At 40.2% G+C, this 144,179-nt stretch overlaps 4 protein-coding genes, 1 long non-coding RNA gene and 5 pseudogenes across 8 annotated transcripts; 3 read left to right on the top strand and 7 right to left on the bottom strand.

Annotated features, from left to right (window-relative positions):
• Window positions 1-8,493: 8,493 nt before the first annotated feature.
• On the bottom strand, window positions 8,494-12,931 carry Med7 (mediator complex subunit 7). 2 transcript variants are annotated; one of them, XM_004836496.3, is made up of 2 exons: window positions 12,816-12,931; window positions 8,494-10,294 (listed from the first exon to the last, which is right to left on the bottom strand). In XM_004836496.3, exon 2 carries the CDS (start codon window positions 10,275-10,277, stop codon window positions 9,576-9,578), a length of 702 nt encoding a protein of 233 aa, XP_004836553.1. In that variant the 5' UTR covers window positions 10,278-10,294; window positions 12,816-12,931; the 3' UTR covers window positions 8,494-9,575. The 2 variants fall into 2 exon arrangements, with proteins under 2 accessions (XP_004836553.1, XP_004836554.1); XM_004836497.3 differs by having other exon boundaries at window positions 12,795-12,846.
• A 1,814-nt stretch (window positions 12,932-14,745) lies between these two features.
• Window positions 14,746-15,787, top strand: LOC101699972 (zinc finger MYM-type protein 2 pseudogene; annotated as a pseudogene).
• Window positions 15,788-35,738: 19,951 nt separating this feature from the next.
• Window positions 35,739-47,425, bottom strand: LOC147822986 (uncharacterized). Its single transcript, XR_015444829.1, has 2 exons — window positions 47,300-47,425; window positions 35,739-35,909 (listed from the first exon to the last, which is right to left on the bottom strand). It is a non-coding gene; the product is annotated as an uncharacterized LOC147822986 (long non-coding RNA).
• On the bottom strand, window positions 36,065-36,665 carry LOC101710983 (prothymosin alpha). The gene has a single exon (XM_004836495.4). It carries the CDS (start codon window positions 36,538-36,540, stop codon window positions 36,208-36,210), a length of 333 nt encoding a protein of 110 aa, XP_004836552.2. The 5' UTR covers window positions 36,541-36,665; the 3' UTR covers window positions 36,065-36,207.
• On the top strand, window positions 40,333-42,239 carry LOC101711349 (DDB1- and CUL4-associated factor 8 pseudogene; annotated as a pseudogene).
• A 147-nt stretch (window positions 47,426-47,572) lies between the features above and the next one.
• Window positions 47,573-50,719, bottom strand: Garin3 (golgi associated RAB2 interactor family member 3). The gene is given in 3 exon segments (XM_021240634.2): window positions 47,573-47,763; window positions 47,765-48,822; window positions 49,974-50,719. Coding segments are annotated over 3 exon segments (1,791 nt in total). The 5' UTR covers window positions 50,601-50,719; the 3' UTR covers window positions 47,573-47,657.
• Window positions 50,720-70,000: 19,281 nt separating this feature from the next.
• Itk (IL2 inducible T cell kinase) lies at window positions 70,001-143,007 on the top strand. Of its 3 annotated transcripts, none has more exons than XM_004836493.3 (17): window positions 70,001-70,277; window positions 104,913-105,017; window positions 106,523-106,604; window positions 108,300-108,428; window positions 111,931-111,971; window positions 115,345-115,496; window positions 119,252-119,317; window positions 120,520-120,574; window positions 124,767-124,849; window positions 126,656-126,789; window positions 127,154-127,228; window positions 129,552-129,723; window positions 130,157-130,373; window positions 131,249-131,313; window positions 131,401-131,519; window positions 135,868-136,025; window positions 141,381-143,007. In XM_004836493.3, exons 1-17 carry the CDS (start codon window positions 70,140-70,142, stop codon window positions 141,450-141,452), a joined length of 1,863 nt encoding a protein of 620 aa, XP_004836550.1. In that variant the 5' UTR covers window positions 70,001-70,139; the 3' UTR covers window positions 141,453-143,007. The 3 variants fall into 3 exon arrangements, with proteins under 3 accessions (XP_004836550.1, XP_087051039.1, XP_087051038.1); XM_087194913.1 differs by lacking the exon at window positions 70,001-70,277 and adding an exon at window positions 70,287-70,453; XM_087194912.1 differs by lacking the exon at window positions 70,001-70,277 and adding an exon at window positions 82,892-83,103.
• On the bottom strand, window positions 74,437-76,391 carry LOC147822985 (protein kinase C iota type pseudogene; annotated as a pseudogene).
• On the bottom strand, window positions 94,220-94,563 carry LOC106010496 (SRA stem-loop-interacting RNA-binding protein, mitochondrial pseudogene; annotated as a pseudogene).
• On the bottom strand, window positions 137,927-138,348 carry LOC101709901 (nuclear nucleic acid-binding protein C1D pseudogene; annotated as a pseudogene).
• Window positions 143,008-144,179: the final 1,172 nt, after the last annotated feature.

Raw genomic sequence — 144,179 nt, 5'->3', positions numbered from 1 at the left:
GTGCAAACGTGGTGGGGTTTTTTCCTTTTTGAGTACTGGGGATGGAACTCAGGACCTCGCACTTGTAAGGCAGGTTCGGCACCAGTGAGCTTAAATTCCTGACACATCCAATTGTGTTTTGAAGTTCTTTCGCAGTAGAATTTCATGACATTGAAACATGTGTGATTCATTTTTCAGCCTGTGTGAGAGCTGCTGCCTTAATGGACTTTATGAAATGATCTCCCTTACATATCTTCCCTGAGAAAGCCAGTGTCCTCCACGACACCTAGATGCAGCCCACACACCGAAATTCATACACGGACGGCCAGGATGACCGGACCAAGCAGGCCATCTCATTCTGCAGGACCCACCTCTCCTGCAAACAGCACAGCAGCCAGGGAGCCCTCACCCTGGGAGGAGCAGTGCTCAGGCAGCCACAGGGCCACAGAGCTGGTTTATTCTTTATGAGCCAGGAGGACTCCCCGGGAGGAAGGGAGCAGGCACAGGAGCAGCAGCCTTCAGGGGCCTGAAGGGGGAGACATATGGAGAAACAACGGCCACCACGGCTGACTCGGAGCAGATGGGGGCGCCCGTGAGGGTTCACGAAGTGAAGTCACAGAGTCAGGCTCTTCTGAGCTCTTCACTGGAGAAGTCTTGCCAGAAAGCTAACCTGATTGCTCATTGAAGTCTAACTCCTGAAGACAAAGCATCAGGGTCTGTTCTGCATGAGAACCAGGCCAGGCACTGGGAGTCAGCAATAAGCAGACAAACCTAGTTCTGTCATCTTGGGATTCACACTTCGGGACCACTGTCTCCCACCAAGGGAACCGACCCCGATGACAGTACGGATTCCTGGAGGCCTCTGCCCTCTTCCACCAGGAAAAAATATGGTTTTGGCCACTGGGGTTCTTCAGTGAAAAACACAACTTTTCCACAAAAAGATAGGTGGAGGGCCAGGGATGTAGCTCACGGGTTCCACCGCCTGCCCCTCAAGCGCAAGGACCCGAGTTTGATCCCCAGTACCTAAAACAGAAAAGAAAGGTGGAAGAAAAGAGAGGGGAGAAGGGGAGGGGTGGGGAGGGGAGGAGAGCACAGCTCCAGTTCTCTCCATGAATGGGGAAGTTGGTCAGAGGTATTTCCCCACGAGGACACAAGCAAACATGGCCACAAGCATGAAGACTGCTTCCTCGTCCCCAGGAGCTCTGTCCACACCTCAGACCTGCTGAGCATGCTTCCCAAAGGAGGCAGGAAAGAGCTGGGCAGAGGTGCTCAGTGAAGGAGAGCCAGCATTCAAAGACGAGTGAGCTTTGAGACTCAGAAGGAACTTTATTTTTCCTTTCTTTTAAACGGTATATCCTTTTATTGGTACATTTTAGGTATATAGTATAATGACATTCATCATTGGAAATTTGCACCTTTACATAATCTCTTGGTTCTTATCACACACACACACACACACCCTCCCTTCAACCCCTCCATCCCTCCCTATTTACAAACACTTTGTTTCCATTTTTTCATTTTCTCATATTAATTCCATTCCCTTCTTTCCTTTCCCCTACCCCTCCCACTTCCCCTTCCCCTCTGCCCCTTTTCTTCCTATTTCACATTATCTATTATACCTAGTCCTTATTTACACTTTCAGTTTCTCAGAGGCACTATTCGACATTTACACATGTGTGTCTTATTTATTTCACGTAAGAGTATTGCCTCAATGTGCATCCATTTAGCAATAAATGCCTCTAATTTCTCATTTTTTATGGCTGAGTAGTACTCCATTTTATAAAAAAAACACATTTTCCTTTTCCAGTCTCTAGTTGATGGACATTTGGGCTGTTTCCAAGTTTTAACTATCACATATTGTGCTGCTATGAACACGGGTGCACATATATCACTGTGGTATGATTCTTTTAATTCTTTGGGGAAGATCCCCAGCAGGGGAATAGCTGGGTCAAATGGGACCTCTAGTCCTCATTCTTTGAGGTATCTCCATACTGATTTCCATGGTGGTTGCACCAGTCTGCACTCCCACCAACAATGGAGAAGGGTTCCTTTCTCCCCATACCCCTGCCAGCATTCACTTTTGAATGCTTCCCACTTGTCCGCAGTAGCTGTCTGCTTTTCTCTCTCTCTCTTCTCCTTTCCCCCACCTTAGAATAAACCATGGTCTCTCTCTCCCCTTTTTCCTACCTTTGAATAAACTGTCTCCTTTTATATTCCACTCTGTTTCTCTAGTTCCTTACCTTACTGGGTTTAGGATTGCTGGGAGCTGCTTGTTCCAGCAGAGTAGTGGCGTGGCTTGGTGCAACATGGTGAGCACCCTCCCCAGACGTTACATTACAGTATCATGACTAAATTTATTTTCAGATTGTTGACAGTATATGGAAATAAAATTTATTTTCAATATTGATTTTTCTTAGCAGTAAATACTTATTAATAAATTATCAGTATACTGCATTAAATTTTCTGTGCTGACCATTTCTGCAAATAGTTAGGTTTCTTCCTTTTCAATAGTATATATTTTCTTTTCATACCATGCTGGGTGGTTAGAGAATCTAGTACGTATTCAATAACAAGCTTGTTGTTGTTTGGGTTTGTTTGTTTTAGTGTTTTTGTTCTGTTTCGTTGTGTTGTATGCATGCATACATGTATGTACACATGTATGCATGTATTATTTATTTATTCAGGCTGCACTGGAGCTCAAACTCAGGGCCTCTCCCTGAGCTACATCCCCCAGTCCTTTAAAACATTTTTTTAGACAGAGTATCACTAAACTGGCCAAACTGGGCTTGAATTTGCAATCCTGTCTCAGCTTCTCAAAAGTCTGGAATTTCAGGCAGATACTACCAAACCCAGTTTAATGGCAGGCAAACTTATTTTATTCCTGCTCTCAAAACAAAGGGCTCAGTTTTTCACAATGGGTATTATCTATACTATGGATTTTATGGAGCTTCCATTTATCATATTAAAAATGTTCTAAGGTTCTAAGAGTTTTTCTTTTTTATCAGTGGGTGCTAAATTTTATAAATGCTCTCTGCACATCTGTTGAAATAAGTATTTTAATCTATTATTTTGGTAGAATACAGTAATTAATTTTGTTATGAAATAAACACAGATTAGCCACAAAATGTTATCTTTTGATTTTTATAATTTACTGGGCTCCATTCATTAATATTTTGTTTATAAATGTCTCCTGTTTTCCTACTGTGTCTGTATAAGATTAGAATTGTTTTATTCTCTGTCTGTGTTTATTGGCAATGTTTGGCAGACTTGCCAGCGAAGCTATTTGAACTTGAAGTTCTCTTTGTGAGATTTTGTCTACTGATACTTTTTTAAAAAATCCTCAGAGAACTATTTAAGTATCCCACTCTTAAATCAGTATTGACAATTTTCTAAGAATTTGCCAGTTTTTCTCTAAATTGTCAAATATATTGGGATAGTTATCCATTACACTTTCTTTACTTCTTTTACTCTTTAATATCTACAGTAACATTCCCTTTTCATTTCTGCTATTTGTTATTTATGCCTTCCTCCTTTTTCTCCTGTCACTCCTCTCAAGTAGCAGGAACTCAGAGCCCCAGGCTTAAGCCCCACTGACACCTCTAGCGCACCTCAGGCTTCCAGACCACATGCCGCAGCACAGAGAAGCACACCTGAGGTCAACAAACCATGTGGCCTGGGCCAAATGAGTGTTAGAAGAAATTAGGGTAAGTCTCCTCTTTCCTTCTAAGTACTGTATTACAATGAGGTGAGTACTGTAATCACCACAGTCAAGGAACCTGTTTCCAGGGATGGTAATATGCCAAAGCAAGGCTACACAGCTGATAAGTAATGGGCCCCATATTCTAGAATCCTGAGTATTTTCTATCCCCAACCATCTCTGATTCAACAGATACTAACAGGATAGCCAAAGATTCAATGTAATTCTGATATCAACAGCCCAGAATTACAATACAATTTCAGTCTCCTCCTCAGAAACAGGCAGCCTCTTAAACTTGAGATAAGAGCGCCATTTACTGGTGGACTCATTACAATGCAATCCAAACCACTTTTTAATACTAAATACTGTATCAGTGGTATGCAAAAGAAAAAGGGCTCAGTACTGAAAAGTATATTTGTAACAAAACATCATATTGTACCCTATAAATACATACAATTATTATTTGTCAACTAAATAGAAAACTTTAAAAAAATATAGTAGGAAGGATAATACCTTTCAATAGATTTATAAGTATTGTTCCAGGAAATGTGATACATGCTTTGTAGCCATTACCTCTTTTAATCCTCAGAACAAGCCTATGAAAAATATTCTAGCAGTTTTATTTCTTTTTTTTTGGTACTGGGGATCGAACTCAGGTCCTTGCATTTTTGAGACAGGTAGCATTTTTATTTCTATGGTATGTATTAGTATCTTTGTGACAACACAAAAAGTTTAAAATCAAACCACCTAGATCATGGCCCATCGGCCAAGCCTAGTCTATCCTCTGATTTTGAACTCCCACAAGTAAGAACTGTGAAAAATATTAAAATTCAAATTCTAGTTCTAATATATAGTTGTATTGGAACACAGTGGCTTTATTTGTCTACCTGTTACCTATGGCTGCTTTCGAGTCCTCGTAGTCGAGTGGCTTGCACGGAGACTGCACAGTCTTCGATCTTTACCAAAAAAATTGCTGATTCCTGACCTAGATCTCGACCTGAGTAAAGCACAAACTTCAATCTTGTGTTTATTAGTCATAAACAGGGATAATACATACTAAGAAGAGTTCTTAGTAAGATTTGAACTGTAACTGTAGCATCTCCATAAGATACAAAAATCTTAGCTAAGTCATAAATATCTTATTCTATTCCAAGAGAACTCAATTTTGATCTACAAATATGTTCCCCCTCCAGTTTAGGATCATGAAGTATTTATAAGCTTGATCTCAAAGGTTAAAACATTGGATTCCACTCAGCTTCAGTACTTATTTACTTATACGACTTACTAGCAATAAGGCGGGATAGAGGGCAATGAAGGATGGAGGTTGAGTGCTTAGGCTTTCAAACCAGAATGCCTACTTTCTATCCTGGTTCTGCCAGTCACTACCTGAGTGACCTCGGGTAAGCTACACAATCTCCCTGAACCTCCACTCTGTCAGGTGTAATATGGGCATAAAACTAATTGCAATTCATTGGGTCAATTTAAAGATTTTTTTTTTTTTTTTTGCTACCAGGGATCGAACTCAGGACCTTGTGCTTGCAAGGCAGGCAGCGGCACCACTGAGCTAAATCCCTGGCCCCTGATAAAATGACTTTATGTGAAGGGATTAGAACCTTGCCACCGAAGTATTATGTATGCGTTTGCAACTGATTTCCCATCAGATTTAGTGTAAAAAAACCCAGGCTCTTCTTTTGCTCTCCAAATCCTGTGTATCTGCTCTCCCTCTGCTTCTCTAGCTTCACCTCCTCCCTCACTCTACTGTATTTTAACTACAGTAGCTGTTCTCATTCAAATTATATCAACTTCTTATTTCCTAGAGACACTTGCACTTGCTGTTTACAGTGGGCTCCAGGCCCAACTCAGGCCTTTCTCTCAAACACTGCACAGGAGCAGAGGTTGCCTTGTAAAGCCCTTAACAAATGTGAATATTTATCTCTCCATGGAGTAGGCAATAGGAAAGGAAGGCTCTTCTGAGGATGCTAAACTTATCACCTTCAAAAAGTAACTCATTTGTATTATCTTCTATTTACTCTCCTCCTTCCCACTCACCCAATAGTAAACCAGCGTCAAGCATAGAGAGGACCACAACAAATATTCACCACATGAATAGAGTGAATAAATGAATAATTGGGGGGACTACTCTCATACCAATATTTGTGCAATGTGTTTTGATATTTACATCAAAGCTTACATGTGCTTAACTGGTAATCGTACAGTGTTGTCAGCTCAGCGCCCCTTCCTTTCTCTGAGATGAACCCCTTCCATACATGGACATTAAGGGGACAAATTCTTACAAGACCAAGGTCCCAACTGAATGGCCCAGTTGAAATCAGGTATGTAATCACCTTGATCATGTGTAGCTAGTTTATTAACCCCCCTTTAATTTAGTTTTTCTTTTTTTATTTTCCAGAGAGCAAAGATTTTTTTCTCATTCTTTTAATTTTTGAGTCGTAAGAGAACCATCACTTGTAGAAGAGTAACATAACTACAGTTTGACTTTGAATCATGTTTGAGACCATTTATGAAGGTAGTCATATTTTCCAGTTCAAGAGGTTTACATGGAGAATTTTTTTTTCTTTTCTTTTTTTTGGTATCGGGGGTCAAACTCAGGACCTGAGGCAGGCGGTAGAACTGTATATGGAGAAATTGAAATGTAGTGAGAAAGAAGAGCTAGAACCCATGAGGGCCCCTATGGAGGACGAAGATGGCAATTTAAAGTTTTGTTTTTGTTTTTTGTACTGGGGGACTGAACTCAGGACCTTGAGCTAAATTCCCAGCCCTAAAGTTTGTACTTGAGAAGCAACTCCCAGATAGTGGCAAACACAGAAATACAGAGAGTTCCCAATTTAAAACGCTTCAACTTAGGATATTTCAACTTTATTATGGTGTGAAAGTGATAAGCATTTGATAGAAGCTATACTTCATATTTCAATCTTTTCCTGGATTAGCAATACTCAACACAATACCGTTTTGATACCCAACTGTAGGCTAATGTAAGTATTCTGAGGACCTCTCATCTAGGCTAGGCTATGCTCGATAGGTGTATTAAAAGCATTGTTGGCCAGGGATTTAGCTCAGTGGTTCCACCCCCCGCCTCACAGGTGCAAGGACCCAAGTTCCATCTCCGGTACCAAAAAAAAAAAAAAACCCTTGTTGACCTACTATACTTTCAATTTATAATGAGTTTATCAAGACACAAACCCACTCTAAGTTGAGAAGCATCTGTACGTAAGACTTAGGGACTGAGAGCAGCATTTTCTCCACCAGTTATCATTAAAGTTGGTCTGTAAAAGAGTGAAGCTAATAGGGAGGATCTTGAAGCTAACTCAACTCCATCCACACCTTCCCTTTCCGCCTAAGGATCTAGATGTTCACTTTATCCTTCAATCCTATAGTAAATCCCATATCCTTCCTATAAATTCATCTTTCTACTTCAGCTAGTTTAAGTACAGTTTTGTCACCAATAATAAAGCAATGATTATGCAATACTTTTTAACCACTGCACAGAACCACCTGCCGATTTCTTAAAACCAATGCCAGGGGCCTAGTCCAGAAAAATGAAACCAAAATTTTTGCAATCTGGGCATTGGTCACTTCAACTGCAGCTCAGATGATTCTTCCAGATACTTTATTTGCATGAATTTATCTTTCAAAAATGGTTATACAAGTGTGTGAAGAGCTGTATTTTGTTTTGTTTTTGGTACTGGGGATCGAACTCAGGTCCTTGCGCTTGCGCAGCAGGCAGCAAAACCACTGAGCTAAATCCCAGGCCCTGAAGAGCTGTATTTTAATAGTCTTATGTAAGCTTTTAAACTTGTTACAACTACAAGACCACTAATGCTTCTTCATTCCACTATGTCAGTTCACATCAGAACCCTTAAGAATTTGTTTTGGGGAATCCTTGAGATCCCATGCACTCAAGATCAGACCCTCCAGACTTCTAAAGATCTCTCATGGCATTTTAACTCCTCAGCCTTCACCAACTCCTCCCCCAACACAGTCATATACAAGTAACTGTTGTGATTTGTAATGATGTCCGATGATTCCATGTTTTACATACCAGGATTTAAGAAGTGGCCCCAAACTGGCTTTATACCTCTACCCAACACCCTCCCCAAAGCTGTAACAACCAAAGGTGAGATATCTTTGGAGAGTTGCTCAATGCTATGCAATTTCAACTTTTTCCCTCACAAGATTGGGTTAGGGCCTTCTCACTTCAACTGAAGCTTCAAATCCCAGACTGGTTTACTGGAATATCTGGAGCCCAAAGCTCTGTACCAAACAGAAAAGACTGGTGAACTACCTACAGTACCTGTCTGATAAAGAGGTGTCTACTTGGGAAAACTCCCGTATATCCAAGATTCATGGTGTATGAGTCTCACAGAATCGGCCTGTAGTCACTTTAAACTGAACTTTACCAGTTCTAGGGCCAGTGAAACTTTCATGAAGCAAATTCTTTGCTAGAAACCAGATAAGGGTGGAATTAAAAACAGACATCTAAGAAACAGCATTACCTCTATCAGTGGTTCTTAATCTTAAACTTGCATTGTAATCACATGGAAGGCTTGATAAATACAGCTTCCTGGATGCTGTCTCCAGAGTTCTGGCTCAGGTCTGGAATGGGGTCAGAATTCACATTTCTAACTAGTCCCCAAGTGATGCTAATGTGGCAGATCCAGGACAATTTGAGTCACTGGCCTACATTAAGAAAATGGTAGGCAGAGAGCTCAGATACAAGGCTATTTCTCCACCAAGACTTTGGTGGAAGAGGAATGGAGTAAGTGGTAGGTGGGGAAAAAAAGTGCAAAAATAAAATCTCAGTAGTGAAAACAAGTTTATTTTTTTGCTCACATAAAGTCACATTCGCTGGGAAAGGAGATGTGCAATTAATGAAAGGTAGACCTAGTCCTCTTTCAAGGAACCAGAATGACTGATCTTTGCCATCTTCAAGTGACTTCCAGTGGTACCCTGAATGTGCCTATTTAAACAGGAGATGGCGGAAAAACATGGAGGATCATGTAAGAAATTTTAATGAGGCAGACCTGGATGCCTACACCCATATTATTTCATTTTCCAGGACTTAAGTGCTAAGACCTCACATAGATACAAGGACACATACAGGTATGCGTTCCCTGACTGGGCAGCCATCTCTCAACTTTATCTCAAAAGGAAGCAAGAATCTTTGGTAGACATCTAGCAGTCCCTGCTAACAAACTTTTTCTTGCTGCAGGCTTCCCACCCTAAGCAAACCTGAGCTAAAAGGAAATGTATAGTTAACTACATAGTCTTCTTAATTACTAAAATGGATCCATGAAACTAAAGTGACCAAATAATTCATTACCAGAGTGACTGGCAAAAAGAACAACTTATGGGACTGCCACCCTATCATTTTATGCAGGACAGTCATGAAGAAAATACAAGTTTGTTTTTTTTTTAACTCTACTGGGTTCTCCTCTTAGCATTTTATATTACTTTTTGGAAATAAAGCAAAATTTTTAATGAAATAAGTCTAAAGGTTTCATAATTCCACATATACAGCTTGATATCTTTTATTTATCATTCTTAAAACAAATGACAAATTTATTTTTTCAAGGATAAAAGCTTGAAATGGATGAAAGCTGAGGATATCTTCAAAGTTTTATTGCAACTTCAAAGATAGGAATCTCCCACTCAAAAGCAAACATTTTGCTTTTTAAGGTGATTACTCTTAATGTAGTTACAGTCATTTGGCTTTATTATGCAGTGAAATTATTGCCTATAGCATCTCAAAATTGAAAAGCTGGAGTCAAGAAAAAAATCCTCTTGTTTTTAGCTATACAGTAACTTTTTTAACTGTCAAAAGGAAAATATACTAATTTACAACTCTAGTTACCAAAATGAAAAAAGAATAGAAAGACTTTCATGGTCTTTCATTCATTTCATCAACAAGGACACATAAGGCAGCATCTTTCTCGATAATCTGGTCCCGTCTGTGACCTGAATTTTCTCTTTGTTGTTCATTCTGTCCAGTACAATTGTTGCTGTCATCAGCATCCATTGGTTCAGTTTTTACTTTCATCCCTGCTTCTGAATGGGGCAAATCATCAGGCAAAGAAGCCAAGCAATTCTGAATCATCTCAATTACTCGTTCTAGGTGTTTCTGAAACCTCTCAGCTGTTTCAAGCCGTTGGCGTTTCTGGACCTCCATCATGACTCTCAAGGTCTCTCTTGCTTGGTGGGGTCGGTATTCATTTATAAGATGATGCACGTGTACAAAAAGCAGCTTCAGATCTTCTAGCTTCTCTTCTCGTTTTATACTCCCAGGGCTCCTTATCAAGATATCTAAAAGGTCCAAAAAATTAATAAGGATTGACATATTGAGTTTTCTCAGTTCTTTCTTATGATCAAACTGCATAGGATGAAGCCGTTCAATTCCCTGACTTTCCAAAGGGCGGATGATAAGATCATCACATTGGAACTGGTTGCCAAACATCATATAACTGTCTTTAATTGGAGGGGGAGGCTTGGGCGCTAAGCCTTCCTGAATATTTTCATCTGTATACTCCTTGATGTACTGCATTGGAGGTGGTGGGAGTGCGCTCACTTGCTGGGGTTCACCCATTGTGGAGGACCAAGAACCTATGGAAACAGACCAAAGGTTTAGAGCACAACTACAAAACAAACATCACATGCAGTGACTATAAACAGTATTTTCTTCCTCCTTCTGAGTTTCGGGTCCAGGACAAGATGATCTCCTTATTTTCTAAAATTAGCATTTACAACAGGGAAAGGCTATCATTCTTTTCTAACTGAGCATTATATTGTCAATTACCCACATATTTTCCCTCGTGTGAAGCTGATATATGTACATAACACATCCCGATGCTTCTTTTTCATCCGTTATCCCTTCCCTCCCTCTCCTCTCCCTCCATCTTCCCCACTGAGTATAATCTATCTCTGTATCCCCTATTATCTATCTTTTATTTTGCTCTTTATTTTACTCTGGGTTTCTCATATAAGAGAAACAATTTAATATTTTAACTTGTGTTTGATTTATTTCACTTAACATTATGGTCTCAAGGTGCATCCATTTTTGTACAGATGACTCATCTGTCCTTCTTCACAACAAAATAGTACTCCATGGTGTAAATACATTTCCTTTATACGTTCATCTGTTGATGGACATATGGGCTCTTTTCAAGATTCAGCTATTATGAACTGTAGAGCCACAATAACTTCCACTTATTCCGTTTCAAGAGTAGGTAAACTAAGGTTCTCCCAGGTTCTCTTTAAACTAATCTGATTAGAATTTCAAGGCAGGGCAATGTCAGATAGGACATGTAACATATTTGGAATTTGTGAAATACTGAAGGCAAGTGTGGGGCAACTCCAAGTTCCCACCGGGCCAAGTGGTGTGCTAGGATTGTGCTGAGAGACAAGGGAGTAATTTCCAGTGATGACTCTGCCTCTCCTCTATCCAAATGTCAATGCTGCTGTGCCTTAGAACTATGTTCATCTAATAGACTCTCTAGGTTTCAAATATTCTACCATGAGAACATTTCCTGTGAGGGAGGCTCTGGGTTCCAGAAGAGGTCACTGTCTTTTCTGTTTTTAAACAGTGATCATCCCAATTTCAGAAGCAAGTCTGAAATTACCTATGTGGACAACAGGAAGAACTTCCTGAGAGCTTTCGTTCACAATCTCACAGAACTCACCATCCTAATCACTGCATAATTCCCTTAGGAATGTGGGGAAAATCCACACACACAACTAACTCACATTTTAATTTGTCATTATCAAAGAAGTAAATGCTAACCTCTTTTGAACCAACAATTCCACTTCTAGAAATTTATCCCATAAAATACTGGTACAAACACACAAAGTTATACACAAGGACGTTAAATACAGCATTGTTTGAAAAAAGTAGGAAAAGTTGAAAATAAGCCATTTCTTTATCAATATAAGAAGCTGGATAAAATATAATGTCTATGTATTATACAACTACAAATACATAGGTGAGAGGTCTATAAAAACTTACATTGTTTCAACTGATTATAACATGCTTATTTTTGTTACAAATAGTACATTTGACTTCTTCAAACTTAACAAATTCACATTTACAAAAAGCTACATGAATTTTTAAAGAGTATTTTGTTCTTCACTCAGATTCTCCAAATGTTAACATTTTCCCTCATTTGTTTTATTGGTTTCTCATCCATTAATCCCCAAATACTTACGTGTATATTCCTAAATGAAGAATATTCTCTTATTACAGTACATTACGAAAGCCAGACAATTAACACTGATCTGGTACTTCAAAATAAAATTTTAGAAAGTCCAAGTTTCTCCCTCATTCAAGCCTTTTTATTTATTTATATATTTTTTAAGGTTGAAAGCTCTGTGGCTCCCTATAGGAAGCCCATCACCAAAGCTGCCATTTTCCAAAAACCAATACCCAACAGGTGCTATCGTTTTATATTTTCCACAAGTTACACAATGCTGTGAGTGAAATACACCTTCACTTTAGAGATGAGGATTCCCAGTGTCAACGTGGTTAAGCGCTGGCATCAGATGAAAAGGCTAGTAAATCACCTAACAAGAATTCTTAATCCCGGGTCTTTTTAGCTCCAAAGCACAAACTTTCATAAACCACTAAGCCGTGCAACATTCAACGGTACAATAAGAATTTAACGTGCTACAGAAACTATGTTTGCCTACCGCTTTTAGACTGAACTTGCAAACCCAGCGAGGTGCTGCTGTATTAAAGCCAGCAGGAGGAATTGTAACTGGCTCTCAGGCTCACACCTTCTGGGGCCTGCTCTATGGGGGCAGAAGAATAAGGGTGTTCCCTCAGGGTCTGATTACCTCTGTCCACTGGGATCGGACCCTGCTCCCAGAGGGACAGAGATAGATGGTGGTTCCCATTTTGCAAAGGGCCAGAGAAGGCAAAGCCTCGCTGAGGCCACACAGCTCAGAACACAGTCGGGGTCTACGGAAGGAGGCCGGGCTGCCCACCAGGGCCTCCTCGGGGCAGGAGAGGACGGCGAGCCGCCACCTCGGAGCCGAACCTCGCCGGGTCTCCCGGCTCCCAGCCAGCCCAGAGGAAGACCAGGGGTCGGGCAGGGAAGGAACAACTCACCAGGACTCACCAACCACTCACCTCAGCTTTAGGTTTACACTGTAGCAGCTTTCGCCACCGCAGCCCAATCGGACTTCCGTTCTGCTACGGAAGAAGCCACTGACGCGCTCCTTTGATTGGCTGCAGGAGCTGTCCTTTAACTGTGAGTCTAGTCCCACCCCAGACCGCAGGCTCGCTATTGCGCCTGCGCATACTCACTCGCCTTTTGTCGTGGTAGAAGACTGTCAGGTCTGAGGTGTGTTTCTTTGTATTTTCTGTCAGTAAAAGTAGTAATTGCTAGTTCTGTTCCTTTGTTCCTCCTTTGTAACTTTAACTGTTAAAATTGAGCAAGGCATCCTTTTGCCTAATGTTAAAAAAAAATCACAAAAGATGGATAAGCAGATATTTTTAAAAATTCTGTCAGCGTTAGTGTCACCATCAAAAAGAATCTTTAATATAAAGATGCAGATTTCCAGTGATGAATGTAACTATTGTATACCAAAAATGTACCAATAAAATTAATTTTAAAAAAGAATCTTTAGGGACCAGGGATTTAGCTCAGTGGTTCCAACCACCTGCCTCGCAAGCAGAAGGTCCCAAGTTCGATCCCTGGTACCCAAAAAAGAAAAAGAAAAATATATAGATATAAAAAAAAGAATCTTTCAAACATGAGAGAGGACTCAATATGCTATTTGTTGTATATTTTTCAGTCTGGAAAAACTGTGAATATGATTTGAGATTAATAATATTCTGAATATTCATTTCTTCACCATCTGCTCACTTTTCATTTAGGAATTCAGAGATTTTTTATTATATTTCTCAGTCACAAATTACCAAATAGGAAAAATCAGACGTAAATGGCTTGTTTTTGGACATTATTTTCACAAAAACTGTCACAAATTTCCATCTTGGGAGTCTTTAAAAAGTATGTTACACACAAAAAATAAGATTGTTATCTGATAAAAGTTCTCGACTTTATCTCTTTAAAAATAGGATTCTTTGATTTCATTTTTTTAAAACTAGTAGAGACTTCCAAACATAAACGAGAGTGCAGTATACTCTTCAACCAGCTCCAATAATTACCTGCCCGTGGAACCATTTTCTTTCATCTCTATTATGGCATGCATTTCTAAAAAGTAAGGACTTAAAAAAAAAATACAACCATACTCTTGTCTCGTTTCAGAACAAAGTAATAAACCTTTCATGTCATCTATTACCAGGTCAGTGGTTGAATCCCAAATGTCTCTGGTTCCACAGAAGGCCCTCCCTTTTTGACTGGCTGATGTTTTGCAGTTACCTGTTCTTCTATAGGTTCCTCCTCCCGTTTCAGTTTTCCCACACACATTAGTTTTTTGTTTGTTTGTTTGTTTTGGTGCCGGGGATCGAACTCGGGTTCTTGCGCTTGCGAAGCAGGCGGCGGAACCACTGAGCTAAATCCCCAGACCCAACATTAGTTTTTTTGTTGAAGAAATCCATCCACTTTTAAGCGTGTACCTGTCAGACTTTTCTTCCCACCGCTGACACCAGTATGTCCTCAACAGTGACTTCCCGTGGTCGTGTTCAGTCCTCATTTTACTCTCTTCATCAACAGCATTTGGCACATGTGATGGTTTGGATTGCCCCAGCACCGAGTTCTCAAGAGACTTCTTAGGTATCATGCAGGTGCTAACATCCGGATAATATCATGCAGGCCCTGGGACGCTCTCCTCTGTGCCTCAGATGCCTGTGTGCACATTAGACATCTTTATCCAATCGCACTTGCCCATTGGCAAAAGCAGAAAATAAGGAGTCATCTTTTTCTCTTTTTTCTTCTGGTACTCCACTGAAACCACGGTACCAGCCTTTTGTATCAGTTCTATTTAAAAATAAGTAGTCTTGAGCAAGCCGCGGCCCGGACTCTGGGGCCACTGCACTGTGCGTTGGGGCTTCGGGGCTGCTGGGTGCGGCGCACATGTCCCATCCTCCCCGGCGTATGGCCCGAGGGTTGCAGGAGTGCGGGCGCTGCTGAGCTAGCTGGAACCAGGATTCCCCTTAATGTTATTCTGCTGAAACTTTGGCAGAAATTAAGAAGGAAAACATCTCTATTGTTGTTTGGCATGGACGATCCATCAATGGGAAGATTAGACTTGACTGACCATGCTCATGCTGTATTAAGGAGTACAGCCATGACAGCTAGTCTCATGGACATAGGAAATTCATGTGGTGATCCCACAGATCCTTTAGTCAATAGATCTAGAAACTTATCAGTGGAAGATGATGATGATGTTGTAGTTATTGAATCTCTACAACCTCCTTCAATTTCTGTTCCAGCAATAGCTGGTCAAAGAAACTTTATATTTACATCATCAAAACATGAAAAGCCACAAGGAAATTGTTCTGTAATTCTGCCTTTCTCAAGAGATTTGGCTTCTCAGAAAGGAAATTTGTTTGAGACAGTTGTTATTGATGATGAATAGGACATAGAAACAAATGGAGGGGAGAAAAAAAATTCTTCCAGTAATACAGTGGGGACTTCCTGGAACTAAAAACAGTACCAAAGATTCGGATTTCTCCACATCCAGTCGTTCAAGAAGTAAGGTAAATGCAGGAATGGGTAATAGTGTTATCATTGCAGAGCCAGACTCTGAAATGCATATTACTAATGTTATAGTATTAGAAACAGGTGTAAACTCTGAATGCTGGGCGAGATATGAACTTAATCACACTTTATAACAACACTGTGGAATGTCAGCTTGGGAGATGTGCTAACAGACTGCACTCAAGTAATTTTGGTGCTAATATACAAACATGTGCGCCGTCTTTAACTTCACAGACCAAGACTGGAGTAAGACCTTTTAATCCTGGTAGAATGAATGTGGCAGGAGATGTATTTCAGAATGGAGGATTTACAACTCAGCATAATCCTGATTCTTGGATCCCCTAGTCAGCATCATTTCCCCGTAATCAGAAACAGCCAGGGGTGGATTCTCTATCACCAGTGGCTTCATTTCCTAAACAGATTTTCCAGCCTTCTGCCTGACAGCAACCAGCTAAAATCACTTGTGCAAACTCCAAAAATCCTTCACAGAAGGGACAAACAGCTTACCACCAAAAAGTATCAGCTCGTATCTTTTGTTCTACCACCTGCCTTTCTTCCTTCTCTCAAATGTATTCGAAAAACACAAAATATAATATGTAAAAAAGATGCACCTACAAAGAAGGCTACTGTTGTTCCTCCAGTGGAATCAAGCAGATCCTTCTAAGAATTTGCTAGTACATCTTTGTCTCTCTGTGAAGACAGTCATCATCTTAGAAAAGGAGTTTTTAATACATCACGATGTATAATCTGTAATAAACTGACAGAGGTTCACCATGAAGTCAGTGTTAATAATGTAACTCACAAGCTGTGCAGTAACCATTGCTTTAATAAGTACAGGTTGGCCAATGGTTTAAAAATGAACTGCTGTGAACAGTGTGGAGAGTACATGCCTGATAAAAATATGGGAAAGGGTATCCTGATTGGAGGTCAGCAGAAGAGATTTTGCTGCCAAAATTGTATTAATGAATATAAACAGATGATGGAAATAAAATCACAAACATTATCAGCATCAGAAAAAAGGAAAAGGAGTGGTATAGGAGAAGAAAATGAAAGTAAACTATATGGATTATTAAATATACTTTTAGAAAAAATAGAGCGAGTACCAGAAAAAAAAGAGAAGACTTTAGAAAAAGTTGCAACAGAATGTAGCCCGGATATGTCCCTGAACAAACAAAATATGAATTTGCGTTATTCTGTGTTACCCATAGCTGATGAATTTCAGAAGCAACTGGAAGACAAAAAAATCAGAAGACTCCTTTCTATCAGTTGGGCTTTCTGCGGATCCAGGTACGTGGCCTCGAATTTTGAATATTAAGCAATGGGACACACTTGTTGAGAGTGATCCACCTCAAGTAAGAGATTTTGACTTTCCAAAAGACAACACAGGCAGGAAGTTTTCAGAAACTTACTATACACGAATTCTTCCACATGGTGAAAAAACCACTAGATCCTGGTTACTTTATTCTACTTCTAAAGATTCTGTGTTTTGCCTGTATTGCAAACTCTTTGGGGAAGGAAAAAATCAACTGAAAAATGAGATTGGATGCAGAGATTGGCAGCATTTATCACATATTCTTAGTAAACATGAAGAAAGTGAGATGCACCTCAACAATAGTGTTGTTTTCAAAATTAAAATCCAATTTGAAAAAAAATAAAACGCTGCAGGACACAACTTATATGAAGATGAAAGAAATGGTGGTGTCCTGCTGTTGTATACATAACGTGCCCAGTTTGGTTTCTATCATTACTTAGAAAAGATCTAGGGGCTGGGGATTTAGCTCAGTGGTTCTGTCACCTGCCTTCCAAGTGCAAGGTCCCGAGTTTGATCCCCAGTACAAAAAACAAAACAAAACAAAACGACAAACAAAAAACTTGCACCTAGTAGGTACTCAACAGATATCTTCTGAAGAATAAAATTTAAAACAAAAGAAAAGATCTGTACCATGAGTCAGTGTCATTCAGTCCTGAGCTGTAATGAACATAAAACAGTTCATTAGCAATAAGTATAATAGCAGATAAATAGTAAAGAGTGTTTCTGTTCCAAATTTAAAACTAATTGGATTCAATAGTCATTGCAAAATTTAGTAAAGGCAATTTTTAATATTCTTAATTTCTCAGTTCTCACCTTTTTACAATTGGCAATTGAGAACTGCTGTTTAACAGGTTTGATTAATATTCTGGTTACTATGAAACATGTGCCGGGTGTGTTGGCACACTCCTGTAATCCCAACACTCAGGAGGCTGAGGCAGGAGGATCACTGCAAGTTCAAGAGCAGCCTAGGCTACACAGTGAATTTAAGGCAAATGTAAACTGCACAGTGAGACTTTGTCTCAAAAACAACAACAAAAAAGAAAGCAGAGGTAGGAAAGACTTGCCTTTATTAATACCAGTTAAATAATAAGATATTTATGTGAACATATTCTCAGCATTCTTAAAGACATTCAAATAATTTCAAGAACAAAATAGGGATCTAAAACTATAGCTTTTTCCTTTTAAACCAAATATTTGTGATTTACTCCTTTGAGCAAAACTCAGGAGTGGGGGTATGGTGATGGTGGTAGTACTGGAGATTGAACCCAGGGTTTTTGCACTGAGCCACATTACTAGCCCTTCTCTTTCTGTGCTTTGTTTATTTATTTGGTTTTTAGAGGCAGGGTCACTATAAGTCAGTAAATTGCTCAGGTTAGGCTCCAACTTGCACTCCTCATGGTTCAGCCTTCCAAAGTTTTGAGATTAAAGGCGTATACACCATGGCCCCTGGCTTGAGCAAAACATTTCTATTTGACCAAAATAGCATTATTGTATTAAATAAAGGTGAATAATTTGCATTTTATTGATTTTATATTTTTGTTTTAATTTAATTTGTAAATGTCATAACTTTTATTGTTGTATAAGAACTATAAGCATAAAGAATATATACCTACTCATATTGGTCCAAATATTTTAAAAATTAAAATAAAAATATTAAGTTAAAAATAAGTAGTCTCAAATATGATTAATTTTCAACATTTCCACGGCTACAATCCCAGAGATATCATCATTCTCTCTCACTTGGACTTTGGAAGCAGCTTCCCAACTGGTTTTCTTGCTTCCACTTTGTCTACCCTTAATCTGTTTACCACGCTGTCTTAAAATGTAAGACCAGTCAGTCCTTTATTCAGAATTCTTCAGGGTTTTCTGGTACATTTAAAAAAAAAAAACTGTCTTCACCATGGCCTACATAAAACCCTACAAAATCTAGTGTTTGGACGATAAAGTTTAATATATAAATTAGTACAGTAGGAGATTAATAACAACAGAATAATTATAACAACATGCTGTAATGAAAGTTATGTAAATGTGGCTTCTCAAAGTATCTTGCTTTTCACTTTACAGCTTTGCTTTGGCATATTCAAACTGGCAGCATCACTCCTCTTGCATTTTGGGGCCATTATTAAATAAAACAAGAATTTCTTGAATACAAGCACTGCAATACTGTGACAGTGGATCTGATAACTGAGATGGCTACTAAGGGAACAAAGGCATGATTCACATTCCAGTCAGGTCAGAATAGGACAGCACTCAGATTCTAACATGCTACTCAGAATGGTACACAATTGAAAACTTATAAATTGTTCGTTTTTGAAATTTTCCATGTAATATTTTCACACCACAATTAACCACAATTGGAACCGCAGAAAGCAACATCTGGGATAAGCAAGAATTCTATATTCATTTCTTTTTTTTTACTAGTATATGTTTACAGTACATGATAATTACATTCATCAGGGAAGTTGGTAAATGTACATAACATATCTTAATTCATTTTTTACCCCCTTTCCTGCCCTCCCCCTTCCTCCATCTCTTTGACCTCTTTCCTTTTTTCTTTTTCTTTCTGTTTTCTTTTTTTGGGTACATGTTTATAGTACATAATAATCACCTTCCTTGTGTGGAGTTGGCACATGTACACACTGTATCCCAATTTCTGTTCTTTAATCCCATTCCCCTCTTCATTCCCCTCCTCTCCCTCTCCCATGTCTTGGTCCCCTTCCCATATGCACAAATTCTATCTTTGCTATTTCTAGTATCTGTCTTTTTTATTTTGTTCTTAATTTATACTTAGGTTTCTCATAAGAGACACCATGTGATATTTAAGCTTGTGTGTCTGATTTATTTCACTTAACATTGTGATCTCAAGGTGCATCCATTTTTCTTCAAGTAACTCAAGTTTATCCTTCTTTGTGGCAGAGTAAGTACTCTCTTGTGTATAAATGCCACTTTTTCTTTATCCATTCATCTATTGATGGACATATAGCCACTTCCAAGATTTAGCTAGTGTGAATTATGCTCCTATAAGCATGGATATGCATACATCACTGTGATATGATGTCTTAAACACTTTCAGGAAGATGCCTAGAAGGGCAATAGCTGGGTCAAATGGAATCTCTAGTTGTACTATTTTTGAGGAATTTTCACACTGATTTCCACTGCAGTTGTACTAGTTTACATTCCCACCAACACCACAGCCTTAGGAGCATTTGTTATTATTTTATTTCTTGAAAATGGGCATTATTTCTGGAGTAAGATGGAATCTCAGTATAGATGCTGTTACAAGTGATAATCCATGAGCTCATTCTATCTTCAGCTCGTTGATCAGTCCAGGTAGAGGAACTGAAAGGTAGAAAATTAAAATTGTCCTCTGTAGCACATGTTTCTTTCCATCCGTGATTTTATCATCATACTTAGATAATTTAAATGATGTGATTTTGGTGAGAATCGTCACTAATACATTTCCCCTGCAGCCTGCAGTATAGTTTCAATTATGAATCACCATGTTGATGTTGCTTAATCTATATGAATGACTTTATCACTAAGAACAATTTTAACAACTCAGACCTGGGTGGGTGCAGCACAGGTAGAAAGGGTGGTTTGCTTTGCATGCTACCTTTTTTCTTACCAGCAGGGGGCAGCAGTAAACCTGTCATTTGTGGGATTCGATTTTCATTCAGAACACAACTCTACAACTCATAACTCAAGTCTACATGTAGAGTTGAGGGATATTGTGAGTTATTTCCTGCAGGCTAAAGAACTTAAAATGGACTTAGAATCTTATGAAAAGGTAGGTAAGTCTTATTGAATTATTTCATATAGTTGTTAAAGTCTATATGTGCATTATTATGAAGAATTTTATCAAAGGAAAAAATAGCCATGCCATTGTCATACCCGTTTAAATCTTCAAGAAAATCTACTCATTTTGTTAGCTGACTGGTTGATTGATTTCCTCCATACTTCCAGAAGGATCTGGGGTACATCCAACCCATTTAATGTCCCCTCAAATATGACGTTCTCCAAAGGGTTTCTCCGAGTTCACTCAAATAAAAGTTACCCACTCATCTTCACCTCTTTTCTTTACTTCTTATACCACTCCTGTATCTTAAGTTGTAATTGTACACTTACTTTATTTCTATGGGTATAACTGAGTTCCTGACTCAGCTGGACATCAGCTGACAATACCAGCATTACCTTGCACATAGCCAACATGGAATATTGTTTTGTTAGAAGATAGATATTGAAAAAAAAAAGAAGAAGAAACCACTCCATATGTCCTGAAAGCAAGGGTGTACAAATATAAGCCACCTGCTTTCAGTATCACTTTACATCAGGACCAAGAAGTAAAGCATGTAGGGTTTTCATATCAGGTACAAAATCAAGGGAGGTACAAAACTTAGTAATCATGATAAATAATATTTTAATGCAATTTAAAAAAAATTATGGCAAAAACTCCATGACAGACAAACTATTAGGATTTTATTTTATTATTATTATTACTTTTTGGTACCAGGGATTGAACTTGGGTCCTTGTGCTTGCGCAGCAGGCGGTAAAACCACTGAGCTAAGTCCCTGGCCCTTTTTTTTTTTTTGGTACCGGGGATTGAACTCAGGTCCTTGCGCTTGCGCAGCTAGCGACAAAGCCACTGGGCTAAATCCCCGGCCCTAGGATTTTAAATAAAGACAAGATCAGTAGTTCAATACCACCATTCTGAAAGAGGAAAGATCTATGCAACTGTAACATTCAAAGAGAATTATTTTCCAGAAGGCATGGGCTAGGATTTCAGAGTTTCATGATGTATTAAATTTCTAGTTCATTCATTCATTTACTCATTCAATATTAATTGCTCACCTTCTGACTGCCAGCTTCTGTCCTAGATGCTGCAGATGGAGTGGCCCAACTCACTGAAGCCCAAGTAATACTTCTCTGCAGCTATCTGAGGAAGTCTTTATCCACTTGATTCCACTTTGCCTCAGGTCTATAATGAACTTCTTTTGGAACCATGTACCTCCCAAGGATAGAGACAGGCTTTATGAATTCAGACCCTTATGGTTCCTTTAATCCATACAGCCTGAGATATGCAGTGTTTGGCTATCTTCCTCCCAAATCAGCTTTCTCTTGTCTCCTTATTTCTCACCAACTCGATCCAATTTGATCTCCATGTGTTAGCCTGGACTAAGAAACTTTCCAATTCAGTAAGGGTGGAACAGAGTACAGAAAGTCCTGGCCTGAGATTCAGGGGAGCAGAGTGCAACTAATCTGCTTGGTAACCATGGGTTACCACATCTCTCTCAGTAAAATCAGAGTATTGGACAAATTCAATGACCTCTAAGTCAGAAAAATGTTTTCTAGAGGCAAAGGGGAACCAGGCTGCTAGGGCTGCGGGGTGCTCACTTTGTACCCACTTTCAACCGAAGCACCCTTACCTCCATTTAAGAGTCCATGTTTGTTTTTCAAAAATCATATGATCTCTAAATGTCTTTTACACTTGGTATTGATTATTCTATTGGTGTCTCCCTTTGTGTGTTATTGTAATAACAGACCAATTAAGGCTAGCAATGTCACAGATTTCAAAGAGCACTTGAACGGTCATGTCCAATGAAGAAGAATGCTTTTCTTCCCAGAAGCTAAGCAAAAGGCTCTGAAATTCTGTAACCAGTCCGGTGTTTAAATAGGCTTTATTACTTAGAGCAGTTTTAGGTAAACAGCAAATTGAGTGGGAAGTGCAGAGTTCCCTTACCTCCTCCCCCTGCACACTCACAGCCCCCTTCTTCCATCAACATGGCACCAGAGTGGTAGAGTAGAGGTTGCTAAACTAACATGGACACGTCACTGGCACCTAACCCCCATAGCTCACACTGGGGTTCACTCTTAGTGTTACAATTCTGTGGGTTTTGACAAATGAACAATGGCGTATCTACTAATATAGTATCATACAAAATACCTTCATTGCCCTAAACATCTCCTGTGCTTCACCTACTCATCCCTTCCCCACCCCAAAGCCCTGCAAACCACTGATCTTTTCACCGTCTCCATGGTGTTGCCTTTTCCAGAATGCATATTGGAATCACAGCATGTAGAATTTTCCAAGTGGCTTCTTTCACTTTGTAGTGTGAGTTTAAGCCCTTCCATTTCTTTTTGTGGCTTCACAGCTGATTTGCTTTTGTCACTTAGTAATATTCTGTTGTCTGTATGTGCACCACAGTTTATCCACTGACCTACTCAGTGGTCCGCAACAGTTTTGGCACCAGGGACCAGTTTCATGGGGGGTTGGGGGACATTGGGAGGTTCAGGAATAATTCTCATAAGGAATAAAGAGCAAGCAACCTAGATCCCTCACACGTGCAATTCACATAGATTCTATGAGAATCTATGCGACACCTGATCTTACAGAAGGCAGAGCTCAAGTGGTAAGGGCAGCAATAGGGAGAGGTTGTGAAGACAAATGAAGCTTCACTGGCTCGACACCTGGCCGCCTCCCTCTGTGTGGCCCCAGAGTTCAGCACCCTGTTGTAATAAAGGACATCTTGGTACCTTCTAATTTTTGACATTTGTGAATGAAACTGCTGTAAACATCTGTGTCTAAGTATTTGTGTAGACATAGGTTTTGAATTTGGGTATATATCAATGTGTGCCTGTTGGATCATTTGGTAAAATCATTGTTAGTTTTGTAAGAAACTGCCAAACTGTCTTCCACAGTGGGTGTACAATTTGCCCTGTCGTCAGCATAGCCAAAACAGTATTAGTTGTGAGTGTTCTGAATTGTAGCCATCCTAATTGACGTGAAATGGCATGGAGTTGTAATTTGTTAACAACATACAATGTTGATGCTCTTTTTGTATGTCTATTTGCCACCTGCATATCTTTTGGTGAGGTGTTTGGTCAGATCTTTGGCCTATTTTGTGTATTTTTTTTTGGTACCGGGGATTGAACTCGGGTCCTTGCACTTGCGCAGCAGGCAGCGAAACCACTGAGCTAAATCCCCGGCCCTCTTTGGCCTATTTTGAATGATGATGTTCTTTTTCTTTTTTCCTGTCTTTTCTTTTTTTTTTTTTTCTTTCTTTTTTCCTCTCTTTTTTTTTGGTACCAGGGATCGAACTCGGGTCCTTGCACTTGCACAGCAGGTGACGAAACCACTGAGCTAAATCCCCAGCCTGATCTTTTTTCTTTTCTTTTGGTACTGGGGATCGAACTTGGGGCCTTGCACTTGCGAGGCAGGCAGCAGAACCACTGAGCTAAATCCCCAGCCCTCTTTTTTCTTTTCTTGTTTGTTTTTTGAGACAAGATCATGCTATGTAGTTAAGGCTGGCCTCAAACTCACAGCAATCCTTTTGCCTCAGCTTTCCCAGTGCTGCGATTACAGGTGTGCACTACCACACCAGCCTCATTTTCTTACTCATGACTTCTATGAGTTTTTTGTATATTTTGGTACCAGGGATCGAACTTGGGTCCTTGCGCTTGCGGAGCAGGCGGTGAAACCACTGAGCTAAATCCCCAGCCTTTTTGTATATTTTGAATAATAGATTTTTATTGGGTATGTTTTTTGCAAATAGTTTCTCCTAGTTTGTGGTTTGTCTTCTTATCCTCTTGACAGTGTCTTTTTAGAGCAGACTTTTTAACATGTCTTTTAGTGCTGTGTCTAAAACCTACCATCACATCCAAGGCCATCTAAACTTTCTCTTGTGCTATCTTCTAGAAGTTTTAAATTTTTGCATTTTACATTTAAGTTTGTGATTGACATTTTGTTAATTTTTGTGATAACTATAAGGTCTGTAGATGTCTGGTTGTTTCAGCGCTGTTTTTGAAAAGATTCTCCTTTTCCCCCTGAACTGCCTTTTTTCCTTCTTCAAAAATCAGTTGACTGAATTTATGTGGTCATATTTCTGGGCTTTCTTTTCTCTTCCATTGATTTATTTGTCTATTCTCTCACAAATAACATATACTGCCTTGTTCACCATAATTTTACAATAAATCTTAGAGTCTGGTAATGTCAGTTCTTTGCCTTTGTTCTTGTCTTCTAATATTATTTTGACTATTCTAGGTCTTTTGCCTCTCCATTTAATCTTTAGAATCAATTTATGAATACCCACAAAATAACTTGCTGAGTAAAAATTAAAATTTGAGATAGTTGTAGATTCAGATGTAATTGTAAGAAGTAACACAGAGAAATCCCTTGTATCCTTCCCCAGCTTCTCCTGATGGTAACATTTTGCAAAACTATGGTATAATACCAGGACACTGACCTCCCTATAGTTGTTATGGCTGTGTCTAGATGTCCCCACAAAGCCTCATGCGGCTACAGGTGGGACCTTTTCAGAGGTGGATGGATTTTTCAGAGTGTGTGATGCTGGGATTGATTCATGGTGCACTACTAGGGTCAAGGGCATTAGGATTAAGCATGTGAGTGCAAAATGCCCTATGCTGTTAAGGTCCCTTATTGCTTTACTACCTTCCTTCAACCATAAACTGTTTGTCCTCTGCAATGCCTCTCTGCCGTGTGCTACTCTGCCAAGGAGCCAGCCAACTATGGACTGAAACCTCTGTGAACTTAAGGCAAATAAAGCTTTCCACCTTTAAACTTTGGGTGTTAAGTATTTTGTCTCAGCAACAAGAAATGTAACTACGTGGTCAAGATACAATTTCTACACTGAGAGTCTCCATCTTTTTTTCACAAGAGTTTCTCATGATGCCCTTTTGTATCATATCTAATTCCTTCTTATTCTAATCCTTGTTACCATGGCAATCACTACTCTGTTGACTATTTCTTTTTTTTTTTTCTTCATTTCAAGAATGCTATGTAAGTGAAAACAATCAGTATGTTATCTTTAGAAACTTGTTATTTTCAGTCAGCATAATTCTCTGGAGATTCACCTAGGTTGTTGTAAAGATAAACAGTGCTTTCTGCATTCTTTTTTCTCCCTTGAATATTATTCCATGCCATGGATGTAACAGTTTATGTTGATCATGGAAGGACATATATGCTTTTTACAGTTTCTGACTATTATAAACATTGCTGTTAAAAACATTTGTGTGAAGAAGTCTGTGTGGAGATAACTCTTCATTTCTCTAAAATCAATGCCCAGGGATGCAATTGCTGGATTGTATGGTAGTTATATGTTTCATCTTATGGATCTTGACAGACTTTTTCAGAGCAGCTATACCACTCTATGTGTATACTAGCAATGCAGGAGTGATATAGTTCCTGTAACTTTGTATCAGTCTTTGGTGTTGTTCCTATTTATTTTTATTATAACCATTCTCACAGTATACGGTATTATCTCATTATGGTTTTCATTTGCATTTCCCAAATGGCTAATGAGCCTGAGTAGTTTATTATTTATTTAATCTCTGTATACTCTTTGGTGATATCTTTTACTCATTTTCTAATAGGATTATTTATTCACTTAATGTTTACTTTTGAGAATTCTTTATATATTCTAGGTAGTAATCCTTTGTGGGATAGTAAATCTTTGTGGCATATATGGTTTATAAATATTTTCCCCAGTTTTTTGTTTGTCTTCATTCTCTCAACAAGATTGTTCAAAGGGTAAATATTTTTAACTTTTGATGAAGTCAAAATTACCTACTTTTTTCCTTTATTGATAGGGAAATGTTTTAGATAACTTAGTAGATTGAATATTAAGATAGTTGTAGAAGCAAAATAAGTAATGTGTTCCTTTAAGATTTGCTTTTCCCATAACTCTTGTTCTTTAAGGTGACTTTAAGATGACAGTTACCTGACTCTTTAACCAGTAACTTCATTAACCTAACAAAGTTGCAATGCCTGGGTGAATTTACAATGTATATGTGCTTATCTGTGACTTGTAAATAGGAACTGGAATTGTATCTACACATCAAAGACCACTAGGGATGAGATAATGGCTAAAAAGGATATAAAAAGGAAACACTGAACCAAGGGGCACACAGATACTGACCAGACCAGTCCCGCCTGCTTGCAAGTAGAACTTTTATTATTTCACCCGAATTCTGTATCTCCATGTATTTCTTTCCGAGATTTCCAGAACATTATGGATTGTGGTTTTGTTTTTTTTTTTCTCCAGCACTGGGTGTTGAGCCTAGGGCCTCACACTGAGCTATATCCCCAATACTTTTCATTTTTTTGAGACAGGGTCTTGCTCAATTGCCTATGTTAACTTTGAACTTGCAAACCTCCTTTGTGAGCCTCCCAAGTAGCTGGGATTACAGACTTGCACCTGCGGAGTCTTAAGAACTCTTTTTCTAACCCTTGATCTCAATGATTATATCCTATTTTCTCCCTACATGTTTTATACTTTTACGTTTAATTTAAACAAGTCTCAAGTAAGTTTTATTTTGTTTTTGTATTTGTTTGGTGCTAGGGATCAAAACCAGGTTCTTGTGCATGCTGGGCAAGCATCTGCCACAGAGCCATATCCCTAACCCTTACATAAATGGCTTTAACCCACTTCGAGGTCATGTTTATTTGTCTGTTTGTTTGGTTTTTGGTTTTTTTGTACCAGGGATCGAACTCAGGTCCTTGCACTTGTGCAGCAGGCAGTGCGAAACCACTGAGCTAAATCCCCAGCCTGAGGTCATTTTTTAAATAAGGTATGAGACTAGGTCAAGGCTTATGTTATTGTCTAGTGATGTCCAATTGCTCCATCACCACATGTTTATAAATCTTTCTTCTATTAGATTGCTTTGACACCTTCATAAAAAGTATCAGCCACATTTATATAGCTGTATTTCCCCATTTTCCAGTCTGTTCTATTCAGCTATGTGTTTTATCCCTCCAGTCATACCACATAATCTTCATTACTATAGTTACATAATAAGTCTATGTTAGTTACTTTTCTCTCATTGCTGAGACAAAATATCTGACACCCAAAGTTGGAAGGGAAGGGCTTTATTTGGCTTACAGTTCATAGAGGTTTCAGTCCGTAATCGGGTGACTCCAAGGCAGGCATGACAAACAGTCATGGCAGAGCAGAAACAAGCACAAAGTAGCAAAGGCAACAAAAGAACCCTTAACAGCATCTCCCTGCCCCTTTTATCTTATTCAGACTGCTTAGGGCAGGTAGCATTCACACCCTTAATCCTAGTGCCCTTGAACCTACCATTGCATCATGAATCAATTCCAGCTCCACACTCTCTAGATCAAGCCTATCACCACATGGGGCTTTGGGGGGACATCTAGACACAAACCATAACAGTCTTGAAATTGGGTAGACTTATTCCTTTGACTTTATTTTTTCCCTTTCACAATTTTCTAGATGCCCTTATTTATTTCCATTCCATATAATTTTTCTTTTTGGTACCAGGGATCGAACTCAGATCCTTGGGCTTGCAAGGCAGGCAGCAGAAACACTGAGCTAAATCCCCAGCCCTCTTCTCTGTTTATCTACAAAATATCTGGGTAGAATTTTAATAGATATCATATTAAATGTATATATCAATTTTGGAAAAACTGACAGTTTTAGTACATTGAGATTATCAGGCCATAAAATTGATTTGTCTCTTCATTTACTTAGATCTTCCATTTCTTTCTTCAGTGTTGTATAAGTTTTGGCATACAAGCCCTGCATAAGGGTGGGTTTTTTTATTAATTTTTAATTTTACACATAAATCCTTTTTGTTTTGGTACCAGGGATTGAACTCGACCTTGTGCTTGCAAGGCAGACACCACGCCACTGAGCTAAATCCCTGGCCCCACATAAATACTTTTTTTGAGGAATTATAAATGATACTGTGTTTTTAATTTTGATGTCCATGTGTTCTTTGCTAGTGTATAGAAGTAGAATTGATTCTGTATTTTGTGAACTGGTTGAACTCACTCATCTGTTCTGGGAACTTTTTTGTGGCTACCTTGGGATTTTTCTATGTAGCAATCATGTTACTTACACATGAGGACAATTTTATTTCTTCCTTTCTGCTCTCTATTCCTTTCATTTAATTTTCTTGCCTATTGTTCCGTCTAAAACTTCCAGTATTATGTTGAATAAAAATGATGAATGAACACACTATTTTATTTGTTTGTTTATTTTTGATACTTGAGATTGAACCCAGGGCTTTCATACTGAGCTACATCCCCAGCTCATTTTTTATTTTTTATTTTGAGACAGAGTCTCACTAAGTCACTAAGGAACCCAGGCTGGGCTCAAACTTATGATCTGCCTGATTCATCCTCCCACTTCTGTTCCTGATCTTAGGGGAAAAGCATTCAGTCTTTCATTATTAAGTGTAATATTGGCTGAAGGTTTTTTTTTTTTTTTGTAGGTGCTCTTTATCAAATTGAAGTTCTATTTCTACTTATTCAAGAGGTTTTTATCATGAATAAGTGTTGAACTTCTTCATGTACTTTTTCTGCACTGATTGATATGATTGTGTTATTTTTCTTCCATAGCCCTTAATATGGTAAATTACATCAACCGGGCATGGTGGCACATGCTTGTAATCTCAGAACTCGGGAGGCTGAGGCAGGAGGATTGCCTCAAGTTCAAGGCCATCCTGGCCTACATAGTGAGTTCAGGGCCAGCCTGAAGTACAAAGGGCGACCCTGCCTCAAAAAACAAACAAACAAAAAATTACATCAATTTAAAATGCTGAATTAGCTTTGCATCTATGGAATAGACTCCACTTAGTCATGCTCTATAATTATGTTTACATAGTGCATTAGTTTAGTTGTGAATATTTTATTGGCAATATATGTGTCTATATCTATGAGGGATCTTGGTCTACTGGGGTTTTTTTTAGACTGTCTTGGTTAGGAACAATATAAAACTCAGGATAATACTTGTGTTATTAAATGAACTAAGAAGTGTTCTATCTTCTGGGAGAGATTGTGTAAAATTGGTACTACTTCCTTTTTTTTCCCCAGTACTGGGAATTGAACTCAGGACCTTGTGCTTGTGAGGCAGGTGCAGTGCCCTGAGCTAAATCCCTGGCCCAGTATTACTTCTTTTTTTAACATTTTATTAATCCATGTTTCCAGCACATAATGATTATGTTCATCATAGGAACTGGTACATGTACATAACACATCTTAGTTCTTTCTACATTCTCTTCCCCTCACCACCCTTCCTCTGGTGTTACTTCTTTAAACAGTTGATTGAATCGCTTCTCGGCCTATTGGCTAAGATCAAGTGTAAACAGTTGACTGACTTCTCCATTAAAACCAGCTTGGCCAGGAGATTTGTTGGGGGGGGTTAAAATTATGATGTAAAATTTTTCAAAAGTTATAGGTCAACTGAAAATATCTTTCATATTTGATAACTTGTGATAGTTGTTTTGTTTGAGAAATTGGTCCAGGGCCAAGGATTTAGCTCAGTGGTTCCACCGCCTGCCTCCCAAGTGGAAAGTCCCAAGTTCGATGCCCAGTACCAAAAAGAGAGAGAGAGAGAGAGAGAGAGAGAGAGAGAGAGAGAGAGAGAGAGAAATTGGTCCATTTAATCAAAGTTGGCAAATTTCTATGTAGAGTTGTTTGTGATATAGTCCCTTACTACAGTGATCTTCCTGGTTTTCATCTGTGATATTGGTCATTTATATCCTCCCTCTTTCTGTGTCAGTTTTTTTAGTTTTTTGTTTGTTTGTTTGTTTTTTACCAGAACCTGGGATGGAACTCAAGTTTACTGACCCTTTCAAAGTACCAAATCTTTGTTTCATATGTTTTTTGTTTTCAATTTAATTAATTTTTACTTTTATCTTTCTATTCCTTCTCCCTTTGAACTTGGGTTAAATTTGCTTGCTTTGATTTTTCTTTCTTTCTGGTCTTGAGATAGGAACTTAGACCACTGATTTCAGACTTTTTCTTTCTTTTAATGTATAAATAGAATGCTATAATCTCCCCTTTCCATACTGATTTAGATATATACCATAAATTTAGGTATAGTTTTCATTTTCACTCAATTCAATGTATTTTTAATTTCCCTTTAGATTTCCTTTTGACCCAGGATTAGATGGATTTTCAATGGCGATTTTCCTCTTGTCTTTCTAATTTGATTCCATTTAACACTGTGTATGATTTTAGTTCTTTTAAAGTTGTTGATATTAATTACAGTTTAGAATATGCTGTATAGTATATGTTTTATGTTTACTTGAAAATAATATATTTTCTCTTGTTGATAAGTGGAGGTTCTATAAATGTTGAATAAATCCTGTTGACTGATAGTGTTATTGATGTCTTCTGTATACTGACCGATTTTCTGTCTAGTTGTTCTTTAATTTGTCAAGAGATGAATATGGAAATCTCCAACTATAACCATGATTTTTTGTACTTCATTCAGTTCTATCAATTTTTGCCTCACATATTTTGTAGCTATTTTGTTTAGTGAATACTCTTAGCATTGCTGTCTTCTTGGTCCCATTAATGCCCCTGTTTATTATTATATAATATTCCTCTCTGCCAATTTTCATTGCTCTATAGTCTACTTTATCTTATAGTAATATATCTAGTTATTCTTTCCTTTGATTGATATTTTCATAATATATTTTTCTTTTTCTTTCCTTCTTCTTTTTTTTTTTTTTTGGCAGTACTGGAGATTGAACTCAGGACCTTGTGCTTGTGAGGCAGACGCAGTGCCACTGAGCCAAATCCCCAGCCCCATAATATATTTTTTTCTATTCTTCTACTTTCAGCATGCATCATTACCTTTGAAGTGATTGATTTTGTTTTTTTTTTTTTGTTTTGGGTAGACAGCATGGAGTTAGGTCATGCTTTTTAGTTCCACTGGCAATCTCTGTCTTTTCATTGATATATGTGGAGCCTTTACATCTAGCGTGATTATTAATATGCAAGTGCTTATATATAACATTTTGTTTTCTGATCTGCTTTTTGTTTATAGTTGCTTTTTGCTGCTTTCTGATGACTCACTGAAACTTTTTTTTTTCTAGAATTCTGTTCTGATTTATCCATAGTGTTTTTGAGTATATCTATTTTTTCAGCTTTTTTTAGTGGTTGCTCTAGGTATTACAGTATTTGTATATAACTTTTCAGAGTCTTCAGATATTATCACTTTACAGTTTGACTAAACTATAAAAATCTTACCTCATTTTATATCCACTTTCTCTTCCCTGTTTATAATATGACATAAGTAAAATCCTTTTTTGTGGGGGGTACTGAGGATCGAACTCGGGTCCTTGCGCTTGCGCAGCAGGCAGCAAAACCACTGAGCTAAATCCCCGGCTATATGACGGTCTTACACATTAGCTTTACAAACATTTAGAACAAATCAGATAATATAGTAATTTTTGTTTTTGGTTTTGTTTTTTTGGTACCAGGGATCAAACTCAGGACTTTGTGCTTGTGAGGCAAATGCTATGCCACTGAGCTAATTGTAGTAATTTTTTTTTTTTTCCTTTGGTACCAGGGATCAAACTTGGGTCCTTGTGCTTGCGCAGCAGGCAATGAAACCACTGAGCTAAATCCCCGGCAAATTGTAGTAATTTTTGATTAAGCTGTCTTAGAAAACATTAGAGAATGAAAACCTGTTGTATTCTTTCTTTCCTTTCTTTCTTTCTTTTGCTCACCATGTACTTTTGTCTTTTATCATCTTCCAAGATCTATCCCACCTCTGTTTTCTTTTTTTTAATTATACAATTTTCTTTTCTTTTTAGAACACTTCCTTTAGAGATTCTTTTGGAATAGCTTTACTGATGACAATATTATTTCCTTCAACTGAGAATATCTAAGTTTCCTGTTCATTCCTATAGGACAGATTTTTCTAAGCCAAAGATTCTGAATTTTTGTTCTTTCTTAAAATATATTATGCCACTTGCTTCTGTCTTCCATAATGTGTTAGTTACTTTTCTCATTGCTGAGACAAAATACCTGACACCTAAAGTTAAAGGAGGAAAGGTTTATTTGGCTCACAGTTCGTAGAGGTTTCAGTCCATAATCAGCTGGCTCCAAGGCAGGGTGGCACACGGCAGAGAGGCATTGCAGAAGAGAAACAACATGGTGCACACAAAGTGGCAAAACCAACAAGGGACCTTAACAGCATCTCTCTGCCCCTTTTATTTTATTCAGACTACCTAGGGCAGGGAGCACTCACCCCCTTAATCCTTGTGCCCTCGGGCCCATTCCCACCATGAATCAATCACACACTCTAGATTCAGCCACCTCCAAAAGAGCCTATGACCACATGAGGCTTTGGGGGGACATCTAGAGACAAACCATAACACATAATTTCTGATGAAAACTTCACTGTCATTTGAATTGCTATTTCTTATAAGTATAGTGTCATTTTTCTCTGGCTGTTTTTAAGACTTTTTCTTTTTTAAGAATTTAATTATGACTTGTCTAGGTCTAGATTTCTTTGAGTTTATCCTACTTGGTAGTCACTTAACTTACCAGATCTGTATATTTTTGTCTTTTGCCAAATTTTAGAAATTTCAATCATATTTCTTCTAGCATTTCTTAGCCTTGCCCTTTACCTCTTCTTCCAGGACTGAATGATCTTTTGTTGCAGTCTCACAGGTCCTTGAGGTTCTGTTCATTTTTTTTTCTAATCATTTTTCTCTGAATTGTTTAAATCTGGTAGTTTCTATTATTTTTCTTTCAGTTCACTAATTCTTTCCTCATTCAATTTGCTGTTGAACCTGACCATCAAGCTTTTTTTATGTAGCTATTAAATTTTCAGTTATAAGAAGTCTATTTTGTTCTTTTCATCTGTTTCTTTGCTGAAAAATTTCTTTTTCTTTAAGGATTTCTACTTTTTCATATGTTTCAATAATATTGTTAATTCCTTTGTTTTGAATGCTTAATTCTTGTCAGATAATTCTAAAATCCCTGTCATCTTGACGTTTTCATATATAGATGATCTTTTTTTTGTTTGGTTTCATGTTTGTGTCTTAGTATGACAATGATTTTTGGCTAAAACTGGACATTCTCGCATTGTGTTAGGAGGCTCTGGGTCTTTTTAAACATCCCTTTGATGGGCTTCTGCTGACAGTGCTCTGGGAGGAGAGTGGGGAGAGGACACTCCTTATTACTCCTGTAGAAATCCATGTTCTCCACCGGGCCTCAGTTCACACCTCCAGATGTTGGGGCTTCTCATCACTGCTGGGCAAATGTAGGCGTTCCAAACACCCACTGGTCTACTCCATCTTTTTGGATGCCTGAATATAACCAGTCCATTTTTTAGGAAGTAGTGAATTATCAAGACAAGCAATGGGATATTTCTTTCCTTCTTTTTATAATCTATGTGTTGTAAATTTTCTAAGATACGTTATTTTGCAATAAGAAAATATATTTCATTTAAAAATTATTTAAAAAATCAAAATCAAAAATCAAAATCATACATGCTATATAGTCGTATGACTCTTTTCACAAGGTTCATGGAGTCAGAAGGAGGTGATTCCTTCCAGAGATTTGTCTCAGTGGTGCTGCACCTGCCTTGTAAGCACAAGGTCCTGAGTTTGATCTCCGGTACCGCAAAAAAAAAGAGTATCACAGAAGGAGGTGACTCCTGCTAACCCAATGTTGTGGGTAATAGTCATTGAGAAGCTGATTTTGAACTGGAGTTGTGGGAAAGAAAAGTTCTTAGAATCAGCACCTATGGAAGGGATGGGGATGAAAGTAGTAAGAAGAAGTTGCCTTCAATTTAGGCTTCACAGGAAGCTCTGAAGACTAGAACAGCCCTTCCAAGTCAGACTTTGTTGCCCTGAGATGGCCAGAGCTTCATATTTCACATTTTTCAGTCTTTGGTGTCGCTCTGAGGGAAGACCATCCCTTTAGGTGAGGGAATTCTCTGCAGCTGAAGCAGTTTCCAAATTTGCTGCTAGCTGAAGGCTGTTGACGGGCAGCATTCCTAGCACATGAGGCCACAAGTCCTTTATTGAAAGAGTTTCTAGGTAGTGTTCACCCCACAGGATATTCTGATGAGAAGTTGTCTTTCAGAACTTCTCTTCTGATCTCTTTCTTTCGGCTGTACTGGGGATTGAACTCAGTGGCACTCTACCACTCTACCACTGAGCCCTTTCTTTATTCTTTATTTTTATTTCATTTTTTAATTTCTTTTCTTTTATTTTTTTCTTTCTTTATTTTGAGACAGTCTTGCTAAGTTGCCAAGGCTGCCCTGAAACTTGCGATCCTCCTGCTTCAGTGTCCTAGCTAGCTGAAATTACAGGTGTGTGCCACCTTGCCTGGCTCCTTTCATTATTTTATAGATCCTGCTGCAAAAGACATATTTTCCTCTGCTTAAAAGACTCCAACATGACAAACCCACGAGAGAGCTTATATTTCTGTCGGCAAAAGATCCCTCTGTTAATATGTGTGTATACTATACATTCGGGACACTTGTTCATAGTCAGCTATAAATGGCCACGTTGCACCTGCAACAGCAGAATTGCTACTGTGGTGATAAATATTGCTGTTAAAAATATCGGCCTTTATCTGACAGAGGCATTGCCTTGATGCCCCAATTGATATTTCTCTCTGAAGAAAGAGGCCTGTTGCTTTGAAATATGTGGGTGTTTATGCATGTGTCTCTCGATCAAGTGGCAGATAGAAAAGGAAATGCAGAGAAAATGCACGGCAGAGCACATCATGGTAGGCAAGTCCCCACCTCCACTTCACTTTTTGGCATTTGGGTAAATTGTGGGTCTGCTCAGATAACACCTTGCATGGTTGATAAACTCTGCTCATGTCAAAGAAGCCCTTGAAAGGACAGGGATATATACACAAGACTAGGGAAAGGACAAAAGATGAGGCCATATTTTGCAAAATCATGAGGTTAAGCTGTTTGTAGCAGGGATAATTCACCTTCTGGCATAACTGTAAATTTGAGACTTCGGGCCAAAATCTTGAAAAGAGTTGCCCTTTTCTTCTGTCTTCTGCTCTACATGCCAACCTCTCACATTCTAGGAGGCTGTACCATAGACCTTCAGATCTTTTTTTTTTTTTCAGCAAAATAAAATTCCGGTTTATTGTTGGACAACATTGTTTCACACATACATCAAACAGGCCAAAAAAAAATAAACAGCAACTTCATAGACAAAAAAAGGGGGAAAAAAAGAAACCTTTTATCTTTGGCCTTTTTAACCATCTCATACAAACCAACTACTTGTAGTACAGCTAAATACATACACAAAAAAAGTTACTGGAATGGTTGGAATAAGATTGTTTTGGTGTTGTTTTTGCTTTTTTTACAAGGTTTTTTTCTCCTTTGAGATCATAATGAACACGGTCCCACCACAAGTAAAGTCGGAAGTGGGACAGAGAATCCTCCGAAGGCAGGTTTGGTCATCCGGATCATCAACACTGGCTGACCCCTAACAATATGGACAAAAATTAAAAACGTAAATAAAACATACAAACAAATTTTCCTTTTTAAAGTACTTTCAAGAAAAAAAGCAGGGCCTTGGAAGTTTTGGTTTTCTCCTCCCCTGTGGCGAATTCGCGTCGGGGTTTTGGGTGGGCGGTGGAGAGCTGTCTGCAGGGGGCGCTGCCCGGTGGGCGGGCGGCGGCCTCTCTACTCCAAGATGACCACGTTTAGATTCTGAGACGGGAAGTGGAGGGTGAATAGGTCACGGTGGCCTTTTTTTAGTTTAACTTTTCCTTTTTTGCTGTCTAGTCATCCTCATCGGTTTTCTGCTTCTTGGTGTCAACGTCGTTATCCTCGTCGTCCTCAGCTGCCCGCTTGCCCGTAGCTGCCTTTGCCTCCTCATCTTCATCTCCGTCTTCTTCCTCACCATCACCTTCCTCCTCCTCCTCCTCTTCCTCCCCGCCTTCCTCCTCATCCTCGTCTACCTCCTTGTCTGCCTCCTGCTCGCCGTTCTCCTTGTTGGCCTTGCCATCAGCAGGGGCGTCTCTTCCGCTCTCCACCTCTTCTACAACCTCCTTCTTTTCCTTTAGGTCCTTAGTGGTGATCTCGGAGCTGGTGTCCACGGCCGCATCTGACATGGTGGAGCTCGCTGGTGGTCCGGTTTAGCGGGTGAAAAGGAAAGCGAGAGTTCGGGGACTCTGGCAAGAGAGCGCCGGAGTCCGCGGCGGAGGCACACGGCGGAGGCGGCTGCGGCGAGTGAGGAGCCGGGTCGGGAGACCTTCAGATCTTTAAAATGTGCCCCTCTCACTCCTTCTGCTTGTACCCACCACTCAAGGGTCAACTCCAAGCACATTTGAGTTCCCAGCATATATCAGCCCTTGTATGTTCAAAATTACAAGGTAGGATTTTCCAGACATTCACCAGACCAACTGATTAAAAGCTCCCCTTGATACTGCCAAACCCACAGAACACTTAATTTCTTACTTTTTACTCTTCAGAGAATGTGCTTATTTTTCTGAAAATACAACTTCTGTCCTAGAAGATGCCTTTATAAGAGAATAAAAATTGCAAGACTAAGAAAGTGTCTCTTACCCAAGCTCAAATGAATACATGTGCCACAATTATTTTTCTCAAATCTAACTTTTATCATATTGTTACTATAATAATTTCCATGAACTCATTAAATTGTCATCTTTTTAAAATTAAGAAAGAGTTACTGGGGCCGGCGATGTAGCTTAGTGGCACTGCACCTGCCTGGCAAGCACAAGGCCCTGAGTTTGATTCCTGGTACCAGAAAAAAAAAAAAAGAAACAGTTCCCAGAAATCCAACACAGGCACAGAATCTAGAAATCTGTTGGAGAAAAGCACTGGATCTCTTAAAAATGTAAACCCATTAAAATTACAGCAGACTTCTCAACACAAACGTTTAAGGCCAAGAGAGCTTGGAGCAAAGTGTTTCAATCCCTAAAGAAGAACAACTTTCAATCCAGACTTATATATCTTATAAAACTTGTCTTCAAAATTGATGGAGAAATAAGGTATGTTGATAACAAAGAGCACCTTAAGAAATTCATGACCAGCAAACCAGCACTACAAAAAATTCTCAAGGATATCCTAGAAAGAGACAATGAAACCAAAATCCAAAAAGACTAATAGAATGAACACACCTGGCAGGGTGAGCAGTTAATCAAAGGAGGAGGATCATCAACAGGAAAATAATGCAATTACAGGAATAAGTTAATACTTTTCAGTAGTAATACCATGTGAATGGTCTGAGTTCCCCAGTCAAAAGAAATAGATTGGCAAAATGGATCAATAAACAAAACGCAAATGATATGCGGTATACAAGAAACACATTTAATCCAAAAAAGAAATTCACAAATTTAAAAAAAAAAATCAAAGGATAGAAAACAATGTTCCAAGTAACCAGAACCTGAAAAAAACAGATACAGCGGTCCTATTTTCAGACAAAGTGAACTTCAAGCCAAAACTGATCAGAAGAGGCAAAGAAGATCACACTACATACTGGTTAAAAGAACAATTCAGCAGGAAGTGTTAACAATTATAAACATAAACACCAAACACCGGCACACCCAACTTCATAAAACAAGCACTACTGGACATAGAAGATAGGATAAACATCAACAAATCACAGTGGGGTCCTCGATACCTCACTGTCACAACTAGACAGATCAACTAGACAAAAAAAATAAAAATAAAAATAAATATCAGAGTTGAACCAAACCTTCAAACAAATGAACTTAACAGATACATAGAGAGAGAGCATTCTACCCAACAAAAATGAAATACATGTCTCAGCAGCACATTGGACTTTCTCTCATAAAACAGGTCACATGTTCTCCCATAAAGCATGCTTAAGTAAGTGAAAAATGTAAAATCAAAATTGTCCCAGGCATATTATCAGATCATAGTGCAGTGAAACTAGAAATCAATGAAAGAAAAAAAAAACCACAGAAATTATACAAATGTATGGAAATTAAACAGTATCCTCTTGAATAAACAGTGGGTCACAGAAGAAATCGTGGGAGAAACTAGACAATTCCTAGAATCAAATGTTAGTGCCTGTACAATATGCCAGAACCTATGGAACACAATGAAAGCAGTCCTAAGTAGAAATTTATAGTTGTGAATCCCCACACCAGAAAAACAGAGTGAGCCCAAATAAAAACCCAATAATGTACCTAAAAGATCCTAGAAAAACAAAAACAATCCAACTCTACCATAAGGAAGGAAATTATAAAGATCAGAGCAGAAATTAATTGAGATTAAAAATACAAAGAATCAATGAATCAAAGAGCTGTTTCTTTAAAAGACTAGACAAACCCCTAGCAAATCTTATTAAAAAGAGGAAAGAAAAGACCCAAATAAATGCAACTGAAAATGAAAAAGGCAAAATCACAACAAACTCTGCCCAAACCTAAAAGATTATTAGTAACTACTTTGAGAACCTGTACTCTGATAAAATGGAGAATTCAGAAGAAATTGATAGATTCCTAGACATACATGAATTACCAAATCCAAACCAAGAAGATATAAAAATAACCCTCAATGACCCAATAATAGGCAATGAAATTGAAGCAGTAATTAAAAAAAAAACTACCAACTAATAAAAGCCTGTGTCTCAATGGATTCACCACTGAATTCTATAAGAACTTTAGGGAAGATATGATGACAGATACTCCTCAAACTCTTTAGTGAAACTGAAAGGGAAGGAGTACTCCCAAAGTCATTCCTAGAAACTAGAATTACCCTGATTCCAAAACCAAAAAAGGACCCAACCAAAAAAAGAGAATTACAGGCCAATCTCTTTGATGAACATACTGCAGAAATCCTCAACAAGTCCAATAGATGGAGGGAGAGGGAGGGAGAAGAGGGGAAGTGTATTAAAAAGAAATTAAGATATGTCGTGTACATGTGCCAACTCCCCATGATGAATGCAATCTTTATGTACTACAAACATGTATAAGAAAAGAACAAAAGATAGATAATGGGAAACGTGGAGATAGATGTTTTGCAAATGGGAATGAGACCAAAAGATAGAGGGAGGAGAGAGATAGAAGGAAAGGCTGAGAAGGGAAATAAAAAGAATTAAGATGTGTTATGGATATGCACCACTCCACATGATGAATATAATCATTATGTGCTGCAAACATGCACTAATAAAATTTTTAAAAATTAAAAAACATCAGGCTGGGGATTTAGCTCAGTGGTTCCACCACCTGCCTCACAAGCACAAGGATCTGAGTTCAATCCCCGATACCAAAAAAAAAAAATTATCAAACATCCTCTACAAGATACTGGCATACTGTGCAGCAAATAAAAAGATCATGGCCAAGTAGGACTCATCACAGGGATGCAGGGATGGTTCAACATATTGCAGATCACTAAATGTAGTACATCACATAAATAGAAGGACAAAAATCACATGATCATCTCAAAACAGAAAAAGCCTTTGGCAAAATACAACATCATTCATAATAAAAATCCCCGAAGAAAATAGGTATAGAAGGAACATATCTCCATATGATAAAAACTATTTATGAGAAACGAATGCCAATATCATTTTAAGTGGGGGAAAAACAAAGCTTTTTCTCTAAAACCAAGAACAAGACAAGGATGTCCACTCTCAGCACTTTTGTTCAATATAGTTCTCAAAACATTAGCAAAAAAATCAGATAAGAGAAAGAAATAAAAGGGATATGTATAGGAAAGGAAGAAGTCAAATTATCATTTGCAAATGACACGCTCCTTTACATAGAAGACTCAAAAATTCTACTAAAAGACTCCTAAAATAAATGACCAAATTTAGTAATGTAGCAGGATACAAAATCATCACTCAAAAATCAATATCATTCCTGTACAACAATAATAAACTTACCAAGAAGCAAATTATGGAAACAATACCTTTCATAATAGCATCAAGAAAAATTAAATATTTAGAAATTAACCTAACCAAAGAAGGAAAAAGAGAGGCGCAGCTGCAGAGAGCAGAGGCGGCAGTGGTGGCGGCCGCTGGCCAGTGCTGCTTACAGTAAACATCATTCAAGATGTCCACCAAAGGGAGCAGCACAGATGATAGAACAGACTTAGCGAATGGAAGCCTATCTAGCAGTCCAGAGGAGATGTCTGGAGCAGAAGAGGGGAGGGAGACATCCTCAGGCATTGAAGTGGAGGCCTCAGACTTGAGTTTGAGTTTGACTGAGGATGAAGGTGGCCCCAACCGTACCAGCACAGAAAGTCGTGGCACAGACACGGAGAGCACAGGTGAAGAAAAGGACTCTGACAGCATGGAGGACACTGGTCATTACTCCATCAATAATGAAAGCTGAGTTCATGACCGCTCCGAGGAAGAGGAAGAAGAGGAGGAAGAAGAACATCCTCGGCGCCGTGTACACGCAAGCGGGCCAGCCGTGACCAGAACTCATCAGATGATCAGCGGGCCCTGGAAGACTGGGTGTCCTCAGAGACAACAGCCCTGCCAAGACCTCGCTGGCAAGCCCTTCCTGCCCTTCGGGAGCGGGCACTGGGTTCAAGTGCTCTCTTTGTGTATGAGGCTTGTGGAGCAAGAGTCTTTGTACAGCATTTCCGCTTGCAGCATGGGCTTGAGGGCCATACCGGTTGTGTCAACACGCTGCACTTTAACCAGTGTGGCACCTGGCTGGCCAGTGGCAGCGATGACCTGAAGGTGGTGGTGTGGGATTGGGTGCAGCGGCAGCCAGTTCTTGACTTTGAGAGTGGTCACAAAAGTAATGTCTTCCAGGCCAAGTTCCTGTCCAACAGTGGAGATTCCACCCTGGCCATGTGTGCCCGGGATAGACAGGTTCAGGTAGCAGAACTGTCTGCCACACAGTGCTGCAAGAATACAAAGCATGTGGTGCAACACAAAGGAGCATCGCACAAGTTGGCCCTGGAACCAGACTCTCCCTGTACGTTCCTGTCTGCAGGTGAAGATGCAGTTGTCTTTACCATCGACCTGAGACAAGATTGGCCAGCTTCGAAACTGGTGGTGACAAAAGAAAAAGAGAAGAAAGTGGGATTGTATACAATCTTTGTGAATCCCGCCAATACCCATCAATTTGCAGTGGGTGGCCCAGATCAATTTGTAAGAATTTATGACCAGAAGAAAATTGATGAGAACAAGAATAATGGAGTACTCAAAAAATTCTGTCCTCATCACTTGAGCTCCCAGCCAGTTACAATGATGAAGACATTTACCTCTTCAACTCCTCTCACAGTGATGGGGCCCAATATGTTAAAAGATACAAGGGCCACAGAAATAATGCCACAGGTAAACTGTCTTGAGCCCCATCCACATCTGCCTGTGCTGGCAACCAGTGGCCTAGACCATGATGTGAAGATCTGGGCACCCACAGCTGAAGCTTCCACTGAGCTGACAGGGTTAAAGGATGTGATTAAGAAGAACAAGCGAGAGCGTGATGAAGATAGTTTGCACCACACTGACCTGTTCGATAGCCACATGCTCTGGTTCCTTATGCATCACCTGAGACAGAGACACCATCACCGGCGCTGGAGAGAACCTGGGGTTGGGGCTACAGACGCAGACTCTGATGAGTCTCCCAGCTCCTCAGACACTTCGGATGAGGAGGAGGGCCCGGACCGGGTCCAGTGCATGCCATCCTGAGGCCTCACCCCTAGGAGGGGCAGGTTGGGGCTGCCAACCCAATCCTGCTTGGGCACCCCTTTCCTGTCCCGGGCCCCTGCATTCAACAGAAACGCACTTTGGACCTTTTATTTAGATAAAAGAAAGACATCCCAGGAGGGCAGACCTGAGAGAAATGAACCAACACAGAGCACCTAGAAGTGGGAGTTGAGCCCTGGAATGGGGTTCTGTGGCGAAATGCAAAGGACTCGCAGAAATTGCCTCTCCCTGAAGCCTTTTTTCTGGGGGAGAGAGAGCCTGTTTTGTTAACTGGTTTAGGATAGGGAATGAGGCTTCTTTTTCTTTATAATCTCCCTTGTTTCTTTTGCAGGGAGTGTGAGGGGAACAACTGGTTGTTCAGAACCAAGGGGCCAGAGTGGAGGGTAGGATTGCCACTCTCTCTTTGGCTTTAAGTTTTTGACCTTTTTTTGTTTTTAAAAGTCTATGAGTTTCATTGGTTCCCCACCACACACCAGCAACCCCACCCCAGGATCCTGTTTTTCTGAGAATCCTTAGAGCCCCTACCATCCCACACTCTTCACTGTCCTCTCCACTTCATCCTCTGTACTTAGCACAGTGTTTTGCACTTGACTATGTATCCTTCACTCTCTTCTCATCATCCCATCAGCCCCTAAATAGGGCTGGTGAGAGGGACTGAAGAGGTGGATGGAGGGGCAGGGATGGAGGAAGAATAGGAAGGATGTTACCTCTTATGTTATTTTTTTAAAAAATTATTTGGTGGCAGCAATCTACTGGTCCCTATCACTGTTAGAGGCCTAATTTTATATCTATAAATATATTAAAAAGCAAGCCAAACTTGGATGTACAAGTTAAAATTATTGTCAAAGTTTAAATACCTATATATTCTCTGTGAATGCAATAAAGGGACTTGAAGGAAGAATGAGCAAGAGTACTGATACGGAGGTCACACCTGGGGTCATCTTCCCCTTTACAAATGACCAGTAAAGCATGGGGCTCACCCTTAGGTGTTAGGAGGCTCAAGAATGGAAGAATCCTCGCTTCTGCCCTTCCCTGTTTTAGTGGAGGAGTTGGGAAAGGCAAGAAATTCAACTCTGTCTCAGATCTCCAACCTCTCCTTAAGTCTTGTGGGAAGCTCCCAGGATGGCTCTTGTAACCAGAGGCTGGTCTGTCTGTGAAGCACCTCAGGAAGGACACTGCCATGGCAGACTCTTTCTTGGTACTGTGTGACAGAAGGCTCACACTCTTTTACCTTTAGCTGCTTGATTTTTTTTTAAGCCATCCAGTTCTACACACTAGCAACCCTTCCTAATGAAAGACTGAAAGAACTTCCTAGGATTGACTTTATGCTTGTCAGCCTCTTGATATCTTGGGATTGAGGACATGTCAATAATTGAAGGATTGATTCTGGTGGCTGGGGCTTGAAAGTCCCAGTTGAATTCTTGCTCTTAAACGCTCTTGCTGCTATTTCTTTGCCCCCAACTTCCACAAGATCCAATCAGGAATTCTGCATCCTGGGAAAGTTGGATTCTACTAACCCAGGCCAAGAAGGAGGGGGAAAGAGTAAGAAGATGGTATTCCCAGACACTCCTTCCTTCCTTCCTTCCTCTTTTCCTAGCAGCTCTCAGACCAGATGCTAGTTACTGCACTTCCATCCTGAGGTAGGGAATGTGTAGTGATTGAGTGTTCTGTGCTAGTGGGTGATGAGGTAAGCTGAAAACCATGCACTCTGGAATTTGTTGTAGTTTCTCAGTAAAGCTTTTCCCCCTGAAAAAAAAAAGAAAAAGAAGGAAAAAGACTTCCACAATGAAAACTATAGTACTCTGACAAAAAGAGATCAAAGAGGATATCATAAAATGGAACAGAAATGTTCCCGTATAGACAGAACCAATATTGTCAAAATGGCCATACTTCCAAAACTAATATACAGACTAAATGCAGTCTCAATCAAAATACCAATAGCATTCTTCACAGAAATAGAAAAAACAGTCCTAAAATGTATGTGGAACCAGAAAAGACCCAGAATAGCAAAAATAATCCTGGGCAACAAGAGCAAGGCTGCAAGCATCACAATCCTGGACTTCAAGTTATATTTCAAAGCTACAGTGATAAAAACAGTATAGCATTTGTTAAAAAAAAAAAAAGACATGTTGATCAATGGAACAGAATAGAGAATACAGAAACAACTCTATGTTCATTTAGCTATCTGATCTCTGACAAATGGACCAAAAACAAATGCTAGAAGAATGATAGCCTCTTTAATAAATGGTGCTGGGATAACTGACTCCAAGTGCAGAAGAATGAATTTAGGTCCATATTTCTTACCATGTACTAAACTAAAATCAAAATGGATCAAAGAAGGGCTGGGGATTTAGCTCAGTGGCACCGCACCTGCCTTGCAAGAGTAAGCGCAAGGTCCTGAGTTCGATCCCTGATACCAAAAAAGAAAAAAAAATGGATCAAAGATCTAAATGTTAATACAGAAACACTTGATCCACTGGCAGATGAAACAGGTAAAACTCTTGAAGACATAGGGATAGGCAAGGACTTTCTGAACAGAAGAACCCCGGTTGCACAAGAAATAATACCAAAAATCAAGAAATAGGACCATATCAAATGAAAAGTTCCTGCACAGCAAAGGAAACAACAGAGTGAAGAGACAACCTACAGAATGGGAAAAACATTTTTCCAGCTATTCTTCAGATATTGGATTAATATCTGGAATATATAAAGAACTAAAAAAATAGACCCCCCAAATAAAAGACCTAATAAAAAATGGGCACTGACATGAACGGTCACTTCTGCAAAAAACAAGTAGTCAATAAATACATGAAAAAAAAATGTTCAACATCATTGGCCATTTGAGACATGCAAATTAAAACAACACTGAGGTTTCATCTTACTCCAGAAAGAATAGTTATCATCAAGAAACCCTTCTATATTTTTGGCAGAAATGTGAACCGATACAACCACTATGGAAATCAGTGTGGAGATTCCTCAAAAGACTAAAACTAAAAACTCCACTCAACCCAGGTATTCCCCTTTTAGGTATCTTCCCAAAAGAATTAAATACATCATATTACAGTGATACATGCATATCCATGTTTAAAGCAGCACAATTCATACTAGCTAAATCTTGCAAGAGGCCTATATGTCCATCAGCAGATGAATGGATAAAGAAAATGTGGAAATTATACACAGGGGAATACTAATCTGCCATAAAGAAAGATAAAATTGAATCATTTGTAGGAACGTGGATGCACTTTGAGACCATAATGGTAAGTGTAATAAATCAGACACAAAAGCTTAAATTTCATGTGATTTCACATGAATATCCAAAATATAAATAAAGAGCAAAATAAATGATTTTAAAATTAAGAAAACAAAAGAATAGAGATGTAATGGAGGTATGTTATGAACATGTACCAATTCCCCCAATGAATATAATCATTTACTGCAAATATACATTAATAAAAATTAAATTTTTTTTAAATGCTGGAAAAATTAAGGACAAATGCAATTTTCATGGTATTTAAAAAATCTCTAACTCATTTCAATCATAGCATAGTTTTTTTATTCTTGGAATTACTTTCCAGATTATACATAATTTATATCATTAATTAGTACATAGTATTTTGGACTACTTTTTTCAGTGCTGGGTATCAAACCCAGAGCCTCAGGCATCCTAAGCATGTTCTTTACCTCTGAGCCTCATTCCCACCCCTCTCTTAATTCGTTTTTTTTTTTGGTACCAGGGATTGAACTTGGGTCCTTGCACTTGTGCAGCAGGTAGCAAAACCACTGAGCTAAATCCCCGGTCTAACCCTCTCTTAATTCTTAGCAATATGTTTAAACATTTTCTGTTTCAATATTCTAAATAATTTTTATGTCACTAAATTTTATACTTACTGCAAGATGTCTTTCAGAATTAGATTTTTATAAGTCTCTCTTTTACAGATATAAAAAGGAAGACAAGTGAAATAAACAAGCTAAGGTATTTTTAAGACAGTGCCAATGACATACAACTGCCACTTGGATGACAGTGACTTAAAAGCCATGCTGATTTCAGAGATGTTAAAATAAAGATATAATAATAAACTCCCATGGAAATACCCTCTTGGTTGAGAAATAGAACGATTTAGTTAGACATGGTGGCACTTGCCAGTAATCTTAGCTACTCAGGAAGCTGAGGCAGGAGGATCTTAAATTCAAGGTCAACCTGGGCAATTTAGTAAGACACTGTCTCAAAAGTTTAAAATGAAAAGGTCGCTGGGGATGTAGCTTAGCAGTACAATGTTTGCCTAGTAAGCATGAGGCCCTGAGTTCAAACCATAGTACCACAAAAAATAAATAATTCCCACTCTGTTGTAACTTCTTCCTATACCCTGCATCTCCTTTTCATACTGTAGACCACCACTATCTTGAATTTTATTTATTCTGCTGTTTTCGGCAAATACACACATCAAACATTGTTTATTCTTCTTCTTGAACTATTCTATACATGGAACTCTATGGTACATATTTCTCTGACTTACTTTTATTATTCAACATTATGTAAGATTCATGCTCAAGTAAATACCTGCTATTCACTTTCACTGTTGTATTACAAGCGCCACATCCTGTACCAGTTTATCAGTTCTCCTGCTTGGTAAATGAACATTTGGACTGTTTCCAGAGTTTTGCAGTTACAAATTGTTTTACTATAAACATTCATCTCACTGTTTCCTGATAAATATTTGTTTTTTTGGTACCAGGGATCAAACTCGGGCCCTTGCACTTGCGCAGCAGGGGGTGAAACCACTGAGCTAAATCCCCAGCCCCCTGATAAATATTTGTAAGCTTTTGTCCAGGGCATATACATAGGAGGAAGGAGAATTGCTATGATTAGATCAGGATTCAGCAAACTTTTTCTATAAAGACCCAGAGAGTAAATACTTGATTCCATGGGCCATATAGTCTTTATAGCCACAATGCAAATCTGCCATTTTGGTGTGAAAACAGCCAAGGCCATACATAAATGAATGGCTGTGACTATGTTCCAATAAAACTTTGCTTACAAATCTAAGCAGCTGGCTATGTTTGGTCCTCTGAAGGTGAGCAGCTAAGTCCTGATCTAATGGTGACTCCACTGTTCCAGTTGCATATAAATGTTCCTGGACCCTCTCCTTCCCCCATGGAAATATGAGGGTAGTCTTTCTTAGTCTGTTTGGCTGAACTGAATCTCTATATTCACAGACCTTCATGATGAAGGGAAGAAGACATGGGGAAAGGATGGTGGTGACATGTCCAGCCCATAGTCTGTGACCTCCATAGTCCTAGGGAACCAAAGGTAGAAAGGACTTGATGCTCTTTCCTCAACTTTGGCTCTCTGGGGTCTGGGGGATGTGAGGCTGTCCTTGCCTGGAGCATTAACATCACAAAAGCCACTGTGAGGTCACTGCCAGCCTGTGGGACAGAGATATTCAAGCAGAAGACAGCACACACTTTTGGAGTTATATTACCTTTATTATTTAAACTGTAATTGTCTCACTGGGGATACTTTCCTGAGCCCAGCTCTCCATTGTTGTTGTTATAGCTTCCTGCTCTGGCTCCTATTTAAATGGATTTGGCTTCAAAGATGATGGTCTCCATTGCTTCAGATGTCATGGTGCCACTGATCTCCAGCTCCTGGCCACTTTGGCCTTTATCCATCTTCGTCTCTGTTGCACTTCTCCACTTTCTTCGCCATGACGTCTCCTTCTCTTTCACGTGATATGAGGGCTGTTTTTGAACACAGCACAGTTATAAAGTTCCTCAAAAAAGAGCTGATTTTACTGGATTTCTTCCTTAAAGAGCAGGAACTGGCTGCAGATCGTCTCTTCCCCAGTTTGTGAGAGGTCCTGGACTCCTTGTTGGCGGAGCTGTGGCTGGAGCTTTTGTGAGTGGACCCGTGTCCCCTGCCCCTTACTTTGCTCTGCCCTTTTTCTTTTCTTTCCGTTCTCTTGTTCCCATGGCCTGACACAGACCGGTGGGAGGATGATTTCTGGCTCTTGTCCCCATCTCCCCTGTGGTGGTGACTTTCACCTGTCCTGTGGTGATGTGAAGTTTTCTTGCTGGCATTTCTGTTCTTCTTTTCTCTTCTTTCCCTTTTTTCCTTCCTGGCTTCAGCATTGACCTGGGGAACTTTCTGGCTGCCATCCCGTTCACACATGTAGCCTTCGCTCTGCAAGGTTGATACAAGGGGTGCTACCTCAGACCCTTCAGCTTTTTCTGCCACAGGTGCCCTGGTCGTCATGGCGCCTGCAAAAACCACACTCACACTATTGTCCTGGGTGACCCCAGCAGTCCCCACCACGGTGGAGGTGCCTGCTGAGGAGGTGTTGGCAGCGCCCACCAGCACCACGTTGACATCAGATGAGGATATGTTGGCAGCAGCGGCCATGGCTTTGCTGGATCCACCTTCTGCTGTATCCTTGGTGGCTGTCCCTGCCACGGCCGTGGTTACCTGGCTTAAGCCTGTGGACTTGGCTGCTGCCATGTTCGTAGCACCACCTTTGGGGCCCATCACTGTCCCTGCCATTGCCATACCTGCTGTAGGACTGGTAGTTGCCCCCAGAACTGCAACACCACTCATTGTCCCTGCTACTTCTCCTTTGGATGATCCTGCAGCAGCCTGCTGGATTCCTTCTCCCCCAGCATAAGCAGAAGAGCTGGCTCCACGAACCTCATGAAGCTTCAGAACCATAGAATCCTGATCTCCTTCTCCATGGAGGTCTGAACCCTATGCCAAAGATGGGGGAGGGAACAGATGAGACACAGAAAACAAAGTCAGAAGTGCCTGATGGTCCCCTCCTGGAGCTGAGCAACTCAAGGGCTCACATTAGAACTCTTGAAATTGTCAAATCTCAGCTCCTACACATTACAAGATCTCATCTGCACACCTCTGTCAAAAATCAGTTTCACTTGAACAATTCTAGTCCCAAAGAACTCACAGATACAACTCCCTGGCCCACGATTTCTTTTACACATTGTACTTCTCTCTTTGCAGGACAGATGTCTAGAAGTGCGATTGTTGAGTCAAGGCATACATTTCACATTTTGATGGCTGCTGAAACAAATTGTGACTTTACATACACATGTGTGGGTTGTGCTGATTTACACAAAAACCAGCCCATTGTAGTCACAGGGAGACAGATCATGGCTCAAATAATACGAAGACTTCCTAATTGTTAAAAATGTTCTGCACCAAAAAGTTGGTTTCATAGAAGTAGAGAATAGACTGGTGTCTATCAGAACCTGGGGTGAGTGTGTAGGAGGAAGGATAGGAAGGATGATTAATGGGTGCTGGGGTGGAGTTGGATAGGAGGATTACACAGCATTCTGTGTCATAGTAGGATAACTTGCTTGACAAAAATTAACCGTGTATTTCAGGAACTAATAAAGAGGATTTTGAATATTCCAAGCACAAAGAAATGACAACTGCCTGAGGTAATGGATATGCCTGTTCCCCTGATGTGATTATTACACATATATAAGCATTGAAATATCACACTGTACCATATAAATATGTACAGTTACTATGCATCACTTAAAGTACAAAAACATTTATTTAAACTGGATTTTAAAAATGTTCCATATGAATGGACTCAGGTGTAAAATGTTTAAGAAGAGATTGGACCATCGGGATGTTGTAGAAGCGGTTACAGCACTGGGTGTGAGACAGAGTAGTTGCTACCTAAGGTGTGTGACACTGAGTGCATTTTGGAGAAGCATTTGAACTTCCCAGGGTACTAAGTGCCCTCGTGGTGGTTTACTGGGCCCTAAGCCTTTTCAAATGCAATGCATCTCCCAGCACAGAGAGCCCTTATGACCTGCTTTGGGATTCTCTCCCTAAGCACCCTACCCCATTTCCCTGAGGCTCCAGTTGCTCACCAGTAGGCTCTTGTCCTTGGGAGTGGCTGCATCCCCAGTCTGATCCATGGGGGTACTGCTGCAGCTGCCAGCTGGTGGCCTCAGGAGATAAACAAGCTTTTCCCAGTAGCAGAAGAGATCTGCTCGGGTATCTGAAGAGGGGCACAGCTGCAGATAGAAAGTTCGGCCCGTGGCAAGCTTCAGGCGCAGCTGCTGTTTCTCACGGTCATGGATGGAGAGCTTGACAAACTTCAAGGGAAGTAGCCTGGTGAGTTCTAGAGTCCTCTTGGGCTTCTGACTTCTTTTCTTGGTGAGCAGGCTGCATCTGGTGTGTTCATCACAGACTTTAGCTGGCCGGGCCAACAACATGACATCAGGTAGCAGGAGAATGGGGCTGGTGGACATGATGCACACGGTCACCATTCGGACGTGGTTGTGTACATCAATCACTTCTCCCTTTTTGCTAATCTGGATAAAGTCGCTCTCAAACATTGGTGCATACTTGAAGATCTCATACTCTCCTCCCTTGTACAGTTGTCGCTGCAGGTCCCCCATGGAGGTATTAAACAAGCCCACGGAGCGGTAGTTGTGGGCTGTGTAGTAAGGTAGCGCATATTCGCTGCTTAGGGTTCTCTTCACTCCAGACATCTTTGCCAGCTACAAATCAAGTCCCCAAGAGAGGGAGTGAAGGCAACATATCTCCCTACAGGGCTTTTGTCTACTTCTCTTCACATCGCTGCATTTATCCTCTGCTGGCCTTTGTGACCTGTCACCATCACATACCCCTTTGTCCCATCCTCCAAGTAGCCACCCCTCAAGACTGCTTCAGCAGCCCTTCCAACAACAACAACAACAACAATGAAAACTACCACTTCCACAGGGAACAGGCTGGCCCTGCCATGTGGTATTCTTTTTAATAGGAGAAGGCAGAATACTCTTTGTAATGAAAATATTGGGATGCTAAATTTATGAAACAATTATTTTGTACATATCTGGGTTGTATACATCTGGTTTTCTTGTTGTTTCAGACACCCCTCCAAGGACCATCTTGCTGCAAAAACATTTTCACTTCAGATGAATTAGTTCCTGGAGACAAAATCCTAGAGGGGGACCTTGTACTTGGCCAAGGGCAGGGATCCCATCTGGATTCCTACCGTGTCCTCAGCATGTAGATAACACAGTTCAGACAGGCCCTCAGTCGATGTTGGGTGAATGGTAACAGTGCAGAGAAGCTTCTGCTACCCATCAGAACCACTCTGGTTATCACAGTGGTTTCCAGGATATAGAAAATTTTCTCAGCATTTTCTGTTTGCAAGAGGTTAATTTTTCAAAAACGTACGTTTATGGAGGGGAATCAGGCTCAGGATTGTCTTGCTTAGGGTCAGAATGCAGAACTGGATTCTCGGCTAGGCCTTATGACTCAGGTCAGAGCTTTTTCTTTGCCTCAGGCGTGATGTCCAACTGTTACCCTCTTGTTCTGCACAAGCAAGGAGATGTGGCAGGAAACAAAATGCGTGGGGACTTAGTGGGAACCACAGGAATTCACAGAGGTCTTGAATCACCATAGGATTTCCCACACTGACGTATCTGCTGCCTCACTCTTGATAAACCATTGACATTTTGTTTCTTTGAAGAGCCCTTCGGAGAAATGGTGGCAAAGACATCTTTCTGGATTTTTTTTTCCTTTTTTAACTTTGCACAAGGTGATAAATTCAAATTCCACCTCCCCCAGTTAAAAAAACTACTTCTGAAATCAGTACACATCCTCCAAACTCAGTGATTACTATGCAGAAGCCTTGAGGTCTTAAAAAAAATGCCAACCACAGAATGTTCTTTTTGCTATCCCATTTGCCTACTGTGGTGCCTACCACATTACAGCCTTTCAAACAATATGAACTAACTTGTGCCAGTTGAAATTCATCCTTCCTTTCATATATTAAACAAAATTTAATGAGCAAGTATATTGCATGAGACCAGCTAGAAAAGGGAAATGCAAAAATAAAGGTCTCTGTCTCAGAAGAGCTCAAAGCTTTTTTCCACAGCTGTTGAGATACTTCTCCAAAAAGAGAACAAAGTGGCTTATATTGATTGTACTATGAAGGGATAATCACTAAAAGTCAACATTATCAGGTTTAAAAATATGAACTTGGGTTTTTTTCTATATATAATGTTATAAATTTTTTCTTTTTATTTTACTGGTACATTTTAGGTACACATGAAGATCACATTCATCATAGGGAATTTGTATCTGTACATGGTATATTTTGCTTCTTTTCCTCCCATTCCCCTCCTCTCCCAACTGCCCTCCCCTCTTTATCTACAAAAGCCTTGTTTCTATTTTTTCCTCCATTTTTTTCTTTCTTGTCCCTTTTTTCCTTTCTTCCTCCCCCTCCCTTATTCCCCTTCTAAATTTGAACATTTTCTTCCTTTTTCCCAATATCTACTATACATTTTGGTCCTTATGTACACTTTTGGTTTCTCATACTAGAGAAACCAGGCGATATTTACACGTGTGTCCGATTTATTTCACTTAAGAGTATGGTCTCCAAAAAAATAAATAAATGAAAAAGAGTATGGTCTCCAGGTGGATCCATTTAGCTAGAAATGTCTTGAGCTTATCTTTTTTATGGCAGGGTAGTACTCCATTGCTTAAAAAAAAAAACCCCACATCTTCTTTATCCATTCATCAGTTGATGGGCACTTAGCTATTACAAACTGTGCCACTATAAACATGGGTGCAAATATATCACTGTGGCATGATGCTTTTAATTCTTTCTCCAAGAAGGGGAATAGCTGGGTTGAATGGAACCTCTAGTTTTAGTATTTTGAGGAATCTCTACACTGATTTCCACAGTGATTGCTCCAGTCTACACTCCCACCAACAGTACAGAAAGGTTCCTTTTTCCCCACATCCCCGCCAGCATTTGTTGTTGGTTGATTTCTTGATATTAGATATTCTCTCTGAAGTGAGGTGGAATCTCAGCATTGTTTTAATTTGCATCTCTCAAATGATCAGTGATGTTGAACATTTTTCCATATGTTTATTTCCTATTTCTACTTCTTCATCTGAGAAATGTCTATTTATTTCAGATGCCCATTTTTGGATGGGGTCTTTAAGTTTGGAGGGTCTGATTTTTTTGAGTTTTTTATATATTCCAGATATTAGTCCTTTGTCTGAGCAACAACTGGCAAAAAATTTTCCCACACTGTGGGTTGTATATTAATATCACATATAAGATACTAAACCATATATTCTCATGAGTCAAATTTAATTAATCATTAAAAATGAGAGGAATCATAGTCATATTATTGAGAACTTAGTATAAGCCAGGCATGATGCTAACCATTTTAAATTTTAAAAAAGTTTTAATCTTCATAGCAGCCCTATAAGATATAGGGATGAATATTAGCCCTGATTTACAGAAGGGGAAGTTAAGGCTCAGAGAAGTTAAGCAGGTCCACCAGTGTCATAAGAGACCAAATGATATGAAAGTCTCAAAATATGGCAATGGATAAATTGCACTCAACTGGGTCACACTAATGGAACTCCACTACAGATGTGTAAATTCATCCATTCCTTCAATTAACACTATCTGGTACAGACTTTGTGCTGAGAATCCAGCAGTGAGTAAAAGACAAAATTCCTTGGCCTCATGGAGCTTGAACACAGGCAGTGATTAAGTGAATTATGTGGTGTGTCCATGCTGATGAGGGGTACAGAGAAACATGAGTGGGTATATGGGATGGAAGTGCATGTGAGGCAGGGGAAGGACTGTTAAAGAAGGTTCAATGAGAAGTGACCTTTAGCCAAAGACATAAAGGAGGTCAGCGAAAATCCATGCAGATATCTGCAGGGAACACAAAAGGTTGTGCCCAGGAGCCTCAACCTGTGCCTCGGGGAAGAGCCTGCTGTTGTGTTAAGGAACACCAAGAAGGCCGTGGGGACAAGCATGGAGTGAGTGGGGCAGGGTGGTTGGAGTTGAGGCTGAAAGGCAAGGGGGAGGTGATAGAGGAGCAGCTCTTAGGGAACCGACCTCATGGACGGTTGTAAAGTCTTGGCTTTGCTCTGAATGGGAGATGTTCGGACCCATGCACAGAAAGAGTCCTTCTGGCCACCATATTGAAAGGAGCTTGTAGTGGTGCCCAGGGAAGAGTGGAGAAAGGCAGCTCCTGCAAGAGGTGGCGGTGGGGAAGACCTATGGTCTCAGGGAAAGGAATGGAAAGCACCCAGCTCACAGACACATTCTATGAGGCACATCTCAATATATGGCTTTTAGACTGACATTAAACAATTTTTAATACATATTAGTAAGTTAAAACAAATTACAAGCCGGGCGTGGTAGCACACGCCTGTGATCTCAGCACTCAGGAAGCTGAGGCAGGAAGGTTGCTGTGAGTTCAAGGCCAGCCTGGGCTACATAGTGAGTTCAGGGCCAGCTTGTGCTAGATAGCGAGACCCTCTCTCAAAACAAAACAAAAATTGCAAAATGATACACATGATGTCTTTTTTTTTGAGTACTGGAGTTTAAACCCAGAGCTTCATAGTTGTTAGGCCTATGCTCCAACAGTGAGCTGCAAACCCAGCCCTATATTATATATTTTTGAATACAAAGTTCAAAGACTCTGTGTGTGCACGCATGTGCACGTGCATGCGTGCATGCGTGTGTGTGTGTGTGTGCGTGTGTGAAAGGATACAAAGGAAACTGATAGCAAGAGCTACTCTGGGGCACCTTGTCACCTGAGTGAAATAACAGCATGAAGACTGTTTTTCAGGGCATTTCCTTTTATACTTTTCAAATTTTGTTCCACCACATATACCACTTACATAAAAAGAAACATTTTAGGTTTATAGGTTTGTAAAAATATCATGCTAGTAAAACTATATTCTTAGAATATTTGTTAATTTCCAACCTTCACATAGAAGGCAGGAAATAATAGTTTCATTTAAATTTAACTCTAGCATAAAATTTCAGAATTTGAGAATGAAAGTGCAAAATAACATGCAACTTCATTTGCTTATTCTGAGACCATTCTCCCTCCTAGACATCTCTCCAGTCAATCCAATTATATGTGTTGATTGTCCACTATGTCCACATCATCAGGCTAAGAGGAATCAAGTTATCAGAATATGTTTCAGAAATTTTAAACCACACTTTTCATACAAATATAGAATAAACATGTGTCAAAGATGAAACTAATTCATTCATAGAGGAACCAACAGGATGATAAGTCTGGATCAAAGAAGAATGAGAGCAATAGGCACTGGCATTAAAGAAGAAATGTTAGAGTGGTTAAATTCCAGTGCAACAAAATTATAACCTATGGAATTACTTTTGTTACTAAACAGAAATAATTTGCATCTCTTCTGAATGAAGATCCACACATTATTATGGAACTTTACAGAGTTGAGACTTTAATCAGTTACAGCTTTCTTGTGTTGAAAATGTTCTAAAATTAAACTGTAATTCTGTGGCTATCTTAAAAACTAACAAACTGTACACTTAATGGATGAGCTTTACAGTATGTGAAATATATTTCATGAAAGCCATTAAAAATAATGGATAGCAACACTTTAGCCCTGACTCACTGAACCAATTCCATTGTCTTCCTCATTCTCCTAGACAATTAAATAATCTTTGGGCAGCCAGCCACGAGTACATTTGCCTGCTTTACATGTTTGTTTTATGTTCAAGCTTTGGGTACCTTTTCTTTTTTATGATTGTTCTTGTTGCAGTACTAGGATAAGGACTGAACCTAGGGCCTTTGCACTAAGCTACATTTCCAGTCCTTTCTCTATATTTTATTTTGAGACAGGGTCTCACTACGTTTCCAGGTTGCCCAGGCTGAGCTCCAATTTGGGTTATTCCTGCTGTGGACTCTCAGAGTGCTGGGATTACAGGTGTGCACCACCCCATCTGGCTGGGTACTTTTTCTTGACAAGGGATATAGTGGAGCATATATAACCATGATCCTAATTTCAGAGAGTTTACAGCTAGTTAGGAGACCGTATACTGAAGATGCAGAGAAGAAAGCAGGGCAAATAAATACATGGTGCAGTAATAGTGAATTAGTTGAGCGAATGGGTGAACCTAACAGTATTTGTCACTATATTTAAGACCAACAGTAATAGTTTTGTAAGAAGGAAAACTAGCAAAACCACAATTTTACAGATAGTATTCTATACATTTTAAATTGGTGTAAAGTTGAAGAGATGGGAACATTATGAAAATACAAAAGAATATGTAAGATACTGAGTATATTTAGACATGCAAGAGTATAGATGGCTAAAGTCCACACACTTATAGTGGAAAGAGTTGCCATGTCAATAGCTTTTGTCCCCCAGGTATTATTTTGAAAGTTAAGACAGAAAAGCAGCTATATATAGCTTTTTCAGTGAGTATACAACCTGCGGAGGGGAGATGCTGTGAGCCAGGCAGGATGCGAGGGTGGGGAGATTTCCGTACTGTACACAGTGTGTACCTGTTGGGTAAATCCCCTGGTCTAAAATATAAACTGACTTTTATGTCATTTGCTGCCAACTGAGGTGGCGTGGGATGAGCTGTGGTTGCCTTGGGCACCTAGGACTTCAGGAAGCCAACCTGATTTCTGCCTGACCTTCTGGCTGGCAGAGAAGACCACAGGCACCTAAAAGTTCCCCTGGGGCTAGTTATGCAAATTAGCTTGCACCTGCCTCCGGTTTAAAAGGAAGATGAGCCGGTATACATAAAAGAAGCTGACAGGTGATCAAAATAATTTTATTCTAAGTGATAATCCTTTCTTCATCCCCATTCCCCCTCTTCCTATTCTGTTCTTTTTTCTGCTCTGCTCAGCTGCCTTTAGCTCTATTCTAAACCAACATTTCTCCCTGCTCATCAGAGGTTTAGGGCTATTTCGCTCTCACTATTTCCTGTTTGGCTCTGCTCCTAAGCCATGAGGTGTCCCCCTGAGGTCTATGTATTTATCTCTTGCCTGCTACATTAAAAAAAAGATTTCAGCTAAAGACAAAAATGATGAAACAGTTAATTTAAAGATAAAAATAAGGCTCAGAAACTATATTTAGAGCAGGAAGTGACTGAGTCAGGATCTGGGATAAAATTATTATTGCAGGTAAACAGCAAATTTAACTCTGAAAAATATAAAACAAATGTTAACATGGGATTATCATTATCACTGAGTGGTGAGATTAGAACTGATTTTTAAATTTTGTTTGCTGACCTGCTTTTCCATCAAATATATACATATATATATAAAAATAGCTCTCAGCTTCCTGGCTACCTCAGGCATCACTAGTTAAAGTAATGATTTCTGACACACTGCATCTTATTCTTTTGTTTAATATTAAAAATTAAAATATTTTCTATTATTTTTAAATTATAAATTAAAACATGAAACACCAGTTCTATCTGCTAGAAGTTTGTTATGTAAATTTCCTGCCATTGCCTTGTATGTGTACATATATATTTAATATTGGCAATTTTATTAGTATAAAAAGCAGGGTGATGCCATAAATATTATTCTACCCTTTCCATCTTAACAGTATTTCTTGTACTTTTTTTAGGATGATACATTGCAGATATACTTGATTTGTCTGCACGATCCTGTAGTAGTCTTTTGTATGGGTGGATGCACATAGATAATTTGACTAGGATCTCACTGATGTATAGATAGAAATTTCCATTAGGATAAAGACTGTAGTGAATAGTTTATGCAGATAAATCTCTGTAATCATCTTGAGGTTTTTCTTTAGGATTGATAGTCCAAGAAGGAATAAGGTTTTATTATTTGCAGAATAGACCATGTAGTGACTGAGATATTCTAGGTTATTACTCTTAAAATAGATATTGATAAACTTGATTTAGTTTGCATGGGAAAATAAAGGCCTTCAAAACTGTTTAAAGAGAACAGTTGGATCTTTTTGATGTGGAGATAAAAGCTCTGGAGATATATCCAAAAGATGGTCCCCTGTCCCAGAGAAAAGTGACTATGCAGTTGGAGAGCCTCAAATAGTAAGATAACAGAAGTAGGCTTTGGGTCAGTATCCAGGTGAGCTCATTCTCTAAGGAGCAAGCTCACATTCCCATCCTCTAGTGGCAACACTGTGGTGTTCCCTGGAGAACCAACACTCCCCACTCTCAGTTTGGGTGGTTGGAAAGGGCAGACTCTACCCCACCTCCAAATCCAGGAGTGGGCGAAGACCTAGAACTGACACAGTTGTGACTTAGAGACCACCATGGGGATAATGGACAAATTCCTAGGCCTTTAACCTGTTACTCTTTTTTTTGGTACTGGACCTTGAGCCTTCAAGGCATGTGGCCGAACCACTTGAGCTAAATCCCCGGCCCTAACCTGTTATTCTTTAAAAGCATGACTTGTATTTTGTAGACAGGGACTCAAAAGTGGTTTCTTTTTCTAAAAACTCTGCCTCATCACTTGGGCTTACATATGCCTAGTAGGCAACTAAAAGTAGAAGAAAGCTTAATCTTAGTTTTATAAAATTCTGGATCAAATCCTTTTCAGCTCTGCATATAGGTATGTTAGTCATTTAGGGAGTGTCCCTCTAAAAGTTGACAAAATAAGTTTTATTAGCCCTAAATTTATCTAGTCTATCTCATCCCCCTTCAAGATTGAAGATATCAAGATAAGAGAATTGCAGGGACATTGAGTTACACCCAGAAATCTTCATTGCCCTAAGCCTAGGGTCACCTTGAATTCTGGCAGGGCCTCACATAACTCAGACTGCCCTGCAAGGCATGAAGATTCCTTTCATGAGAACCAAATTGCCCTTCAGTTTACAAGGATTCAGCCTAAGCTATGAAACTAGGTTTGAGCTAATCAACCCCAACCCACTTGAACCCTGTAAAATTGGCTTGGCTTTGCTGGAAAGCCGGTCTGATCCTCAGCTACTACTCAAATGGGAGTCTTTGTTTAGCTTCTTTTACCTTTCAGGTAAAGCTTTTTTAAAAAATTAATTTGATTGATACATTTTAGGTATGCAATATAATGACATTCATCATTGGAAATTTGCACCTTTACATACTCTCTCTTGGTTCTTATTTTTTTCCTCCTTCCCCTGCCCTCCCTTCAATCCCTGCATCCCTCCCTATTTACAAAGACTTTGTTTCCATTTTTTTTCATTTTCTCATATTAATTCCATTCTCTTCTTTCCTTTCCCCTACCTCTGCCCCTTCCCTTTCCCCTTTGCCCCTTTTCTTCCTATTTCACATTACCTATTATACCTTTAGTCCTTATTTATACTTTCAGTTTCTCACACTAGAGAAACTATTTTGTATTTACACATGTGTGTCCTATTTATTTCACTTAAGAGTATTGCCTCAATGTGCATCTATTTAGCTATAAAAGTCTCTAATTCCTCATTTGTTATGGCTGAGTAGTACTCCATTTTGTAAAAAAATCCCACATTTTCTTTATCCAGTCTCCAGTTGTTGGGCAGTTCGGCTGCTTCCAAATTTTAGCTATTACAAACTGTGCTGCTATGAACATGGGTGCACATATATCACTGTGGTAGGATTCTTTTAATTCTTTGGGGAAGATACCCAACAGGGGAATAGCTGGATCAAATGGGACTTCTAGTCCTGGTTCTTTGAGGTCTCTCCATACTGATTTCCACAGTGGTTGCACCAGTCTACACTCCCACCAGCAGTGGAGCAGGGTTCCTCTTTCCCCACAGCCCTGCCAGCATTTATTATTGGTTGATTTCATGATAGCAGCCATTCTTTCTGGGGTGAGGTGGAATCTCAGTGTTTTTTTCATTTGCATCTCTCCAATGACCAATGATGTTGAACATTTTTTTCATATGTTTCTTTCTATTTCTACTTCTTTGTCTGAGAAATGTCTGTTCATTTCAGATGCCCATTTTCAGATTGGGTCTTTAAATTTGGAAGGTCTGATTTTTTAAAGTTTTTTATAGATTCTAGATAGTAGACCTTCGTCTGAGGAACAGCAGGTGAAGATTTTTTCCCACATTGTGGATTGTCTCTTCACACTGTTGGTGCTCTCTCTTGCTGTGCAGAAGCTTTTTAATAAGAAGAGATCCCACTTATTGATTGTTTGTGCTAGTTCATGGGCAACTGAGGTTTTGTTTATAAAATCTTTTCCTACACCAATGTCTTCAAGAGTTCTACCTAACCTCTGTTCCAACTGGTTCAGTGTTTCTATTTTAATATTTAGATCTTTAATCCATTTCGATTTTAGTTTAGTGCCTGGTGACACATATAGGTCTAGTTTTAATCTTTGACCAGTTGAAACCCAATTTTTCCAGCACCATTTATTAAAGAGGCTATCTTTCCTCCAGTGAGGGTGTTTGGCTCCTATGTCGAAGATGAGGTGGCTGAGTGTGTCGAGTTGTTTCTGCATCTTCTAGTCTGTTCCACTGGTCCTCGGGTCTGTTTCTTTGCCAGTAACATTTCTGTTTTTATCACAGTAGCTTTGTAGTATAGTTTCAAATTGGGGGTTGTGATACCCCCTGCCATGTCTCAGTTGCCTAGAATTGCTTTTGCTATTCTAGGTCTCTTCTTGCTCCAAATGAATTTTTGGATTGTTTTCTCAAGGTCCATGAAATATGCTGCTGGAATTTCAATTGGGATTGCATAGAATCTATATAGCAGCTTTGGAGTATGGCCATTTTCACTATGTTGATCTTTCCTACCCAGGAGCAAGGGATGTCATTCCATTTTCTCATATCGTCTTCAATCTCTCTTTTCAGAGTGCTATAGTTTTCAGAGAAGAGGCCTTTGATTTCCTTTCTTGGGTTGATTCCTAGGTATTTCAGCTTTTTGGATGCTATTGTGAAAGGAATTATTTGCCCTATTTCTCAGTGTTGTTCTCTCTGTTGTTCGTGTAGAGGAAAGCTATTGATTTTTGTGTGTTAACCTTGTAACCAGCTACTTTACTGAATTTGGTTATTAAGTCTAGAAGACTTTTGGTGGAGTTCCTGGGGTCTTCTATATAGGGTATCATTTCATCTGCAAATAATGACAATTTGACTTCATTTCCTATCTTTATTCCTTTTCTTTCTTTCTGTTGTCTATTTGCTGTGGCTAATGTTTCCAAGACTATATTGAACAGGAGTGGTGATAGTGGACATCCTTGTCTTGTTCCTGATTGTAGTGTGAAGGATTTCAGTTTTTGACCATTTAGTATGATATTGGCTGTTGGTTTTTCATAGATGGCTTTTATCAGTTTGATGTAAAGATCATCTATTCCAGTTTTTTGTAGGGTTTTTATCACAAATGCATGTTGGAGTTTGTCAAATGCTTTTTCTGCATCTATTGAGATGATCATATGGTTTTTGTCCTTGGCTCTATTGATATAGTGTATTACATTGATTGATTTGCATACATTGAACCATCCCTGCATTCCTGGGATGAATCCCAATTGGTCAGGGTGTATGATCCTCTTGATGATCTTCTCCATTCTATTTGCCAGTATCTTAGTAAGGATTTTTGCATCTATGTTCATTAGTGAGATTGGCCTATAGTTCTTTTTTTGTTTGGGTCTTTCTCTGCTTTGGGTATCAAGGTGATGCTTGCTTCCAGGAACAAATTCAAGAGTATTGCTTCCCTTTCAATTTCATTGAAGAGTTTAAACAGTAGTGGCAGTAGTTCCTCTCTAAATGTCTTGTAGAATTCAGCAGTGAAGTGATCAGGACCGAGGGTTTTCTTATTTGGTAAGTTTTTATTTTATTTATTTATTTATTTACTTTTTTTTTTTTGGTACCATGAATTGAACTTGGACCCTTGTGCTTGCGAGGCAGGCGGCAGAACCACTGAGCTAAATCCCCGGCCCAGCAAGCTTTTAATTACATTTTCAATTTCAACTGATTCATATTAGATTGTTTAGAATTTTTAAGTCTTCTTCGTTCAACTTTGGTAATTCATACATATCTAAGAATCTGTCCATTTCTTCTGTGTTTTCCATCTTACTAGTGTATAGGTTCTCGAATAGGTATTGATGATCTTCTGGATTTCTGCTGGCTCCATTGTAATTTCATCCTTTTCAATCATAACTGTATGGATTTGGGCCTTTTCTTTCCTTTTTCTAATGAGGTTGGCTAAACGTTTGTCAATTTTGTTAATTTTTTCAAAGAACCAACTCTTGGCTTCGTTGATTTTTTTGTATCATTCTCTTAGTCTCCATTGCACTGATTTCTGCTCTGATCTTTATAATTTCCTCCCTTGTATGTGCTTTGGGTTTTTTCTGCTTTGCTCTTCTTTTTCTAGAAGCTTGAGGTTCAGCATCAGGTTGTTTAATTGGGCTCGCTCTGTTTTCCTAATGTGAATATTCACTGCTATAAATTTCCCTCATAAGACTGCTATCATTGTGTCCCATAGATTCTGATATGTTGTATTGTCATTTTCATGTAATTGTAGAAACTGTCTGATTTCTTCTTTAATTTCCTCTGTGACTCATTGGTTATTCAGAAGTGTGTTGCTCAATTTCCATGTGTTTGTTTTTTGTTGTTGTTGTTTTTGTTTTGGTACCGGGGATCGAACTCAGGTCCTTCCACTTTCGAGGCAGGTGGCAGAACCACTGAGCTAAATCCCCGGCCCCAAATTTTTTTTTTTTTTGGTACCAGGGATCAAACTTGGGACCTTGTGCTTGATGTGTTTATGAAATTCTTGAAGTTGCCTTTGCTATTGATCTCCAGTTTTATCGCACTAAGTTCTGATAATATACAGGGGATAACTTCAATTCCTTTGCACTTACTTAAACATGTTCTACACTTGATCTTAGCCAAAAGGCCAAGAAGCAATACTTAAACATGTTCTAAGAGTGAGTATGTGGTCTATTTTGGAGAATTACCTGTGTGCAGCTGAAAAGAATGTGTATTCTGATTTTGTGGGGTGGAACACTCTGTAAACATCTGTTAAGTTCATTTTTTCAAGAGTTTGATTGAGTTATAGTATTTTGTTGCTTATTTTTTGTCTAGTTGATCTCTCTATTTGTGACAGTGGAGGTATTGAGGTCGCCCACTACTATTGTGTTAGTTTTTATTTGATTTTTCATGTCCGTTAGTATTTGTTTTATATAGTTGGGCACACTAGTGTTTGGTGCATATATATGTTTATGATAGTCATCTCTTCCTCTTGGATTGTTCCCTTCATAAGGATGTAGTGTCCTTCTTTGTCTCTCTTAATCAGTGTGGGTTTGAAATCCACTTAATCTGCAAAGAGGATAGCTATTCCTCCTTTTTTTTTGGAGTTCCTTTCGCATGGAGTATTGTTTTCCACCTTTTAACTTTCAGTCTATGAGTTTCTTTTTTAATTAAGTGTGTTTCTTGTATGTAGCATATTGTTGGATCTTGCTTTTTTACCTGTTCTGCCAGTCTATTTCTTTTGATTGGTGAATTGAGACCATTAACACTGATGGTTATAACTGATACATATTGATTTATCATTGTCATGACTTTTTCTTTTTGTTGGATTCTCCCCTTTTGTGTTTAATTTCTTGTTGCACCTGATGGATTCATTCTGCTGGGCTTCCTGGGGTTGTGATCCTCATTGTCTGTTCCTAGGATATTGTCTAAAAATTTTTGGAGTGCTGGTTTGGTATCCCTGAAGTTCCTAAGGTGCTCTTTGTCATGAAAGTATCTTATTTCTCCATCCATTTTGAAAGATAGTTTTGCAGGGTACATCAGTCTGGGTTGGAGGCTGTTTTCTTTTAGGGCTTAAAATACGTCACTCCAAGCAAGCTCTTCTTGCCCTGATGGCTTGAATGTTGAGAAGTCTACTGTGATTCTGATGGGCTTTCCTTTGTATGTGATTTGTTTCTTTTCTCTCACTGCTTGTAGAATTTTGTTCTTCTGTTGGGTTTCTGGAATCTTAACTATTATATGACTATGTATAGATTTTTTTTTTAATCCAGGCTAGTTGGAGTCCTATATGCTTCACTTATCTGTATGTCAAGTTCTTTTCTCCTGTTTGGGAAGTTTTCTGCCATCACTTCTGTTTTTTTATGTTGTCTGCACTCTCTTCTGTTTCTTCATTGACTCCAGTCAGTCTTATGTCATTCTCCTTTGCATTGTCTAGCAGCTGCTGGATTGATTTCTCATGATCCCTTACTATTTTAAAGAAATTTTTCTTTTCCTGGCCACTAATTGTAATCTTATCTTCTATATCTGAAATTCTGTCCTCACATTGGCTCATTCTGCTGTGTAAATTTTCAATGGAGTTTTTAATCTCCTGGAAATCTATTTGCATCTGTGTTATGGATTCCATTTGTTTCCTGTGTTGGGATTCTATCCTGTTTCTCAGCTCCTCTATTTTTTTTATCTGTGTCCTCTCTAGATTTATTAATCATGTCTTGCACTATGGACACAATCTCTGCTGCTGTCTAAGAAATTATTTCTGATTTCATTTTTCCCAGATCCTCTTTTGTTGTCAGTTCAGGGAGTCCATGTGGTTGAGTATCAGATTGTTCCATCTCGTTTCCCTTTGGGTTTGCTTTAGGTGATCTGGGAGTCTGGTTTTTTTGGTACCAGGAATCGATCTCAGGACCTTCTGCTTTTGAGGCAGGTGGCAGAGCCACTGAGCTAAATCTTCTGCTCTGGGAGTCTGTTTTTGAGACTCGTTTAAGTGTCTTCTCATATCAACAGGGATTGGGGGGGTGGGGAGGGGAGGATATGTGCCGCTGGCACCCACATGGCTCACCTCCTTGGCACTGGGGGTGGTGGTATGGCAGCCCGGAAGGTTCACCTCCTTTGCCCTGGGAACAGCTCTGTTCCTCGGCACTGGGGGCAGTCTCGGGTGAACTTTTGCCTGTAAATTCATAGTGTTATTTTTGTTTTAATTTCCATTATTACTAAAGCAAAGACCCATGCTAGCCAGTGACAGCTTCAGGCAACCAAATGTGCCAGTGCCTTGGCTGTAGTTATTAGGTCACAATGTGAGTATGTTCCCAAGGTAAGCCGGTGATTCACAGTGCTGGGACTGTCACTGGAACTATGAGGAAAGAAAATCCAGTTCCACTGACAAAATATCTGCCTGTAATAGCTGGCAGCCATCTTTCTCCCATGGAGGACAACCATTCTTAGTGGGAAACTGACACAGGACTAAGTGGCGACAAGCACAATTTCTGATATCATTGCTTAATTATGTGCATTCAGCAGTACCAAGATGAACTGGTATTTTTTTTTTAAATTATAGGATATTAAATGAGACTTTCTCAACTCATCTTCATTTGAGGCTCCAATAGTGTCTAAAATATAATTAAAGGAATCAAGTACATAGGTACCCTACAGTGGGGTTCTATATACTCCACACTTGACACAAGAAGAGACAAAACCGGTTCTGCCTGTAATAGTGTTCATCCACTCCCCAGCCTTCAGAAGACAAGACTTGAGAAGCCAAGAGAGGCAGTTCTGGGTTTGCTGTGTGTTTCCTCTCACAACCCGTGAGGGTAGGATGAGGCAGGGAGGGGGGATCAAGGGATGGGGACTTTAAAGAATGACTCAGAGCCTGATATGAGTCTCAGAGTTTTGGAAATCTAAGGACTGTGTCTAACTCCTGCTTGGAAAAAGATAACGGTGAACGCTGCTTATTCAGCATCTCAGGGAGAAGGGGCTGTTCTTGGGACCAGCAGTGTGACCTTTGATAGCAGGACAAAAATGCCTGAGGTTTCCAGGTGAACAAACCACGGGAAGGACTACACCGATTCTGGATCATTTTCAAGGATATTTCACTCCAAGGACAACCTAGTGGGCAAAAGGATCCAAAGCAGTTGGAGGGCAGGTGGGGAGGTGACCGGCAGAACCCAAAGTCTGACGGTTGTGTTCATTTGCCGGTTAGAGTGACATCGCACATAAGGGAAACAGCGATTGAAGCCTTCAGCTGAAAAGTCTCTGGAAAGAACAAAACACAAGACAAACCCTTCTCATGAAAGCGAAGCAGCGTTGTATATCTATCCTGTCCCTCAAATTCCTGCTGTAGCTTCACTGAATGCTGTGCCCTTTGCTCCTTTTCCTTTCTTCCCTCCAACCTGAGCCTGAGGGGGAAGATTAGAAGTCAGCGAGTGCATGGAGAAAGGGGAGGCGTTAGGATATGGTACAAAAGCCACCGAGCTTCAAATCCTGGGGCAGACCCACACTAACACTGAAGAAAACCATTGCTTTGAATATGCACTTGGAGTCTTGATTATCACACTGAACTGTTTTTTCTTAACTTGGAAACTTTCAAACATATATCAATGTAAGGAGAAGGGAAGAATGAGCCCCTAGGTTTTTTAGTAATTCGACTTCAGTCATTGCCCAACCCAAGAGCCTTTTTCATTTCTCTCCCCACCTGCTTCTCCCTCTCTACTGGATTAAAATGAAGCAAACGTCAGATATCTGATTATTTTATCAATCATTTCCAAAATATGGATTCTCTTTTAACATGATTACAGTGTCAGTATCACACCTTAAAAATTAATATTTATCTGTATCACCAGCTATCAACTGTTCAAATCTTCCCAGTTGTGTCGTCATGTCTTTGTGTAGTCGATTTGTTTTTTACTCTGAAAGCTAAATCCTCACAGGTTTGATGAAGTCACCTTTTCATCTGTAGGTTCTCTTCCAGACTCCCAGGTAGTTTGTGTCTTCTGGACATACCCAGTTACAACTCCATCTTGTCATTTGCCACATTCTTTTATCTTTTATATTTCCTATGAACACAGAAGTCTTGCAAAAATAAAAAAAAATCAAACACGAATCTAACCAAGCCTCTCCTCAGATTGCTGCGTGGGTGGTTTGTGTACTTCCTCTTGCATCACTCAGGAGACTCTCAGTGTCTGGTTGCCTCTCTTTCTGTGATGTTAAAGATGGGTCAGTGTGTTGCAGTGTTGCAGCTTTTTGCAAAGGTGCTGTGTTTTTCCACTGGCTTTGCACATGGTGATTTTAGTGGCCGTTAAATCTCAGGATTTCAAAATCCAGATGTTCTATCATTCCTTCCATTTATTCACTTCTCCAAAGAAAGATTTTAACTCATTCAATATTTGATTACTAAACTGAGATGTAGTTCTCAGGAAAATACAGGTTTTTTGTTCTCAGCTTTTACAATAATAAGTTAGATCTTCATTAGGCTCTAAAAGTGATCAGTGATTTGAATTTTTTCCAACTATCTTATGAACTCATGATTTTAACATTTTTATTGTTGTTCAGTTTATTGCAGTTATTATTCCTTTTGATACCTCAATGGTTCTATCTTTGGCCAGGAAACATTCTTTCAGTGTGTCTCCTGTGACCTGAACTTTTAAATCAAAACCAAAAAAAGCCTATTTGTTTTTCCTAAAAGGGATGGAGAAAACATTGGCCTTTCTAAAGTTACATTTAAGAGTGAATAAAGACTAATCCCAGCAAGTGGTTTTGAAGGCTCTATAAGTGAGAAAATAAAATTATTTATAATTTTATTCCTTAGACAGTTGGCAAATAAAAGACTCTGTGACTATTATAATAGCTCCAGCTATTTTGCTTTTTCTGGGTGAGAACACTTCAGAAAGTCCATACATGTTTTAATTTAAACCAACTAGGTATAAACCTAGCCTTCCCAATGGAATTTATAGTGTGGTTTGAGAAAGTAGTACATAGTATTAGTTAGAATTAGATTTGCTGCTAATGACAAAATGCAAACCAGCAGGGTCTTAGAAAATAATTTATTTCTTTCTATATTTAAAAAAAAGTAATCCAAGGCTAACATGGAAGATCCATGGTCATCCAGACCTCAAGCTCTTTCTGTCATATACATTCCATTATCCTCAACATGCAACTTCCACTGCTCCAGCCAGTACATCACCATTCTAAATAGCAGGAAGGAGGATAAAGGGAAGAAAAAGGATATGAAGATTCCCATTAAAGACCCTTCCACTTTGCTATAGTCTGTTGGTCAGAAAAGAGTCACATGAGTATACGTAATTACAATGGAGGCTGAAAAATGTAGTCTTTATTCTGGTTGGCCAAATGATGTCCAGGTAGACTTCAGGGTGTCTGTTATTCCCAAAAGAAGAAGAAAATACATACTGAGGAAAAAAGCAATCCCTACCTCAAGGCCATATTTTTAAAAACACTACCTCTTTTGTGCAGTACATTTACACATATGTCTTAACAATTCAAAATAGGGAGATCATTTAAAATATTCTCTACATCTTCCTTCCTGAGTATTGTGATTATGTGAGAATGTCCAATATATAAAATAAAATTAAGCTATAATCTGGTAATTACATTTAAAAATGAACTTTAGAGACTTGCACTCCTGTACAGCAATAATGAGCATTTTGTTGCCTTAGCTATCCCTATCCATCTGCTTCCACTAGGATGTCTTGGTTATTAACTGCATGGTGGAAGTGAGTCTCAATCTGCACTTCGGCTGTGCCCTGACTCTAAGGCAGGATGCATGACTGGCACTCACTCCTCACGGAATGTCTGGGATTCAGTCCTCAAAGGACCCTCCCAAAGAGGCTGGGGATCAGGGACAGCAAGTAACTCGCTCAGAGAATAATAGCTTAGTAAGCGACAGAGCTGGGATCCCAACTCAAACTCTTCTGTGTCAATTTTGTGACTCTGAAGGGTCTGCTTATTTTCTGCTCTTCTACAAAATTTCAAGATAAAAAAAAAGTAATCTTTTGTATGCATCACAGAGAAACTTCTATGGGATCTAATTTAATTTTTAAAAAATAATAAACCACTATATGTCTGCTAAGAGGTATATGTTGATTGTCTCTTTTATTTGTCTCTCCCAATTTGGTGATTATACAGTCAATAAATATTTCTTAAACATAGTCTTCATGTGCTTGGCTTTTTGATGGGTGCTGAGTATATAATAAAGAGCAACACCACACATATTCTTTATGCCCCTGGAGTTTCCAAACTAATGGGCGACAAACAGTCCAAAATCATTCTCCAGAGGGTACAATTAAAACTGTCACAAGAGGTATGAAGAGAAAGTTATAAGGTGCCATCTCTGTGTGTGTAATTGCTGGATTTGACTTAGGGGAACCAGGAGGACTTCCCCAAGGAGCTGCCATGTAAGCAGAAGCTGACAATATAATTTAGAGTTAACCAGGAAGTGAAAAAGCACGATGTTTTCAGGCAGAAGGAGCAGCAGGTGCTAAGTGGTGTGAGAGGCGTGCACAGGAGGGCTGGGGTGAGAACTTCTGAGCAAGCTATAACGTGAGGGTGACCCAAGAGCCCTGCAGTCTCTGGTGTAGGGGCTTGTTGGTCTCTTTCGTGGGTGAAAGTGCTGAGGCTCAGAGCCATTGAGCAGTTTGCCGGCAGTCTCACAGCTCGCAAGGTGGTGGGACCAGGATCTGGCCGTGTCAGGGTGAATAATGGCCCTGACTGAAGATGTGCCTGCCCTAATCCCCACCCTGTATGTTAGGGTACATGGCAAAAGAGAATTAAAGTAGCAAATGGAATTAGGGTGCTAATCGCCTGACCATAAAATAGGAAGACCATCCTACGTGACCCTAGATTGGATGGAGCCTGTGCAATCATGAGGGTCCTGACATGTGGAAGGGGGTCACCAAAGAAGCAGTTACAGAGGTATAAGGCAAGCAGTGCTTAGTGTGCTGTTGCTGGCTTTCAAAAAGGAGGAAGAGGTCCAGACCCAAGCAATATGGGTGCTCCTCAGAAGACAGGAAGGTCGGGAACACAAAGCTTACCCCAACAATGCTCCAGAAAGGACCACAGCACCACAGTGAGACCCATGTTAGACTTCCAAACTACAGGACTGTAAGATAATCAACTCGTGTTACTTTGAGGTACCATATTTGTGGCAATTTGTTACATCAGCAACAGAAGCTATGTGCCACACTCTTGTCGTTTGTGTCAAGTGTCTTAACCCTTGGAGGGGCTAAACCAGGATGTATAAAAGTTAAAATCCAGTCCTCAATACACATTGGAGTCTAAGTTTCCTCTAATATCTTTTTTCAAACCATGCAGCTAAGAGCATATACATTTTTTACATGTGCCTCTGGGTTTTGTGAGTTTCGAAAGGATGTGGTTGTGGCCTTTGATATCAAAAGAGAAGCTCGATGTCAGCTGAAGGTTGATAGAAAGATAACACGGGAGGCAAGTTGCCTTTGAGAGGCTCCCTGAAGATCAACTGCCTCCTGGTCACAATTCTGGTTCAGAAGCTGCTTCCTCTGATTGTGCTAAGGGGTGATGCCCAAGACGCATCACTTTTCAAGAACTGGATCATGAACAACTTCATCCTCCTGGAAGAACAGCTAATCAAGAAATCCCAACAGAAGAGAAGAACTTCTCCCTCAAATTTTAAAGTCCGTTTCTTTGTTTTAACCAAAACTAGCCTGGCGTACTTCGAGGATCGTCATGGGGTATGTAACCACATTCTTCTGTGTTTTCTTTTTTCATAGTATTTTATACTGGGACTGGGCTGACTCCAGAAGATATACACAGAATAAAATAGAACACATGCAACATGAACATGCTGGGTGTTACAACCAAAATACAATACGAGTGCTCAGAGGAGAATGTGGAAAGCAGTCAAGAGGTGAGGTGTCGTACTTGACAGTTTTGACCCTGAGAAGTGGAAGTTTGGACCCATCAGCTTTTTAAAACAAAGCTAAATTTAAGTTTTAAATTATAATAATATTTTATGTGGCAAATTTTGATTGGGTAGAACTTGAACTTTGTATGAAATGTGCTACATTTTATGGGTCATAGATTAATAAAATATTAGTATTTGGTGGGACTCAAGGGATAATCTAGCTAGATTTCCTTATTTTACAGTAGAAGAAATAGTATTTAGAATGCTTAAGTGATAGATCCAATGTTAACATTTTTATGAATTCAACTATTTGTCTCGGTTGTCAATGCTGCCTGATACCTTGAAACAATAATCCCCAGGCATTTAATAGTCTGAAATTTACAAGGCATAATGCCAAGCTACTTTATCCCTTGGAAAAAGCCCCAGAAGACTAGTGTATCATGTACAAAGTATTCTGCATGTGCACAAGCACACCTTACCTAGAGGATCATGGCTGCTTAGTGAGACCAGGCTTATTTATGCAACTAAAACCATTCCCATATTCTATAACATCAGTGAGAGCAAAAGAAAAATTAATAAACATAACAATGTAGCTTGGAAGGAAATGCACTGGGTGAGAGATCAGGAGATCACATTGTGCTTTTCACTGAGCGATTGAGCCTGGGAAAATGTCTACCTCCTGCTTCAGGGTTTCTCTTTACAAAATGAAAGGACCAGAAATAACCTGTAAGATCCCTTCCTTCTTCAGGAATCTTTTGTTTCTCTGCAATGGTGCATGTTTAGTCCTTTTCTGTCTTCTCTCAAAGCATATTTGATTTCTTATTAAATCATTGTATTATTTTTACATCAGTAGAGAAGTAGAGCAGAGATTATCATTTATATTTTGCCAAAGGGGAAACAATATTAGGTGTTTTGTGGTCACTTAGAGACAAAGGTGTTCTGATTCTTTGTTGGCGTCTGACCTGCTGGGTCCACATAAGTTTGGAGTGATTGGAGAGCCAGGCTTGGAGCATTAATGGAAGGGAATCCTGGAGGGGGTCAGGCTGGGTATGGGCCTCTGGATGCTTGGCCTTCTGAAGTTGTAGGTAAAATAATATGCCACCTTTTCTTTTCTTTTTCCCCATTAAGTTTATTGGTACATATTAGGTATAAAATATGGTTAGATTCATCATTGGGATCTTGTACCTTTACATGAGTCTCTTGGTTCTTATTTTTTTTCCCATTCCCCTGCCCTCCCTTCACCCCCTCCGCCCTTCCCTATTTGCAAAGACTTTGTTTCCATTTTTTTCCTTTTCTCATATTTTTTCTTTTCCCTTCTTTCTTTTCCCCTACCCCTCCCACTTCCCCTACTCCTTTAGACCTTTTCTTCCTATTACACAATATCAATTATACATTTTTAAAATTACAATATCAAGATCTGGGAGACATTACTACAGATTTTATAGAATTTGAAAGGATATAGAAAGCATATTACAAAAATCTTTTTTGAAATAAATTTGACAACTTCTAAGAAGTACCTTGGAAGACAAATTAATGAAACTCTGGGAGAAATATAAAATTTGAATAGCTCCTATTAAAGAAAGTATATTCCTAGCTTGAAAACCTACCTAAATGACAACAACAGGCTCATACACATTTTTTTTTTGGTACCAGGAATCGAACTTGGGACCTTGCACTTGCAAGGCAGGCTCCGGAACCACTGAGCTAAATCCCCAGCCAGGCTTGTATACATTTTAACCGATAAAGTATATCAAACATTTAAAGCAGAAAAAAGAAGGAACATTTCTCCTCTCATTTTAGGAACTCAACATTGTGCTAATACTAAAACTGGATAAAGATAACAGAAGAAAAAAGTATGAACATAGATAGAAATTTGTTTAACAAAACAAACTATTGGAAGCCAGATCTGGCAGTATGTAGAAAGTGGTTTTATTATAGGGATGGCAGTGTTGGTTCAGCATTGGAAGATCCACCCCCAAAAGTCATCATTTTAACAGAGGAAAGGAAAAAGCCATACGATCCTGTCACTAGTTGGAGAAAAAGTATTGGACTAAATTCCACAGCTGTTCATGGTAAAAGCTATCAAGAGACTAGAAGTAGAACAGAACCTTCTCAACAGATCAAAGACATGTACTCCATACTTTCAGCAAAAACGCCTTATATGAATGAAGAAGATACAATGCTTTCTCCCTAAGGTGGGGAACAAGGGCAGATATGCTTACTCTTCATCTGTCCATTACACTTTGAAACATAGATGCAAACCAAAATAGTCTGGCAATAAAATGACACAATTAGGATAGGATTGCCACCTCCTCTTTAGAAGTAAAAAAATTATCTTCCGTAGATTCTCACTGATCAATAATTTATCAATCAACAAAAAGCACTTGGAATTAAATATGTGCAAGGTCTCATTTGTAGGTGGCCAGGAGCCAAGTTTTTAACTTGAGGAATTCTCCTGTAGAGCTTATACATTACATGGCATCCATCAGGGTTTTTTTGTTGTTTTTTTTTTAATGAATGGGACATTTAAAATTCATGCTTCATATTGAAAGAACAGTCACATACCTTTTTTCAAAGGCCATTTTATGGGGGGTTTTTATTATTTTATTTTATTTTATTTTTGATGTTTATTAAACATTTTATTTAAAGATTTTTAACATGAAAAAGAAGGTACACAAAAACACATTACATTATGATGACCAAGGCAGTATTCTACATGACAAAAATCAAAACAAAACAAATTTATAAAGTAAATGTTCCGGCACTGAACAAGATGCTTGAAATTAATCCAGGCTTCATATGCATAAAATGATCTGACCACAGGCTTATGCAAAATAAATTATTTCCGAGAACACCAAAATGCCAACCATTCTGTCTGTAAACTGCCTTATTCCCAGTGAATGTTTTGAAAGACCTACTATATAATATGAAAAGAACTAGCGTGACACTTAAAGATGGCAAAAAAAAAGAATATAGTTAAAAACATATTTGTAGTCCAGTTCTGCATAAAATACGCAAGTCAATCTTACTACTTAAAAATCTGTACTTTAAATTAAAAACAAAAGGGCCGTGGATTTAGCTCAGTGGTTCCGGCGCCTGCCTCGCAAGCGCAAGGTCCCAAGTTCGATCCCTGGTACCAAAAAATAAAATAAAGTAAAAATAAAAGAAACATAAACATATTTCTTATATGTTACAATTCTCTATAATTTTATGCTGTGGATAATGCTTTTTGCTTTAAAACAAGTTCCAGACATTAAGAGAAATATATATGGCTCACAAATGAATAAGCAAATGCCTATAAACATTTTCCTTTATGTTTTTATTACGTTCAAACTTGAAAATTGAAGAAAAGGTAATAAATCTAAAAGCTTTGGAAAAGTTACATTTCTAATGAAATGGGGTACCTCAAAAAAGATAAAAATGTAGTTTATTAAATGCCTACAAATTTTAAATCATTCTAAATTTAAAACTAATGTACCTAAAATTAAATTTTGCTCAGATTGTATCATTATAACCTATTTAGAAAATGGTGGTTACTTTTCAAGTCCTTTGGATAAAAATAGGACTAGCACAGGAATGCTATAGATCTGGTAACTCTTTAAATAATAAATTACTGACCAGTAATTTTGATAAAAATATTTTGAAGAACTTTGCCCCTGAAATGAATTCTATTATGTATTTCATGTGTTATCCTACTAAATAAAAAAACTTAACTAAGGAGATAGAACTATAATATATATGTGTTTTCTGCAGATTAATTTAAAAGTGTTATAATTTTTTGGATTCCCTGAAGACTACATAAACTGGGGTCCAAAAGGTATAGGTAATATGGTTTGAGATCAACAAGCATAGGTAAGACATTCTACTTAAAAGACAAATTATTTTCCTGTATAGTACGTAACTAGAAAAAGTATTATACTTTCTGTCTCCACTCAACAAATGGAATGTTTTCATTTATCAACAAAAACATTCAATAGTCCCTATTATAGACTGTAAGAATCAAGTATTAATCTAAATATAACTACAAAAAATAAATTAAAATTAGCTTCTAGACAGTTATGAAATAGTTCATTGAATCCAGGCTGGTAACCAGTTTTTCCAAGCATTAAATAGTAATAAGCAGAATGCACAGTTGACAAATGAGGATCAGACCCACTCTTCTTCATACATTGAAAGACGATTGATATACTCAAAACCTGCAAACTCGTGTCCTTCCATTTTGCTCACGATGTCATTATCATCTGGGGTGAGCTGGACAGGTTCCTCAGTTAACTGAGAATCAAAGTTGTCCAACCCGAATCCCTCAGACATATTTGGTTTGAAGGGAGGCACTACTTGCTTTCGCTCCATCATGTCCCAGTCGACATTTTGAAAGAACGGATGCTCCTGAACATCAGCAAAGCCCCTCTGAGGGTGGCAACCCAATCGTTCCTTTGGGTCCCTGCTCAGAAAACTCTTCAGGACACTTGCAGCTTCTACAGACAGACACCGAGGTATGCGAATTTCTCTTTCTAAAATGACTTGATAGAGATTATTGTTTGAGTTTTGGTCAGGGTTATCAGAGCTCTCATCAAGATGAAAAGGAGGCTCTCCAATCAACATCTCATACATCAGTACTCCGAGAGTCCACCAGTCCACACTGAAACCATAATCTTCCCCCCTTACAATTTCTGGAGCCAGGTAATTAGGAGTGGCACCGAAAGTGCTGGTCACATCTCCGGACTGTAAGCCTTCCTTACATAGGCAATAGTCAGTGAGTCTCATGTGCCCTTCTGAGTCCAGTAGAATATTGTCCAATTTCAAATTTCTATACAGTATCCCTCGCTGAAGAGGGTTGAAGGCTAAACTGATTTCTGCAGAGTAAAACCTGGCATGTTCTTCAGGAAGGATTCTTTGTTGCTGCAGATGAAACATCAGATCTCCACCATTTACATAGTCTAGAACAAAGAACAGTCTGCTTTCTGTCTGGAAGCAAGAATGCAGTCCTACAAGAAAAGGATGATTAGTGGCCTGCTGTAAAACGTGCTTTTCTGTCTGTACCCGATCAGTGTTGACAAGCTCTTTTTTCACTGCTTTCATTGCATACACATGACCTGATTTTTTCAGGTGGACTAACAGTACTTTCCCATAACTCCCTCTGCCTATCACACAAAGCAAATCAAAGTCCTGAAGACCTAAACTAGGTGAAGCTTTGCCACTTTCTCTGTTGTTCCCTGCCTCATTCTCTTCATCAACTTGTTCTAAAGCCTCATGAGTTGCAAGGTTCTGTGGGGTCGCTGTCTGTGCAGGGTCTGAAGCCATGGATGATGGATCGACTGGCATCACGGCATCTGATGGTAAAGAATGCTGCCCACATTCAACTGTGACGAGTGTGTGGCACTTCTTGTGAACCGAGAGTTTACATTTGGCCCACTTATATACCTGGCGGCCAAGTCCCCCTACACGGTCTGTGCAGACAGCACAGTGAGCCTGCCTGCTGAAGCGTTTGGCTTGAAAAGTGTGGCCATTAGCACAACACAGCTTTCTCCAGTGGCCTGCAGCTCTGTAGTGGATGGATTTCTCTTCTCCGGGACAAGGCATTTTAGGATGTTCTGGTATACAAGGCGATATATGAACTGAGAGTTCATTTTGAGAACATGAGTTTTTTAGTCCAGAAAGCCTAAAGGCCTCTTCTAACTCCACCTGAGGTGACACAGTGTATGAGTCTCCTTCCTCATCTACCCAGTCTGTGGTGAAAAGCTGTTTATTGACCAAACACCACATATCTCGATCTTTATCACAAAGGCCGCAAGGGAGATGGAATTCTCAAAAGATATTGTCAAGATGCCTCTTCCCAAAATCAGGGCCGATCGGGTAGAGGTGTGGGTCATGGAAGTGCCCGAGAAGAAGGGACCATAGACGGGTTGGCTGCCCAGGAAAACAGGCAGGAAGGGCTCAGAGAATGAGTGCGGCGTGACTTCCTGCAGGGACCACACTGGCCTGAACTCTGCAAGGCTCTCTGTGAAGTTGTTTCTGATAGTGGCAGCCAGGCCTGGCTGGATGTACACCGGGCTTCTCAGTGCCTCTCGGGGCCGCTGGCTGTGATGTCAGTCTCCCCCTCGGACTTTGGCTCTCTAGGTTTTTTGTGCCCGGGTCTGGGGAGACCTGCCCAGAGCTACGGGGTGTTTCTGGGCCTGGTGATAGTTCCCCTGGGCTCTTTCCAGTTTCTGTACCTTTGGTATTTGGGCTTAGGGAGACTTCACAGAGTACCTTGATTTTGACAGGTCCCTGGTGGTCACTCCCCTGGAGACCGTCCCTGGGGTGTCTGTGACAGGCATGTGGCTGCTGCAGTGTGGCCTGCGGCCCCTGGATGGAGTCAGCCGTCTTCTCAATCTTTCCCAGATACTTTCTCTGCCTGGGGTCCCGAGGCTGCGGCCTCGCGAAGTGGAGAAGCAGCTCAGCAGGTTCGCTGTGGACCGTCTCTGGCCAAGTGAGCTTGGGAGACGGTTGGTACTAGATTGTGACGCCCATTAGAAGGGTTCCAAGTTCTGTTTGAAGATGTTGCCAAGGAAGGGAGGTCATGTCTTGGGGTTCCACAACTGAAGCTCCCCCTGTGATGTGAAAATCCTATGGCCCATCTTTTTCTTCATACTAAATAAATCAGGGTTTATTTATTTATTTATTTATTTATTTATTTATGTTAAAAAAGAATGGGGCTGAGCACCACAAGGCCAGTTAGCTTTAGACTAGAAGTTTGAGACTTTCAGGGCCATCTCCGACCTCCTCACAGAGATTTTGTAATTACACAAGGTGGACACTTACGTGCAAAATAACAATTCATATTCTTAGGGTAAATGGTGTCATGAAAACAGCCTTCGGCGCTGTAGAAGGGTGTGAACACAGGAAGTGCACAGCTGCCTCCCTGCAGCCGCTGACATAAGACTGCAGCCTCTCCTGCTTCCGAAGTTCTGGGTGATGTTGAGGCCTTCGGACTTAGTCTCACTCTTAGTGAAATCAATTCTGAGTCCATCTGCCAGGAGTGCTAGTGATGTGGCCCAGGTAAGGGCAGCCAGCCACGGGACTCAAGCCTCTTTCATTCTCCTTGTTTCTTTATTTTATGTTCTCTAAGTATGTTTTGATTTTTGATTCTTTTGCTCATCTGTTTTTCATTACTATAAAAAATATCTGAGGTAAATCAACTCCTAAAGACAAAAGGGTTATTCTGACTTCCAATTTTGGAGGTTTCTGTCCCGGATGGATTCACGCATTGCTTTGAGCCCGTGGGTTCACAGTGCGCCATGGTGGAAGTGCAGACTTCCTTCATGGCAAGTGAGTGAAGAACCAGGTCCCACAGTCCCTTCCAGTGCCTGTCCCAGTGATCCCAAGACTGTCCAGAGTCCTGCCCCTTAAAGTGTCCACCTGGGGACTTGGCCTTTAACATGCAGGCCTTTGGAGGACATTCAGGATCCAAACTATCACAGTCCTTACCGTCATGGCTCCTCACTCTTTGTTTTTTTTCCCTTTGGGACATTCATCTGCCCTCGTGATATCAATTACTATTTCTGTGCTGATTCCAAATCAGTCTAAGTTTGTTTCTTCCTCACAGTAACCTCATGTAGGGGGAGAAATTCATTCAAGTTCACCCAGGGTGGTATCATATTCAGTACCACAGTGTCATACTGAAAGTCCAGACCAGGAAAACTGGGAAGCTTGGTCACCACACCTGTGACACAGGTGCTGTTGGCCAAGGCAAGTTCATTATGAAAAGGATGTACCTTGGCTGACAGGACTTCATTTGCATAGGCTTTTTTAAAAGACTCTGAGAACAATTCTAATAATGTCTTCACATGGTTTATATGATTTAAGAAAACTTCACAAGTAAAATAATTTAAGGACAATGACTTCTTAGAGTTCCTCTTGCCTTAGGTGGTGTTGGAGTGGCTCTAAACACATTTTTGCTTTGGAATACAATTTTAAGCATTTCAAAATATATAGTTTGTCATGATTTATTTTTTCATTTTAGTATATGTGCTGCCGAAGAGAGCACTATTTTTTCATTTTAAATATTCACTTTTATACAAAAATTTTTATTGGTAATTTTATATTCTTTTTCTGAGGGATGTAAATTCCAAGACCTGCAAAATCTGGGCCTATCTCTGACTACTAGTTTTCCCATTTTGCACTTGAGGAATTAAAGCAGGTCAGACAGCTAGTAAACAATAGACCCCAGTTCAAATCCTGGACTCAGAGCCTGCATATCTTAAACCATTACTCTCTCTCAACCATTACATAATGGTTTTCTACCATTATGCTCTTTATTAACATATTCTTAGCTACTGCATTATTATCTCTATCACCTACTATTAGTTGATACTACTCCAGTTGATATTACTCCAGTTAGTTGCTATTATGCCAGTTAAACTCAAGTCTAGAGGCATCAGAGTCTGACTTATGACCCAAACTCATATCTTAGAATGTGACTGTAATACACTTATGAATCACTCAAGAAGGCAAAATGAGAACTGCATCATTAAGTGTTTTTGGTGTTGTATAAATGTCGCAAAGTGTATTTACACAACTACAATGGTTCCAAGGTCACTAGACAATAAAATCTTAAGGGGTCACTGTTGTACATACAGGTAGCTGTTAACTGAAACTTCATATATGCAGTACATGTTTATACACAACATGTACTTGGTAATAGGGTCTTTAAAGAGGAAATGAAGTTAAAATAAGGCCCTCAGGCAGTGTGATTAGTGCTCCTATGAGAAGAGGAGATTAGGACACCAACATGTAAGATTAGATGACCCTTATGATTCCACTTAGCACCAAGTCTCCTAAAGTCTACATCCTATCTTTTCCAGCCTGCTGTTCAGTCTCAGCCAAGGCTTATGCTGAACGTGCTGGCCCACTGCTTGTCTTCTGCATAGGTTAGGCTCCCACTTACAGAAAGGCAAGAAGTAAAAGGCACATAACCATTTAAAGAAAAACAGGTCTCCAGACTTCATGAAAAGCTGAAACAATCTAATACGTGGTCCACTGCAAAGTAAATATTTTACTTGGCAAGGGTAAAGCCAATCTGCTTAGCATGAAGTCTATCAAAGCCTTTAAAAATACAACATGCATATTCTTGGATCATGTGTACATCATCAAATACTGAAGGCACAGAGAAAAACCAAGGCCTAAATAAAATTTGGGAATATTTAAAATCAGTAAGCTAGGAAAAAATAAGTAGACTATGAAACACCATAGGAAGTTAGTGGTTTTCAAAGCAATAATAAAAACTTTATTTTAAAAGCTGACAGAAAAAAAATCTTACCAATCAATAAAAGCACAAAAAGGAAGGCTGTGTTATGAGATTACGTGGATCTGTGCCCTATTTCCAGCTGTGATATTGGATATTGTCCAACATGCTTCCTTTTTGATAGATTCTTTAGGGCTACTCAGCAAATGCAATAAACTCTGAAGAGCCGAGCAATTCAAAATTACCTGTGTCTGAATATCATCCCCTGTGACAATGTTTCCCACAGCCCACAAAGCAGGAGAAACCACTTTATAATCATTATGCATCAGTAGCTCCACAAGTCTCCTACATACTCCTGCATCAATGACTGCTTGAATTTTATCATTGGGTCCATCTGATAGATAGGAGAGGGCCCAGCAGGCATCAGCCAATACATCAGTGTCGTTGACAAAAAGCAACCAGGAAAGCACATTCAGACAAGGGGAAACCTTTGCAAATTCTGGAGGTGGACTTTTCCCTCTACAGAAATTAGACAAAGCCCATAGTGCATTCCGGGTCATGGTCAGGCGGTTTTGTTTTGAAAATAACTGCAAAAGAGGAGGAAGGATATTGCAGTCTAGGACATAATCCCTGCACATGGTACTATCTCCAGTAATGTTGCCCAAAGCCCAGACTGCCTGTTGCTGGACATCTTCAAACTCTAAGCTGAGCAATTCTATGAAGATGGGGACTGTTCCTGCCTGAATCGCAATCCAGGTCTGAAGAGAATTTCCTGAATCAACATTTGTCAGTACCCAAGCTGATTCAAACTGCAGTGTACAATTCTCTTTTCGTTTGAGGAATTCCACAAACCTGGCCACAACTCCTGGTGTGCTGATAACTTCATCAACAGGAGGGTTAGGTTCATTTGAAAGCAGTTTTCTGAATTTCTGTGTTGCAGAAAGTTGTTGCTCTGGGCTATTAGAAAATACCATCTCAATCATGTCAGAAGTAATAACACCACCTGGTGCCATCTCCATGTTATTGATCTGGGCCTCATGAAAGCCACCATCTTACATAACTTCTTCTTCTGTTTCTTCTTCTGCTATAGCAACATTTCTTCACTTGAATAACTGCTCCTCTCTTTTCTGCTCTCATAGCTGTAATCCTTCTTCCTCCCTCCTTCTATGCCTCTCATCCGGATTTAGAGATTTGTTCTTGTAACTTTTCAGGCAAAAGTTCTCTTTTCCTGGGGTGGCCATGATTTTGGCTCGAGGCAACCGATCCCTGTGCCACTGCTAGGGTGAGGTGCTCGCTCGTTCACTGGCCCGCCCTACCTCTCCCGCTCACAACCTCCCAGAGCTGGTCCGCTCCTCAGCGTTGCTCACCAGGCCTCTCTCTCCCCATTTCACGGTTTTTACTGATTTGTTTTCCTGACTCAATACAGCATCATGTTATTGATTTAGAACTGGTAGCTCCTGATCAGCATGGCTGTTTGTGAACTGTTTGAGAGTGAATTCAGCACATTACTTGCAAATAATCATACAGCTGGTCTTGATTCAGGATTTCACTGGTTATAATTTGCTTGTAAATAATGTAAAGATTAATCCACTTCCTCACATGAGCATTATGAAAATGTTCAGGATATTTAATTCTTTCTGGGTAGCCCTTGGCTATAGCATGTACTGTTTTCATGTAAGATAAAGAGGACATGTGCACAAATGTCAAATTTCTTTAATAGTCATAAATAACATATTTTAAAGTTTCTCTTTAAATATCATAGAGATTTATTAGAAAATTTTCCAAGGTCACTGTGAAAAATGTGTGAATTATTATTGCATATGCTGTATCTATATTACATTGTTGAGGGTCATAAATTTGCACACAAGAGTATGCTATACATCATTCATAAATAAAAGGCATTACACTTAGGGGGAAGAATCTTTTAAGTTTTGAATTAAAGCTTCAGTCTTCCCATTTGTAAAATAGGTGTGGTGATATTATCCATGTCATAAGAAGATGACCAAGACTCAGAGAGATAATGTGTTTAGGCTGATCTATTTGGAATGATCATTTGACAGACAAAATATGGTTAGACAGTGGCAATTTCATATAGTTCAGCTTAATACATAAACTACTTAACACAGGTCCTGTCACTACTCAGTACCTGCTGAAAGCCATTTTCACATCTCTGAAGGAAATGGCATAGTGGCATAATGTATTCACTGCAAATGGTGGGAGAAACTTAAGATTTCTTCAAAACTAAGCCAAGATCAGGGGCCTGAGTTCCTATTTGTGGCTAAATGTAAGCTTGTAGGGAAATATGCATGCATCATAAGCTGCATGATCCTTTCTTGGTGTGGTGGCACATGCCTGTAATCCCAGCACTCAAGAGTTTGAGGCAGGAAGGTGTGCCATGAGTTCAAAGCCAACCTGAGTTACATAGTAAGTTCAAGGCCAGCCTGATCTACATAGTGAGACCCTGTCTCAAACAACTAACAAATAAAAAGAAATAAAATAAAAATGAATGGCATGATCCTAGGTTAGCCCTTCTTAGGATCTCAACTTCTTTTCTCCCTTTGCATTTATAAAATTATGTTCCTTTTAGTTCTGATTATCTGTGAATTTATAACATCATATGAAAAAATAACCCCCTCCATACTCAAGAACAAATTGTGCAATTATGCTGTGTTCATTCTAACTTTAAACATCCATGCCTCTTGCTAATGTTCTGATAATTCAATGATCCTTTTATTTTATCATGCATTTAATTTGGGAGTCAGATGCCTCTTTCCCTTGCCCAGTGTGCTATGCAACTGCTCTCAGGAGGGCCAGGGAGCTCCTCCATCCTGCTGTAGGGCTCAGAAAGATCCATAGAGTTGCAGATGGTGACTCACAGGCAAGCACATCACAGATGCTCCCTTCTGCTTGCCAATTTCTTGGCAAAGTAGTCTCTGATACCTGGAATTCTTTAACAGAGGACAAAGACAGATAAGGACCTGGTAGTGTGATGCTAAAATGAGTAACAGTCACTGTGATGGGGGAGGAAGCAGGGGGAAGACTGATTCGTAGCGTTTGCCAATTTCTCTGGTATAAATACTCCTATCGTGGCCATATCAAGCTACGATATCTACTGTTCACAAATATCTGAAAATTTAGCAATCTGCCCTCATGGAACAGTAAAAGTTGAATCTAGTCCATTATTGGAAGGCTTAAGTACCAATAATCTTTAGACAGGTAGTTGCCAACTAAGCAATACACTTAATTGCATGTAACTGATATAAGATCCTTTTAAGGGGTAAAAGTGAAAAATGGCCTTGGGCACCTAATGAGCACAGAACGGAAGGGCCAGGAAGATGGAAACAAGAACCACAGCTGGGTGAGGCCAGTGCAGCCAAGGAGAGCTGGATTCAAATGCTGCCCCTCTTACTTTCTAGAGGAAGAGTTACAGGTGAGACATTTCACCTCTTTAAGCCTCTGTTTCCTATCTGTAAAGTAAGGACCCTAATACTGCCTACCCCAAGAGATCAGTAAATCATGAGAAAAATATTTAACGACCTAATACTCACTGCTACATGGTAAGGTGATTATTATTCACATTTTCCCCAAGCACCACCTGGATCTTCTGAAAAACACTTGGGAGACCAGGAAACATTTCCCTAAGGATCAAGTCTGATGTGCTTCTCATGGCAAGGGAATCATTATTGTTTATGTGGGACAGAATAAACACTCAAGGTCACCATGCCAGCCAGTGTCCTGGTGAGGGTCTCCACTTCTTTAGCCTACAGTCTGATCCAGCAGCAGAGCCATCTCTTACAGCGTGCTCCCTTCCCAAGGGGTCAGGAAGGGGAGGAGATGGTCCCCTTTCTTTGCTTTTGGAAGCATTTTTGCCTTCTGGTAAAAAATACAGCTTATAATATCAGAGAGATCTGGATCAGAGACCAGCTTCACCATGTACGCTGTGCGACTTTGTGTAAACTACTTAATATTGTGAGAGCCTCTAAAAAACCATTTGCATTTTAAGTGATTAAATGTTCCTTCATCTTATTTCTTTTTTTTTTTTTTTTTTGGTACTAGGGATCAAACTCGGGTCCTTGCGCTTCGATCTTATTTCTTTTTAATGAGATAGAGGCCACCATTATTCTATAATAGTGAGATAGTAACTAACATTTACTGAGCACTTGCTGTATGTGTCAAACTGTGTTCTAAATGAAGATTACTCTGTCTAAACTATCCTGTAAATTAGGAAGTATTAAATATCCATTTATATATCAGGAAATGGAGTTTAAGTAATTTGCCTGAAACCCCTTATGTCTCCAGAGCCTTCACAGCTCCCTGAGAAATGGTACTTATTTCTAGTAACAGTTGTTACTCCTTGGTAATCGGGAACTCCATTGGGTTATTACAAAGTGTGTGATATGTTCTTGTTCTTAAGTCCTTAATGTGGACGGTGGCCTGGAAAATCCCCACCTGAGGGTACGTGGGTACCTCGAAATGAAGTATGTTGTGAGTTCAATTATTTCCAAGATTTCAGGACAGATCTTGGTCTTCATTCATTGTGGGGAGTTCCATTGTGTTTAAAAAGAAACAAAAGCTTTGTCCAGATTTATCTCCGTAAGTTCCTCTAGAATCTGCCCGGATTTCCACAGTTACCTTCCTAGTGGAAGCCACCAACTCCTTTTACCTGGGACCATCTTGAATAGCCTCTTTGTTCCACCATTCCAGCCCCAGCACTCCGTTCTCCACGTGGCAGCATGCATGAGCTTTCACGGGATGACTGTGACCAAGTCCCGATGACCTTCATCAGAAGTGACATGTTGTTTCAGCATTTTTCCTATTACCCAAAGATAGGCACTGGAATTTACCACACTGTCACAGGTCACATCCCTCTTCCTCCCATCTAAATTCCAGTCACACCAGATTGTATTCAACTTGAAAGCCTCGTTTTAAATGTCACTTGCTTAGAGAAGCTTTCCTTGAATTCCCTAGACTAGGTCAAAGCCTCCTGCTATGTTCTGCCATAGTAACAAGTGCTCTTCATTGCCCGTGTATTATTATTATTATTATTATTACATTAATGTCATTTACCCCACAACCTCCTCCATTACACAATAGCTTTCTGAGGGCAGGCATCCACTTTGCCGAAGACTACGTTATCAGAGTCTACAACAGTCTTGCACATAAAATTCATCCAACTGTTTGTAGACAGAATAAAAGCAGAAAAGGAGAAAAGCAATGAGGAAGAAAGAAATGAGACACAGATCCAATGGAGGTTAGAGTAACACAAATGAACCTAAATAGAAAGTCTCCACTCTCAAAGAGTAGATAACAAAGCATCACGGGACATCAAAAGATTCTGAGTACAGGAGCAAGTAACTAACATTCCTTGGGGAGAGTAGTGGTGGCTTCTTTTTGAACAAGAAATAGGAGGATTCAGGTGGCTGTAATTTTGAGTCAGGTTTGAAAAGCACACATAGGAGGGGGCAGGAGGGCCAGGTCCTCAGCTCCCAGCTCTCCTGAGGAGAACCTTGCGACTCTGTTCTTTTTTTCCCTCCCCTACTTACCCATCCTTGCTTCCCTGACAGATGAACTGTCTGGAGATGATACTCTGCCAGAGACTTTTATCAGCAGGCCTCTGTCACTTCATTTCTCTGTGACTCGGTTGATTCCAGCTGGACTTCTGCAGACACTTGAGGCTTTAGCATGGGTCATCCACACACCTAGAGAGAACTATCAAAATTATAAATCATGTATCACTCCCTGCCTTAAAGCTGCCCGTCATTGTTTACTGTATTTAAACACATTCTCAGCCATAACCCACGAGACCCCTCGTTCTATGGTCTCCGCCTGTCTCTGTGATTTTATTTCATACCACGCTCCCTTTATGTGGCTCTACCATGTCTTCTTCCTCCTGAACCTTGTTCCAAGCTCAAGTTCCCTGCAGGGCCAAAACTAGAATGAGGCAAAGGGGACTCACACATAATTTTTTTCCAAGTTTTACTGTATTTTTATTCTTAATCCATCCTCCTGACTGCATTTTCTTAGGAGTTGTATTTTATTTTTTAAATTAATTTTATTGGTATATTTTTGATGTACATAAAGATCAGATCATCATAGGGAATTTGTACCTGTACAAATAATATATCTTGATTCTTCTTTTCTTCCCATTATCTTCTTCTGCTTTCAACCCTTTTTTTCCTCCTTATTTGCCAAAGCTTTGTTTCCGTTTTTTCCTTCTATTATCTTTTTTCTTTTTCCCTTCCTTCCCTTCCCTCTCCCCTCTCCCTTGTTTCCCTTTCCATTTGAATAGTTTCTTCCTATTTCCCAATATCTGTCATCCATTTGGGTCCTTATTTATGCTTTCAGTTTCTCACCCAAGAGAAACAATGTAATATTTAAATAGGTGTGTCTGGTTTATTTCACTTAAAGGTGTGGCTTCAAGGTGCATCCATTTAGCTAGAAACATTTCAAGTTTATCCTTCTTTATGGCAGAGCAGTACTTCATTGTATATAAAAACCACAGTTTCTTCATTCATCCATTGATGGGCATCTGGGTTGTTTCTAAGATCTAGCTATTACAAACTGTGCTGCTATAAACATAGTGTGCTTATATTGCTGTGGTATGATGCTTTTAACTCTTTTGGGAAGATACCTACAAGAGGAATAGCTGGGTCTAATGGAACCTCTAGTTTTAGGTTTTTGAGGAATCTCCATACTGATTTCCACAGTGGTTGCACCAGTCTACACTCGCATCAAAAGTGGAGCAGGGTTCCTTTGTGCCACAGCCCTGCTAGCATTTGTTATTGGTTGATTTCTTGATGATAGCCATTCTTTCTGGAATGAGATGGAATCTCAGTATTGTTTTAATTTGCATTTCTCAAATGACCAGTGATGTTGAACATTTTTTCATATAGTTATTTGCTGTGGGTACTTCTTCATCTAAGAGGAGGCCAAATGAAACACACAATTAAGTTTTCTTTTAAAATTTTTTTTGTAGTGCTTCAGACCTAACTCAGAGCACCCCTTATGCTAGGCAAGTGTTCTGCCACTGAGCTATATCTCTAACTCTGGGACACACACTTATCAGCAGCAGCAGCAGCATTATTATTGTCATTATTATTTAAGTACTTGGGATTGAACGCAAGGGCTTTACATTGAACTACATCCCCAGCCCCTTTTCATTTTTTCATTTTGTGACAGAGTCTTGCAAAGTCATTAAGTTGTTCAGGCTGGACTTGCTCAAACTTTCCGTCCTCCTGCTTCAGCCTCCCACAGTGGTAGGATTATAGGCTTGTGCCACCACCCACACTTAAAGAGGTGCTCTTTCTCGGGCACATTCAAATGTGGGGGTCTTTGTGTTAGCAGTTCTTCTCCCCTGTCTAGAAAACTCAAGATTTTTGCAGGGCTGTTTCTTTTTCATTTCCTGCCTCTTCAGATATATTCTCAGGCTCCTGTTTCATTTTTTTCAAAGCACATATATACTTCAATCCTCTGCCCTCATATGGTTGGTTTGTGGATATGTTTCTGTGTTCATTTTCTGTCTGTACATTGATGAGAAGGGCAGTTACATGAGAGCAGGGGTCATGACTTTCTTGTCACTGTACCACCACCATCTAAAAGAGTGCCGATCATGCAGTAGGTTGTCAGTAAATATCTGGTGTGTAAACAAAGCTCACATAACTTGAATTTTAAAAAGGTATCTGGGAGCTAGAAATGGGCCCTGTCTATGCAGGAAAAGGAAGGATCCAAGCTAAGTGCTTTGCAGTTCTATGTCAGACTTAGTGTGGTTGCATCATAGCTGGTTTTGCCCGGGTGAGGTGATGTTTTTATGTTATCGCCATTGTAGAGAAAGCTTTCGTTTTGGAGGCAAATTCTCCCTCCTTAAAATTAGATTTGATTCCTACTGCTCGAGGACTGATGCACTCATTCCTCAGTTTCTGCAGTGGAAATAGGCCACAGGGAAATACTATTAATATGAGAGCTTAGTTTTAGACTCAATCTGGAAGAAAATTTTAACTGGAAAACACAAGAGCTCAGTTTCTTGAACCATGGGGTCTATGTGAAGTAAGTCACTTTCATCTAAAATTTAGAAATTGAGTTGACAGAAAACTATTTTAAAACTCTTCCCAAATTTTCATAGGCCAAATAGTAAATATTCATTATTTCATTAACTAGCCATAATAAATGGTAACATTCATCAGTGAGTGATCAGGCTACTGGGAAAAGCAGGTTTTGCAGGACATGGCTTCCTTCCAGATGCTGGATTTGCTTTCCTGACACCCAGTGCCTCACTGGAAGTGATCTAGAAGAGAGAACAGCTCTGAAAGGCTTTCCCATCCATATAAAATTCCCTTTTTAGATGAAATGTCTGATCAGTTGTTTGAAATTCAGTGAAAGTTTTTAATATGCTAATATAATAACAACTCGATATGAACCTTATGTTCCTGTACAATTCTCATTCATCTACAGGATTTTTTTTTTTTGGTTTGTTGTTGTTTGTTTGTTGTTGTACTGGGACCTTTATACTGAATTACATCCCAGCCCTGTTTTGAACTCTTTTTTTATTTTGAGACAGAGTCTCTCTAAGTCACTAAGCTACACAGACTGGGTTTGAACTTGTGATCCTTCTGCCTCAGCCTCCCAGAAAGGGATGATAGGTATGCACTACCACACCAGCTAATCTAAAGTTGTTTATAAGCAGGCTCCCCTTATACTGTTCATCTAAAAAGAATTAATATCTAAATATATAGCAAAATAAATAAATAAATAAATAAATAACTTTAAGAGCTCAGTAAAGGTAAAACAATCCAATTAAAAATGGGCAAAAGATATAAATAGACACTTTTTGAAAACAAAACCAAATGGCCAACAAACTTATTTCTTTAAATGCTGAACTTCATTATCCATCAGGGAAATGCAAATGAACACCACATAGAAAATGTCTTCTCATCCCAGTTAGGAAAGCTATCACCAAAAAGATAAAAGACAAAATAAAATAAATAACAAGTGCTGGAAGAGATATGGAGAAAAGGGAACTCACACAGTGTTGTCACTGAAAGCTCTAAAAGGTTTACAATCACTGGTCTACAGGCATCATGTCAACCTGTGAGCATTTTCCTTTTCTTTTCATGCAGGTACAATTTTCACTTAGTTATAATCATACTGCATGGCAATTTTGTATTCAACTTATTCCATTTATTCTTTTGTACAAATATATTCCCATACATCTACATGGCCTACAAGGTAATCATTCTCTCTCTCTCTCATATATATATATATATACATATATATATATATGAATTTTTAATCGTTGAGTCAGTTCATTGCAAGAATATACCTGTACTTATCTATTTTAGGTACACAGACAAATGGATAAACATATCTATGATCTATGGTTCACATTTAGTTTGCTTCCAAGTATAATGAAAACCCTGAAAAATAATAGAATACCTAATATAGGGCCGTCTCCTTTCAAAATCAGTTTCTTAAGGTACAATGCCCCAAGCAGGACAACTCATAGGATAAGAACAATTTCTGGCTTCAACCATTTGTTGTCACATCATCTTCAAAGAATTTGAAGCAGTGCGTGAGGACACTCATGTTTATTACCAGGACCATTAGAAAAGATTCTGAGAAGAAACTAATAAAAAAAAAGAACCCAGTGTTGCAATTTTAGTGTATGCTGTTTATGATATGTCTTGAATCTTATGGTGAGAAAGAAAATTTGTAATTTTTGTTTACATGGGTGAGATGATTCAAAGTCAGTATGTTGTACATGTAGATGGGCCTACTACCTACAAAGTAAGATTTGAGAAGTGCCAAAAAGACTCTACAAAGTATTCTACCTAACTGAGTATCTCGTGGGATCTCAAAGTTCTCTCTCATGAACGAGCTCTTTGGGTTAGGCCATCATGTACCTAATTGAGGAGCAGATGGATTTGGGGAGCTTTTACATAAGCCGCTTGGGACTGCTGCACGGAGGTCAGTTCTAAGGTTACAAAGAACCTCAGGCTCTGCAGGTGTCAGGCAGGCTACAGTTCGAGAAAAGTTGGATGGGGCAAAGAAGCAACAACAGAGCAACGTAACAGAATGGAGACTTGGCTCCTAGGTGATCTCAGTCGATTCCTTACTCTGTCTGGGATTTAGCTTTTTTATCCATAAAATCGACTAATTGGACTAGATCAGTGGTTTTCAAACTTTTCAAAATATAGAACTCTCTTTTAATACAAAATCATACATGTTACCTTCATCACCATATACATAACTGATAGAAGGGGAAGTCTTCTCATCGAAGCAGGGCAAGGAAGTGGCTCAGAACCCTCTCCTGCCCGTGGCCTGCTAGGCCCAGAAAGTGAGACTGACTCTGATTAATATCAAACTTCATCTTTTCCACAATCCAAACAAGGTCAGCTCAGGTATAATTCATGTGCCGTTAATGTTTTAACGTGTTTTTAATTTAATTTGTTATGTGTTTAGTATTAAAAACGAGCGTTCTGGGATTTAGCTCAGTGGTTCCGCCACCTGCCTCACAAGGACAAGGTCCCAAGTTCGATCCCTGGTACCAAAAAAAAAAAAAAGTTTGCAAACAAAAACGAGCATATTTAAATTTATGGTAGTGATTGAACGTTCTCTTTTAGAATAAATCTGTTTATGTGAAGAAAGTGAGTCAATTTAAAGAACAGTATTAAGTACACAATACCATTTGAGGAAACTGTAGTGTGGTAGGAATTGCCATTATGACTCATGATTATTTATTTATTTTTAAATCGTTCAGAGTGTGAAATATGCTAACCTGCACTGGACATTTGGAGACAGAGATGCATCTATGGAGGAACAGGGATGACAGGCAAAAGATGTCGTCTTCACTTAGGTGACCGTAATGCAAGGGCACCACGAACACATGAATCTGTTGCCACAGTCTGATCCCAAATCTCTCTGCCTTCAGGACAAGCCAGTGCTAGTTCCTAAAAAACAAGTCCACTATAAATCTCATTCACATTGGGTTTAGTACTGTTCATATTGTTTTATAATGGTGTTTCAAATTGATACACCTCATTCATAAAACACAATTAACTATTGCTGGGAGAACCCTTGTTCCCTTGCCCCTGAGCCTGTTGAACTTCATATCTGTGTATTCATAGGTACTTTAATTTACCAGTCTTTTGCATGATGCAGACCAATTTTTGCTTTGAATAGATAATAAATCCACATAATTTTTAAAAGTTGTAAAACATTAACTATAACAAAATCTCCCATCTTTGTCCCAAGTCCCACTACATCTCTGTCTGAAAGCAACTTGTATAGATTTCTTATAAACTCTTCTAAGGATACTTTAGCCAAGAATATGTAAATACAAACAGGCGTTCTTTCCCTTATTTCTATTCAGTGGCAGCATAATCTACACACTCTCTTAAATATTTTTAGTTGCTTAACAACATATCTTGGAGATCAATCTATACCAATATATAAAGAGCTTCATGTTTTTAATGGTTGTATAATATTTCATAGATAGATAAAATGTTCCTGTTTTAAATTTAGTCTGTTTCCAGTCACAGGATTATCACAAGTAATGAGGAAGGAGAAACTTTGCAGCTCAGTCACTTGTCATGAGTGTTATAGTTATTCTCAGCCAGGGACATTTTTCCCACCAGAGGAAATTTGGCAATGTCTAGAGAAATTTTGGGTTCTCATGACTGGGAAGTACCACTGGTATCTAGAGCCTAGTGACCATGGATGCTGCTAAATACCCTAAAATACACAGGAAAGACCCATAATAAAGAACCATCCAGCCCCACATGTGCTGAGATTGAGAAGCTGTCATCTATAGAAATGTATCTAGAAGTGGAAATGCTGTGTCAAAGGATATTCGCATCTGTTATTTTGTTAGGATAACCAAATCACTCTCCATAGGGGTTGTACCAATTAACTTTCCCCAGGGCCACGTGTGAGATGCTTGTTTTCTCAAAACCTCAGTAGCAGTATCTTGAGTTTTGATCTTTGCTAGCCTGATAAGTTTTTTAAATGGTATCTAGGTGTAATTTACTGTCATTTCTGTTATCATAGTAACTTGGAGCATCTTTTCATGTGTTTTAGAAACATTAATATTCTTTTCCTCCATTTTTTTAATAAAGCTGTTAGCGTCTTCCTTCATAATTTGTAGGAGCTGTTTTTCTATTAGCTAAATCCTTTGTGCAGACATTCTGGCTTACTTTTTACTGTGGAGTGATTTTTATCCATCTAACAATTATTCTGGAACTTTTTTTTTTTTTTTTTTTTTTTGGTACTGGGGATCGAATATTCTGGAACTCTTATTCAAAGTTATTTCCATTAACAAGATTTTTTGGGTTTTTTGTTTTTTTGTCCTAGACCACAAACACTAGCTCCTGCAGCACACTTAGTCTTATTTGCTATACCTTCAGTCTGTCAATTAACAAATAATAATTGAACATAGCCTCTGTGTAAGGATTTATTTCCTGAAATCCAATGAAGTTGTTACTAACCTACATATTTTGGCTACTGAATCTTCAGTGCTTGAGAGGAAGACACAAAAATATATTTTTTCAAACCCATTAATCATCTCATATTTCCTATCCTGGCAAGAGCAGGGCTTTGAAAGAGGGATCAGGCTAGAGATGCTGAGAGCCATAATGTGCAAGGCACTTGGAGGACCTACTTCCTTGGCGTAGAACACATAGTCCTTGATCTTAGATTCCACATAAGTCTTTTTCTCTCTTCTCGTTTTTGTAAGTGAATTGAAATGAACTTTTAAAAAATATCCTAGAATCATTATCTTTATATACCATGAATTGGACTTAGAATCATTCCTGAATTATTGCTTCATTTATGAGATAAATACACCCACATAAAGGCTCACAGAATTGCTTATTAAAATCTATGAAGGAAATGGCTATCCCTCAAAAAAGAACGTAAGAGGGAACTGTCATGAATTTGAACCTTGAGGGTGTAGAACAGCAGGTGCCAGGTGTGGCCTGGCAGCCACTGCCTGCTAATGGGGTTATGAGGTCACAGGGGCCAAGAATCGTGTCACTTTACACACCCAGCATTTAACGTGCACCCCTCAGCCTCCCTTCTCACAGTCTCTGCCAACACCATAATACAGTGTGGGGTTTGTAAAACTTCCAACTGCTGTAAGTAGTATTTTCCTTTTTTCTGGTTTTCATCTTTCTTCATGCTCACAGTAAGAAACTTCAAATATCACAGAAATGTATTACTTTTACCATGAAATTCTGCCACACTGACACCCACGAGAGAGAACCAGTGTTAGCAGCTTGGATTATCTGTCTTCTTGTATTTTATTTTTGCATATTGCAAATTAACATATATATTTCATCTCTTTGTAAAAAATGAGATAATAATTCACTTTGCTTTAAATTTTCCCTGCCCCTTTTTATGGTACCAGGGATCGAACTCAGGATCTTGCACTTGCCAGACAGGCACAACACCACTGAGCTACATCCCTGGCTTAAATGTTCCCTTTTTGTTGTTGTTGTCAACCTCTTTAATATGTAAAAGGACAATAGAAATGGTTGCAGCTTTTAATAAATTCTTGGAATGCTGGCCTCCTGAGACCATTACGTTTTTTGACTCAGACAGAGTTAAGTTGGGGAAAGACCTTGTTCCATGGGTAAATTTTCCCTTTTTACATTTAGCCTGTATGTGTATTCCTCCATGTAGATCAATTTTATTCTTTACTAATGGTTACAGAGTAATCAGAATGGATGCATGATAACTAACTTATCTACTGATGGATAGATATTTGAGCTTCTCTAGATTTTCTTAGTTTCAGAAATAATGCTGCTATGAACATCCTTTCCTATATCTTTACACATTGTGAACAAATGTGTCCATAGGAGAAGCCCTATAAGAGAAATGTGTTTATTTTATTTAACTGACGTGTGTGTTCGTGTGTGTGTGTGTGTGTGTGTGTGTGTGTGTGTGTAGTAATGGAGATTGAACTCAGGGCCTTCACACTGAGCTACATTCTTGGCCTTTTTAATTTTTAATTTTATTTTATTTATTAATTATTATTATTTTTTGAGACAGAGTCTCACTATGTAGTTTGGGCTGGACTTGAACTCACTTTGTAGCCCAGGCTGGCCTTGAATTCTCAGCGATCCTCCTGCCTCAGCCTCTGGAGTGCTGGGATCACAGGTGTACATCACCACGCCTGGCTTATATTTTATTTTGAGACAGGGTTTCGCTAAATCACTTGCCATGGCTGGGCTTAAACTGTCCTCCTGCCTCAGCCTTCCAGAGTGCTGAGATTATAGGTGTGTACCACCACACCTGGCTTTAACTGTTTTTTTTTAATACAATAAAAGAAATGTGTGATCGTGGCAAAATATTAAAACAGTATAGAAGGATATAAAGTAAAACAGCAAAGCTCTCTTTCTATCTCCTACTTCCAAACCCCAGGACCACTCCCATTGGCCTCTGTTCTTAAACAATTCCTTAGGAGAAAATACATTCATGATTTGAATAGAGGATCCTCAATTGCTGTCTGACTATTCTTTTTCTTTTTTCTGTTTTGTGTTTATTTAATGGGTTTAATCATCTTGGAAATCTTTCTCTTCATCAGATGTTTCATCCTCTTGCAAAATCTTTGGTTTTTGAAATTGAATGTGGACCCTTACTCCATTAATTATGTGATTTTCATGTTGCACTGCATTCTGAAGTGCTTCTTCTGAAAAAAGTAAATCCGACACATACCCTTATGAAAGCCAGTCTCTTTATAAAAAGGAAGAATGCACTTTCGTATATGGCCAAACTGAGCAAAGTGTTTTCTCAGCTCATTGGCTGTTGCAGTCCAAGGAATTTTCTGGACAAAAGCAAACTGCCGAGTAAAATTCGTACGCAGTGCCAGGGCACCCCTCGCCACGGAGGCTGCCATTTTTAGACTGCGCTGTCTGACTATTCTGTGATAGTATAGTTCTTTTCTTTTTCTTCCTTTCTTTTTCTGTATTTTTTCTTCATGTAAATTCTCACCTCTTGCTTTGGGTAGTCAGAGTGCTACTACTGAAAAGATGGCAGACCTTAAGAAGAACTGCATTGTTTTCCCCACAGCCAACCTCATAGTAAACCACAGTGTGAAACGCTGAAGTGATGAATGTCAGACGACTGTGGGTTCCTCTGAGTGAGAGGCCTTATGGCCATAAGGAAAGAAAAGAGGCCAGCTGTGGATGGGTCATAGTTTCCTGGCTTTAGATGGGCCCAGGGAACCTCAGCATCAGCTCCTTTTGCCCAGATCTTCCCAGAGCTTCCAAGTGCCTCTTCCTTAGGTCCAGTTGAAGATGGGTTGGGAGAAGGAGGGATTAGCAACAGCTAATAACAGTTGTGTGGCTTCTCTTACCAAACAGTACTTTTTCCATAGAGACTTCAGTGATTGCACCTTTCATTGGGCGCCTTCCCCCGGCTTGAGCAGCAGCTACCTGCATCTGCATTGGTACTGAAGAGCTAAGAGAACCTAGAGGAGCCGAGAGCTGAGCTGTGAGCACACGGCTTACCCAACGCCACAGTCACTGCAGGGCTTCAGACCCTTGCTTTTCCAAGTCCTGAATCCCCGCTTTTCCCTGCCTACTGTTTGAGAGCACTCTTTTTCATAGACACAAAAAAGTGAGTGCGGAAAATGGCAAGGAATTTGTGGCTCATCTTGGGAAGGCTTTGAAACCCAAGTCTAGGAAGAGTCCTTAAAATCAATTTTAGAACTACTAATCTGCATTCGGCTATGGGTGGGGGAAACAACCCCCAATCGGTCACTTAAGTTTCACTTCCGTAGGACATCAGTTTTCATTTCATTTGTGCCACTGCCAATTTCAGATGGTACAATAGCTGTACTATACCCAGAAGAGGCATTGAACAAAACATTTGAAATGCCTTGAGTGGTCATAAGAAAGATTTCCTGGACTCAGGAAAATTCACATACTGCTACATAGTTACTGTTAGAGTGAGACCCCAGGAAAGTCTGAACGGCACCATGCCCTTATGTGAGTGAAAATATGCTCTCACCTGATGCCTAACATCCCATCACCAAATCTCCCTCTGATCTCAAGTGTCTGATACCTTTCCTCCTATGAGCTCCTCAGAAACAAGCCAAGATTTAGGCCATCAGTTAAGTTGTACTTTATGAGTGTCTGGGGAAGGTTTCTATAGGAGAAGAAGAGGGGTTGCCAGAGGGAAAGCTAAAGCCCATGAGAACAAATGTGACACAGATCAGGAAACTGGCCCCTTTCGTGATTTTGCCCTGTTTTTACAAATAATTGGCAAAATAAACAAATGATTCTTATTGTCAAAATCACCACTATCACCACTTAAGAACTGTCCTCCCCAATGGTGGTTCTTGATTTTACTTTTTCCCAAAAGAAAATGTAGGCACATGAAGACAAGAGCAAGTTCTCATTTATAGGCAGCATTTGGAGAAGGAAATCAAAGGAAGTAATATTGAGTGACCACTTTATCATTTTAATGATATTCATTTGCAGTAGATACATGTAGTTGTTTTAAATTCTCCCAAAGTGCCCATTGATCAAGGATATTTGATACCACTTTTTAAAAGGTGACTAAGAGATTCAGACACTTGCCTCAAGGTGCACCGCTGTAAAGAATGGAGTGAGTCTTCCTGAACTGAAGGCTCCAGTTCTTCCCCATGCTGCCTCTCCAGAGTAGAAATATGAAACTGAGAAAGTCCCCTGTCCAAGTGTAACCAATCCATAACTTCCCACTAAGGTACCTGCTGAGCTAGCAGAGTGGCCAAGGGGTCAATGTCATTAAAGAAGAGTTGTCATCCTAAGGAACCAAGGAATGTGCTCCACCTTGGCACAACCCAATAGGGCAGAAATAAAACTTTTAGGTCATGGCTTGGAGAAATAGGTCATGCAACGGATAATTCAATGTTGAGTTTGAGCAAGTGTAGAGCCGTGAAGCACAGTGGTTAACTGCTTAGGCTCTGGAGTCATAGAATTAAACTGTTGTGCTGCTTTTGCTCTAAGAGAGATGGACGTTCTGAACCTCAATTTTCTCACAATACACTGGTCAGAATAAAACTTTGTTGGATCTTGATTAAATGAGATGGGGCACTGAGTATAAAAGTGCCTAAAAGCATTGTCTTTTTAAATTTTTGCTGCCTCTGTCTTTAAAATTCACAATCCAAATTCTACACTATGGAAGAAACATAAAAAGGAGAACGAAAAAGCCATTTGCAGTTTCTACACATCAGATTCCTGGACTGCATTTGATACATGCAGATGTCTAGATGAGACATCAGGATGTGAGGTCAGTAGAGCTATGAACACAGCCAAGAGAAACAAGGCTCAGCAAAGTCCTGTGACTTCCATCCCGAGCGGTGCAGACAGAAAAACAAACAGGGATGGGAGCAGGCTTTATTTGGTGTCTCTCTGGTGGCTTTCATGTGGTTTCCTTGGAAGGATTTGCCCTGGCGTTTTGCAGAAATAGTGCAGTTGTTAGGGATGATTACAGGCAATTGCCGATTCCCAGGGACTGAACTGCGTGTACTTGGGGACCAGCTGCTCCCCAGTGACCAACTGAGGAGTGCGCAGTGGGTCCTGCTGTTCCCCACAGATTAGATCTTGTGAGAGCCAAGGAGAACTAGCCTCGGGCCCTGGAGAGACACAGACACAGTGGACTGAAGGGGAAGAATCAAGCACTTATTTGGGAATGAGCATGAGGGTGGTGGTAGATCATGGAACCCATTCCAACAGAAGAGCAAAGCTGAGAGCAGGCTCCCCTAACAGACTAAAGTCTCTTACAATCCATGTTTGAAGTCAATAATATTAAGAAATCAAGGCTGGGCTGGGAACTGTCCCCGCTTCTCTTCTCTGATCTTAAGCGTGCCTGTCAGGGTCCCCAGACTGTGGTCCCCTCCCCTGACCTCGGCTGCAGCCTGGGCCCATCACTCCAGAGCTGCCATGTCCTCCAACTTGGAAGGCTTCACGGTGCTCACTGCAGAGATCATCAGCAAGATTTCAAGGGGCCCTTGACTCCCACCTGGGGTATATGTTTGAAGCCAGGATCTCTGAACTCACACCCCACTCATCTCTTGAATCCCCAGTTAGTTCTGTGGAGGTGGATGATGTCTTACAGAGGTTTATGAATCCAAGCAAGGGAACAAGAGGAGAGAATCAAGGCAGTGTGTGCCGCTGAGCTCTGCTGCCTCCGAGTTTTGTGGAGAAAGTGGCTGATGGCCTCGCCACTCATGACACACCCTGGCACATCACCTCGCCTCCTCTCTTCAGCTCTGCTTTGCTCCACTGCCCAAGATCATCTTGATTTTGTTGTCATTGCTGTCAAAAGACTACTTCCTTTGAATTGAATCCCAGAGCCTCAGAGTATCAGGATTTGTGGTTTCAGTTGGATTTTTGCTCAGTTTTAATTGTAATGATTTTAGTGGTAGGAACATTTCTTTGTTTGGCGTAATAGCTTTTGTATTGAGAAACTGTTTTACCAAGTAACAGTCATCCCTGGGTGCAAAGTTGTAAAAACTGTTTCAAAGGAAACAAATTTTGTTACAGTTGAGTTTTTCTTGCCTTTAAATTGCGATGTAACATTTCTTACTACACAGAAGGAAACATTTGTATTGAATTGTTTTAACCTACCTGTAAACCCAATGGGGTTGTGAGGCTGAGGCAGGAGGATGAGAAGTTCTAGTCCAGCCTGGGCAGAGCAAGGATGAGCAAGATCTTGTCTCAAAAAATTTCAGAAAGGGCTGGGGATGTAGCTTAGTGCCAGGGCCCTGTGTTCAGTCCTCAGTTCCGTAAAAATAAGTAGATTAATTAATTTTTTTTAAAAGCCATGCTTCTGCTTAGCTGTAATATAGTGTAAGGCCCAAACTTGACAGCTACATTACAGTTGAAAGAAGACTTTGCTGCCTAAGACTAGAAAAGTACTTATTTAAATAATTAAATAACTTTAAAACGCAGTGGTTTTCCTCTTACTAATGAGGAAAACCCTTTATTGATTCCTCCATAATCTGTTTCTAATTAATCAATAGAAAAAGATTTTAAAATGCATGTAGTTATGCATTTCAGGTATCTATCCATGGACTAATTGAAATTAATATGTATAACCATGGCAAAACAATATACTTAGAAGTACTTATAAATCTCTCTCAGGGCATCATTAAGGGTTGTGGTGCTTAGCTAAAATTGACCCAGAGGATATGAACTATAATTTTCTTGAGTTAAGAACATTAAAAATTGTAGGATGCCGGGCATGGTGGCACATACCTGCAATCCCAGCACTCAGGAGGCTGAGGCAAGAGGACTGCCGAGAGTTTCAGGCCAGCCTGGGGTATATAGTTCGAGGCCAGCCTGCACTACAAAGCAAGATCCTGTCTCAAAAACCCATAAATAAGTAAGTAAATAAAGAAATAAAATTCTTTAAAAATTGGAGCAAATTTTCAAGCCAAAGGAGTTCATTCTCCAGCATATTATCTAAATTGAAGTTGAGTTTATTGGTACATTTTAGGTGTACAATACAGTTACATTCATCATTGGATCTATTTTTTGTTGTTGTTGTTGTTTTTGGTACTGGGGATCAAACTTAGGACCTTAAGCTTGCAAGGCAGGCAGCAGAACCACTGAGCTAAATCCCCGGCCCAATGGAAAAAATAAAAAATAAATAAAAATTGAGCAGTATCTGAAAAAATAAAAAATAAATTGAAGTTGAGGGGGTACAGTCTATTGAAATGAACTTTACCATCTACTGCGCATATACAATGTGTTAATGTTACTTCCACAGAAAACAAAAGATTTAATATTTTAAAACTTTATTTTAAAAATTTGATTAAACTATGTTTTAGTAACAATAAAAAATCTGCTGTTAGACTAAAGTGTTTGAATCTTACCTAATTTTAGTACAGTAATTGGATGTTGGGATGGGTTAGTCCCTTATGAATTGCACTACATTTGTGCATTGGTCTTTAATGATTACTGTTCTGTTCGGGGTGTGGGGGGGAGTTCTGGAAAATTGATGAGCAGAAACCACAGACCAATATTTTTTTTTTTGGTACCAGAAATTAAACTCGGGTCCTTGCGCTTGTGGGGCAGGCGACAGAACCACTGAGCTAAATCCCCGGCCCAGACCAATACTTTATAGTGATGTTCCTTTTGAGTGTGTAGTACTAGGGCTTGAAGCCATAGCCTTTTGATTGCTAAGCAAATGCTCTACCACTGAGTTATACTCCAAGCCCTTTTTATTTGGTGAGGGCTTCTTGCTAGTTGTCCAGGCTGCCCTTGAAATTGGAATCCCCCTGCCTCACCCTCTTCAGTAGCTAGGATTACAGGTGTGTACCATTGCCCCCAGCTGAATTTCCTTTTCTTTGGAGATGGGAGAGAATCCCTAAGCGGGGAATATGGTGCTCATGTTGTTACATCAAGCAGGCTTTTTGAAGGATCTTAAAGGTATTTTTGCTAGCTACTTTCTTAACTTCACCATTTGGAGACATTAACGGTCTATTGTGAAACCTCTTACATTTGTGATTGTGGACAGAAATGTGCCAAGAATGTACAGTGGAACCTGGATTTACGGACTCCATCAGTTCCCGAGGGAGGGCTGGTGGTTCTAAGTCAATACAGCTGAGATCTGGATGTTTACCTGGATACACATTATAGATAACAAGAGGCAGGTGGATCTTCCATTAACCTAATTAACCCAAGTTGTTCGTATGTCAGGCTGGTGGTAACTTGAGGGCCCACTGTATAATGAAGTGGGTATTGTGGCACATTCCTATAGTTTCAGCACTCTGGGATGATGAGGCAAGAATATCCCAACTTAGGGAGATCCTTTCTCAAAATAAAAACATTTTTTAAAATGCCAGGGATATAGCTCTGTGTGAAGAAGGCCCTAGGTTCAATCCCCAGTAACACACACACACACACACGCACGCGCGCGCGCACACACACACCTATTTAAAATCCCAGTTCTGTTACTTAGTAGATGTGCAACCATGGTCAAATTGTAAACCTGCCTCTTCCACATGTAGAATAGGAGCCAAGGGGTAATAGTTTTAACTCTACAATGTTTTAATAAAAATCAAGTGAAACAAAGCATGTAACACAGCATAATTCTTGCACAGAGAAAATGTGTGCTAAATTAGTCTTATTGATATCACTGCTGCTGCTGAAAACCACCACAGGTAGGGTTGGCCAGGACCCAGCCATTCAAATTTAGTGAGGTTAGTTGGACTGTAGGAGAGCCTGGTCCCGAGTCCTTGTTCAGGCACCAACTATACCCCAGCCAAGTACCAAGCCTCACGCTGGGGAGCCACCTGTAGCTGATCCTCCCATGGCTGACCTTGTTCTGGGAGAACCATTACTGTGTTCTTCCTGACCAGGTGGAGGGCAAACGAGGATGAAAACCAGGATGAATGACAAGGGCGTGCAGACAGCCAGGGAACTCTTGCCTCTTAGGCAGAGGAACTCCTCTCTATGGTTCATCTCACTTTTATTCACCCAAACACGGGCCACAAGCAACAAAGTAACACAAGATTCATCTGTTTTCCAGTATCCCTTAGTGCATACTCTGGAAAACAGCCTCAGCTGTCTTTAGCTTTCCCTAGAACCTGAGATATCCAAACACCCCTGAGTGCAGCCTTTCGCCTTTGTGCTCAGAGGAGGCTAATTAGGCCTCGGTTCTCCTCTGGTCTCTGACACTGGACCCCAGTTCTTGTTTTCTCTTTGTGCCTAGCCTAGGGTGAGGTTAACTGTTCTAAATGAAGAGCTACATTTGAAGAGAAGTGACTGATCAGGGGCTTTGGGATATGAGATTGGAATTGGGCTTTGAACTCGGGATATCAGGGAAGAAATCAGAGAGAAAAGTAAGTGAGGGGGGAAGACAAGTGTCTTCTAGAAGGAAATGTTTGAGTCTAACAGATTAGCCATGGTGAGCCCTGGAAGATTTAGGAGACCATCTACATCACTCCATATGCGGGAACATTGTTACAAGATTATCTCTTGCTTTTTCACAGTGGATGTAGGGAGAGAATCTAAAGAATCTGCTTTTATTCCTGAATATTTTGGTTTGCTTAAAATCCATGCTCTAGAACTGTAATGTCTACATGCAGTTATTGAAATGTGAAATATTTGGATAAATCAGATTAAATACTACTAAAATTAAATTTTATTAAAGCTAAAAAAAAAAATCAAAGATCATCTGAGTTAAGAGGGGAACACGTCCTTGAAAATTGTGTGACTACTGAGCACTTAAAACAAGGCCAGACCAAGCTGAGATGTGTTAGAAAGCATGATTTCAAAGACAGTGCTAACAAGAAATATATCACATTTTCTATGTTGCTTAGGGTTGAAAATGATAGCATTTTAGATATACAGTATTGGTTTGAATGACATAATTGCCAAATTTATTTTACTTATTGTTTTTTAATGTACCTGCTGGAAATTTTTTAATTAATGTATGGCTCACATTTTATTTCTACTTCACATAGAATTTTTATCCCAATTCTTGATTCCAGTTTATATTTACCTCCATTTTATGGCCTGATTGCAATGAGATTCTTACCTAGTGCCTTTCTGCCCAGGGGTTTTGCTCCTGCTGTTTTCTCTACCAAGGATGCCCTCTCCCCTACACCTGCTGGCAGATGGTTCCTATCTGGCTATCTGATTTCTTCTCAAGCATCCTCTCCAGAGGCCTGCCCTAATGACAAGTTGTTCCTTTCTCTCTATTCCACCTATTTGTCCTTTCTGCCTTCCCAAACTTATAATGGGGTCACATCCTGATAAATCCGTCCGATGTTGAAAGAATTATAAATCAAAAATGCATTTAATATGCCTCACATTAACAGCACAGCACACTGCAGAGTACCAGGTCTGTTCCCTCACGACCACGTGGCCAGCCAGTACTGCAGCTTGCACGGCTGGGCAGCATCTCAAGAGAGTATGAAAGTATATATTGCCAGCCTAGGAAAAAGATTAAAATTCAAAAATTGAAGTACAGTTTCGACTGATTGCTTTTGTGGCACTGTAAAGACAAAAAACCCTGAGTAGAAACATTAGACGGGGACCATATATACAATGTGAGCCTCTTTGCTCCACTCCCTGAACTCAGAACAGCATCTTATTCATAGCTGGCCCTCAATCAATCTTTTTGAGCAGTTAGATGCCTTAGGCTTAAACCCGATTAAAGTTGTTTAAAATGTGCTCCTGCCTGGTGGACTCTGTTCCTCTCTCCCTAAGCAGCACTGAGGACCAGCTATGGTGGAGGGCACCAGGGCAATGTCACAGATGCCCTTGTTTCTGCCCTTGCAAAGCTGTAAAGTTAGTGGTTTTCAAAGACAAAAGTGTCAGCAGAGCTGTCACGTTATGGCCTTGAGCTTCTATTTCATTTCATCATCTATACTTGGGAAATAACCTCACAGCAATAGAAGCAAGGTAACCTCAAAGCTCAGGCTCTCTGTTTATCAGGAGCTGCAGATGGTTGTGCAAGGGGTGGTTTCTTTGTGCTCTTCTGTTTTGAAAAACAGATTAGACATTCCTGAGAACTATGATTATGGGCAGCCCCAGGGCATGTATTTCTAGCTGTGGAAGACCTAAAGGAGGAGATAGTTTGAGTCAAAAGGGCACATGTTTCCAGAGGTTTTTATAGGAAGACAGACCTCCTAAGACTTGAGTAGATTACAAAGGCAACTTCTAGACCAATATGTAGGACAAGTGCTCATTTGTGTTGAAATATACTCTATAAATGTGCAAGGGAATGATCAATCTATCCCAAACAGTTAACCTTGGCTGTGTCAGGGTTGAAAAAGGGTGGGATAATAATGTGATGTAATTATCTTTTTCATGAGTCTCCATATTATTTTTTTTTGTCTAAACATGGGTGTGTTTCACAAATGAACAAAATAACTTTTATAATGAAAATTTAGAAAGGAATACCGCAGAATTTCCCTGTGTTTGATAGGGCCTACTCACATCATGAATTTGTTCATCTCAGTTCTGTACTTCAACTATCAGCTTCCAGGCTGGAATCAAAATCAAGAAGTGAAGATGTAGGTCACTTCTGGAGATACTGGGGATGTCATGGTTCCTAAGACTGGCCAAGCACACTTGTAAATCATGACTCCCATGCAATAGTTAGGACTCTCTTCATTTCTTCATTCAAGAAGGTGCCCTTTATTGAAGGTACTTATTATGACCCCGGTACTTTGTTTACCTTGTCCTGTTTTATTCTCCAGTCAGCCCTTTAAAAGTAAGTGTTTTTATCCTTTTAAGATGTGGGGTCCAAGGTCCTGGAGAGTTAGAAGAGTTGCCCAACATCACAGAGCTGGAGAGAGGCAGAGGGCAACTTCAAGCCTCACTTTTCCCACGTTGTGCTCATTTCCCCAGTGTTTGCTACCCTGTTAGGAAGGGTAAGTTTTAGGGACATGTCTTGCAACTGGTTCCATAGCTGAATGAAACAATTTTCAATGGAAGCCTAATTCTGTGCTCGCTTCGGCAGCACATATACTAAAATTGGAAGCCTAATTCTAGGTACCTAGGAAAGACTTCTGCTCTCCAAAAGCACTTTCCTTCCTTGGAGCCAACAGTCCAGCAATAGAATCTGTTCCATTGAATGAGGCATACTGTCCCCTTCTCCAAGCATGAAGCCCTTTAGAAATGGGTTACATGTAACATCAGTATACATCACAAGCTATCATATGGGTGAATTCATTACCAAGAATGTACATCTGCAAGGGAAGGAGACATAGGCCCAGTGAGATTTGATGAGTGGGGAAAGGAGTAGAAAAGAAATAATTACAGTGCACAGACAGGAATATCCTGCAGAGGTGACATTGTGGGACTGTAAATAACTAAGGAACAGGGAGAAGCCAAATGTAGAAAACAAAGCTATCGCTAGCATAATACATCACTACCCAGGTGAGGCCTGAGCTCACTTACTATTCTAAAAAGTCATGGGTTGGCACGTGTGTGGTTCATTCTCCATAGATTGTACTGTCCATCCCAGTGATGAGTTCTGCAAATACTGCCATTCATCACCAAGGCAGTGTAGTGTGTGATACCATGGCTCAATGAATAGATATTAGTCACCTCATCAAGAAAAGATTCAGAAGACACATTCTCCCATGAGTCTGCTCAAAGTCTTTCGCAGATAGAAGGCCAAGAGGCAGTTGGTTTACCATGCTAATGGAACTTTTCTAGTAGCAGATTTCTAGAAGCAGCTTTCACAAAAATGTCATCTTCTCTCTTACTTAAATGGGATGTTCTTATCTTCTCACAGAAAAAGCGCACTTTGAAGGGCTCCATTGAACTCTCCCGAATCAAATGTGTGGAGATTGTGAAAAGTGACATTTGCATCCCATGCCACTATAAATACCCATTTCAGGTAAGTCCATCAGGCCTGAAGTGGATAGTTTCGCATTCCCTGGGCCATGGTTAAAATCCTAAGTCATTGTGAGAGAAAGTGGGAATGGAATGTCTCTGGTCCAGGCTTAGAACTTAGACCAAGCCCAGAAGGAAATTTCTGCATTGTTCTTCCAATCAGTGATATTCACTCATTCACTTATTCCACAAAGGCTAAGCAGAAAATTGTGAAAAGGCTGTTATTCTTCATTCCTTTTCTCTTGTATCTTCCCTGCCTCAATGAAAATCCTAATTACTCTGTTCCTTGGGGAAGGAAAAAAGTTTCTGTTGATGACCCAAAGCCTAGAGTGCTTTAAGTACAGTTTGCTCATGATTTGGGGCCACAAATTGCAAACCAGGGTTATGAATTTCTTGGTGTCTCCAAGGGAAAAAGTGTCAGCTTTTACAATCTGAGTGAATAGAATCTGGAAATGGTTGTGCTGCCCAAAACCTTAATTACTAGCAACATGCGGTTGTTTACATTTAATTGTAAATTAATTAAAATTCAGTGGTACTAATATTTTAGCTCCCTGGTCACATTGGGCACATCGCACATGTTCAGTAGTCATATATGGCTAATAGGGCTGGTGTTGGACAGCACACATTACAGACTATTTGTCACTGCAGAAAGTTCCACTGGACAGTGCTGGAGGGTGTTCTTTTGGAGTCTTTATCGGGCTTACACTCTTGACATTTATGACTCCAGAGGAATGGATATCTGCTAGCACATTCCAGTGTCTCATTGTTGCTTGCCAACTTGAGGGTTGAATATTCTATTTTTAATGTGGTAGAAAAAGGAATTCTTTCCACTAGAAAAGTGGTCCCCTGGAGTTGGAATTATTAGGACTGAAAGTGAAGGGACTGACACTGGTTTCCAGTTGTTAAAAATCCCAATTGCAAATGAGTGCATGAAAAAAATTGGTGAAATTCAAAGATCTGTAGTCTGGTTGATAGTATTGTACCAATGTCAATTTCCTGCTTTAAAAACTGCTGGCGTTATGTAAGATGTTATCAGTGGGGAAAGGTGGGTGGATGCATACAGGAACTCTGTACTATTTTTGGAACTTGTGAATCTTAAACTATTTTAAAACAAGAAAGCTTTTACAAATCTTCAGTATGTATCTGTCATCTAACAAACTTGCTCTTAAACATGCTGGCAGAATATTTTTTAATCACTGAAAAATTAAGAGAAATAAATGTGCTACCAAGGCAAGAAGAGAACTTTCTCTTGCTGTCTTAACTTAGCAATTGCTTTATTTGTGGCATGAATCTCTGATGAGAGCCCGAACTGTGGAGATTGATCCTCCAATTGCATAGTGCACAAACATCTGGGTGGAAAGGACACTAGGTCCCTAATCATCCAGATTTGCTTAGATAATGACATGCATTGGAAGCCCCATCCTCAGCCCTGTAAACCAGATGGGCCTGCTGTCATTACCATCTTTGGACACCCTACTCACCGGGGCCCCTGTGTGTATGTGTCTCCAGGTTGTGCACGACAACTACCTCCTGTATGTGTTTGCTCCAGACCGAGAGAGCCGGCAGCGCTGGGTGCTGGCCCTTAAAGAAGGTAACTCAACTCCTGTGCCACTGACTCACTGAGACCTTGGATCTCATGACAGGCTCTGGTTCCGTGATAGAATAGAGTATGGCCTGAGAGCACCTGATCGCCAACATTTCTCCCTTTGAGGGTTGATGAAGGTCCCAAGCTTTTATCCTGGGCCCAACCAGGGCAACAAGCAATGTAATCAAGATTGGACAGAGAGCCTGTCACCTATTCTTGTAAGGCTCCAAGCTAAAATATTCTAAGTGGTTCGTTTTAAAGGGTTATACAACCATGCACATAACATCCTTCATTTTTCAGCTTGGCTAGCAAAACCTAAAACGTTTACCATCTGGCCTTTTAAGTAAAAGAAAAAGTTTAAGAAAAAGTTTACCAAATTCTTGCATGGTGACAAAATAAGAGTATAGGCCCTTGATTTGGATAACTTGGGTTTAAATCCTGCTTCTCCCATGTACTCCATGCTCTTGGGCCAGTTCTTAACTGCTCTGGGCTTCAGTTTCCCCATGTACTAAACAATGAGAGTGGCAGGAATAACAGTACCTGTCTTCAGGGTTGATGTGAGTGAAAATCTTGACCCATATTCAGCACCCAATAAAGACTAGCAGGGTTTAAAGTCATTCAGACAGTCAGTCAGGGTATTTCTTAAGCCTCACCAACCTGACGATGTAATGAGAGCTAGCACAGTGTCAAACTCCATGGGATGTAGAGCAGGCTGTGAAAATTTCAGCTCTGCCAATTACCAGTGTGTGGTCTTGGCCAAGACCCTTGACCTTTGTGTCTCTCCATTTCCTCAGCCATAAATTTTTACTATTAATTCATAGGGTCATTGTGAGAATGAAATGAGTTAGGACATGTAAGGTTCTTAGAACAATACTTATCCCCAACATAGCACTTGGTCAATATTCCTGATCATTATATTTTTATTCTTCAGTCAGAAACATCCCAGGTATCACCAAGTCTGGGCTCAGATAGTAATCTGTCTATAGGTAGCTATGAGAACTAAGGATAAGCAAGTCTGAAAAATGGCAATACAATTCTACGTACTTCCAAGGTTGTTGTGCGGGTAAACTGGAAAGTGCTCTCCTATCCAACAGTCACATGAATGGCCCCACTATGTCCACTGGCCAGCCTCCCCGGGTGAAGGGGTTTTACACATAGGATGCTGAAGTCGGAAGGAGCGCTGGAAATGAACTGTGTAGTTCTGTGGGTTTTACACTTTTTTTTTCAGTAATAGAATCCCTTTTTTTCCAACAAAAATCTTACCTCAGAGCCACACATCTCTAAGGAAGAAAAGCAAAGTTGCTGTTGTTGAAGATGCAGGCAGTGAGGAGATGGGAAGCCCATCCTGTCTTCCTATTACTACTAACACATGGCCATTGGGACCACTGATCTAACAATGAATTTACCAATCTCATTGCTTAGTGGGGAGAAAGGGAGCCTCAAGACAAAGGTTCACCCAGCCCAAGGGCACACACCCACCTGGAGGCGTAGCCAGAGAAGAACCCAGGTCTGCTGATGGTTAAATCTAACACACCTCCCTCAGTAAATAGCACAGTGAATTTGCTGGCCATTTTTCTGACTACTCTGGGTGATGTTCTCTCAAGCCACACAGTGGGGTCCAATCTCAGGGAGTCTTAGAATTGGTGGCCCTTCATAGACTGACCTGGAAATAACTCTTCTGCCGGTGTCAACCGCTTTCAGAAACAAGGGATAATAACAGTCTGGTGTCCAAGTATCACCCTAATTTCTGGATGGATGGGAAGTGGAGGTGCTGTTCTCAGATGGAGAAGCTTGCAGTAGGGTGTGCTCATTATGATCCGACCAAGAACGGTAAGACTGGGAAACCCCTTTCGTCTTCGTAAAAGCACTGTACAGATGAAAAGTTGTCAGCGTCCCGTCATTGAGGGTGTCATGGATTGAATGTGAAATCCTACATTGTCAGAGGAAAAGCCTCCTCTCTGTTTCCCACCAGCCTGTTCATGCCTTTTCACCTCAAAGCTAATCTCTTACATCTCTGGCTACTCAAAGTGTGGTCCTCAGACCACCTGGATCCCCGAACCCTAGGAGCCAGTTAGAAATGCAAATCCTCTGGTTCCAGCCCAGATCTATTGGATCAGAATGTGCATTTTAATGAGATCCTGGGAGATTCATGTGTATAGTAAACTTTGAGAAGCACTGCTATCATCTCCTGTTAGGAAATTTGAGTGGCGTGGTCTGCTTAAATCTTAAATTATAGACACAGTCTTAAGAAGTGCAGAATAATATTCACTTATTTGCTACAATGACATCATGACACACACGTTTAATTACACAAATTCAACTTGGGAAAGAAGAGAGAAAAAAAACCCTTATTTTACTCTGTGGCTTCTTCCTCCCTCTCCAAACTTGCCCTTGACCTACTCAATCTCAGAGAAAAGGAGTCAGCAGTCTAAGTGTAAAATGAAAACAATGGAAGTTGTTTCTTGGCCTTTGACATAAAGGCTCAGGACCTGGTGATTGGAGTGCAACTTGATTTTGCCTTAAGTGTCAACTTTGGAACTTCAACCTTCCTGTCTAATGCACTTTCACATGTTCAATATCTTGTTTCTCACAGCCCTCTGGAGTAGATGGTGTGATGTTAAAGACATGGCTGGCCTGAACAATTTAGTATGCGCAGGACTGTACAGCTGCAGAACTATTATAGAAGAGGAATGATGGCCCATGCTCCATTTTCCTCTCCTCACAACCTTTTCTACCACAATTACCCTTTCTTTCTCATCTGTCAATTTTTTTTTTTGCCCTAAGCTTACATATATTAGATGGACAACCTAAGGTGGATGTCACACATGACTGGGTTTTCCATGGCTTCCTGAGTCACAACCCCTCCCAGTAGCACTTTAAAAACCACTACTTGTCACCTTGCACCTTGAGGAAAAAAGTCCTTTAAGAGTATCAGCTCATTGGCCCGGGAGAGTAACATTTACCAAGCCTGAGACATTAGTGAGCTGCACTGTAATGCTGTTGCCCCTACTCACGAGAGGCTGTATTTTGTGGGAAAGAAATGGAAGGCTTGGTATCTATGCTAGCAGGATGGCATGGGCTTGCCTCTGCAAAACTAGAGATCTACTCTCCACATTCCTGCCAGCACCTGCTATGGGCGCTTTGAGGAGTCACTTAGCCATGGAGACCCCTAATGTCCTCATCTCTAAAATGGTAGGGAGGTCTTAGTGACCTACGATGAAATAATATCTACACCCCCTTCCAAGTCTGACATTCTGTGAGCCTGAGTTTACAGTTTGCAGTTTGCACAGTGATGTTGCAGCTTTTCCTCTGCAGTGTACACAGACCTTCCCCCAACAGAGTCCTGCCCACGGGACAACAGGTGTTAGCAGGTGTTAGTTGTGAATGACTCACCACAACTACCCTTGGTCACAGCAAGCCTCTCCTCACATGAACCCAAGGGCTAACAGCTCTCAGCCACCCCCACAAGTGTGCCACTCTGCTAATGGTGTTGCTTTTGCATTGCAACACATTGCCCGCCCCCACCACACTCACACTTAGCATCACTTACACCACCTTTTCTGACTTAAATAAACAACCTCACCGACCATAGTTTTGACAGAATGGGGAGCAGTTTTTAAGAAGCATATTGTGCTGTGAATATACCACATGGTCCTATACCTAAGGTGAAGGCTCATAAATTCTTGGTGTTGGGCACATGGACAGTGCAGGGCTGATCAGTCCAGGGCTTTGGGGTATAAAGAAACATCTGGGGTGAGTCCTAGCCACATCATTTCATTGCTGTGTGACTTTATATGTGTTTCTTAACTGTTCTGAGCCTCTGAGGCAATTTCTTTATCTGTAAATGGGGACAATGATAATAGGTAGCTATCTTGCGTGGTTGTTGGGAGAGTCATTGGGGTCTCAAAATGCTCTTAACACTGCTGCTGGCATTTGAGTTCTGGATAAATGGTCACTGTGTCCACTGTTCTTTCTGATTTGTAGATGAAAGAATCCAAGGGTGAGATATAGCCATATGTGTGCGTACCTGGGAAGAAGCAGGAGTAGTTGAGTGGAAATCGAACCTACAACACCAGCTCATAGTTACACTCACTTCTGCAACTAACCAGCCCTAATCATATCATATCATATCATATCATATCATATCATATCAGTGTCACACAGAGGGGGAAGAAGGAAGGGAAGATGAAAGACCAAGGCCACAGGAAGAAGAAAGAGATCAGTCACAGGATGTCCAAGGCTGGAAGGATCCCAGGGTCATAGAGCTCATCATGCTGGACCTCGGGGCTAGGACACCAGTTTCCTGGTTCTGGTCTGAGTGCTATATAGGAATCATGCTTCTAATTGTGTGGGATTTCCTCCTTGTATATTAACTGTGTACCCAAATTAACACTCTAGCCTGCCCTCGCTTAAGGAGGCAGCACAGGGCTGGACTCCAGCTTCAAGATGTGACTCTCCTCTGCCATATTCCTGATGTGGGCTGTCCACCTTCAGGTCCACTTCATGTACAGATGAAGGCCTCACACCAACCTATGGAGCCCACTTCCTGCTTATCTCTAATTATTAAAGAGATCCTTGTTCTGAGCTGAAGCCTATATAGCACCTCCTCACATGCTCACACACACTCCTGGACATACACACAGCTGTGGTCCATTGATCCCAGTCCTGACCTTGGCAGTGCCACAAAGGAGAAATAGTGAAAGATGGAGATGAAAAGATGAAAGGTGGCAGAGATAAAGAGAGAAAGAAAAGGAGAGAGGAGAGGTAAGGAAAGGGAGGTATGGACACACAAGAGAACATAGAAAGAAAAAGGCAGAGAGAAACATTAAGGGTGTGTGGTTTGGGGGAGGCAACAAAAACACACTGTCAGATGCCTTAAGGCAACTAGAAGCGATTCCACCCCACTCCAAAGCAGCACAATGACCTCCCACCTCAGCCAGCCTCCTCCTTCTCAGCATCTGGAAACCAGTGAATCACCATCCTCTGAGTCACCCATTCCCACTTTGGGTGGGGGTTAGGTTCACAGAAATCTCTGTAGTGCAGGGAAGGGCCCAGGCAGCACCTCCCTCCCCAGTCAGGCTTTTTCCAGGAATAGAGAAGGGAAGATCCCATAATATTGACTTCTGGAAGCTCCTAGTGCCTCCTAGAAAAAAGGAATTGGAAACCAGCAACCAAAAGACATAAAAGACAGTCTCTGCCAAGGCCAATTCTGGCTTCTCGGTGTCTTGCTACCTCTTTCTAGCCCCTTTCCTTCTGTTGTTCTTCTTAGGCCCCTTTTCTCTGAAAGGCTGAGTGTCATGCTCACTTTCTTTTTCTGTTTTTCTCATTTCAGCTTCAAAAAAGCCTCTTCCTCCTACTCCTGAAGACAACAGGGTAAGTGAGAGGCCAAGCTCTAGGTGTGCAGGATGTGGGGACAGCATTGACTGCGTCTGCCTGTGTCTCTCAAACCCGGGTGTGTAAGGCAGACTGCAGTGATTCCCCGAACTCACATCACTGTTCCGGACCATTCCATGGGTTTGGCCACAAACAAACACCTCTCTGTTTTCACTCCACACTCATGCTATCAAATTGTGGGATTACTCTATGCCTTGACAAGGGAGCGAGCGCTTTGGAGAAAGACATTTGATGATATTTTCTCATTTTAAAGCTTGGCAAAAGGAGCTCCAGAAGAGCTCTTGAGGCTTTCCCAAGGCTATTCACCCACTTAGCAGGACCCAGAGATTCTGGTCTGATGGTCTTTAACTCCAGAGGTGCTTCTCAAAGTATGGTCCATAGACCAGTGGCGGGCATCAGCCTCACCTGAGAACATGTTAGAAATGTGGATTCTCGGTGGCCACCTGACCTGCTGCATCCAAAGCCCCATGGAAGGGCCTGTAATCTGGACTTGAATAGACCTCCAGGTGATTCTGAGGTCACCCAAGTTTGAGAACCACTGGTCTGTCCTGTCCTGACTTACAAGACTTAGATGGTATAGCACCCACTCTGTGGAAGATTATTCTGGTAAGAAGGGAGAAAAAGGGATGCAGGGGAATATACCCTTAACTTGTGATCATATCAATACCAACACCTACCTACCCACATTCACTTACGAGCCCTCTGTTCCAGAACCTACCAGTTGTGCTTCTTGCTGAAGAATGAGCTCTGCTTTTTTTCTTCCTTTCTTTTTTTTCCTCCAGCTGACATGGTGACATTTCAAAACTGGCAGCTTTCCCATCAGCGAAGCTCTAAATCATCCAAGCTCAGCTGGGTTTTGGATCTATCATCAGCCCACTCGCTCACAACCCTAAAGAGAAGCACTTACACCGTAGCAGAAAGCAAACCCTCTTTCCTTACCTTCCATAGACCCAAAGTTTCACCACCCTCTCTAGCGATGGCTTCCTCACAGTCCCACCTAAACCCACACCTCTCCTCCTAAGTCGGTCTGCTCCTGCTTCCTCTCAGTACCGGTGAAGGAGACTTGACATCACAAGTTAGCATACAGAGAAACAATGTTTTAAAGCTTTGCTTTTAGGCTTTGTGTTCCGTGTGAGACTGTATGAGAGGCAGGCAGTCCTCCACAGGGGGACAGAGGGTATTTTTTGGTCAAGATGGAGAATATCCATGGTGGGAGTAGCTGACAACCCCAGGCCTCTCTTGTTTGTGGTGCAAAAGAGCTCAGTTCCACAGTGAAGTCCAAATTCCAGTCCCTCTTGGCCTTCACTGAGATCCTCTAAGGGTCCTCCCAGTCAACCCAGAAGAGCTGCCCAGAAGCCACTCAGCAAGAGTCTGCTTTGTTGGTCCCCAGGCTCCCTGTGAGGGACCCTTACACCCTTGCTTGTGCGCTCTGGGGTTTCTGTGAGGCTCCTTGGGCCATCAGCACTCTACCCCGCTGGGGCCAGACAGCTCTTGGGGCCCAGGAAATGGAGTCTGAGGCCTGTGTGGAGGGGCCAGGAAACCTTAGGCCTCACACAGCCCTTCTGGAGTCCACAGATCTTCTGTTTGTACTGAGGCCATCCCTGATTTTCTCACTTTAATCCTGTGCTTCTCGACCATATCAAACCCAGTGCTCCCTTTTCTGACAATTATCTTGTAAAGTTCCTTTTGTTATCTTGAAAAGGAAGGAGTAAATAATACAGCTTTTATAAGCACATATTTTTAAAAGAACCAGTACATGCCATAACTATAATATTAAGCACAGGGAAGAATTTATATAACATGTCTTTCTGTTTATAAATATTGAGTCAGGACAGTCCCAAAGGATATAACAAAATAACCAATTGCTTGTACCTGTAGGCAGAATTCTATTAAATTTGTCAGTTTAAATGCAACTGATACAGAAATATTTTATCTGTGACTCAAACACAATGTTACCACCACCTGTGATATGATTTTCTGCAGTGGTGAGCCACTCTTGGTCAAGTTCTGAATTAAGTTAAGTGTAAGCTCCCCTCAGTGCATTCCTGGGAAGCCTAGTACTTGTATCAGGTAGAGGTAGGACCTAGGCCTAGGCTCTTTGTATATGTTATAATCATAAGCAGATTTCTTACCACATGGATGTCTAACAGGGTGTGAGACCCTACAGAGCATTCTGCAGTGGCCCTTGCCCACCAGATACCTATAGCACACATCAAACTTGTAGCAGCCCAAATACTCCCCTGGATGTCCCCATGGGAAAGCATCCCATAATTTGAGAATTCTGCTCTGATCTTTCTCTTCCTAGGGATTAACCAGTGAGCTGGACCTCTAGTAGTGTCGTGCCACTTTTCTCCTGCATCTTCTCCAGGTGCCCTTAAGCACTATTCCTCCCTCCATTAGTTCCTAAGCAAAAGCCTCCCGTCTATCCACGCTTGTCTGTAGAAATCAATGCACCACCACCTCATTAGTTCCACATGTAGCTGAGCTTCAGATTCCAATCTGGGACCTTTCTACATCAGTAAAATAAAACTCCCATGCTCTTTAGCTTGGGTATTTTTATGCCACCAAATACTTTGCAGTACTTACAGAACTTGGACTTTCTGACACTGTCACTTCCTGGCCAGTAACTCAGTCTTTCTCCATATTTCCTGTGTCCCTGAATCTTCCAGCGTGGTGAAAGTGTGTTCATCCTGAACTCTGGTGATCGATTTCTGATCTCCTCTTCACATTCCCAATTTTTCATCCTAAGAAAGGTACTGCAAGACAGAAATATAGGTCAGAGTTGGTACAAGAGAAAGAAGGGAGCTCGTGTATGAGTAACGAAGGAAGCATTAAGACTGATTTCCCTAAATTGGCCATATCTCTTTCCCCATCTGAGCCTGTTTCCCCATCCTAAATGAAAGAGAAAATTAAATGCTCTCAGAGAAATTTCAGCTCCGATAGCCTCTGAGTCTGTGGATGTGGACAAACCCACAAATCAAATCAGCCAAGCATGGGCTGAGTGACCTGGTGTTGACTACACCCTTTTCCAAGAGGCTGCAGAACAGGACATGGTGCAGACAGAGAAACCAGCAGGCAAACTGGCTGCTTGGAATGCACTGTGGTTGAAATTTACCTCATAGAAAGAATTGGATACTGATGCCTTTGCATCCTATTTAGCAGCATATTTCTAGCTCATAAAAAAAGCCAATAGAAGAAAGCAGATTATCTCTGCAAATGCCTCCATGGATCATAGGAGCCAGTGTATTGACCTGGCACAAGTTCAGAGTAAGTTGCAGTTTAGGAGTTTGCTGACCTTGTTTTGCACTTCACTTTTTTATGTCTTTGCTTGGTTTTGTTGTCCCTTCCCCAGCGATCACTTCAGGATCCTGAAGAGATCCTGGTCATTGCCTTGTATGACTACCAAACCAATGACCCTCAGGAGCTGGCTCTGCAGCGCAATGAAGAATACTTCCTGCTGGACAGTTCTGAGACTCACTGGTGGAGAGTTCAAGACAGGAACGGGTAAGGCATCTTTGTGGTTACCGACCCAGCCTTTGAGGTGCTGTGAAATCAGACAGTGCTGCAGTGATCGGACCCACCTTCCTCAGAGTGCCCAGCAGGCCCACAGCAACGAGTCGGAAAGGAAAATGGGTGAGAGGAGGAAGGACAGTGGGAGGATTCTTTCCTCTTCTCAGAAGTGGCCTGGAGGCAACCACTTGCTCTGCTTGCTTACTCTCTGTACCCATCTTCAGAACTCCTGGCCTTGAACTCATCTAAAAATCCCCTGGGTTTTTCCACCAACATCTGCAGTTTGAGAGGTTGGAACCTGTTCTGCCCACCACTGTTGTTCTTGAGCGTTAAAATGCAGCTGAGGTACACCCCAGTATGAAGTGCTTATTTTTGTTTGAAAGAAAAGGTAGGGAGATGGCCCAGATGGGTGATTAAATTAGGAAGCATCAGAACATACTAAAGATTTAATTATGAGTATAGTCATCGGACTAGCCACCCAGGTGATTTATGAAGAAAATAAGGTTGCACAAATACTCATTGCCAAGTATGGGATTTTTGAGTGAAAAAATCTTATAAGCGCTTCTTTAATCTGAAATGCAAAATTGCTGTTACTAGTTCAGTATGTTCTCAGATGTAGATACTAGTCCCTAGCTTGAATGCATAACATTTATACGGTTTTATGAGGATTTTTCCTTTTAATATCAGAGGTATTTGGCCATGTGCTGGGATATTTTCCAAAATATGAGTTCAATGATTGCATAGATTCAGCACATAAATGTATCCTAATTTAGCAAATTTCTTTGGAAAGCACTTGGGTTATCTCCAATAATTTGCAGATACCTACAACACTGTGACTAATACATTTTTATATATTAACGCCAAAAATTAATAATTATAATACATTCTTTTATATTAATGTTAAAGGTTTAATATTTTAATGCATAAGATCATTATTAATTAAAAAATATGAAAAAAGAAAAAGAAAACATTCTAGCTTTGCCTATGATAATGTTTTATTTGAAAAAAAATAATGAAAAAAAAAAAATTGAGGCTAGGAATGTAGCTCAGTGGCAAAATGTTTGCCTAGCATGTAAAAGGCCCTCAGCTGGATTCTCAGCACTAAAGAAAAGGGAAGAAAGGAAGGAAGAAGAAAGAAAGATTGTAGGTGAGAATGTATGGAAAATAAGCTACTCTCCATGCACCCCCTAACTCAATCCTATTAGTACTTTCTTGTGTGTCCTAGACTAGAAATTTACACTGACACAAATGTATCCTTTTCATATTTGCATTCAGATGATTTATTCTGTCCTTTGCCTTTCTTTTAACCTTAAATGATATATCTTAGACTATCTTTTCATAGCAACACACATATCTACCTCTTTTTAACATAATTGCATGGTGTCAGAATGTATGGTTTCATTATGAATATTTTAAGATTTTGTGATGGGACATTTAGTGTTCAAGTTAGTTGGATTTTTCTTGTTATTTCAAACAAGGATATAATGAAGAGCTTTCATTGTTGATATAGGCTGGCAATCTTTTGAATACATTATAAAACATTTTTAATCATTGAGTCAGAGTATGTGATAGTTTAATTTTGATAATAATTTTCTCAAGAAGCTTGCCAAATTTACATTGCTCACAATAGGGTTATGGATGTGCCAACTCTATCAATAATCAGAGAGGGGGGGCGGGAGGGAGGGAGAGAGAGAGACCAATCAGGTGAGTTAGATAAAAACTATTCTTGGGCTGGGGATTTAGCTCAGTGGTTCTGCTGCCTGCCTCAAAAGCGTAAGGTCCTGAGTTCGATTCCCAGTAACCCCCACCCCAAAAAGGGCCAGGGATTTAGCTCAGTGGTTCCGGCAGCTGCCACACAAGCGCAAGGTCCCAAGTTCTATCCCCAGTACCAAAAAAAAAAAAAAAAAAGAAAGAAAAGAAAAAAAAACTGTTCTTAAGATCAAGGCTTAACTTTTCAAATCCACTAAAATTTACAGTCTCAAGACATCTTCTCTTTAAGTATCCTCATCAATCCCACTGTAGAGGCAGGGCAGGAGAGGCGAGGTGGGTAAAATGTGATTAGATGGAGAATGCTAGATTGAAAGGCAAGTAGCTTACTAGCTAAGAGCAGACCTCAAAGCCCTCTCATCTGGAACTTCTTTTTCCAGTGACTAGTGGGGGCAATCAAGATTCAAGGCTGTCCTGGTCCACCAATACCAAGGACTTCCTCAGAAGTGTATCAGTTCAATCACCTATCATTTAGCACCCCTAATGTGCCAGGAACTCTTCTAGGTCCTCATTCCCCAAGTGACAGTTCACCCTTTGTTCAGTGGTGCCTGGAAAGGCTCCATCTACATTTCAAAGGGCATGAAAGAGGAGCCCCTAGAGGCCAGCCTGTGTTCTGGAACTTCCCCTGTCTGCTTTATAATAGTGTGGGAAAGCTTGTGAATGGGGAGAAATAGGATTTGGACTTTAGTATCAGACTCTGCTCCTATGTGACTGTGGTCAAGTCACTTACCTTCTGGGAATCCGTTTCCTTGACTGTAAAATGCAGATGATATCAGCTTTTTGGGTCTCACCATGTTGAAAAAATCAGAGAAGCGATGGAAATGAAAAGGCTTTGTAAATTCTACATATCCACACATAACTGATAAGGATTATCATTTATGTAAATAACCGAACTTAGATTGGCATATTAAAATAAGTTTATTGTATTGAACAGCAAAATAGTTTGTTTTATTAATATAATTGTAAGCATATTGTGTAGCCAAAAAAAAAGATGAAACCAAGGGAAATTCTAAAAAAAAAAACAAACCAGAAAAGGATTAGTAAATTTCACAGGCTGATTCCCATTGATTACCCTGGAGTACTGGGTTTGGGATGATTCTGAACCTGTATGTTCAATCCTCCAAGAAATTGTACCATGATAGATTACACATGTTTGTCTTGAAAATAGTTTAAGGTCCCTTGGTTTACAGGTAAGAGCCAGATACCCAGAAAATGCAAGGGACTCTGCCCTCACTTTCTGGTATTCAACAAGTAATGAAAATGAAAGGGCTTGGAGAACTGCAAAGCTATTCATAAATATAAAAATATTGATACTCATTAATTTCTTTTTATGTTTTTTTGTGCACAAATATTAATTCCTCCTCAAAATTGTCTTCCCACCCCCAGTACAATCTGACTTTATCCTTTTTTTCTTTTGTTTATAAAGCTGAAGACGCTCAGTTAGGGAGTCCTTGAATTGAAAAGCTTGTAATACCTAATGGGAGCATCTTTTAGGACCTGTAGTTGGAAAGTTACTCTTTAATTACTTTAATTCTATAAAATGATGGCACTAAAGTGGAAAAAATACTGATTCTCACACATGAAAATGCTTCATTTAAAAAAATAGAATCTAAATATTAATTTTTTTTCCAGTAGAGGGAATTTCACAGTAAGGAGAGGCACCAAGCAGAGCTTTTTAAAGTAAAATGGACATTGGTTATTTATTATATTTTAGTAGTGAAGTCTATTGCTTTTAAAAGATAACAAGCTTTTGTTACTTTTGTCAATTCTTTTATCGTAAAACTTAAAATATATCTTATCACACATACCAAACAATCTGAAACCTCTTCATCTGGAACTGACTTTTTTTTTTTTTTTTGGTACCGGGGATCAAACTCGGGTCCTTGCGATTTGGAACTGACTTTTAATGGATTAGACCTATAAAATGAAGATGTACAAATTAGTTCTATGTTAGTCTAAATATTAATTTCTTTTTTTAACAGCCATGAAGGATATGTACCAAGCAGTTATCTGGTAGAAAAATCTCCCAATAACTTGGAAACCTATGAGTAAGATATTTTATTTGTTATTTGGGGAAAAAATATAGTACTAAGGAATCCTCCCTAGATTAAGTAAGTTATGGTTGACTATAAAAATACCAGATGATTTCTTTTCTTGACATGTTTTCTTCTCTTCTGTTATCTGACCCACTAAACAGTAAAAGAAAGAGGAGGGGAGTGTGGTATATGCTACCTTCGCCTTTTATCAAAGGAATGATTCTCAGGTACCTGAGAAGATTGTAGTAAAAAGAAAAAATTCTATTGAGAACTCCAGAAATGCTGGTTTTACCTGGGGGGCGGGTATGAACACTGGCTCAGATATAAACTGACTTAACACTTAGTTTACTGTGATACTTCCAATACTGGGAGAACATACAAACAAGTAGACATTAAATGTCTGTTTAGACTGTGGAAACTGTTTATTTGTAAGCTATCATTGAGGAAGATAGTTCACGGAGGTATGATTTTAATGGAACTACTGAATGTTTAATGAAATTCGATTGTTGTGTACCGAATACCTACCATCTACGTATACATCCCAGTTCAGAGTCCACAGGGATCCAGAAGCAGCGATACCTCAGTTGCAATGCTTACACACACTGCTCAGATCTTGGATCCTAAATAACACTCCCCACTGAAAAGAACTAGAACGTCTTGGAGAAATAGCTTGGGGATTTTAAGGTTGGGGCAGGGAAAGAACAAGATGAACTTTTAAGCTATTTTCATTAGATAACAAAATTATAAAAATAATGCAATTAGTTTGCAAAAGGTCTGGAAGACCAGCCTTAAAGAGGAAAATATGGCAGTTGTTTTAAAAGGATATTTGCTGACTTTCAGACTGGTATTAACTTTTTATAGCTGTGCTAATACTGTTCTACTTATAACCACCCACTGACTTATGAAATAGAGAGGAAACGAAATGTTTTGTGAGACTACATTATGGAAAATCTCCAACATGCACAAAACATAAAATAATATGATCAATGTGCCCAAACCCAGCTGCAACAATTATCAATATTTTTCCAAATCTATTTTATTTTGTTCCTCCCCAAGTAAACATTTTACTACCTAAAAATGGGTCATGCCTTTGTTTTTGAGTTAGAAAACACTGATAGAAACAGAGTGAATAGATGATTTTTCTGACATTGTTTTATTTTTAAAATAAGATTTTAAAAAAATACCACTGACACATGACTTTTTCCTGCTTCCAGGTGGTACAATAAGAGCATCAGTCGAGACAAAGCTGAAAAACTTCTTTTGGACACTGTAAGTCTCCTTACCCTGTCTGTTGACTTAAAATAAATAAATGGCTGGTTTTTTCAGCCATATTGTGATTTATGCCAATGCCGTGGGTTGGTGTGTTAGATTAACAAGTTTTCACATCTGATGATGAATATTCCGGAGGGCTTCTGGACCAGCAACAACTAGAGAAGAGAAGAAACCTAAGGAAGACTCCAGGCCATCATGTTAGTCCCACAGCTGCAGGGGTCTATCAAGGCTCTGCCTATATGCCTAATTCTCTGCTAGGTCAGAAATCAGATTCTGCATGGTTGGACTTTGTGTCCAGAGGAAATATACCACATATACCACTTGCTTTCACTTATTTTTCATAAACCGTCTCTTCTCTAAGGCATGCAGCATGAACAGCGGGGTTGACCTTACCCAGGGATATCAGGATTAAGGGAGAGAGGCATGAAAAGATAGCGTGATAAAGTGAGGTTGCACTGGATTCTGGTCCCTGTTCTGTCTCCAGCTCAGTAGATTTTGGGGACATCTTTTCTCCTTCTGGGCTTGTGTCCTGTCAGTTCTTCAATGTTGCATCCTCCAAGAAGCCTTCATGCCTTCCCAGTCCCACAGCAGGAGCTGTTGTTTCTCTCACCTTGGAACCTCTTGGTGTAATGTTATTACTTTCCAGTGGCTCTGTTCTTACTCCGCCATGGCTCTTCTGATTTTCTCTCCTGACTTAATTCCATCTAGGTAGAGATGTAGTTCCTAATGAGCAGGTACTCCGTAAATCACTTAGTATACTTTCAGCATCTCACACACTGAGTGACCCGAACTTCAGACGAGAGCCTTATCTAAAGCATGAGTTGATCATACTTCTGAGTTTCTAAGATGTCATCAGAAATGCATCAGCAATAGTAGTTTGTTTCAAGATGAGAGAGGATCCACCTCAGAATGAAAGCTGGCTGTACATCAGAGACACTCAGAAGCACATTGCTTATTTCACAATGTGACAAGGCCACAGTCATCAGTCTATCTTTTCACAACAACCTACCCTTTGTGGAGAATATTTTCCATAAGATCATGTTCGAGTTGTACAGACAGAAAGAAATATATTCCTAACATAGCCAGCATGCCTCAGATGAAGACAGACAATGGAACTCATGCTTCCAACAGATGATACACTACAGCATGCAACAATAATGGCTAATAACAACCCTAATAGCCTTTGTTCTGGGATTACATTCCAGGAACTGTCTTATGCACTCTACTTAATTTCCCCGGCAGCCTTACAAAGGTCATTTTTCAGATGAGGAAATCGATGCTCATACCTTTTTTATTTATTTTTTTTTTTTTTGAGGCAGGGTCTCCCTTTGTAGTTCAGGCTGGTCTTGAAATCACTGTGTAGCCCAGACTGGCCTCAAACTCACGGCAATCCTCCTGGCTCAGCCTCCTGAGTGCTGAGATTACAGGCGTACACCACCACGCCTGGCTCAATGCTCATACATTTTATCAGAAAACATCTGGAATTCACAATGTTCAAATTAAAATTCTCTTTAGAGAACAACTGGTCCATGTCCTTCATATTAAGGGGCGATAAATGGGGAATAAGTTCAGAAAGCAGATCATTAGCATTGCCTAGTCTAAAACAGGGGTGCCTCTTCAAACACACACACATAGACCAATTAATGAAGTCAGTGTTAATAAAGAAATATATGAATTAGTTTCTATTTTGCCATCCCACCAGGGTGATACATCACCTCCTTTGCATTACTTTTTCCTCTTGTTCCCTCTTTATTTTCCTGGATTAAGTAGCAAATGGTAAAGTGAGACCTTGGGTATGTTCCAGGGAGTGACGGTCTTCGGTAGCTGCATCGCACAAGTCAGTGCCCCCTTGCATAGCGGTGACAGGAGTACTGACCTCTGAGGTGCCAATGCCTTGGTGGTTGTGACTATCTCTGAGCTCCTTGGAGAAAGTGGGCAGTAAAGCATATGTTACACTTTCAACAGAACCCTTGGCTGCCTCAGTCCAAACGAGAGTTTCCTGGTGCTATCACCAAATGTAGCCCATAGCAGCTACAACATGCTCTTCGAAGATAATTTAATGCCTATCAAATGACCAATGGATAAACAAATGTGGTAGATCAGGCAATGAAACATTATTCAGCCATAAGAAGAGTAAAGTACTGATACCTGCTACCACTTAGATGAGCCTTGAAAACAATATGCTAAGTGAACAAATTCATCACAAAAGACCACATATTCTGCAATTCTATTTATATGAAGTATGGAGAATGAGCAGCCCTACAGAGTCAGCATGCATATTAATGTGACAGAGGTACAAATGGGACAGGGATTTCTTTTGGGGGAGATGTAAGTGTTCTACAATTAGATTGTGGTGATGGTCACACAACTCTGTAAATTTAGGAAAGCTCATTGAATTATACACTTAAAATGGGAGAATTTTATGCCCATAGACCACTTTTACTTCAGAAATTGGATAAACTGCTGACCCCAAAGGGGGGAAAAAAAATCTAGTTTTTGAAAACTCAATATTTAAAAGAATGATTTTTAAGCAAAAGTTAAAAAGGTTTTTAATATTTTGCTGAATAAACAGTTAGCATTCATATCTGAAATGGGAAAAATAAGAATCTGGTTGGGTTTCCTTTTCTTTACTATGCCCAAGATTCCTCACACAGCTCCTGTGACAGTAGAGCCACAAGGAGGGCAGCAATGTGCAAAAGGTGCATTAGTGTTTTCTGAAGATTTACAACTCAGTCTCCTGAATTTAATAATGCATGATATATAAAATACTCAAAGTAAACTTGATATGTGCAAAAGACAAAATGGAAGGACTATTTCATGTCATTTTAGAAAAAGGAATGTAGTAACTTTCTTGTTTTGCTGGATTCTTTCTCTGCTTTCGGGCAGTAGCAAGAGAGGGCAGCCCAAGCTCTCTGCCTGGAAAACCAAGGCTGCAAATGAAAAGCAGAGATCAAATCTGAACTTCCAGTTCCAAATAGATTCCTGAAATTTCCAAGAGAGATCAGAGGAGTTAGGGATTTCAAGAGTCTAACTGTTTAGTACTCAAACCCAAAGTTTACGTGGTAAATTATAGGTTTGGCAAGAACACACAATGATGTAAGAGCACAGTGTCTCCCACTTCCATCCTCTACAGGGCTACAGCCAAGTTATAGGAAGCAAGTATGACTTTCTACATGTATTTTTGTGTGTGTGTGTGCGTGCGTGCGTGCGTGCTTGTGTGCGTGCATGCATGCGCACACTTTTGGGACCAGAGGTTGAATGGGTTTGTGTTGTTCTATGTGGTATCTAGTTTGGTCTGTATACTATAACTGTGTGCCTGCCACATGAGACTCCTGTCTAACTCTGACCTTCACTTAGGGCTCTCACGATCTGTACATTAAGTAAATAACAGGTTTACCAATGTTACCGAGGCAGACTTAGAGCTGGGTAGGGACAGAAATTATGCATGACTTACTTAAAGCAGAGTTACATTTTTTAATTCCCACTTGGAACAAATAAGTTGGCATATCCATTTGCTTATGTGTATTTCATCAGAAGTGGCAAAATTTTCAGGCAACGAGAGGTACATTCTCGGGGCACTCCCTTCTGCCACCTCTGTTATGAAGCCAGGAGCTTAATGTTTTTCATCCTGACCTACAGCAAAGTCAGCACTCTGGAAAGAGCCTGACAAATATATTTTCCTTAAGGAATTGATGACGCTTCTAGGATAGGAAGTTTCGTGCCCATGTAGGGAATGGAGAAATATTTTCCAACATCTATTGAATGGAGGCATCATGGAGTGGATAGCATTGTCATGGGCTTTGTCGCATGCCAAAGTAACTCTGCCTCTCACTTGTGTTGGGTGGTAGAAAAACCACTTAAGCTCTCTGGTACTCTGTGTCCTCCTTGGAAATGGAGGACGATAATGTCCAGCCTTCAGCATTTGGGGAAGTATCTGCGGAATTTAGTACATGATGAGCTCTAAGAGGACAAGGCTTGTATCTGTCTGTTTTCGTTCATGGATAGTATCAGCCCAGAACTTGACCCATGTAGGATCTCAAGAAACAGCTGTGGAATGAATGAGCGAAATGGTAGCCACTATTACTGAAAATTTGCTCTATTCCAAAGCAGTACTGCCTCCCTCTACAGTTGGGTGCATGGGCCTGCTTTTCTGAAATCACTAACATTCCTCTCTTTCCAACCAAACTAGGGCAAAGAGGGAGCCTTCATGGTTCGAGATTCCAGGACTCCAGGAACATACACTGTATCTGTTTTCACCAAGGCCATTGTAAGGTATGGTGCTGACTCAGCAAAGTAGAGAGGGAGCCGCTCCTGAGGTGGAGGAGGGGTGGGTTACACACAGCAAAGCCAAACAGTGCAGAAGGCAGATGCTCACTGGAAATGGCATGGCCTGAGAAGGTCAAGGCCAAAGAGATTAAGGGCAGAACTGAAGACATTTAGAAAGAGACAGAGCCAAGGCTAGATGCCAGTCAGGTCCTCTTCCCCATTAGCATGCCTAATAGCAGAGCTCTAAAGAAACAAAACGCTTGGCCCTAGCTTTAATGAGAATATAATTTCATTTAATATATAAAATAACAAAAATGATATTTCCAAATGGAAGTGAAAATATATGAATTCCAGTTCTGGCTCTACTAATAAAACTTTATTGATAGATTCTTACTATGTGCCAGGAACTTTACAATTTCCAATCCTAAGAACCCCTGGGAGCAGGTATTACCCTACTTAGCTCACACAGAAGAAATCAAGGCTCAAAGAGCTGCTGCTTCCCTACGCCAGGGGAGCGGAAGTAGCCATGCCCCCTCCATGCTGAGCCTGGCAGATCAGAAAACCCTCACCAGCAGGCACTCCCCCTTCCATTCAGTGCTCTTAGGTGGCCAAGGGTCCATCTAGCTTTCAAATTCTCTTCTCGTCACAACATTAATAAGAACGAAACAGTTTGGCACGGACCAGAATGCCGTGAGAATTTAGAGGAGAAAAATAATTTTCAAGGTGACCTCAGGGAATGTTTATCAGAAGGTGGAGGACATAAGTGGGACCTGGAGGAAGGGCAGTGTGTGGACAGGTGGTGAGGAGCAAGGCCACTGTCCCAGGAAGGCAGAGGACACGGTGAGCATCACAGAGGGGATGTGGCTGTGTCATAGCCAGGGGACAGCGAGGAGAGTAGTCTGAAACCCATAAGACCTGATGGAGACAGAATGAGAGCTAAATTCTGTGATGGGGGTCCACCAAATCACCGGCAGTTCCAGTAATTCATGAGTATGATCCCTCACACACAGAGCAACATTCATTAAGATTATGTCCACAAGGAGATACAAAGAAAAATCAGCAAAAGGAAGAGGCACATAGGCAAAGTCCATAGGAAACCAAATGCAGCTTCTAAGATACCTTTCCCCGTGGAGTCACACAAGACATGCTTAGTTTAGCAAGGAGGTGTGACAACACACATGAAGTGTTGTCCAGTAGGGGACTCACTAGAGACTCATTACCCAGGGCTTTTACTGGAGACTGGTTAAGTACACACCCTCTGTCTAGCACCCCCCAAAATTCCAGACTCCCACAAGGAAAACTCACTTCACCATAGACCACAATGACACCGTTTCATCACAGCCAGCAGCCCGTATCAGGAGTGGTGACAGCCTTCCTGAAATCCCAACACCAGCCAAGGGTTGACCATGCAAGCAGTTCTTCCCAAGCGTGCCAGTCAGCCTACAATGCTAAATCTTCTGCTCAAAGTCAAGCGAGTGTGAAGGGCCCAGCAAGGATTCCTCAACAGACGGCTGACAATTCGCTGAATCCATAGGGCAGGGAAGGCAAACATGTAGTGTGTACAGTGCCATTTCCCCATTCTGTGCCTGTGAACCCGTCTGTCACTGCACTGATGCCAAGTGGGGCCAGGTGCAGCCTCAGAGTACTTCTTAACACAACAGTGATGGCGCCAGCAACCAACCTGTCAGGATTGTTGTACATCTGCCATGCTTGTGAAAGATTACACAACAAAGATAATACAAATCTGACAAGAGTAGATGTTTTATGTCTCAGTATTTTTCTTAATAATCACCATGTTTCATTTGTTTAAAGTGAGAACAACCCCTGTATAAAACATTATCATATCAAAGAAACAAATGACAACCCCAAGCGATACTATGTGGCTGAAAAGTATGTGTTTGACTCCATCCCTCTTCTCATCAATTATCACCAGCACAATGGAGGAGGTGAGTTTTAAAAGGCAAAGCCAAGGGGGACCCTTGCAAAGAACTTAGAAAGAAAGGGCAGAAGCCCCAGTTGGTTTCTTCACGTAGGACGAGCTGGCCATAAATAATAACTAAATGTGCAAACAAGAAAGGATGCCAAATACTTGATGATCTCACCCATCTTCCATGAGCAAACTGTGCTGTGGAAATGATTTTCACCACCTTCCTGCCTGTGCATGTGAATCTGCCCGAGGAGAGCATGCTATCAGGGATTAGACTTTGGGATTTGTTTTCCAGAATAAAAGTACCTTTTACATCAGATATACTTTGGACAGCTGCTACAGCAAAGCCCTAACCACTGCCTTTGGCTTTTCAATCAACCCAGGCCTGGTCACTCGACTCCGGTATCCAGTTTGTTCCTGGAGGCAGAAAGCCCCGGTGACTGCAGGGTTAAGATACGGTGAGCAATACAACAAAAAACGTTAGGCATTTGAACTAAAACTCATGTCTCTGAAGGTCAGGGACAAATGCGAAGTGGACTTGCCATGAGCTTGACTATTTCCCAGACTTCTAAATGATCATCAGAACATAGATATTGTATATATAGGCATGGGAGCATGGATGAATATTTTCACTGTGCATAAAGTGAATGTATGAGCACATAGATCAAATCAATATCCTTTGGTTTTAACAAAGAATTTGTCAGTGTAGTGTCTATTAAGTATCTGTTTTGAACAAAGCACTCTACTAATGCTTTCGAAACCGTAATAGGCAGCAATGCCTTAGCACTATGTTTCGTCTATCTTCTAGGAACCTTTTTTATTATCTGATTTGTTGAGCAGTTTTCAAAGGCTATGAGCTAGCAGAATCCAGAATGTTTGCATAGCAGAGTATTAAAATTTTTGGAAGACTAGGGGTATAGCTCAGTAATAGAGAATGTGGGTTTGATTTCTAGCAATGCAGAAGGATACAGAGTTAAAATGCGTTTAACAGAGTGTGCATCTCCAGTAAAGCAGACCCTACTATGTCCTCTTGATACAGAAGATGAAATATGAGAGAATATTATATCTCCCAACCTGTTAGATGTTTAATACGCCAAGTTCATGTTCTCTAAAAGTGAAGAATGAATTCTAAGAACAATGGAGGTTAAGAGTAGGAAAACATTTATTGAGGGGGAAAGATATAGCTTCTGAGCGAGACGGAACGGGACTCAAATGGGTTGCTGGGGACCCCACTTTACAGGGAAGTTTTATAGAGCAAAACCCATGTGGGTACAATGTGGGTTACAGCTATGAACAATCAATAAGATTACAGGTATAGTCACTTAGGCAGTAGTGATCCAATGGGGAACCAAGTCACGTAGCAAGAGTACATGGAAAGAACTTCTCAAGTAGGTAATGGATCTGTGGTCACCTCTGAGGCGACTTCACTAGACTCGGAGTTAGCACCTATGTCATCCCTTGGGGGAATATGTAGGCCCAGTCCTTTTGTTGAAATCTTGAGGGCTGGCCTCCAGCTGATGTGTCTCTCGGCCACAGATGTAGTGTGCATTTATCCTTTGTCCTGACTTTCTGAGGGCTCGGCCCTGTCGGACTGCCTATTACATTTCTGTCTAACTTAGCTGTCTGTGATACTCTTGTCCTATGGAAGTGCTTCACTTCTTTGGGATTATCAGCCTGGAACCTAAAGGCATTTGAGTTTACATCCCTTGAACAAGTACCACCTATCTTTTTGCATATCACAGGTTGGCAGTTCTCAAACTTCAGTGTGCACCAACACCTTTTGGAACACTGATTAAAAATGTTGACTCCTGGGCCCTGCCCAACACTTACCAAAACACACACCCTGAGAGTAGGGTCTGCATTTTAAACAAGTGTCCTGGGTGATTTTGACACAGGTGGCCAAAGGGAAACACTTCTTCCCTAACCAGCAGCAGCCCTCCATCCAGTCTGCTCTTGAGTGTCTGCCTGAAAGAGAGAAGTTGGGCTATTTCTGTACTAGACCAAGCATCAGGAAAGGATAATGGATCTGTATCATCCTTATGAAAATAAGAGTCACTGTGGAGTCCTCAAGTGCCCATGCTGGACGAGATCTCAGAGTGTCTGGTCACTCATGTTGTCACTGGGAAAACTGAGCTCACATCATCTCATTTGTTTTTCAGATATTTATTGAGAACTAGACATGTGCTAGACACTGTGCTTGCTAGCTTGTCCTCATTAACCATTATTCCTGTTAAACCCACCAGAGTTCTGTGTGTATAGTGGATGCCTTCAGTGGATAGATGAATGAATGAATAAGTGAATGAATGTCAAACTCAAATGAAATTTGTTCTGTGTGAAAAATAACAATAAAATTTATAGTCAGGTATGGAAAATGATTGGGACCTTGTAATAATCTTTTCATTTACTTTCGTTTGTTTGGGGGTTTTTTTATGGTACCAGGAATCAAACTTGGGACCTTGCGCTTGCGAGGCAGGTGGCAGCACCACTGAGCTAAATCCCCAGCCCTTCATTTACTTTTATGTCTTGATTAATGTCACCCTTCTCCTTTCCATGTTACTTCCACATACACATTTCTAATGATTTTAGATGCATATTCCATGTTATTGTTTTTGAGGGAAAAGATAATTACCTATGGTAGTTCCAAGTTTAGGATTTACACTATTTGCCATTTTTGAGTTGCACTAACTATAGGCTAAAATTCTAGAGAAGACTCTATCATTTTCTGGTAGCCCTGTAACTTCTTATTGGCTTCCTCTGAAACACCCTTTCTCTCTCTTCCAGGAAAATGGGTGATCCACCCTTCAGAGCTCACTTTCGTGCAGGAGATTGGCAGTGGGCAATTTGGCTTGGTCCACCTTGGCTACTGGCTCAACAAGGACAAGGTGGCTATCAAAACCATTCAGGAGGGGGCCATGTCTGAAGAGGACTTCATCGAGGAGGCTGAAGTCATGATGTGAGTGGCCACACAGGGCTCTGCACACACTTGGGGAGGGTGCTTGCTGCTGCGTTGTGTATCACCCTCACGCCACGTCCTACCCTCCCTGCTCAAATCCCAGCAGCGGCTTCTGTTACACAGAGAAGAAAGTGAACCTCCTCAGCCTGGTCTAGAAGGCCTACTGTGGTAGCCCTAAAACCTCCCAGCCTATGTCCTACTCCTCTCTCCTCTGATGTGTGACATCCCAGCTGCACTGCCTCTGTTTATCCTGCAAACCAGCTGACTCCTTTTTACCTTCAGGTCTTGACTCCAATGGCTTTGTTGTTTGGGTGAGGGGCTGGATTCTCTTCTCAAAACCAAAAAGCGGCATTCGGCCATTTAGTGCTGTAGAATATTCAGCACTTTTAAAAGACTGAGTTTGGCCCATCTCACCCTTGCCTTTTTCCTCCAGGAAACTCTCTCATCCCAAACTAGTCCAGCTCTATGGCGTGTGTCTGGAGCAGGCCCCCATCTGCCTGGTGTTTGAGTTCATGGAACACGGCTGCCTATCCGATTACCTGCGCAACCAGCGGGGGCTCTTTGCAGCAGAGACCCTGCTGGGCATGTGCCTGGATGTGTGTGAGGGCATGGCCTACCTGGAAAACGCATGCGTCATCCACAGAGATCTGGTATGTGACCTACAGGTGGAGGAGGAAGGGCATCTGCCAGCGCCGAGAACGCATTAGTAAAGAACAAACCACACACTGCCTCTCTTCCCTTCTTAGCTTCTTCCTTCCCCACCCACACCTTCAGGAGGCCCTGCTAGGAAAATGTTCCATGGGCACTCAGATCTGTGCTCTCACCCCAGCCCTTCCTCTGACTTACACTCTCTGAGTCTTGGATTGCGTTCTTCCAAAATGGACCTAAAAGCCACTCCTTCTTAGCCTTTCTGAGCCTCAGTTTCTTCCTGATAAAAGAAGGAAATGGCCAAGCCCAATTTTTCTTAGGGTATAGAGAGATCTACCAGAATCTCTGGTGTTCGGGGCTCAGGATGATTCATGTGACCCCGATGTGACTTGCAGGCTCTTTCACACGTGACACGCACTGGAGTCTTTTGTCTCCAAAGGCCCTTCTAGCCAACCTCTGTGTACCAGTTAGGGGCCAGGTACCCTCTGTGGACAAGTAATTCTAAGAGATTGAACCACCTCAAAATAGTCTATATTACTCTAATGGGAATCGATTTCTTCCTGTTGCCCATAGTGTCAGCATTTCTGTCACATCAGGTTATGTTCAAGCATATCATTGATTAGACAACAGCTGGATTTGTCCTCTAATTAGGATCCAGGAATGAAGATAAACCTACCCATCCTGATAAAGCATCTTACACATTCACATTTCGCTTTGCACTCACTTCTAGCAGGCGCTGGGGAACCTTAGTGTTGGTAAAGGCCCTCAGTGCCGTTGTACAGCAGCACACCGCAAAGCAGAGGCAGTGATGATGGGAGACTCCTTCATTACTGACTGTCCGTCAACAGTTTGCCTTTCTCTGTTGTCTCCTGTCCAGGCTGCCCGAAATTGCTTGGTGGGAGAAAACCAGGTCATCAAGGTGTCCGACTTTGGGATGACAAGGTAACACAGGAATGCGGCATCCACGGTCTCGGGGATGGGACTCAGGCCCCTGGACATTCTGACCTTCTCCTTCCCCATTGTCCCCAGGTTTGTCCTTGATGATCAGTACACTAGTTCCACAGGCACCAAGTTCCCCGTGAAGTGGGCATCACCAGAAGTGTTCTCCTTCAGTCGCTATAGCAGCAAGTCGGATGTGTGGTCTTTCGGTGGGTAACATCCGGGCCCCGCGCCCTGAGACTGGGACCGTGGGCTGCCCGTTCCTTTGTCACATGGGAGCACGGGGAGGGCATCCCACGCAGGGTCTGTGGGGGCACAGCTCCGAAATGTATGCAGGGGCCCTTATGATTATGTTTATTCCTAGAGATTTTAAATTGGAGGCGGGGGCGGGGGGGATGAAAACAAAAGTGGAAGTAGGATTCTGGTGGTGTTAGTAGCTAGCGTGGATAGTTGCTTCAGTGATAAAGAAATTAAGCCCAAGGCATTCGGCATAAATTTCCAAGAAAAGCTTTAAACTGAAAAGAGAAAACAAAGGGTTACAAAGCACTAACAAAGATTAAACTGGTCCCCTAACAGAGAAAAGATTAAAAAAAGGCCTCACTTTGAGAAGCTGAAGGGGGCGCAGGTCTCAAGAGGTGGATCAGACTGGCACAGTCACGAACAAACAGAGGCCAGTTTTCTGGGGTGTGGTGGGGGGCAGGGGTCCTGTTGGTCATCGCTTCTGTCCCGGTTTCGTAGCTCTGGGAGAGTCCTCGTGACTCATCAGTTTCTCCTGCTCTGCTCAGGGCAGTCTCAGTAATGTGAGGCCCTGCTGGAATCCAAGGTGACCCTAGGTTTAGGCCACTGAAGATTTCTGGGTGCAACTCAATGTCCCTGTAATTAATTCTCCTACCCTGGTATCCTCACCTGGACGAGAGATGACACAGGCTAGGTAAATTAGGCCTAATAAACGCTGTCTCACCAACTTTTAGACACGCATTCTCCAAATGACTGACCTGGCTACGTGCAGGGCTGGGAAGGATTTGATGTTACAAAATGAAGGTCAGCTTTGTTCTATTTTTAGTTACCTACTAAGCATCCCTAGGCCCAAGTGAGTCACACTGTTTAGAAAAATAAGTTTTTAAGTCCCTGTATGCCTCAGGAAGAAAAATACGCACACACACACACACCCACACACACCCACACACACCCACACACACCATGCTTTTAATGGGTAACAGCTTAACCGCCCAGGAGTTTGTCTTCTGTCCTGTGGAGGCCTCTGACTGTCAGTGGCAGCAACTATGAGGTCAAAAAACTGTAGGGGTTCAGAGATTAGAACATCAACCCCTGGAAGGCAGGGAGTTTTTGTCCATCATTATATTTCCATGTTTAACCCTCAATAACTTTTATTCACTCATCAGCAATTTATTGAGCATCTGTGTTTCCAGGGGTTAATCTAGGTGCTGAAACTGCAAAAGTACATAGGACCTAAAAGACCTTTGTCCTCTTGGAGTTAAATTTTGGGGGAGGGGAGGCCGATAACAGTGGTCCAAATAAGCTAACAGACATAAGATGTAGTTAAGCAGGGGGTAATAAGTGCCACAATTAAAACAAGACAGTAATGTGGTAGAGAGTAGCTGGCATGGAAGAAGAGTCTGCTTTAAGTAGTGTTGTCTGAGGAAGTAACAGATGAGCAGAAAAATGAGTAACGAGAGGGAAGTGTCACCATTCAGAGAGCCAGGGAGCAGTGTCCACTGTCAGCAAGCACAAAGGCCTGGTATGTCCAAAGAGCAGGGCTCATGACTTGGTGGGAGAACAGAAGGCAGTGCAGTTGGCAACCATAGCAAGGAATTAGGATTTCTGAAAAGTACAAATGGACACGACCGAAGGAAGGAAGGAACGAATGATGTTCATGTGACAGGAAGTACTCAAAGTTCTATCTGGATTTGTCTAAGTCATAGTTTGTGCATACTCAAGTCATCTGAGTCACTGTCTTGCAGCTGAGACACAGTACCAGAAACCTGGAACTTAGAGGAGGAGCAGTTTATTTTGGCTCATGGTTATAGTCCATAGTTGGCCAGCTCCAGGGCAGAACTGGCTCGACAGAAGGGCGCAGCAGAAGAAAGCTGTTCACTTCATGGTGGACAGAGGAGGGACAAGCTGGGGAGGGAGAGAGACCCTTTCAGGTGACCTCTAGTCACCACACCTAACAGCAAGTCCGATACATCACCCCATGTCGAGTCCTCTCTCAAAACCCCTGCCTGTGAGCACGTGAGGCTTTGGGGGCATTTTTACATAAACCATGACAGAAAGTAGGCGCAGAAATACACCAGATAGCCTCTTTGATTTTCATTTGTATTTGCAAGAAGGATTATAGTGTGGTAGAACGTGCAGACTGAGCTTGCCCTTCTATATGAAGGGTTTAAAAAGGTATACTAGTGGTAGAAACCAGGGGGAAGCTGGCTAGTTAAATAGCTTAGGAAAAGAACTCATTTACAAATCTTTAGCATTTTAGAACGTCCATTTCTAAGAGCCAAGAAGTTTGTTAATTATAAATCTTTCTGATCTATTCCTTAAAATAATCCCTGTTCACCACGTTTGGCTGCTACTTTGTTAGCCAGGTTTAAGACATGGAATGAGCCTGAAAGAAGTTGTGCTGACATCATTCTCGGTGACTTTCCTCTCCCCATGCATATGGCTAGGAGAGTCAGAGCTGATACATGATCCTCTCCCCATAGGTGATGAAGTAGGTCACATGCACCAAGCCAGCACCCCACAAAGAGATGCCCGGAGCAGTGGCCACACTGGCATCTGCACCTTCTCACTCTGAAAGGGGTTATTCTACCACGGGGTGTCAGGCTGGGAATTTTCTGCTACATTTTAAAATTAGAGGGTTGGGTGCAAATCCATCCCTGCCTAAGCTGTGTTATTTGAAAACCGTCCAGAAATGAGATGGATGGCTGGGTGCAGAGCAGAAATGGTTCAGTGAAGAAAAGTTTGGGGAAACTTGAGAGGCAAGCCTGAGTGACAGGGACCTAGGAGGGCGGAGAACTTCCTGCCTGCCTCAGCCCGCTGGGCTTTGTCAAGCCATGCGATTTTGGGGGGTCCTAATTTACTTTGATATTTGAGCAAGTCAAGGAACTTCTTTGAACTTTTCTCAGTTCCCCCATCGATGCACAAGAAGGTTTTGTATTAAAGCAGTTGTTTTCAAGCCATGTTTTAGCAGGACTCAACTTTCAAAGTGAATCTCACTGGAAATCCTGGCATCTTGGGGTGCTAAACAGTCTTCTTTACAGCCAAGCTTTGAATTTCTAGCTCTTCAGGCACCTCCCAAGAGCCCCCAGGAATTCTGACCCAGGGAGCCTGTGCAGGGACTCAGGAATCTGCCATTTGAACACATTTCTGAGATGATCTTTATGCAGATGTCTTGAGGATTACAACTTGGAAAACCCTGAGTCAGCTCATGTGCTCTGCTGAACTATGAATATAAGCACATGATAACAATAAGGCTAGCGTCAGCCTCCTATTGAGGGTAGAAGAACAAAAGGGATTAGATCAGAGCTGAAGAATGGAGAACCAGAAGATGTATTTTGCTAGATCTACAACATATGTAATACAGGTTGAGTTTCTTTATATGAAATGCTTGCAATGAAACAAGTGTTTTAGATTCCAGATTTTGAAATATTTGTACACATAATGAGATGTTTTGAAGATAAGATCAAATCTAAACACAAATTCCTTTGTTTCATATACATCTTATACACATAGCCTGAATGTAATTTTATACAATGTTTGTTAATAATTTTGTGTATAAACAAAGTTTTCATGCTGTGGAACGTTCCATTTTGGTGATGACGTATCAATACTCAAAAAGTTTCTGTTTTGGATTTTTCAATTTAGTTTCAAATATCAAATTGAGTACCAAGATACATCATGTAAAGGTACAAGATCCCAATGATTTATCTAACTGTATTGTATACCTAAAATGTACCAATAAACTTAATGGAAAAAATCAAATTGAGTTCCCATTTTTAACTGTCAATATCTGACTTCTTTTTTTAAAAGATCAGAAAATATGACAATCCTGAGCCCTCATTTCCACATGCCATAGTTGGGCTGGAAGCCAAATTCAAGCCATCCCCTTAAGGCAAAAGCTTTGATCTCCGGTTTTCTACAATCCTCACCAGTTCCCATTGTATCACACATCATCCAGTCCATTCATTTATGTCATGGGTAGACAATTGGGTTTTCCTCCCCTGAGCCTTTTCATTGTGACATTTTAATTAAATGTAACAAAGGGCTGGGCTTGAAAATGCTTTGCTACTAGGAAGGTTGGAAAATTTTTAGTTTTTTAAAAATTTTACAAAAAAAAAGAAAAAAGAAAACAACAGGAAAAAAAAAAGGAGAACAGGCCTAATTAGTCTCAACTGGGCTTGATACAATACTTCTATAGATCTGCGGAAGGGAAGGGAATTGTACTGCCAAGGAGCCTGTGGTCTCTCTCTGGAGGTAGATTGGCTTGTTTGCCACCTGGGACACTGCTGTTAACTGTCTTGTGTTGGTCATTGCTTGTAGGTGTGCTGATGTGGGAAGTCTTCAGCGAGGGCAAAATCCCGTATGAAAACCGAAGCAACTCAGAGGTGGTAGAAGACATCAGTACTGGATTTCGGTTGTATAAGCCTCGACTTGCCTCCGCTAACATCTACCAAATCATGAATCACTGCTGGAAAGAGGTCAGTAGATGAAGTGCTTTCCCTCTGTGTTATAATACACAATTTCAGGGCTGCCTCCTTTCCCATAGAAAGGAACCCTTTTAGAAGGGTGAGGCAGTAGGGATGAATAAAACAGATTAGCAGGAATATGACTTTGAGAATCTTTAAAAAAATTTTTTTAAATTACTATTTTAGTTGAACATATTTGTGGGGTACAGTGAGATAATTCAGTACATTTAATAATTCATACAGTGGGTAATGATGGAATCAGGGCAGTTAGCATTTCCACCTCCTTAAATTTTTTAAAATAAATTTTGATTAACACATACCAGTTATAAATATTTATGGCATACAGTATGATATTTCAATACATGGATATAATGTGAACTGATCAAATCAAGGAAATTAACATTTCTATCTTCTTATCATTACTGTATAATTAGAGCCTTTAAACTCCTTCAAATTATTCATTAAATATATAATAATCATTGTGCACTAATCACCCCGCTGTGCAGTAGAAGGAAGAACTTTCTCCTTCCATCCGTGTTTTGAGTGTCGTTATCCAATCTTGCTCTGTTCCTACTTCCTCCCGCCTTCTCCCACCACTAGTACTCACTGTTCTACATTCAGCCTGATTTGTTCTTCCATGTATGAGAGAACATGCAGTATTTGCTTTTTGTGTCTGACTTATTTCACTTACTATAATGTCTTCCAGTCCATCTTTTCTGCTGCAAATGATAGGATATTACCTTGTATGGATGAGTCATACTCCATTGTGTATGTACAACATACTTTTTTATCTTTTCATCTGTTGATGGGCACCTAAGTTGATTCCATAGCTTAGCTATTAGGAATAGTGCACCAACAAACATGAACATGGGAACGCAGGCAATCTCTGATATGCTGATTTCAGTTCCTTTGAATATGTACCACAAAGTAGGATTCCTGGGACATATTGTACTTCTAATTTTAGTTTTTTGAAGAACTTCTGTTCTGTCCTCCATAATGATTAGCTTAATTCACATTCCTACCAACAGTGTATGAGTTCCCTTTTTTCCACATCCTCACTATCATTTTTTTGGGTCTATTAACAAGATAGATTTCCTATCCCTAAACAGAGGTAATAGCAACCTTAATTATAATTTGACTTACTATATAATAGCACAAGCCATACGCATAGTTTCAAAGAAAAAGATGAGGTCAGGCCTCAGTTTTCTTTTTTTACCCCCACAGCATTCAGAGCCTTTGTTAAGAAGGTACAGTTGTCAGACCAACAGCCAGCCATCAAAATACAACCTTCTTTCCCACCTAAAGTTAATAGGAATGTATTTTATTTTAAACATGACACTAAGGCAATATACCAAGAATTAAAGTACAATCTTAAAGTTTTAATTTCACACTCTGAGTACCAAAAAAGCAATAATTCCTGCAACAAGGACGACATGATGAATTAATTACACAGAAAAAAGTAGATATTTAAGCCATTTCATTCTTCATATCGTACGGTAAAAACACATGTACTTAAAATTTCAGTCTATAGATAGCATACTTCAGAAGATCATTATTCATTTAAAATAGTACAAATGTTTACAAAGAACATTTAACTTAAATTTCATAGTTGCTTATAAAATGGTACTTGCAAGACTGACCTGTATAGAGAAGTGAGTATCTTGCCAAAAGAGATGGTAAACTATAACTATAAATCACAGTGTTAAAAACCTCATGGTGCCCTATAGGAAAATTAGTAAAGCTAAGTCAGTCTTTCTGGTGGGGGAAATACTTAGCGCTGCAAATGTAAAGTGCAAACTTACACACGAATTCCAAAGAGTAAGTTTAAACCTCTCATTGCCACGTAATCATCTATGTTGTAAAAACAGTAAAAATGATGTACTTTTTGAGTTTGTGTACATCAAGACCAAAAGTTAATTTTTACTTTTTCCTTTATTGGCAACTCTCGCTGTGCGTTGAGGTTTTGGTTGTCAGGGAGCACTTTTCCCAAGTCTTGGAGCTGCACCTCTGTCCAGCTTGCCTGCCCTTCTCTTGTCAGTTCCTTGACTTGTTCGTGTATACTCTGATTCTTTCCAATTCCTGCTTTAGTGGATGTTCCTTAGGAGTGACCCCTTGAGTTGCCCAATAAACCCAAAACATTGAATTTAATGTGTACGCAGAAACTAAATCCACTTTAGCTTTGTTCAAGTGGGTCCAACTTCTGCAACAACTCGTTTCTTGGGACAGACATCATGGTCTTCAGCATCTCATCCACAGCACCTATGGGAATCTCAGATGTTGGCAAATACTCATGAATTTTTACTGGATAGTCTTCATTAATTTTTTCACCTGACATTATGGCCAACTCTAGACCTTCGATTCCTGGTTTCGGAAAGTGGTTGCGAGATGATTAGGCCTCAGTTTTCTGCGAGAAGAAAATCTGAAACACCATAGAACCATTGAAATACATGAATTAGGGCAACAGAAGTTCACGTGTGCTGTGAGAATATTAAAATAGCTTAAGTAAAGTTCATCCTAATCTTTAAGAATTCACAATTTGTAGTTGCTCTATAGTCTCACAGACAGCTCAGATACCTTGCACCCGAAGTGTAGGCTGTGCCTTCAGCCACAGCAATACAAGTCTTAGGTCTATTTTTGGTACACTAGAAAACTGTTAATTGTTGCCAAAAGTGGAAAGTTGCTGAAGAAGAGAGTCAGTAAAAATTCAGATCATTAAAAGGCAACAAGGTGGAATTTTTTAAAAAGTAGATATAGAGAGGATACTTGGATTTCGTCTCAGCTTTACCTTGTCTTTATCTTGGACAATTCTCTGAACCTCCTTTTTCTTTCTTTTTTTTGGTACCGGGGATTGAACTCGGGTCCTTGCGCTTGCGGGGCAGGTGGCAGAACCACTGAGCTAAATCCCCGGTCCCTTTTTCTTTTTTTTAAGAGAATTAAATAATGTATAATCTGTAAATTAATAGGGCTTTTATAACCGGAAACAAACAATAAAGACATAAACAAGAGCACAAAAAAAAATCTTGGTCACTTCATAAGAATTGAATAATGTTATAATCCAATGATAACTGGTATTTCATACCTTTTTCTCTTTAAGCTTTGTTTTAATTAATTGCCTTATTTTTTAGAAGTTTCCTGTTTACAGAAAACTGAACTAAGAGTTCAGAGAGTTCTTGTATACTCTCCTCTCCTGTAATTTTCTCTAGTTAACATTTTGCCTGTGTGGTACCTTTGTAACAATTAACGAACCTCTATTGATACATTGTTACTAACTAAAGGCCATAGTTTACATTAAGGTTCACTCTCATGCTCTGGAGGTCTGTGGGTTGTAACAAATGCTTAATGCCGTGTATCCACCATCATAGTATCATATAGAATATATTCTCTGCCTTAAATTGCTCCTGGGCTCCCCTTTCATCTCTTGCCCCATGTCCACACTCCTGGCAACTACTGATTTGTCCCCATGGTCTCCCTTTTCCAGGATGTCACATATAGGAATGATACAGTATATAGCCTTTTTAGGCTGGCTTCTTGGGTTTAATAATACGCATTTAAGTTTGCTCCATTTCTTTTCTTGGTTTGCTAGCTCCTTTATATTGCTGAATAATACTCCATTGTATGGATATATCATTGTTGGCTTCTATTTACCGACGAAAGCAAATCTTGGTTGCTTTCAGTTTTCAGCAATTATAAATAAAGCTTCTAAAAATATTTATATGTAGATGAATCCATTTATGTGGATCTAATTATGGTCATAAAATTTCAACTCAGTTGGGTAAATGGCTAGGAGTGTGATTGTGGATCATATGGTAAAGCTATGTTTAGTTTTGTAAGAAACTGCCAGGCTGTCTTCCACGGTAGCTGTACCGTTTGATCCATGTCGCTACTTTGTGTGTTGTTTCCCATTTTCAGTGATGTGTAGTGGTATTTCATTTTTGTTTTAATTTTCATTTCCTAATGACAGATGATGTTGTGCATCCTTTCCTCTATATATATTCTTGGTGAAATGTCTGCTCAGCTCTTTGGCCAATTTTTCAACTGAGTTGTTTCCTTATTGTTGAATTTTAAGAATTCTTTGTATATTTTTGTATACAAGTTCCTTATCAGATGTGTTTTGAAAATATTTTCATCCAGTGTATTGTTTATCTTTCCTTCTCTTAGCAGTGTCTTTCTCAGAGCAGTCTTTAATTTAACAGAGTTCAACATCATTTTTTTTTCTTTCATGAATTGTGCTGTTGATATTACACCTAAAAACTCATTGCAAATTCTAAAGTCACCCAGACTGTTTCCTATGCTACCTCATGGAAGTTGAACAGTTTTGTATCTTACATTTCATTCTGTTAGCCACTTTTGAATTAGTTTTTGTGAAAGGTGCAATGTCCTTTGCTAGAAACATTATTTTGAATATGGATATCGAAATATTCTAGCATGGGATTGTCAGAAAGTCTACCCTTCCTCCTTTGTTCCTTTATCAGAGGTTAGTTTACTAGATTTATACCGATCTATTTCTGGGCCCTCTAATCTGTTCCATTGATCTATCTGTTTATTTTTTTCACCAACACCACACTGATATGATCACTGTAGCTTTATAGTAAGTCCTGAAATCTGATAGCGTCAGTCCTCCAACACTTTTTTTTGTCATTACCATATTGGCTCTCTGAGTCTTTTGCCTCCCCATGCACACTTTAGAATCAGTTTGTCAATATCTACAAAATAACCTGCTGGGATTTTGATTAGAATTGTGTTGAATCTATAGATCAAGTTTTGAAGAATTGTCATCTTAACACTGTGGTCTTCCTATCCATGAACATGAGATAGCCTTTTTTTTTTTGGTACTGGGGATTGAACTTGGGACCTTGCCGCTTATGAGGCAAGTGGTAGCACCACTGAGCTAAATCCCCGGCCAACATGAGATATCTTTATGTTTATTTCCATCTTCTTTGATTTCTTTCACTAGAACTTTATATTTTTCTTCATAAAGATCTTGGTATATTTTGTGGGCTTACACATATGTATTTGACTTTTCTTTTTGGGTGTTATCTAGTACTAATTTTATGATGCATTATTACACATGATTATTCTCAAAACAATTTTTTATGAGGTAGGCTTTGTTTTTGCATCTCCTTTTTACAGATGACAAATGCAAGCCCAAATAGGTTGAGTAACCTGTTGTACAGCTAATGAGAAGTAAAGTTGAGATTTAAAACCATGCCATTTGATTGCAGAGGGCATAATGCCTCCAATATAGTCTCTATGAAAGCATATTTTATAATTAACAGAAGACACTGCTATGGAATTTGGGTTTGCTTTGGATTTAGCTATAATAGATAAGTACAAGGAACTCACAGAGTTCTCTTTCTTCATCTCCAGAGACCAGAAGACCGGCCACCCTTCTCCAGACTATTTGGACAACTGGCTGAAATTGCAGAATCAGGACTTTAGTAGAGACTCACGGCCATGCCATGGACTGTGCATCCTAAAAGGAGGAAGAATGTCCTCCTTCCATAGAGCATTAAAAGCTGCCACCAGCCCAGAACTCCCCAGAGGCAGCCTGGCCTGTGGCACCTGCTCCTGAGCTGGCTTGAATACAGCATCCTGACAAATGGCCAGCAACCCAGCCACAGGCAGGCATCTCAGCAATGGGCTGAGGGCCAGGTCAGCACAGCAGTGATGCCTCTGTGCCCCTCCATCCTCTTGTCATACAGAGTGCACAAACTTCCATCTGACAGCTTTCAGGAAACATTTCCTGCCCTCAGCAAAAGAGAGAGACAGACGAAGGACCTGGGGTTCTTTTTTTTATTATTGTTTTAAGCATGGATCTCAAGTTTATGGCGCAAGAGACTTTTTATTTGACCTGTAATATCCCAGTATATGAGGGCCAGGAGAATGAGAAGCACGGCCCTTTTTCTAAGAAAACCAGTGAGTTGATTAAGGCCAGGAAGAATGTTCTATAGCTGTAACTTTGTCAGCCACAGCTTCCTGCCACTAATGAACTAAAGCAGCTTCTCACACCAAAGGCCGGATATCCTGAGAAGCAGATTTCTGAGGTTTCTCAGAGCCCATTGCCGTCTCTCTCCATAATGGAGCATGCTAGTTCCTTTGGATGGACTGGGGTGAGCCATTAGCATGCCTTAGTTGGATCATTCATTAGGTAGTTGATGTCCAGACAAGAATGGGAAGGCTTCCAAGAGTGGGAAACCAACAAGTACCAAGACTGGTTTTAAATTCTTACTACTCCAAAGCTCCCATTTTATACCACACCACACAAGTGACTGTGCCTCCTCATCTATGCAGAATGTGCAGGAAATAGCTACTTTGAACACTCATCTTTCAAGCCTTTGGCAAATCAGCCCCTTGTCTGCACTATCCCATCAATATCAACAGAGGGCAGCATTGTGCTAGTCATCTTGGCCTGGCAGAGAAATTGAAGGTTATTTAGTCCCTCAGGGTTAGCAACTTTAAGATTGAGACTTCAAGGCTCCCAAATTTCCAGGAGAAGAATAAGGAGTTTGTCCTTGCTTAGACTGTCTGGATGGAAACTGAGTCAAGGACTTACCGGGCTACTTGCAAGATGTACAAGGACGTCTGCTGTTGAGCACTTGCAGAAGCAAAGTGAATATATGCTAAGCACAAGCCATTCCTCAAGAATATCAATTCACTGCGTTTTCATAGCAACCCCTTGAGAGAGTAGTATTATTCTCATTTTGCAGATTATGAGACTGAGCCCTTAACAAGCCAGGACATCTGCCCAAAGTGACAGAACTGGGGCATACAGAGCTGGGATTCTGGTCCAAATCTTTCTTTCTGGAGTGCAGATTTTTAAATTCTTATTAAACACTGCCTCCTACTGAGAAAGAAGAGAATTGCAAAGGAGATCCATACCGAGGGGAAAGACATTGACAGCCAAGACAAATCAATATTTGGGCTGGGGATTTAGCTCAGTGGCGCTGCGCCTGCCTGGCAAGTGAAAGATTTTGAATTTGATCCCCGGTACAGGAAAATAAAAAAAAAAGACAAATCAATATAACATCATCAGTGAGTAATGTCACTTCTGCATAGACCATGAAGGTGAACAGAATAGGACCTCCACTTTCTTCATCTTCATCCTCACCTTATCATAATTAATGACTTTGGAGCTATTCAGTTAATTAACTTTAATTCTCCCAACTCACCAGTCAGTTTGAATAAAGCCATTTATAGATGAGCTTTAAAGCAGCTTTAAAAGATTCTGCTGCAGAAGTATACATGCATGCTCTAATTATCATTCTAACTCTGAGTGTTGTCTTCTTTCATACTTCATGGGGAGGGGACTTGATTTTCCTTTAGTGTTCAGATAAAGCTCTTAGAGAAATTATCAGATAGTGTTGCAATGAGCTATTTCTAAATCCTGTGATATTTTGACCAGCTTGCAATATAGAAGTATAACATGTAACTGTAATTATTGTGAAACAGAGAGCCTTACATAAAACATCATCCTGAAGATGCTTTTACTCAACTTATCCACAATCATCCTTGTTTACTTTTCCTCATTTTGTGCATTCTCTTTTGGAACCCTTCACTGGAGATGATTTCAGCCTAGAAGAAAAACATCACAGTTGACTGATCTCTGTGGTTTGGTTTAGAAAAATTTCCCCAGTATGATACTATCTTTTTAAAGTTCAGATTCACGGGCCTTTAACCGAACATGTGTTAATTGCTCATGCCCAGTGTTTGGTGTCACAAAATGGGCTTCCTGCCTGATGTTTTTCCCTCTCACATTTTGAAAATGGTGCCCTTTTCAAAGAGAATTCCTCTATGCAAAGTTTTGGTTGTAGTTGCATTTTGTAGATCTTGTGTTTTGTACCTTTTGTGACTATGTATTTATACTTCGGTCAGATGACTATTTATTAGTATACAATCACTGCTACTGTTCAAAATAAAAAGGTTACAAGTATCTTTTATCCTTTGTAGAGTTTGGGAAGTCAAAAATTGCATATGGCAAATAAAGCCCTACATGTTTTAACAAATTTAGTATGTATGGCTTGGGTTCCACATTTCCCAAATGGCTAACTCCCAAAACTTTTCTTAAGTCAAAGTGGCCACTTGGTTTCATCTTCCACAAATAGGTGAGGACTATCTATCCAACAACATTCATTCAACACATAAGTGTCAAACGTTCCATATGTGCAT

This window comes from Heterocephalus glaber, unplaced genomic scaffold (assembly GCF_053883595.1).
Source record: "Heterocephalus glaber isolate CG9 unplaced genomic scaffold, H.glaber_assembly_v1.0 deba00001606, whole genome shotgun sequence".
NCBI classification, from domain to species: Eukaryota; Metazoa; Chordata; class Mammalia; order Rodentia; family Bathyergidae; genus Heterocephalus; species Heterocephalus glaber.
The sequence above is the reverse complement of the archived record's forward strand: the minus strand, read 5'-3'. Positions and strand labels throughout refer to the sequence as shown.

Coding starts and splice junctions, on each gene's coding strand:
- LOC101710983 (XM_004836495.4), bottom strand. CDS start 36,540: ATGTCAGATGCGGCCGTGGACACCAGCTCCGAGATCACCACTAAGGAC.
- Med7 (XM_004836496.3), bottom strand. CDS start 10,277: ATGGGTGAACCCCAGCAAGTGAGCGCACTCCCACCACCTCCAATGCAG.
- Itk (XM_004836493.3), top strand. CDS start 70,140: ATGAACAACTTCATCCTCCTGGAAGAACAGCTAATCAAGAAATCCCAA. Junction 108,429..111,930: donor TTATGATCCGACCAAGAACG/GTAAGACTGGGA, acceptor TTCTCATTTCAG/CTTCAAAAAAGCCTCTTCCT. Junction 115,497..119,251: donor AGAGTTCAAGACAGGAACGG/GTAAGGCATCTT, acceptor TTTTTTTAACAG/CCATGAAGGATATGTACCAA.